Raw genomic sequence first — 115,429 nt, forward strand, 5'->3', positions numbered from 1 at the left:
TTTCTCGTTCAAGTGGCTAAAGACTGACAAAAGAGGGAGAGAAACTCGAGTTCGTGATCGTTCACCGGAGATTAGTGAGCCAGTAGTGAGCCAGTCTGCGGTCGGGTACAAATGCGGAATTTCGCTAAAGAAACTTTTATATGAAAGGTATAAAGCGGAAATGGCTTCCATGGAAAAAGAGCGTCAGCGTTCTGATGCGACTATTCCTCCTCAGGTGAACAAGCCTAAGGAGACTAATTAGGTTTCAGGAAGGTGAGTTGCTCCGACTTCAGTTTAATTGGATATTAATCCATATGCTTTTATCTTTAATTAATCTAATTTCAGGAGGCAATGAATTATACAGAAAAAAAAAAAAAATGAAATTTTGAAATTTCAGACCTGTTTGGTGAGCTTGTTAAGTTTTTGCGTTAGTTTTCATGTCATTTTTGTTAGAGCAGTTCCAGCGTGGGAACCCCCCAGGTAATACACTATGCTATCCACCCAGTGAACAGTAACTACCCTTAATGAACAGTAATCGCCTTTTGCATCTCCACCGTTGCACTTCAATAGCTCTAACAATAGGCAATAAAATATTAGTATTTTTTTTATTTATAAAATAATTTTATTTGTAATTTAGGATTTTTAATCGTTCTCGTTGCGCCACGTGTCATTATCCAAAAAGTTATAAAATAATACAAAATAATTTTATTTGTAATTTCGGATAAGATTTTTAAAAAAATTTCATATTTTTTTTTTTCTGATTTTTATTCATTTTTTAAAATTTTTAAAATTTTTTTATTCAAACTAAATAATCTCTGCCGTTGGATATAAAAAAAATTGAATTCCAACACTCCAGATTGTGCCATGTGGCACAACGGTAACATTTCTGAATTTTAAAACTATTTTTTTTATTTATAAAGGAGAATAATATCAACCGTTGATCTCAGATCCAACAATTGATATTAAATAAGATTTTTTTATTTTTTCTACCGTTGCAAATCTGACAGTCCACATTTTCTTGCCGTTGAGATCCAACGGATCATGGGAAGCCATGTGGCTTCCCAACAGTAACAATTTGAAATTGCGTCGTGGGCCCCATTCGTTGAAAACATGTTGGGTGATGTGCCTCCACGCGCGGGTGCAGTGCACGCGCCTGACAGAAAAAAATAAAAAAAAGGGCTGACGTTACCCTTGTGTCAGATAGCCTTTGGGCTCGCGGGCTGGCAATTCGTAACAGGCCTGGTGCTCAGGCCTGCCCTGTCCCTCGGGCTCCCACACACTGGAGTCAATAGGCTGAGCTCTCGGGCCCTGTTTGCTGGCCTATCCCCCAAGCTCCAGCCAATGCTGGAAGTGCTCTTAAAGGAGAGGAGGGAGAAGCGAATGCGAATGTATGGGGAAAGAGTAATACTAGAAAGACTAAATTTATAGACTATATTTGCAAATTAAATGATGTGTCGCCGATATGAAATGAGCACGTTTGTTAACATTTAAGTAATAATCTACTCATCAACTTTCATGTTATTTAGTTTATAAATTTAGTCTCCCTAACATTACTCATGGGAAAAACTTCGAAAACAAATCGAGTTGCAACTGCTTTTACATAGGACTATTCCTAGTTGTGCTAGGAGTGCCCTATAATTGTGATTGTATTGGACTTGGTTGTGCTTGTTCTCTGTTAGTTAATATTAATTTTTTCCTATGAGAAACTGTTTTTACTTTTTGTTCCCATTTTATCCTCATGTCTTTCATTTATCTTCACTTTATATATGTCTACTGTTACAAAATGAAAGCTAAAAATAAAAAACGAAAAGATTATTAACGGGACCGAAATTCGTACCTTCTTTTTAGATTAAGAATGGAACATCTGCTGAAAGACTAGCTGTGTAAACAAACCCTACATTGTTATTATAACAGTGTATCAAGGCTAATTATCATACCTTAGCTTTAATTTTGCTCACTTATTATAAGACTATAAGTCTGTTTGATAATATTCAACATGATTAGCAGTACTTAACTTGTTTTTCATCTTTTTTTCAATAATTCTATGTTTAGTTTGTGATATTTCCAGTTGGTTTTACAATCTGAGTTTCCTTATGTATAGCTTGTGCGTGGGCAAGGAAGAGATGATGGAGTGAGTGGCCAAAAATATACCAACTATGAGTGATTCTTGAAGTTGTATATTAAATCAAAGACCCCATAATTTGCTAAAACTGTAGTATTAAGCAGTCTCTTTTATCTTTTAACTGCGTTGGCCAAGTGCAATGTTCATATCCTGTGTATATATAGAACATGTAGGCATGGTTTCCTATATATGTATGGATTAATGAGAATAGAAGGGGAATGTGTTCATACATTCATCATCATCACAGTAGATAATACCTACACGTCGTATTTATTAATTTGTAATACACACAATCGATGAAAATAAGTAGACAACAAAAGGTAATACTATATATTATTTAGGGTTATCATATTATTTAATTTGATAATTGGCCATACGAGCAATTCACTTTCCCCACTAGCTACTAAATTGTAAGAGGCTCACACCCTAATAGATTTTCTGTTGACTAGATTGTGATTTTGGAGGTGGAACACCAAAGTGATACTTCGAGAAGTGCTAAATAATGTTTTACACTTGGGTTATGTATTTAGCTTCAAGATGTACCAACTATTCTAATTAATTGTAGGAAAAATTGCACTTTGCACTTTAAAGGTTTGATGTTTGAAATACATTAATTCATGTAGTTTTAAGAATAGAAAAATAAGACTATTAAGTTACGAATCGTTACACCATTAACTCTTCCGTTAGGTTAACCTTTTGGTAAAGAATTATTTTCTGATGTCCAGGTTTCCACATGTTTAGAACAAATCAGATCTAAACAGACAGGGTATTTTTGATGTTCCAATTTTCCAACAAAAGTGTGCTCCAATTCGTACAGTCCTACTCTCAGTCGAGGAACGGCTGCAGCCTTGAAAGAAGATGTACAAGTGAGCATATTGTTCATTTATTCATAATAAATAAGCTTTTGGGATCCCTCGAAACAGAAACCAAATTTTTGTGATGAGTTCCTCCAACTGTACCGATTTCACCTTTGATTTCCCTCGCTTCTTCGAAACAACTTTCTCTTGTCTCTTAACCGTAACAAAACACAATTTCTTTGTAAACAGCTCCAAAACTGCCACTTTCGAACTCATCCTTTTAGTGTTGCATCTTCAAGCTGAGTGTATGAAAATGACTGTAACTCTTCAGCCAATCCCACTTTGCTATACCCAAACAGCTTATTGTACCTTTTTTTCGGAAGGGAGCTTACTGTAGCTAAAATTAAAATTAAAATTTTTAATTTTGAAATGATTTCTGACCGCACAATGAACGGTTACGATCACGGGATCCCTAAGATCCCCAGGAAAAGGATCACTGGATCCTTTTCCCTTTTTTTCGATGCACATATGCACTAGTGGCCAACAGGATCCTCTCCGGATCGTTTTGGTGAGGATCCTCTCCTGGGGATCTGTGAATCGTGTCTGTTCGTCATACATTGTGCGGTCAATTTTTGTTAAGTACTATTTATGTTTATTTTTAAATAATAATATTGAAAATGATTTCTGACCGTACAATGTAAGATGAACGGACATGATTTACCAATCTCGGAATCCTCACAAAGAGGATCCGGCGAGAATTCGGACTCAAATAATGGGGTCTCCTAAATTTCCTTGGCAATATTGGAGCACATTATTCTTGAAACAAACAATATCCTTGATGAGTCGATTTCATGTTATATATTTTACCTTATTCTTAGTATATTTTGGTAATTATATTGGTAGAATTTTGATACTTTGTTATGTATTTTCAATGTAGGACATTCGACTTTCTCTGAAGCAAAAAGTGATCAAACAGATGAATTTTGGAGTGATTCCAATTGGAGGATGTTCGTGTGCCTTTCAAGATGATTGTTCAAAATTCCAGATTTTCTACTAGGCCGTTTGACCGTGGCAATGAAATTAAGGCCCAGCGCGCGGCTTTCTCAGATTGACGTTTCTGGACGTTTTGAGTAGTTTGTAGGTCAAGATAGTATATTTTGATGAAGATTCCTTTTGAGAACTTGTAGGGGACATCTTTGGCTTTAAAAAGAGACCTTTTGGGACCAAATCGGAGTTGATTTGGTCAGTCAAAAGTGTGATTTTCTGAGAACTCCGAATTCTAGTTCAAATAGGAAACCTTTTATTTTCTGTTTTATCATTTATGTTTCCTAGTTTTATTCTAAGACCTTTTGCTAGGAGGATTTTAATTAGAGTAGTATAAATAAGGCTTGTTAGCCATTAGGGTTCTCAACACAACAAAAGGGGGGAGAGCGCAATACTTTGGCTTTAGAGAGCCTTGACGATTCAAGTTTATTTTTAAGGTGTTTTCTATCCATATTCTTAATAATATCTTGTTTTATGGTTGTTAGTAACTAGTTTCGTTTGCTAGGGTGATGCCTTGAGTATTAGCATGAATATGTAGTTTTTATTTAATTGCTTATGAATTTATGCATGCAAGTTTTGAATTATTAATCATTGTGCTTTAAACTATCTATTTGTCTTAGTGATTCGTGACCATTAGGATATTTAGAAAAGTAATTTGATGAAATTTTGGCACAGGGCTGTCCCTAAAATTGGCGCTTGCCTCTTCCTCCTCAATTCTTTCTACTACTTCCTTGTTCGTCAGTAATCTTTTGTATGCATGTATGAATTTGTCTGTTTGGCTTCTTGTGGTTAATATGTGTAACTACTTAGGATGGACGACACATCTTAGGAGTTATATGGTTTTTCAAAAGGTTTTCACAAAACTTAATGAGTCTTGCATGTTCACATTCGATTTGGACGCCACGGACGGGTTGCATGTTAGATATATATTCTATGTTGGAGGTTCTAAGTAGGGCATACTTTAGGAAAACCTAACCTTCAAAATATGCATGTGTAATTCATAAGGAATTAGAAGAACTACGTAGGATTGTTAGGGTGATGGCTGAAACCTAGGTTTTACAAATTGGCTTTCTTTAAATTGTTCTCTAGTTAATTTCTTTAATCATTTTATTTTAAAATTCGTTTTTATTATATTAAATTCTAGAATCAACATTTTCCAAACTTTGTTTTCAATAATTAATTAAGAGTTGGTTTTAAACATAAATTATTCATTCAATCCCTGTAGAGAACGATCTTGCTTGAACCGTTATACTACGACAATCTTATACTCTTGCAAGTATTTTTAAGTGTTTTTATCCCTACTTTTGCAGGTGGTAAAATCCCTATCAATCCTCACTAGTTCTGATTTGCCTTCACTAATATCCCTCAATTTTTTTCACGTCAGCATATAAACCAAACTGCCCAACATAATTAAGGGTCGATGCTGCAACAATTTGTAATTTTTTGGGGGTTTCATTTTGCTATTTTTAAACTGCGGAAACCAGTATGTGCTAATTAAACATTGAGGGAACAAAGTGTAAATAGCTAGGCCTTGCTAAAAATAAACTTTGAGATGTAATCAAATTTCATCATATGATATGAAAATATAATACAAAATTGTGGTCGTTCTAGCATATTCTGTAGATGTACATATTGCAGATGCAATGTACAGTACGAAAAATTTAAAAGCATACTACAGTATTAGGGTCTAATATTATACACTTGTATTCATTAAAGAAAAGGCAAGAAGCTCCCTTCTAATTGAGTTTAATTCTAGCTAAGATTGCTTTGGCTTTGTTAAATGAGTCTAGCTATATATTGCTCTTCATCCTCTATCTGGTATATATTATTAGATGCTAGCAGTTTTGCTCAATCAGTCTAGCTATGATGTTCTTCATCCTTTAAGCTTCTAATGAACGGGGTACTTTTAGGCCTCATTTGATAGGGAGGACTAACTTGGATGGGACTATTCATTACATTGAAGTCATTTTAAATGAAGAAATGGATGAGAACTTCCGTATTGTCTAGGTTGAAGGTTGCTCATAGAGAAAAGATATCCCTCCTAGTTCCCATAAAAATGGTAGGTTAATTAAAAGGACGACTTTTCTTCATAAGTATTCTTCAACTTGGACAAAATAAGAAACCTGTCATCCATTTCTCGCTTCAAAATGCCTTCAATATAGTGAATAGTGTTATCCAAGTTAATCATTTCTATCCAACGAGGCCTTAGAGCTCAACACAAAGAAGGGCAATTTTGTTGATTGCATTGCATCACTTGGTTTGCTTATGTATTTGGGCTGCCATGTCCTTCACCTCCAAGTCATGAAATAAGTAGACTTTGATTAGTTCCTAGTTAGTTGTTCATGTTGGCCCTCTCTTTTTTTTATCGAAAAAAAGAAGAGGTAGGGTCACGTTCGACAAATCTTTTTGACGTTGGGGGCGATACTAGTGCACAGTACTATAGTTTGGAGGACAATTGATACGTTTTCAGGTCAGGAAATACGTTAAATCTGGGGTGTAGCTGCATTTCTGCTAGTAGGTTATAAAAATATGGTCAAGTTTGTTAAGTGGGAGTTATTTTGTTAATTAATCACAGATTCACAAATTATGTGTTAGAGAGAATATATTGTTTAGAGTGAGCATCATCACACCCCTCTCCTATTCTTCACCCGCATTATTTTATCTTCTACTAGAAATTTTAAAGGATATTGATTCATATACAGATTCATCTGCATTATTTTCCCTTTGTTCCTTGTTCCCAGTTTAAACCCTAACCCTAGGTTACTACCCTAGCCCCGTAGAAGGATTTCTTTGCCGCCGAGCCCAATACTGGCGAAATGACCAATTGCACTGCAGCCTGTGCGGGTAGTACGGGCACTATCATGTGTATTTCTCGGCAGATTATTATGTTATAATTGTATAAATCTTCTTGGATAATGAGAAGGTTATAATTGGGTATTTATCATTCATAGCCAAAATTTAGCACACAAATTCTTTAATGTCAGTTTTTACAAAACAATTCAAATATAGCCAAAAATTCACTTGAATAGACCTAACTACCCTCAAAATTAAAACTTAATTACACCTAAAACCGAAACCTAATTAAGCATCGTTGTTCCCCTGTAACAATGCTGCCATATTGGGATCCAGAAGCAACAACATCAATTTTCTTAGACATTGGATTTGAATCGTCATATATATGATTCTCCTCACAGAAGAAGCCAATCACCATAAAATCGATCTAAAATATTCTCATCTTCCAATGCACTTGTCTGGAGTGATTTGCTGCAAAGACCTTCCTCCGCCTCCCTCTTTTTGTTTTTGCCTTTTACAGATCCATATTAAAATGGGAGTTCTAACGAAAAACCCGTGGTACTGTTCACTTTAACGAAAAACCACATTTTACACTAAAAAGTCAATCCTGGTACTATTCATTTTACCATTTATTTTGTCCTTATCGTTAAAACTCGAAATTTTCAAGCCCTTTTCATTAGTTTTCCTTATTAAAATTGATTCACCGGTTGTGTATATTATGCTCAATTTCCCTTAATTAAATGCCTAATTTGGGTAACCCTCTACTTAAGAGATCATGTGCAGAATAAGAACATGCAATCGCAGTTTCATAAAAAATAATTACCTGCCGAATACTATTTAAAAAATATCCAGAAGTTAATAGTTCTAACAAAAATTTCTAAGAAATATCAATTAATTATCACACAAGAATATTAAAAAATTGTAGTTATGTGAAATTTTTATCATGATCTTCGTTGTAGGCTTGTAAATTAAGAAATGAAATTTGATAAATTGATTGACTTAATTTCCATTAGAATAAATATCTTTTTATAAATGTTTAATTTCATCAGGCTCCTTTCTCTATCTTTTCGGATTCAAATTGAGATATGAAAATAGTTAAACCCTAAAATGAAAAAGAACACAAAGAGAATCTCTTTGGCATTTGTTTTCCATTTTGAGGGTAATTTGGTATATTGATGTGAGGTTTTGGTTATAAATGATAGTTTTTATAAAAACTGACAATTTTGACTTTAAGGCATAAATTTTGACTATAAACGATAATTTCTCATTATAATTTGGTATGTGAAATTAAATAATGTCACTCATAGATTATTATGTTTAAATTATTTAAAATAATGCTAGGGAGACCAAATTTTTAAACCAAATTGGCAAACCAAATGATGTGTCACCAATAAGAAACAAGTACGTTAATCGACATTTAATTAATAATTTAATCATCTACAACCACATCATTTGGTCTGCAAATTTGATTTAAAAAATTTGGTCTCCCAAACATTACCCAATTATTTAGGTTTGAGACAAGGGATACCAGTTTTTGAATGGCTAAATTAAGGCTATTAAAATTCAACCATGCAAATCTAATTGTCCAAATATACGGTGCATCTCATACACCGATAATGATATAGTTTCGATAATTTTAATCACTTATTTGCAGTCTAACCTAATAGATTAATTTCTAATTTGTTATGTCATAATTATTATCTTATAAGTATCTTATAAGTAATTCTTTAGATTTTATTTTATTTATTTTTTTCACTTACATATTAAGTAATTCTTTAGGCGTGGTATACTCTTTGGAACCGGATCCCTTATGGACCCAAATAAACTGAGTCTCCTAAGCAAAGAATCTGGACCGTTGAAATTTGATCCAACGGCTACAAAAAGGGCGGCTCTCTAAAAGTTATAATAATTGTAGTCGTTAAATCAAATTTCAACGGTCCGGATTCTTTGATCCATAAGTTCAGTTTATTTGAGTCCGGAGGGGATCTGGTTTCATACTCCTTCACTTTTTCTTATGTTATGGTAACCCAATTTCACTGTCCTCAAAAGGGATGCCATGTGTACTAAAATAGACCTAGTTAACAGAATTGCCTTTAAGGTTTCGCTTATACTTAACTCTCGTGTGGCGGAGTGAGCATTAAATGTACCCTCCACGCTTCACATGATGGCCTCATGTAAACCAAGGCATTGTGCCACTTTCTATCAATAGAGTTGGTGGGCTTAGCAAGCCAAATAAAGCCCAAATAGAGGATTCCGCGAGCCCACAAGGGCTCCCAACTAACAAGATCTTCAAGAGATAATGATCCATATAATCATGGCCCAAACATGGGTCATCCTGCTATTAAAAGTTAGGCTTTTTAGCCAAAATGATCTCTGAGATTGCATAACACATCACTTTGGTCCCTGAGATTAAAAATCAATAGAAATGGTCTCTGAGAATGTCCACCATCCATTATTTTGGTCATTCCGTTAAAACTCGGTTAAATGTCCCGGAGCTCTTACCCGAAGTTCGGGCTATTTTCAAAGCTTCGTAACTCAATCGTTTCTTAATCAAATTCGACCCATAATATATCAAAAGGAATATAGGAAAGTGTAAAACAATATTATACCTATCTGGAAGCCCAATGGTTGCCAGAGATAGCCGAAAAATAGCTTGAAAGGTGATTGGTCAGCGGGAAAATTGGAAAACTTGCCGAAAACTGGGTAAACTTTAAACGTTCATAACTTCTTCAATACTCAACGAAATTGAGTGATTAAAAAATAAAAATCATACTTCACGACGAGACTAAGAGAATGGTACCTTTCTTGATGGCTAATTCGTCGTGGTTTGGCCAGAAATTGGCTCGAAATTGGCTAACTCGAGACCAAGATAGCCACTTCGAGCCGTTTTACGACCAAACCACGACGATTTAGCCATCAAGAAGGTACCATTCTCTTTGTCTCATCGAGAAGTATGATTTTTGTTTTTGAATCACTCGTTTTTGTTGAGTATTGGAGAAGTTATGAACGTTTAACGTTTACCCAGTTTCCGACGAGTTTTCTAGTTTTCCAGGGAACCAATTACCTTTCAAGCTATTTTCTGGCCAGCTCCAGTAACCATTGGTCTTCCAAATAGGTATAATCTTGTTCTACACTTTCCTATCTTCATTTGGATATATTATGGGTTGAATTTGGTTAAGAAACAATTGAGTTACGAAGCTTTGAAAATTGCCCAAACTTTCGGCCAAGAGCTTCAGGACACTTAACGGAGTTTCTAACGGAATGACCAAAATAATGGATGGTGGACAATCTCAGGGATCATTTCTATGGATTTTCAATCTCAATGACCAAAGTGATGTGTTATGTAAATCTCAGCGACCATTTTGGCTAAAAAGCCTAAAAGCTATCCCTAAACGAGACTCTTGATTGGTGTCCCTCATCACGTCTCCCATAGTCATACTTTGTGGACCAAATGAGTGGGATAACATAGGGTTCAAACTAACTACTTAGAGAGCGACGTGCGTGCCCTAATGAATCATCCTATGTTCATTTTCATGTGAAGGTAATTATATCTTAACTAAGAGCATCTCCAATGGGAGTCCCTATTTAGGGACTCCCACCACCACTTTTGAGTACTCATTTAAGGACTTAAAGATAATCTTTATGTCCCTAAAGCAATATTGCCTACAATGGGAGTTCTTATAGTGGAATCTCGAAATTTGAGGTTTTTATGATTTTATGTGATAATTTGATTAGGAGCACATTTTTTTGTTTATGTTAACCATTTTTGAATTAATTTAACATTACGTTCTCATAAATTATTTGTGTGAACTTTTTAACGAAAAAAAAATTCAAATTCTGACACCAAATTTTTTCTCCCAAAAAAAAAAAAAAAAAAGAACCTAGAATTACTTCATTATTAAATTATATCCTTGCAAATTGATTAGGTACGTAGTTGGGCACATAATGAAAGAAAAAACTAGGGATCATATATTAATTAAAAGGAAAGATGGCATAGCTTACTATTAATTAAACGCAATACATTGATTCAATACCTAATGAACAAAACATTAACTTAATACTTAGTTTAAAATACATTGACTCTCAACGTTAACATACATCAACTCCAAGTTCAAATTCTGGCCACTGAACTCCAATTGCACAGCAGCAATAAAGGTGGTGGGTTCCGATGTATTTGGTGAGTCTTTATATTGTAGGGACTCACTTTTCAGTCTATTTGAGATTCATTTTGTCCCTACATTTGTTTTAGAGAATTGTTATTAGCGTTTCAAAAATATTATTCTACACTCCAAACTTTCTATATTGGGAAATAAAAATACACTTGTGAGGAGTTTAGATTGAGATTTTTGGAGTGCTAATAACATTTCCCTTGTTTTATACCCATTTTATACGAAGGTTGTTCCAAATTTAAGAACTCCAATAGAGATGCTCTAAGAAACCCATAGCCGGTAATTCATTTTCCTATAGTCAACTCAAGTTTAACCTAGACATCAAAGTGCCTTTGACTCACACCACAATAGTGTGACAAGGTCTCTCACTTGTCTTTTCTTTCTAGGTTGCAAGAATACCATAGTGAATTGCATGCTTGTGTAAAATTCGTTCCCCACATGTAAAGAAGAAATAATTTTTATAGAGACTTGTTTTTTTCTTTGAAAACTTTTTAGAGACATGGATTGAAGAGTAAAAAAAAATATGTCCGTACATTGCAACTAATGTATTTCCACCATATAAATTTCTTAATCAGAATCATTTCTTTTTTTAGTTCTCAGTTAATGATAATATCTATAAAATATAATCAAATCGGAGATAGTTTAGGCATCCATATTTATCATATTTAATCAAGTCTACAATAGTCACTCACCTTTGGGTCTGATATTAAGGGTTGAGATTGAAACACTAAAACCACATTCATTTATTATTCATCGTTGATATCAAATCTAATGATATTCTTCTTCACTTGTAAGTGAGAGATTTTAGGTTTGATTTTGCTAAAGGCGAATTTGAACCACATTATTACTAGCTCATTGTGAGGCTTAGCCCACTCCCCCACCCCCTTAGTGTAGATAATATCGTTTGTTTAACAAAAATATATCAAATCTAATTGTGAGTGACATTTCTTGGTCATCTAGCAACAAAACATCTTTCTTATGATTAATTGATAATTTAATAACTTTGCATTAGGCCTCATTCTGTAATGGACTGGCCCATATGGAAGCAGCTCCTTATTGTTTTCAATTACGGCCATGTCTTCATCCTTGAAGGTCAAGGACTATGCCATTGCCATCTCCATATCTGGTATCCATGAACTTAATTACACTCTTCATTTCCGCGTTGTTGATAAAATCCATGATGGTTTTCCCCATCCGAAATCTGCTGCATAAAAGGGCACTCTGAACGTAGTGCTGCAACCATAACTCTCCATATCATCCCTATTGATGAGGTTCCCAAACTCTGAACATTTCAAATGCCTCGTCCGCACTAACTCCAGTACCATATTTTTCTTTAAATTCCTTAATGCTTTTCCCCAATTCAGCAACCAAGCTTTGAAGATCATTATCATCGGTGGCTACTTGAGGATGACGGTCACTAATATCTAATTTTTTTTCTTTGCCATACACAACCCCACTAGACTTCCCATTAAAATTTTCTCAGCCAAGGGTCGTCGCAGTATTTCCCGCATATTCAGTGATTGTCACCACATGGATTGCTTTATAAGACCCGAGTTTGATCTCAATGCTTCTATTGTGCATTTCCAAATGAGGGCGGGCATAACTTCAACAGACGTAGGTTTTGGCACGCTGGAGCTAGCAGCTTTGGACTTGAGAGCAGCAGTCTTTGAGGCACCAAACACAAATCTCTCTGTGTTACACTTTTCTTTGACGTATTTTGTTTTGGGGGGGGGGGGGGGGGGCGCTGTTGAGAATGAATCCCTGTATTGCCAATTGGTTTTATGGTGGAACCTCAACTTTCTTCAGTTAGGAAATCTAGTGGTGGAAAGAGAGAAGATGGAGCAGAAAATATTTCTGCAGCAGGAAACTTCACCACCGGGTGATGATCAGCAATATCACTACTGACGACTGATTGACTCGTTTAGCATTGGCGAATTGCAACCCAAGTTTTATGGTCCATTTGAGTCCGGTTTGACGAATGTACTCACTGTAAAGCATCGGCCTATACGGCTATACCCACCAGAGTACATTGAGGAATATCCTCTCGGTATAACAACTAGACAATATCATCCTAACATTCTACATTATCTTGGATTGTTGTTTAACACTAGTATTAGAGGGCTTGTGCCTTCAGCTTGTGGTGACGCCATATGATCAGCGTGAAGGAGTTGTTTAATGGGTCCAAGATGATCTGGTTTGTCCAAAATCTTTGATTTCCAAAGCAGTCAGGATAATGTTGGTTTGGATGTGATTGTTTTTGTACAAGACTTCTTTCAGCGTAACATGAGTGATTTTTGTTCTTCCCGTACATAGAGTCATAACTGAACAAAAGTTAGCTACAGTTTAACTGTATCAATACTAGCCTAACATTAGACAAAACTCAATGCCTATCCTGTCAGATCCTAACCTGACTACTTTAAAGTACCAAATCTGATCCAAGCCGGACCACCAAACCCTGAGACCATTAGACCTAGCATTCGTGTCGTGTTTCCCGTGTTTGTGTCGTTTTCGTGTCATACCCAATATCTTAACGGATCGTGTCGTGTAACACCCATTAAAATAAAAGGGTAAAGTGACCCGACCCGAAATCGACCGGATAATATTAACAGGTAATTTGACCTAATCCGTTACCAGTTAAGAAAAAATATTTTAAACCAATAAATAATCAAATGAAAAACATAATACTAAATAAGTATATACATACTATATTATCACATTCAAAACATAAAAACACATTTGTCTTTGAAGTATTACATATTTACATACCCAAAAAAAGAGCATAATAAATAAAAAAACATTAGAACATTACAAAAGATTTGCAAAATTAAGGGAGTTATGTTTCAAGGTTTGGAACCTTGCATATTTTCTTACAATCAAACTCTTCAATTTTCATCAATCACTATGGGAAATGGTATTGGAACTTTGGCTTGATATATTGTCTTCAAGAGTTATATTGATGATATTTTCAGTGAGGCTTTTTACATTAGCACTCTCTTCTCATTTATCCTATGGCTATTGTTTAAGTAAAGTCTTTAATATAGTTTTTTAATTAATGTAGAAGTGTGAAAAATATAGACTAAAAAATATATAAACGCTCGGAATGACAAGCTTTACAACTTTCGTGAAGGGTTTAACTTTGAAATGTGCCACTATAATCATATAAATCATAGATCAAAATTTAACCGTCGATTGTTGTTTACATTTATGCTTCATTTTTCTCACCAAATTTTATTTTTTCAGATTTTATTTTTTGAAAACATGATCTATTAGAGGATACAAGAAGATGAACAGTTCAAGTTGATATTATGTTCAAAGTTTTACCGTTAGTGAAAATATTGTTTGGTGTTTATAAAGTCTCTACAAACCATATAACATCGACTCATATTAAAGATTTGAACCGTTCATCTTCCAACATCTCCCAAAAGATCATGTTTTCAAAAAAGAAAATTTTAAAAAATGAAATTCAATATAAAGAATAAAGCCTAAACGACAATCGACGGTTAAATACAAATTTAAGGTTTATGGATTATAGTGTCGGATTTTGAAGTTGACCCCTTCACGAAAGTTGTAAAGCTTGTCACTATGAGTGATTGTGTGTGTGTGTATATATATTTTACATTTCTTACACTTCTACAATAATTATTATTAATTTTATTACTTTTACACTCAAATAAAAAACACTATTCATGACGGTTTGGAGGGTTTTAAAAATCTAAACGATAATGTAAGTGTAACCATTTTCTATTCGTGGAGGAATGATGAATCACAAGTGTTTATATATTTTTTTCACATTTTTCATACTTGTAGGGATGTCTTATTGCCTATACTAATACTATACTAGTTGATTTTAATTTTGGACAACATGTTAAATAAAATTTATCCTATCAATGATAATAAGAAACTCTCATAATAAAAATAAATAAATGAATAAAACTTAATTTTTTTTAACTTATATAGAATAATAATACAAAAATATATATTTAATATAGAATATATCAATATATACAATATGACTATTGTATTTTATAATAAATTTTTTAGTAATTAAACTTTAAAATTATAATTTATTTTTCTTAACGGGTCGAGACAGGTTACCAATGTGTTACCCGTGTGTATGCCCGTTAAGAATCCATTATTAACGGGTCACCTGATAATAACCCGATTAGTTATCGTGTTGACCCGAAACCCGTTATTTTCGTGTCGTGTAAGAAACTGTCGGGTTTAACCATAACATTGAAAGTCGATTAGCCGGGTTTATTGTGGTTAAATTCCAACAGGGTTTATTGTGGTTAAATCCTAATTGGTCCATGTCACTCAATATTACGGTCTAGTGGTATTCCTCTTCATTTGGAAGTGAGAGGTCGTAGGTTCGAATCTCATGGATGGCGAATTCGATACCAAATTAGGTTGCCCATTGTGTGGCTTAGTCAAACTCCCCCTCCCCTTAGTGTAAAAATATTGATGTACTCAAAATAAAAAAAGGAACTTTAACGAAAAGTTCTTGGTACTGTTCACTTTAACGAAAAACCACATTTTTACCCTAAAAAGTCAATCATGTTACTATTCAATTAACCTTTTATTTTGTCCTTATCGTTAAAACTCAAAGTTTTCAAACCCTTTTTATTAGTTTTTCTAAATAAAAAATCCTAATTGGTCCACAACCAAATTAAATAGCCATTTATTATTGGATTCTCAACAAATATTTCTTTCCTAGACGAAGTATCTAAAAAAAATCCTACATAAAAGAGGTATCCAAAAAATCTATTGTGAGGCTAATCTTACCTCTTTTTCTAATGTAGATAATATCGTTTGTTTAAAAATAAATAAATAAATAAATAAAAATAAATAAAGAGGTATCCAAAAGAAAAGATGGTAGCTACCAACTTAAATCTCCTTATTTCTTAAAGAAGGGATTGCATCTCTTTTTCTCACACAATCATGCATTATATACAACATGCACATGCATATTTTAGCAAAATTAAGAAATCCTAGCTGCCTTTCCACCTTTTGTTTTCCATTTTATAATGTTGCATAATGATCGAAGCAATTCATTGTTTAGGTCTATCACTAAATCACATTACACAGAGATCATGAGAATAAACCTCTCAAATTTATTGGGAAATCAGTACGATTTTGATTCATTAAAATTAATAATTTCAAATGGTTAGTTAACATTTTAATGTGAATGACTTCTTCCTATACCAATTCCTTCGTTCCTATACTGATTTCAGATGGTTTGTTTCCAATTGTTGCACAAATCAAACATGGGTCGTATCAAAGAAAACAGACCAAACATATGGGAAAGGAAATACAATGATATTTCTTGATTTACTTTTCCAACTTACCAAATATAAGAAATGAATTCATTTCTCATCCCCTTGAAACATATGGAAATTGATCTCCCACCAATTCATTTCCACAAACCAAAAGGGAATTAATCCACTAGGAGGCGCACATAATAACTCAAATTTCTGTCATGATCTAAGCTAACAAGTAAGATATATTCTGAAATCACAACAACATGACATTAAGATCACAGATTCAGTAAACCGAATTATTATAAACTAATTACAATTAACTTATATATCTGAAAAAAATAATGGGCGGAGCATTCCTTACTAAAAACCAACTTAGAATTTTCACTAGGACTAATCTTTGAGGAATTAAAGATTATTAAACAAAAAGTTGCTCGAGTCCTATTTGAACAATTGAACCCCAGCAGTTATCTTCCCAACCAACAATATTTTTTTATCCCATTTTACCCCAGCTGATTAATTACAGCAAACTTATCGGGTACTCAAACATACTAATCTAGACACAACTCATAATTGGAGGGGATAATCATCAGAGATTTCAGCCAAACCCCTAAAAGTCACAAATTAATCTCCATATCATATCTTAATTAATTTCCACTAATTAATCGGGGCGATTATTTTACTTCCAAAAAACAAACCAATAAACAAAAGCAGCCAGAATTCAGAGAAAATCAATTAGGGTTTTGAAACTTTTTGATAGGGTCTCAATCATAGAGTTTGTTATACAACCAGCTTCTCTAGTGAGAACCCTAATCCAATACAAAAGGGAAACTCAACCCTTCTATCAGTTTAGCTGAAAAAAAAAAAATTGGATTGATTTTCTAATTCTTCATGAAAGACTTCCAAGAGAAAAACAAGCACCTAAAAGAAGATCATGAAGAAGAAGAAGAAGAAGAAAATCAAGAAATCGTGGATCATGATGATGTGCATTCACAAGAGATTGAAGAACAAGTTCCGGCAAGTGACGATGTTGATCATAAGGGTAAACAAGTAGTGCTAGACAGTGACGTTGTTCATCATCGAAGCGGAGATCGGGTTTGTGAGCAATGTGGGAAGATATTTCAAAATGGAAAAGCTTTAGGAGGTCACAGAAAAGTTCACTTTAATCAATCTCTTCTTCCCAAGAAGAACAAAGCATTGTTTAAGCCGAAGAAGAAACATGTTGCTTCCAATGAAGGCGGCAGCAGCAGTGAAGTCTCGTGCTATGTTTGTAAAAAGGATTTTCCATCAATCAAATCCTTGCACGGACACATGAGACTCCACCGCGAAAGAGATTGGAAAGGTGTGAGACCTCCGGGGGCTGTTCAGCCTCCTTCGGAAGAGAGCAAATCTTCTTCGTACGAAAATGACTCCAGTGATGATGATGGTGATGGTGATAGTAGTTTTTCCGATCACACCATAGAGACAGACAACGATGCAGCAAAATTTTTAGTAAACTGGAAGAAGATCGAACAAAGACGCAGGATTGCTAACCAAAGAGATCCTAATTGTGAAGACAAAGTTGGTGAATTCGGAGGGAAAAAGCTAATAGAAGAGTCAACAGTTGGATACAAAGGTAACCCTTCATCCAAGAACATCAAATTTGATGGTAGAAGTAGTAAGAAAATTACCATGGAGAGAAGTAAAAGTTTTGGAGGTACAAAACCCAAAAAATATATTGGCTTGCTTGATCAAACCCTCAACCAGATTTCAAGCAAGCCTCAAGAGTTTAGATTCAGAAGATCAGATGCAGCGATGAGTGACGTGAATGAAACGGGGTTCAGTAGTAAGTATGCAGCTGACCAAGTTAGTGAATCTGCATCAGAGAAGGCAATAGAAGAGTCACCTCGTGGATACAAAGGCAATACTCCATTGAAGATCAAGTTGAAACTTGATGGTAGAAGTAAAAAAACTTTGGAGAAAAGTAGAAATTCTGGGAGTGTGTCTTTTGTGTCGAATAAGTTAAGAGTTGGAGGTAAAGAAAAGGTTTCTGTGGAAGAAGATGACGATGATGAGAATGCTGATGAGATTAGCTGGAGGGTGAAGTCGAAGAAGGTGATGATGAAGGCAGTTTCGAAAACAGGTAAAAAGCCCATCAAAGACACGGCTTTACTCGACCAAGCCCGCTACCAGATTCCACGAAGAACTCAAGAATTTGGTGCTACTTATGCTGAAAGGGGAAACTACAATGGCTCTAGTGCTACCAGTAACCAAGTACTTGAAAGAGCAGAAGAAGCTGAAGCAGTGGAGCAGGAGACCAAACAGTTTGTATGCAACATCTGCCCCTGCAAGTTCTCAACAGGTCAGGCTCTGGGAGGCCACAAGAGAGGTCACAACTATAGAATGCCAGTGGAAAATGCCCCGGGGACAGCAGAAGTAGCACCGGTGGATGAAAAAGACGGTGAGATCAATATAGTTCCTGAAAAACTAGACTTGGATCTCAATCAACTTCCTTACGAATCGAACGACGAGTGAAGGGGGAACTGGTTAACTTGCTTGTTGATACTCGCATTTTATGAATTTCAGGAGAGTTTTAACTCCTCCAAGTAATTTGACTGTGATAGTTTGATTTGTTTCTCATAGAAAAGAAAGAATCAATAATTAGTGTTTGTCATTTGTTTCTCAAAGAGAAGTGATTTTCAGTCCCATTTTCTCGTTCTAGACTCCTTCCCCTTGTTTCTTTTTCTCGTTCTATGCTCCATCCCCTTGTTTCTATCCTTATAATTGATGAAATCAAAGGAGAATTAACGTACATAAACAAGGGAGAAGCACAGAAGGAGAAACTGAGAGTACGAAAATCCCTACCGTTCCCCAAATGAAATTGATGAAAATTGCACAAGTTTGTTGCAGCATTTCTCAGTATATAAACTTATCATTTGTAAATGTGGCGTGTATTTTGGAATGCAACCAAATTATGAATGTGGTGCTTCCACCATTCTTGATGCACAATTCTTTCGAAAGGTAACAGAAAATTTCCATGCTGGGTATTCCTTTCTTTGATAATTTATCCGGGCATGCTACATGTAAGTGTGCTATACTTTCTGTCATGTTTATGCCGAAAAATCAGCAGGAAAACTATTCCAACCCGGGCATGTCACATACAATTTCTGCAGCACAACCGGCAGTGTAATACGAAACAGGTAAGGCCTACTGTTATGCGATTGATGCACGTGATTATTGTCGAACACAGCACACCTATAAAGAATTTGCTCCATGTCAACGGAACTCCATGGATTTAAGTTGAAAGTTGAGCTCTCTGCCCGCTATAAATTTCTTCACTTTCAGGTAATAATCTCTGGTCAAAATCTTCTAGACTCTTCACCAAAGGTGGCCTCCCAAGTTCCTTGGTCTGCAGCATGGAATAGTAGTCATTAAGAACTGATGATGTATCATTGGTTTGGAAGTAAGTCAACATTGACTTGTACTGCAAGGTTCAATTTCAAAATATAACAGAAGTTTGCAATTTGGCCAAGCACAGAAGACTGGGAATGCGCGGAAACTAACCAGACTGTCACAGTGTCACAGAAGAACCACACTCGAAAGAAAGCTGATACATTTCACTAAATACAAACTGAATGACTCATTTTCTGGTAAATTAATTTGAATGACTGGAAACAATGAGTAAGAAGAACTAAAATGAAAAGATTAGACGTTGCGCCAGTGTATTACTTATGATCTTCAATTTGTGTGACCGACACCAATACGAAATTACAAGGTTGACATTACTCCAATTTGCTTAGATGCCCCAGAATCCCAAATTGAAACTATTAGTAAATTACAGGGAATAAAAGTTAATTTGGCTTATGAAAATGTGATTTTCTATCACCAAAACATGGATAAGTTGATCATAATCCATATGCAGGCTTCATTTTTTTAATTTTTCTTTGGATAGGTAATGAAATATAGAAAGAAATGCATTATAAGCAATAACTTCATTGAACATTGGAAACATCTATTGAATGAGTTGTTGTCTAGAACCTTCGTACCTCTGAGTTTCTATGTCGTTCACTTTCACGTATCTGTTCAACTGTCATTCCAAACCATTCATCGATCCAAGAAAAACAATTCCGATGGCTTTCTATGAAAAGAGCCCTTTCACCCTATAAAAAGTATCTCGGTTATAGTAACAGTTAAAAGTATAATAGAATAAAATGAACTAAAACTTCATATAAACGTGAAACTGAAAACCAATATAAACTTAAAATTTCACTCCGCTTAGAATCTTTCTTAGAAAATGAGAAAGCGAATATTTGTTAATAGAGAAAAGAAGTGCAGACGAGGACAAGGTGACCTCAAACACAGTTTACTAGCTTTTTAGAGGATATGAATCTTCTGATACTTCCACTGGAGTTTTAATGCTTTACTCACATCATATGTATGTTGTTCTAAAGCCAATCAGATAGAGATGAAATTTCATCAAGAAGGTTGATTTGGTATAGTTCCAACCCAAAGAAAAAGACATGATGTAAGTTTCTAGAAATGTCTGTGACTAGGGACATAGAAAATTGACAAGTGGAAGTTTGGATTACATAACCAATGGTTACGACCGGTCAAGGTTAATATTCTGGTCTCGTTGTTTCCACCGTATCATTATTTTTTATTTCCAACAAAAGTAAACATTGCTCATTCTGCTGCAAAAACAAACCTGAACTATAAAAAGAAATTTACTTCTAACTTATTGGTTGTCTTTTTCATACAAAAACAAACTGATGCTGCCATTTGCGTAGCTATTGTGTTATAGAAGACGTTCGTCATAACCAAAAGACGTATAACAAAAATAATAAATGATAACGGTCAAAATCTAAGAGAGCCTACCAATAGCAAAGCTTGTTCAAGTTTATTGCCAAAACCCCAATATGGTGCATCAATGGTGACCAGTTTGTAGGCTGTCATAACTGGATCCGACTTATCCTGAAATTTAAAAGTAATAATTAACAGGTTGAAAGCTAGATAGAGAAGTTTCTAAGATAACTATAATCAGAACGCAACATCTTATCCATCTCATAAATAAATATTCAAGCACAAAGTAATACACAATAAGATTAAGCTACTGTTAGGGCATATTCCAACCTGCCATTCCTCTAAAAGTGGACCACGTCCAGTTTTTGCTGATGTAAATTGGGATAAGTCCGTGTTGTTAGTGCCAACTATGTAACTCCAGTAATCTCTTGCTGATGAAGCAATATCAACAATTTCCACATCCCTAGTTGTTAATTGTGCTTTGCTTAGACCGTGAACCTAGGTTGTAGTTAACGAAGTATCAAAGAGGATGATGAGGCCATTAAATTACAAATTTTGGGCTACAAAAAGAGTCGCAAAATAAAAGAACAGAAAACTTTTCTAGAAACCTACATTATCCGAATGGCCCTTGTCAGCTCTGTGAACAGTTTCGACGGTCAGCTGAAACTTGGTGAAGTATGGGCACTGCAAAATCCCAAAACAAGATCATGCTTCTGATTTTAAAAAAAGTCCAAGAAGAGATGAAGTATCAATTGTTTTCAGAGATGGACAAGAGAATTTACCTTAATTACTGTGCCATTGGCCATACATTTGCAGTCAACCAAAATCCCCATTAGAATAAGTTCGAAGTGTGTTAAAAAACAAGGTATACAACAATTGACTAAAGGAACGCTTGGAAAACCTGTTTTGCATCTTGGGTATGCGTTCCAGGCTTCCTCTTGCAAGATGAGAGCTTCTGCTGGTGCAAAAGTGGTAAGCCAACCAGGAGCTTTGCTGGAATAAGAAAATGAATGAATAAGTAAACTTGGAATGCATAACATACACGTCTAATTGAAACGGTATTAACAGGTGATCCACTTCACCGAAAAAAGAGAGTAAACAAACAGTGAGGCCACCGTATATGTAGGAACATAGGTGTTACAATGCTGTGGTAAAATCAGGACCAAAATACATTATTTTTCAACTGAAGAAGCAAACTTCAAGTTTTCAACATCATCAAATAAACAATTTAGCGACGGAAACTTAAACTGACAAATTTGAACCGGTTTTACCTTTGTAGACGATAAATTTTAGAACTGTAGTGACCCTTTCCAAATACATCATCTTCAAAGGGTCTACTCTCTACTATTTCCACCCCTTCGGTACTGGTTGTGTTCTGTTTCTGCATCTTCATGACCATGTACGTCTGGGCTACTTGATACTGCAGTTCAAGTTCAATATGTGGTTAACAATCACTCCAGAGTTCTTTTACAAATGAAAATTAAACAAAACTAATCGCTTCGTTAAAATTTTAGTAGAACACAGAATCATGAACTCTTGAACTACATTTACCTCTTCCAATGACACGGGCATGACAATACGACTTCACGCAAGTCCCCAGTTGAAAGGACAAGAGTTAAGGAAACCTCAAAACTCAAAAGAAAGGGGGCATAGTTTTTGTATTGCAAAAGTCGTACAAATTTACCAGAAAAATTAAAGATAAAATCTTTAAGTAGCATTCAGTTCTAATTAGCTAAATACGCAAAGAACAATAAGAATAAGGGCGGCCCCAAGCTAACAAAGCTCCCGCTTTGCGAGGGACGTAAACCCCCATGAATAACAGAAAAGATTGGAACTTTGCCTTCCTATTCTATGTTCTTCATTCACAAAATAACCCTTAATTTGTAACAGATTAACACATTTAAACACCCTTAATTTGCTCAGTTTTGTCTTAATCCAATATCTGCCATCACCCCAAGTAAAAATCTACGCTAGAACAACATAAATGAAATTCAAATGGCATTTTCTCAGCAAACAGATAAAATGGTAAATAATTCAAACCCATAATTCAGATAACATAATTAAGCAAAAATATAAAAGGAAGGATACAACTCCTTCATCAGAACCATTTTCCACCGACTTAAATCTTCAAATATTCCACCAAATTTGTGATCCTCAGCTTCAAACGTGGCACAAAACAGACAGAACCCAGAACGCAGAAGCAGAATTTGAACCCAGAAAGCAGAAGCAGAAGCAGAATTTTGAGAGAAGTCAGAGGAGGATTGTTTGAGCAAAGCAGGATTGAGGAAGATAGCTTTCTGGTTTTGCCAAGTGCAGGGAAATTAGATTTTTCTTATTTCTTTCCACCGTTGGCTTTGTAATAAAAAGGCACGTCACCAACTCAGCCCCCAGCGCATTTTAGCATGAGTCGACCAAGGAAGCGGAGTCAATGAACGTCGGAAGACTTTCTCGAGGTTCTAGACACGCGTTTTGCCGTCAAACGGTGTCGATTCCGTTCATAAGAAAATAGAAAGGGTATATTTTTGGCATTTGATTTTTAGGAAAATTAATAAAAAAGATTTGAAAATTTTAAATATTAATTAAAATGACAAAAATGTGTTGTTAGTGAATAGATCAGAAGTAACTTTTTAGAGTAAAAATATCATTTTCGTTAAAAGTAAACAACACCGAAAATGTTTCATTAAAATTCCTTTAATTTTTTTTTGGATTTGAATATTTTATTTTATATTGTTTGCTTGACAATGACACCACATTGCATCGTTCAAGTCGGCAGTATTTCCTCTTTTATATTTTTTGGATTTTCTTTTCTTTAAGTAATGTGATTAGAGGGGGAACGGCAACCACAACAAGGAAGCATTTGCTTTAATTTTGTTGTTTATATTATCCCTAATTATCCGGCAGTGTTGTCACATGGTTATTTGTCTCCGGCTATAATATATAGATGGGGGTTTTATTTGTGCATCATCTCAAAATACGGTTTAATATGTCGATGAATCGAATTTTTGTGTGAATACGTTTGCGATTGCTTTTTAATTTGTCTAGACTGCACTATGGGAATCCATTAGCTCTAATTTTGATTGTTTGTCCTCAACAAATGATCATCCTCCAAGGGAGGGGAAATATTTCTACGGATTTAAGGAGATTATTCATTTGATTATCAGTTTTGTTGGGTAACTCATAAGAGGAGGCGTAAAGGTGGGCATGGTCTAATTTGGACCGGTTTGAAATTCAAACTGCATGCAAGTAAATTACTAATAACATACTGGTTTTGTTCAAATTTCAATAAATTAAGGTGAGAAATCAGTACAAACTCGATTATTGTGGTGCAGTTTTGTTTGTTCGATTTGGACCTTAGTCTGATATTTTTTTTCTTTAAGCGTTTTTTAGTTAGTTAGTCTCACAATTTATAGATATAACTTAGGATACAAGTTCAGAGGAAAAGTTGGATTTTCATCATCGTGCATGAGCATACAAACAAATTTTTTGTTAACATTTAAGAGACAAATATTTAAAGGTGCTACTTTGGTCACATCAACTAAATTCGTCCTTACTCAACTTGATTTAAACCCACTTAGACAAGTTAGAATTGAGTAATAAGTTTGGTTGGGATGATGCATTGCTCATATATGTCCAACACGATTTCTGACACAAATTCTCCCTTGAACAAATTATGCATCCCGCTTCAAAATATATAAACATATATAAGTGATGCATATCTTTTGAGATGATACTTTAAGATTGTGGCTATTTTTCATTTGGAAAATTAATGATTTTATCGTTTTAATTTTTCTTTGGATGAAGCTTTGTAGTTTAATTTATTTTTGCAATGGTCTAACTTGAACTGGTTTGGAAGCTGTTTGGTTCCACTTTTTAGTGTATATTGATTTGTGGAATTGAACTTTAAGTCTTACATGATTTTACGAAATTGAATTTTAACTAATTTTAACGTTATTTGGTTTACCATTTTTTTTTTTTAAAAGAAGTAAATTTTCATTTTACCGTTTGAATATAACTTAAGTTGAACCCCTTTAACAAATGTCATAGTTCAAGAAGTAAAACGCTAGTTTACTCTTTGACAAATCTTGAAAATAAAAAGTTAAAAGATTTATTGTGGAGCCAAAAATAATCAAGAGGCGACACGTAGATTTTTAGATAAAGAGGACAAAATTACCCTCGAGATACACTGGGTTTCTTACATGTGAGCAGTGGAGAATTATCCATCAACTGAGTCAAGAGTGCCCAAAATAGGTAACAAGTTCAAATTTATCTCATCCATCTTTACTCCATATCCTCTACAAGGAAATCATTCCATAACCTTCAAAACCTTCCATATAAATTAAATTAATTAGGCTAATTATTGGATTAATTCCTAATTAATCCATTAATTACCAAATTAATCATCATTACACCCCAAAAAACATCCAAGGGCCGGCCATGCTCTATAAATAGGACTCCATCTTCTTTGAAAGACTAGTTCCACACTCCTCCAAAACTCTCAAAAACTCTCCAAACACTTTTCTCTCTAAATTCTAACTTTGGCATCGGAGATTCTTCGGCCAAAGGTCCCCCATTCATCGTGGACGTGTGAGGCTCTTGGCCTTGACCTAAGGTGTTAATTGTTTTGTAGGTGCAATTTTGTCCAAGAAGAAGAATGCGGAAATTTGCATCCACATTTATCTTGATAAAAAAACTGAGAAACACCCGAACTCGAGTGAATTGAACTCAATTTAAACTCCAGCCCGAGAAAACCTAAACTCATTGTAAAGGCTGGTTTAGAGACTGGGTTGGCTTTCCAACCTAAGTTGCACCCCTAAAAATAGTAAAATACCATGTTGTCCATGGCAAAACTGAAGCCCCAAAACTAAAGCACGAAAGTCAAACAAACAACAAAAACTTCTGGGGTCAAATTTGTAATGATCAGTTGCATTATTTTGGGGTGGAAACGAGAACCCGTCAGACCCCTAACGCACGCACAGCTCAAGGCCATTTGTTCCTTGCACTCTTGAGGCAGCCGCCGCCACCACCTCCACTGTGACGGTTGCCAAAGGTGAACTCTTACTCTTCTGGCACATTCTAAATCTTCATGAATCCTATCGGCAATCTCTTTTTCCATTTTATATATATACTTGTGTGTGTGTGTGTGTGTGTGTGTGTATTAGCTTCAAAAGTTTGATTTTATGGTTGTTATGATATGAATGATTTCCTTCCTATTTGGTAGCATGGTGATCGTTGACTATCATCGATTTATTCTTTCCCTTTGTAAAAATATTTACTTAGCTAATTTGTAGGAATTACGGGATGTGATTGTATCTTTATAGTTTGTAGAAGAACTCTAGCCTAGTTTGTATATTTCAATGATCAATACAGAAGATTATTCATACTGCCATTCTATTCTTAAGATGGTACCAGAGAGTCCAAGATCCTAGGACTTTTTTTTGTTTCCTTGGTTTCTCTTCGTTTTTTTTATTCGGTTTTTCTTGTGAGCAAAGTCGCCATTTTCGCCATGGGAGACTCCAAGTCGGTTGAGGTGTCGAACGATCCCTCAAGCCCTTTCTATATTCATCACTCTGATAATCCAAGGATGCATCTTGTTTCCACTCTACTTACTGGAAACAATTATAGCACATGGTCTCGTTCAATGCATATTGCCCTTAGCGCAAAGAACAAATTTGGTTTTGTTGATGGTTTTGTAAGTGAATAGTATAAAAATGATTTTTTAGAGTAAAAATATCATTTTCGTTAAAAATAAACAGTATCGGAAGTGTTTTGTTAAAATCCTCTTGATTTTTTTTTGGATTTGAATATTTTATTTTATATTGTTCGCTTGACAATTACACCACATTGCATCGTTCAAGTCGGCAGTATTTCCTCTTTTATATTTTTTCTTTAAGTAATGTGATTAGAGGGGGAACAGCAACCACAACTAGGAAGCATTTGCTTTAATTTTGTTGTTTATATTATCACTAATTATCCGGCAGTGTTGTCACATGCTTATTTGTCTCCGGCTATAATATATAAATCGGGGTTCTATTTGTGCATCATCTCAAAATACGGTTTAATATGTCGATGAATCGAATTTTTGTGTGAATACGTTTGCGATTGCTTTTTAATTTGTCTAGACTGCACTATGGGAATCAATTAGCTCTAATTTTGATTGTTTGTCCTCAACAAATGATCATCCTCCAAGGGAGGGGAAATATTTCCATGGATTTAAGGAGATTATTCATTTGATTATCAGTTTTGTTGGGTAACTCATAAGAGGAGGTTAGGTCATTTTCAACCGAAGGGTCAAAGAGCTCTCTTTGACCCCATAGCCCTTCAAGAAATTATATTTTAATGAACAGTGTCAGATCATATTTCATACCATCTCCAACCGAATAGGCCAAAGGATCATAGGCCAAACATAGTCTTGTGACAAAAAAAACATCTTCAACCGAGGGGTCATAGGGCCATAGACCAAACATAATTTATTATTTTAATTGAATTACTATAGTTAATTAAATTAAACTATCATATTAAAATAAGATTTTTGGACATAGGAAGATTATTAGAAATGAGGTAAGATAATATGGAATGGTGAAAAATTTGTAAGAAATGGTGTAAGAGAAAAATAAGAACTTTTTTTTTTTTAATAGTCCAAAAAAAAAAAAAAAGGGCTGGGCAAAACAAATTATCCAAAAAAATAAGTGGGCTGGCTGGAGATGGCCATCCCGCTGGTCTGATTCGGTGCTTTTGGCCCAGTAAGGCCCACAAACCCTTTGACCTAACTCTCAGTTGGAGAAGGTTTTCGTGTCATTTCAGGTTATTTTCGACCTTATGACCCTCTAGTTGGATCGGTTGGAGATGGCTTTAGAGGTGGGCACGGTCTAATTTGAACTGGTTTGAAATTCAAACAACAGGCAAGTAAATTACTAATAACATACCGGTTTTGTTCAAATTTTAATAAATTAAGGTGAGAAATCAGTACAAACCCGATTATATATTGTAGTGCGGTTTTATTTGTTAGATCTGGACCTTAGTCTGATTTTATTTTTCTTTAGGCATTTTTTTAAAGTTAGTTAGCAACCCATCTATTGCGACTCGGATCATTCTAAGATAAAATAAATAGATCTCACAATTTATAGATATAATAGGATACAAGTTTAGATAAAAAAAAAAAGGGCTGTGATATTTACACCTTTTTTTACTTCTCACACACCCTTCTAATTTTCAGTCGTCGGATCGAATGAATTGAAGAAGATCAACGAACAAGAATTAACAAAATGTGTGTGAGAAGTAAAAAGGAGTGTGTGGATAGCACACCCAAAAAAAAAAAAGGATTTTTGTCACCCTGCATGAGCATACAAACAAATTTTTTGTTAACATTTAAGAGACGAATATTTAAAAGTGCAACTTTGATCACATCAACTCAAATCCGTCCTTACTCAACTTGTTTGGAAACCCAATTAATGATTTCGTCGTTTTAAGTTTTCTTTGATTGAAGCTTTGTAGTTTAATTGTATTTCTGCAATGGTTTAACAATTGGTTTCGACACTTTTTGGTTTCACTTCTTAGTGGACATTGATTTGTGGAATTGAACTTGAAGTGTTACATGATTTTACGAAATTGAATTTTAACTAGTATTAACGTTATTTGGTTTTACCTTTTAAAAAAGAGTAAATTGTCATTTTACCACTTGAATATAACTTAAGTGAACTCCTACAGATATTATAGGTCAAGAGGTAAGACACTAGTTTACTCTTTCAAAAATCTTAAAAATAAGAAGTTACAAGATTTAGCTTGATAATAAAGCTGAGAAACACTCGAACTCGGACAAATTGAACCCAATTTAAACTCTAAACCCATTGTGAAAGTTAATTAGTTTAAAAGCCATGTTGACATTCTAACCTAAGTTGCACCCCTACAAATAGTAAAATACCATGTTGTCCATGGCAGAAATGAAACCCCAAAACCAAAACTAAGTACGAAAGTCAAACAAACACCAAAAACTTCTCGGGTCAAATTTGTAATGATTAGTTGCATTATTTTGGGGGTGGAAACAAGAACCCGTCAGACCCCAAACGCCCGCACAGCACAAGGCCATTTGTTCCTTGCACTCTTTGTCCATTATAATATACATATGTGTGTGTGTGTGTGTGTGTTTGGGGGGGGGGGGGGGGGGGGGGGGGGGGGGGTGGTGGCAATGTCTCTTGGCATTTTTTGAATGATACTTCCACAACTATCGTTATAGCTTCAAAAGTTTGATTTTATGGTGGGTCGTATTGCCTCATAAATTGTAGCCATTTGGGTCTCTGGAACTTGTATGGAGTTTATAGTCTGCAAGATACTAAACCCTAATCAAGTGACAAACATTTATGCTTGAACAGGTGGAGATTATTGTATTTATGATGGAACGTTGCTATGCATTTCGACTTTCGGATATGTAATTTTGCTAGATTGTTTTTTTTTAAAACAATTTAGCTTTAGAATTTGACAGTTTAGATTCTTGAACACAATGTTTACACATACAATCATAATTTTTGATATCTTTCTCAGCAACCAATTTAGCTTTGTGGGAATTTGGATTTTGTTTTGCTGTTGTAGTCGTTTCGTCGACCAAGATGCAGAACGAAGAGGGCGTTATCACTGAGCTTTACATTCCTAGGAAATGGTATTCAATCCGGTGTAATGAATACTCTGATTGATATCATTGTTTGTTTTTGGGATTTTCATATGAAGTATTCTCCTAAAATTATGTGATCTGTGGATACAGCTCGGCGACCAACAGGTTGATTACATCAAAGGACCACGCCTCCGTTCAGATTAACGTTGGTCATCTGGACGAACATGGCATCTACACTGGCCAGTTCTCCACTTTCGCTCTATGTGGTTACGTCCGCGCTCAGGTTCTCCTTCTTTCCCTCGTTTCAACTCTTTTCATGACATGCCTGTTTTACGCAGTTGTCTAATTCTACTCTGCATTTACACTCTGGTTTGGTTATATGCCAGTTAATTCAGACAGTTGCAATTACGAAGATTGTTAGTTCCGCTTCTGAGTTTTTGTCTCGCTTTTTATTCTTCAGGGAGATGCTGACGGCGGTTTAGACCGACTGTGGCAGAAGAAGAAAATTGAAGCCAAACAAAACTAGAAAGAGATTAACCGTGTTTCTTCTATGGATTTGTGTTCTTGAGAATGGAAGTGTTGAATTTAGTGAACCGATCCATTTTGTTGGGTATTCTTTGCCTTTAGTTGGCAACTGTTTTGAACTATTCCCATTGCTAATATTAATGCATGATGATTTAAAAATTTGTGTTTTAAATGATGCATGAACGTCGGACCAAAAAAGGTCTGTGGATGTAGAGGGACTCCCGTGTAACATGTTGTGCATATCCCTCTCAATTTCTCTCGTCGCATGATCATTGTGTGACTGTTCATGCAATTAAAAAGATATAAAGAGAGACGAGTTTATTGTCTAGGACATTAGATAGGTTAAGTTTTTGTCCTGTGAATGACCACAACTCTTCAGTGTAGTATTTCAACGTATGGCAAAGATTTAATACATGGTTTACATACTAGGGATTTATGATTAATAAATTTACTGTATCTCTTGAATTGCGTTGTAGTTTAGGGTTTACTGTTTGAAATTTGAATGATGAAATGGTTTATATTATGCCATCTCTCTGTCACACGACATGTCACTATAAAAGAGAGAATCTAAATATGTCTTGTAACGATTGTATCTCTTGTTTTGTCTCCTAATCTTAACACATTTATCACGTGATTATGATGTACTTTACTTTTTGTGACTAATTCTCATCACGTGATTTCGATGTACTTGTCTTTCCTTATGAATAATAGTTGTTATGTAAAGACTTTACTTTCTGTTTTGAGTTTGAGCTTGGATACCAAATTCCAAACTGTCCATACACAACTCTTGTACATATAGGGTGCGTTTGTTCTATCGGACTATCTCGGACTGGACTAACTAAGCTAGACTGGTTTAGACTAGACTAAGCTGGATTGACTTAGTATTGCGTTTGGTGCAGTGTCGGATTAAAAAACAAGATAATTAATAACTATATTATTACATTATATAATACACATCTAATAATATTTTATTATTAATTCAATAATATTTTATTACTAAATCAAGCTTTTTCTTTTTTATTTCTAAAGCAGAATTTCACCTCTCGCTGTAGAGAGTTCTTCCCTTTTCTTCCTCTTTAGTTTCGTCCCCCATCACTTCTTTTCTCCATCTTTTTTCCTGCAACACAACATCCTTCAAATCATTTTTCTTGCAAATCGTCCCCGTGCTACTCTCCCCTCCCTCTTTGCCTCTCCATTTCTCTTTGTCCCAAAGCTACTCTCTCCCCTTCTCTATCCATTCTTTTTGAAATTTTATGGGGAAAAGGAAAAAATTTTGGAAATTTTTTGGGAATTTTCAGGAATAAGGAAGAATTTTGCTATTGGGATTGTTGTTGTTATTGTTTTGCATATATGTTTTTGAATTTTGGTGTTGAGATTTAGGCAGTGGGTGGTGCTGGGTTTCAGATCTGGACATGGGTTGGCAAACGGAATCGCCCAAAAGCATTCTTGCAGATTTGCAATTCACAAGACTTGCTGCATGCGATCGTCCTACGCAAGTTTGGAGACGGGATTAGGAATCCCATGGTTTTTGGGGGGCTTAGCTAAAGACTAGTTAGGCCCTATTTTAGTCGGGGCAAGTGAGAGCTAGTCTCATTAAGTCTTAAGACCTATGGGGAACAAACACGGGACTGGACTAACCCTTAGTCCAGTCTAGTCCAGTGAACTTTAATGAAGGAAAACAAACACCCCCATACAGTTTTTAGAATATTTAATTATTAAAATTATTGTTTAAGTATATGATGACACGTCAACTCTCTCATTCATATCTACATTGTAACACGTGAATTACTTAAACGACTTGATCACCCTTTCTCAAATGGGTAATTGTTGGGTGTCTAGCGTCTGATTATGGGCCCATTCTTGGACAAAGCCCAAATCCAATTAAAGCTTAAAAGCAAAACAAAAGCATTTGATATCATTTTGACAAAACAAAAACCCTAAAATCTCAGGCGTCGCCACACTGTCCTGTTGCATTGTCCTTCCTCACCAGCAAACGAACAAATACTCCAAAACTCCAGTCACTGTGTCACACTTCCAATAGCACAACAAAACTGGATATCCCAAAACCCTAATTCCCCAATCTCCCTCTCTCTCCCCTCTCTCTCCCCTCTCTCTCTCTCTAACCTCTGAGCCTCCACCGTGACAGCTTCTATTTCCGGCAACAGAAGAAATGGACCGTTGCCTCAGCCATAGCGAGGCTCTCTCCCCGAAGCTTTCAATCTTTGGCAACTCCAAGCCTTATTCGTCGAAACCAAACAGCTTCCGCTTCGTCCTCTACTCCAAGAAGCTCGAAGCGCGAAACGCGGCCGTTCCTTCTCTGCGCCTCCGATCATTTCCGTCGCAGCTCGCCACTTTCAGTAACCGTACGAGTTGTCGCCGAGTCAACTCGGTCCGGTGCGATTCGGTTAACGATGGGGCTGCTGCCGCGAAAGATGGGGCGCCGCCGAAGCTCGGGAAGAGGACGGACATTAAGAAGATTCTGATTCTCGGAGCCGGGCCGATTGTGATAGGGCAAGCTTGCGAGTTCGATTACTCTGGGACTCAGGCGTGCAAGGCGCTGAAGGAGGATGGATACGAGGTCGTTTTGATCAATTCCAACCCGGCCACGATCATGACTGACCCGGACTTAGCCGACAGGACTTACATTACGCCGATGACGCCCGAGCTGGTCGAGCAGGTTCTCGAGAAGGAGCGGCCCGACGCTCTATTGCCAACTATGGGCGGCCAGACTGCGCTGAATTTGGCTGTGGCGCTGGCCGAGAGTGGGGCTCTGGCTAAATACGGAGTGGAATTGATTGGGGCAAAGCTGGAGGCCATCAAAAAAGCAGAGGACCGGGACTTGTTCAAGCAGGCCATGAAGAACATTGGTGTGAAAACCCCGCCATCAGGGATTGCCACGACACTGGAGGAATGTATCGAAATTGCAAATAAAATTGGAGAGTTTCCGTTGATTATTAGGCCAGCGTTTACTTTGGGAGGGACTGGAGGTGGCATTGCTTATAACAGAGAAGAATTTGAGGACATTTGTAAGGCAGGGATTGCTGCGAGTGTGACGTCTCAGGTTTTGGTGGAGAAGTCGTTGTTGGGATGGAAGGAGTATGAGCTTGAGGTGATGAGGGACTTGGCTGACAATGTGGTGATTATATGCTCCATTGAGAACATCGACCCAATGGGGGTTCATACTGGGGACTCTATCACTGTGGCGCCAGCTCAAACTTTGACGGATAAGGAGTATCAGCGGCTGAGGGACTATTCCATTGCTATCATAAGGGAGATTGGAGTGGAATGTGGCGGTTCCAATGTGCAGTTTGCCGTTAATCCCGTTGATGGTGAGGTTATGGTGATTGAAATGAACCCAAGGGTATCTCGTTCCTCGGCTTTGGCATCCAAAGCTACCGGCTTTCCCATTGCGAAAATGGCTGCGAAGTTGTCGGTAGGCTATTCATTGGATCAGATACCTAATGACATTACAAAGAAGACCCCGGCTAGCTTTGAGCCTTCCATAGATTATGTAGTAACCAAGGCAAGTGCTTCTTCATTACCCTTTACACAGTACTCTAATTAGACACTGATTAAACACGTTGTGCTTTATACTTGTTTAGTCACATGTTAGCGATGATGCAATGGTTAGACCTTAGACGGGATCATGGGGCTTAAGCTTTTTTTATTCAAATGTTAGATAATCATTGTTCATCAGCTTCCTGGATTATATGCTAAATCACCATTACTTATGCATGGAGGAATGTCATCAATCATTGTCGTTGTTCATTACATTGATAGAAATACATTTCTGTTTATCCATGCATTTTTAGACCTGGTTTGTATGCCATTTCTTACTTGTTCACGTTGTCTTGAATTGTACAGATTCCCAGGTTTGCATTTGAAAAATTTCCAGGTTCACAACCAATTTTGACTACACAAATGAAATCTGTTGGTGAGTCAATGGCGCTGGGTCGCACGTTTCAAGAGTCTTTTCAGAAAGCAGTTCGATCTTTGGAATGTGGTTTCTCTGGATGGGGCTGTGCTAAAATTAAGGAGCTTGACTGGGATTGGGAACAATTGAAGTATAGCCTCCGAGTCCCTAACCCAGAGCGTATCCATGCCATATATGCTGCAATGAAGAGGGGTATGAAGGTCGATGATATTCATGAGTTGAGTTTCATTGACAAATGGTTCCTCACACAGCTTAAGGAGCTGGTAGATGTGGAGCAATACCTTCTGGCAAGAAACTTGTCTGATTTAACAAAGGATGAGTTCTACGAAGTGAAAAAGAGAGGTTTCAGTGACAAACAGATAGCTTTTGCCACTAAATCCTCTGAAAAAGACGTCAGGATGAAGAGACTATCACTAGGTGTTGCTCCATCATATAAGCGGGTGGATACTTGTGCTGCAGAATTTGAGGCCAATACTCCTTACATGTACTCTTCCTATGACTATGAGTGTGAATCAGCTCCCACCCAAAGTAAGAAGGTTTTGATTTTAGGTGGAGGACCAAATCGAATCGGTCAAGGGATCGAGTTTGACTACTGTTGTTGCCATACGTCCTTTGCACTTCAGGTTTGTCTCTGATATGTTTATTGCCCACTTGCCTATGTTCCTAAGCAACACATAGATATTTTAACTTTTAATTACTAGGCTGCATTAGCTGAATGCAATTGGTTTTAGATGTATTAGTCATAATAGTGATAGATCCTACTCACGAATCATGCACTATTTTTCGGCAAGTAGGATCGCAGAATTAGGCAGTTACAAATTGAGCAGTCAGACCTTTTGGTCTTCAAAACTGCAATTGGATTGCTGTAGCAAGATGCCAATGGGATTTAGACTTGGGAGCGGTGGGTGTGATACACTTCATTTTCAGTGGCAGTTGATAAGAAATCTGGAGTTGCAATATCATGTATCTGTTATCTAATATAGTTCTATTAAATTTGGTGCGTATGTTTCATCAATGAACTTAATGGAAGAAGGAATTCCTCCTGTGTGATTAATGCACATACATGCAAACATAGTTATACATTGGCCGCTGTTACGTATATTTCTCCTGTGCAATCATAGGTTCCAATCTAAAAGTTTACCTGCTGTTTATATATTTGATGAATAGATGGTGCCTATGCATTTAAGACATGTAAATTGCTTAAATCCTCTATTGATATGCTGCTTCTCCCTTCTCTTCTACAGAAAGCAGGATATGAGACAATTATGATGAATTCAAATCCTGAAACGGTATCCACAGATTATGACACAAGTGACCGTCTATATTTTGAGCCACTGACTGTCGAAGACGTGCTGAATATAATTGATCTGGAAAGACCTGATGGTATCATTGTGCAGTTTGGAGGTCAAACACCGCTGAAGCTGTCTCTTCCTATTCAGCAGTATCTAGATGAGAACAAGCCTGAATGTGCTAGTGGGAATGGACATGTACGCATTTGGGGTACTTCACCGGCTTCCATAGACGATGCTGAGGACAGGGAAAAGTTCAATACAATCCTTAATGAGTTAAAGATTGAACAACCAAAAGGAGGTATTGCCAGGAGCGAAGCTGATGCTGTTGCCATCGCTAAGGACATCGGGTACCCAGTTGTTGTCCGGCCTTCGTATGTATTGGGTGGCCGAGCCATGGAGATTGTATATAGCGACAAAAAACTTGCGACCTACCTCGAAAATGCTGTTGAAGTGGACCCAGAGCGCCCTGTGTTGATTGACAAGTATCTATCTGATGCCATTGAGATTGATGTCGATGCACTTGCCGACTCTCAGGGGAACGTTGTCATTGGTGGGATAATGGAGCACATTGAACAGGCTGGAGTCCATTCTGGTGACTCTGCTTGCTCGATTCCAACAAAAACCATCCCTGCTTCTTGCTTGGACACAATTAGGACATGGACTACAAAATTGGCTAGGAGGCTGAATGTATGTGGGCTGATGAACTGTCAGTATGCAATTACCTTGTCTGGAGACGTTTTCTTACTCGAGGCAAACCCTCGTGCTTCCCGTACTGTCCCTTTTGTGTCCAAGGCGATTGGGCATCCATTGGCTAAATATGCTTCTCTTGTCATGTCTGGGAAGTCTCTTCATGATCTAAATTTCACAAAAGAGGTCATTCCTGCACATGTATCAGTAAAGGAAGCTGTTCTTCCATTTGAGAAGTTCCCAGGATGTGATGTGTTGCTGGGGCCTGAGATGCGTAGTACTGGGGAGGTGATGGGTATTGATTACGAGTTTCCCATTGCATTCGCCAAGGCTCAGATTTCTGCAGGGCAGAAGCTGCCACTTACTGGCACTGTGTTCCTCAGCTTAAATGATTTGACCAAACCTCATCTTGAAAAGATTGCCAAAGCCTTTTTGGGACTTGGATTTAAGATTGTTTCAACTTCTGGGACAGCTCATATTCTTGAATTAGCAAAACTTCCAGTGGAACGAGTGCTCAAACTTCATGAAGGACGGCCTCATGCCGCTGATATGGTTGCTAATGGCCAGATCCAGTTAATGGTTATCACAAGTTCGGGTGATGCACTTGATCAGATTGATGGACGGCAACTGAGGAGGTCGGGCCTTGCTTACAAGATTCCAGTAATAACAACTATTGCCGGAGCTTTGTCAACTGCAGAAGCAATAAAGAGCTTAAAGTCTAGCACTATTAAGATGATTGCACTGCAGGACTTCTTTGAGGATGAGAACAAAGCTGGGAGTGATAAAACATTGCAGTCAGTCACTTCCTCCCTCTGAGCTGACCCAGATTGTCCGGTAAGCAGTTGGGCTTCCTCTTCGTCTCTTTTTATTTTCTCTCTAGTATATGTATCCTCTAACGTTGTTATGAACAGGTTGTTGTTGAGTTAATATTTTTACCAAAATTTTCCCAAATCCAATTTTTTTCCCCTCCCCTTATGTGGAAGCTTTAATTACAAATTTTGGATAGCTATAATGTGGGATTTTAAGGCATTGGTGTGTGTATCATAGATTAGTTCGATGGTGGTACAATAATGGTCTGTTTGTAGGATAGCTATTCTGTGCTGTATGTTATCTCGCTCGGACATATACTTTTTCAAACTGCTCTATAGCGTAGCAAAATCATCAGAAAGCTTCTGCATTAATGAGAAAGTGAATATTCTGATTTACCAAATCTACATCATGCTTCAGATATATTCAAACTTCTACTTGTTTCTGTAGCTTCATTATATCTCGAAATGGTAGTTAACAGCCACAGTTTTCAGGAATCCAGTTTTGGACATATCATATTGGTGTTTCTGCCTGGGCTCACACCCGAGACAGGCTCTTAGGAGAGGATAGATTTACCATTACCCTGCCCCCCTATCGGCCACCACATCGCTTCTGATCTAATATTTTACGCTCTTGGCGTGGCACATTAAAGTTTCTTTGGTCCCGGGTGTGTTAACTGACCTTGGTCATTTTTGGAATTCTCTTGAGCTAGTAAAACTTGGTATATGTGTAGCAGCTGAATTTGTATTTCTTTTATATCTGATTGAGCATTTCAGTCATGAACCTAGTTGATAAACAAGACATGGGTGTTTAAAAGTCATGAACCTAGTTGATAAACAAGACATGGGTGTTTAAAAGACATCTAGACAGAACCTTTACCTAAAACTTTTCCAAATGTAATGATTGTGGTTGTTTTTTTCTTCGTTTTCGCCAAAAAAATCTCTCTGTATCTGTTATTGGTCCGCTTATGTTATAACACATTTATCGCTGCCATGTCCTCAGTCATGTGTTTTCATCATAACCATTAGTCTTTCCCAACCCAAAGTGACCAGAACTAGATGACCTAATCGGCCATTTTCTCGGCACTGTCAATCGATATTGAATTTAGCTGATCCGGGAAAGGAGTCTAGTGCCATAGGCTGTTGGTTATGTTTGTACTTAGAAATGCTTGGAATTCTTCACTCCTTTTTCCATTTCCGGTGTGTGAGCTCATGGCCTTAATTTTCTTGGTTGTATAATTGCTGAAGTGATTGTTTGATATAATATTTAACGGTTCAGAGACTTTAGCTGCATTGGAATACTTTGTATTTGTATCCTTGTGTACACTGCGGTCAAGCCCAACCGAACCTACTTCAACCGAGTTATTGTCAATTAGGACATTCTCCAAAGACTTTGAGGACACCAGACATGGTTTTTGAAAAGGCATTTCACTTACTACTACGTAATTTTCAATCATTTCTTAACTCCATTTCTTAGTGATGGGCACTGTCTTGATTGGACCGGTTTTGCCCCGAAAAAGCGCGGCAAATCAAATTATAATATATAACGGTTTTGGTTATGTTCGGTTTTTCAAAACTAAAACCCAATTTTTCTTTCACGCTAAGAATAATGAGCGCGGGTTTTTTTTATTTTTATTTTTTTAACAAACGGTATTATCTATACTAAAAAATAGGAGGTGAAGTTAAGCTTCATAATGAGTTAGCAATAATGTGGTTCAAATTTGCATTTGACAAACATCGAATCTAAGATCTTTATCTTACAAGTAAAGAGAAATACTATTAGGCCGTAACTACTGAATTAAAAATGGAATATAGCTTTGCTTATGCCATATTCGCCAAAGGGCTGAAATGACAGGCCCACCACGGCTTCAAATCTTCTGTAATGCTAGCCTCTAATATTTTGGCACGTAGAAATATATTTTCACGCCTACTTGACTTGGAATATTTCAAAATATATCGAAAGTTCTCGTAAATTATCGAGCCATAGAAATATAGAATGCCAATACTAAAAACTGAAAGTAACAAAGAAAATATATATCTATAGGTTTGTGAGGTATAGTACTGCCTGTATATTCTATATATGGCCATATCACAAGTTTTTAATGGCTTATTTAGAGATGCTTACATACCGAAGGTCGCGATTGCTTGCTTTCAAAGGTAAGATACGAACTAGTGTTGGTAAGTGAACGAATTTGTGAATTTTTTGCAGCAGGCGTTCTCGAGGTCTTTAGTCCAATTCAAGCAAAGGAAGGATAGGTTGGACTGTTCCCTCGTGTTTCTCCCTTTGGGGGTGAAAACCTTCTTGAGTGAAGTTCACTCTACTTCTCCTGGCGGGAAGTACTTGTTCCCTTCACCAACCAATCTTCGGATTCAAAAATCGTATGTATATAAGCATAGAAAGCACACCATTTTGATATGGTAGTTGAAAGGAAGGAGAAAATTTTCAGTGTGCCGAAACACGGGACGGTATATCATATATTATTATACAATTGGAGAAAAGTTTTTTATTTTTCAAGATAATAATGTGTGGCGTACCACTTTGTGTTTCATGCACACTAAAAAAAAAAAACTCTCCTGAGTGTATAATGGGTGCCACGTTATCCATATATTCTTCTATATGAAATGGTAGGCAATGCAATATAAATAAATTTATTTTGAGTAAATTGTAACAAGGGTCCCTTAATTTTAATCAAATTAGAGCAATAGTCCCTAAACTAAAAATCCATTACCATTGGTCCCTCAACTTATCAAAATGTGTAGTTATGGTCCTCTTCGTCAACTTCATTAGAATTTTGTCAAAATAAGTTATGTTGGAATGACCATTGCTCCAATTGGGGCCCCTCAACTTATCGAAACGTGTAGCTATGGTCAATTTTGTCAACTTCGTCAGAATTTTGTTAAAATGAGTTATGTTAGAATGATCATTGCTACAATCGAGTTAAAGTTAAGGGACTATTGATTCAATTGGATTAAAGTTGATGGACCATTTCTTTAGTTTGATTAAAGTTGAGGGACTAATGGTAATAAATTTTTAGTTGAGAGATCATTGTTCCAATTGAGTTCAAGTTACGAGACTATTACTATAATTTATTCTTTTATTTTGTAAGAGTGTGACTGATTTTAGTTTGGAATTTAAAATCAGTGGGTCTCCCAGTGACAGCCTGTGCATATTAATGAGGTTTACAAGCTTCGATTGTCTCTCAACTGAAAATTTAAGACTGTTTTTGGTCAAGTCTCAAGAGAATTTTTGGTCATGGTCTAAATTTGTATTGTTCACATGGCGTAAATGCAATGAGCAATTTTTGGGTGCCCTACCTTCAAGAGCACGGCAACCTAGCCATGCAAACCCTACCCATGGAATGTCCATGGATGAAACTAATCTGGGTCGTCGAATGTTGTCAAAGAACCCCCAACATGATTAAAGTGTTCATGTTGAAATTGCATTTAAGAAGTATTCAACCTAATTAAAATAATTCAATGTACGAAGAGCAATGAAAATGAGGTTTAATTGAATGCCCAAATTACCAATGCCGTATAGCACAAGTGCACTACGGAGATTCTTCTTACGACCACCATGACTAATCTAATGGAGTACATTTTCCCCTTGGCAATAATACACTGTTTCTAACTCAAATTAAGGGTGTGGATTTAAGGCCAGGTAGCAGTACTGAGTACTACAGGTGTTTTAGTTGACGTAGTAGTACTAATTGTTATAAGTGTTTTAGCTGTTTGATTTTGTTTTCATATTCATTAAATCTTCTATTTTTAATCTCACTCATTTATTTTCTGTCTAATTCATCACTTACGTGCTATTGAAGAAAAACTATTAATTAAGTAGGACATTTTGTTTTTGAAAGAGAACATAGTTTTATTAAAATAGAATTATGTGAAATCTTTGTCCCACATGCTTAATCTATAACTCGTTTTTAAAGATTTTATCGAAAATTAGCATCAATACCATAACACATTAATTTGTAAGAAAAAAAACACAGATGGCTTTCTATAAATAACTCTCCTTTGATAACATGAATGCATCTTTCTAACAAAGATGAAACTCACATGTATTTCCCATCACCAAATTAGGGTAGAGGTGACGGTGGGCTCCGATCGGGTCGGCCACCAGCGGATAGGTTGAAGAGGATTGTCTTTAATTCCTCATCCACTTTACTGGAATTCGATCGATTAGATTTGAATTTGGAGAGGAAAATTGAAGGAAAATGGAAACAAAATCATGGGAACAGGCTGGTCGTCGGTGATTTCAATGGGTTTTACTGTGGTCAGTGGCGGTGGTGGAAGTCTGATGGCGAAGCTGGTGGTGCTCTGTTACGTCTGTGACCCATCTGCAAAAGAGGGATCGAGAGAAGCAAAGAGAGAGAGATGAGAGAGAGAAGAGGAAAGAGAAGTAGAGATGAGAGAGAAGGTGCCCCCAATTTTACTTGCAATTGAGTTAGCCGGTTTCCCCTATTCCCAAGTTCTTAACTTTTGCCAACCGTACGATTGGACAAGAATCAATCCAAGCCGTTGGATTGTCGTAGCATGCATTGATCCATATCACTCAATGTTAAAAAAAAAAAAAAAAATAGTATTGTGACCAGCCTAGGCGTTTTCTTCGATGGGCCTATCGAGAAAAGGAATTGGATCCTCTTTGAGGTAAATCTTTGGGATCCTTTCGACTCAATAACACGTATCGTTAGATTTTGATCTAACGGTTACAATTATTATAATTTTAAAAGGATTCCTTTGTTTGTAGCCGTTGTATCAAAATTCAACGACCTGTGTTAATGTATCAGGAGGATCCCGAAGATTTGCCGAAATGATCCAATTCCTCAAAAAAATTGCTAATTTATGTTTCTTAGTTTCTATTTGTTTATTATGACTATACGATGTGAATTAGAGGAATACTAGCCAAATATTTGATTGCTTGGCATGCTTACTTGATTGTTTTACAAAGTATTATATATATATATATAAGCATTATAATAATTTTAAGTTCCATGAAGCTATCGCCTCACGTTTCAAGATTATCCATGAAATGCTTTGCTTTGCCTTTGCTTTTTGATACATTGTCGCTAAAGATTTTCGTGGTGAGGTATATTTTTGTACCATGTCACTTATGGCAGGGAGGATTGCTTTGCGCTCTGTCATTGAGCCACCGGAACAAAAAGCACTGAGTTTTCATATTGCTTCTTACATATAACATTTTGGCTGGATCTTTTTGTTTGATTTTGTGCATAACCAAATCTACTACCAATATTTTACATAATTACCATTTTGAGGGATAAATACTTACTCTTGTTGTTCAGTTATGTATCTTATATATTGCGTAGCATGCATGCTGATGTGGTGTATCAAATTTACACAAATTATATTTCTTGTGAAATATGATATAATACATCGCGCATTGTACCAGATACATACGCAATACTTTTTACATTCTTAAGATTATGGCAATCAAAATGATATCCTTAAACTCCTCTCATACATATGACAAAATTATGTAGTAGCTAGCTAGCATGCGTCCATTATCTTAGCAGAAGAAAACGATTTGCCAATGATCAACGCTGAATATTCAATGTTTCATAAATTTATGGGAGGAAAAATCCGCTTACGTTTACAGTCTGCATGGTCTTAATGCCAGCTTAATATGAACTCAATTGTTTCCATCCGGACTTTGTCTGAACTCATTGTTTCCATCCGGACTTTGTGTGGCAGTTCAAATGGCTAGCAAACTATATAAAAGTACATGTTGGAATATGTTAAGGTCCACACGCATAAGACTCTTGAAGAGAAAAAAATAAATATAGTTGTTAGTGGGGTGAGGTGGAGGAGATGGAGATGGATGAAAGCAAACACAAGTCCAACTGCTTCCACTGCAAAGTAGAAGATTAAGAACTGGCAGACTGATGAGTCACTTAAATATTAATTATTTAAGAACCGTAAAAAGAATCTAATTATTTGGTTAAGAAACGAATTATGCTAACTTAAAATGACTATTTTTATCTCGTAGATGAAGAGATCACAATCGTCAATGGCAGCTTAAGACTTTAGATTACCAGAGTTTTTCTCACTTCATGCGTGCAACGAGCTGACCGGCTCCCTACCAACCATACCCAACCCTATCTCTATTCCTTTCTTCAAACTTAAATAATGCCCTTTCCTAAAGAGACATTTTATCAACCAACTTACTCCTTTTTATTGGAATTATACGCGCGCATATTCGTTCAAAATAAAAATTAAAAAAAAAAAAGAAAAAAAGAAGAGTTATTGAGATAGGGTGTTGAGTTTCCACTCATGCGTAGTTCGAAATTTCACTCTGTTCTAAATTATTGTAATAGTTTTGAATCATTCCTTCCCTGTAATAATAATAAAAAGAGTTATTGAGATAAGTTGATTACAATGTGGGTTCACTGCTTTAGATACTGATTATATTAGTGATTGCTTCTCTTACACTTACGAAATTTAAGCAAGACTCAAACGTTACTCGTGTTTACGTGAAAAAATGAAGAAAAACACACATTACTTACAGATTTTTGAGGTTTATGAGCGCTTAATTAGCTACATCGTGATACTTGGGTCGTTCTCAACGAGATGAGTAGGTCATTAGGCGGTGGTTAGAGAAGTAGAAAGCTAGCACTGTCTCAGTGTATTCATAAGGCACAATCACTCACCAAATAAACTCTACTTTTTTAACTCGTTTATCTTCATCTCTACCACATGTCACCCTGGAAAAAGCTAAATGATAATTAGTTCAAGTGTGGACCATCTCGATATAGGTTTTGGTTAACCACAATTTGTAATTTTATATGCTAGACAAGAAAGGAAAAACTGTTGTTTTTGTAATAAGCTTGTTCCCTCTTTCTCATATATAGTTTATAGTGAAAGTCAAGAGCAACTTATATGTAACATGTTTACCATTATGTGGCATCCTAATTCAATAATACATTGTCATTGTCATGTTGAGAAAAACTTTTACATAGTAATGTATTATTGGATAGAGGATATTATTTGGTGAACTCATTTCATGTAAGTCCTCTTTGTGAAAGTCATATTGTATGATAGAATAATGTGAATCGTGAAAAAAAAGAAAAGAAAAAAAAAACTGTTAGTGATGGATGGTAGCCTAGCCAGTGTTTATCATGTCAAATCAAAACTATATATCACTACCATTCAAACCTATTTAGTATTACAGCAAATATGACTTATTTGTGTATTGTATAATTTTCTTTGAAATGACAGTACCATATAGTATATACGACTGACGTCCAAGAAAATGGGAGGAGCAGAAAGGGAGGGACCGAGTTTTCCCATTAGAAAAGTTGAACTTGAAAAGGTAGGCAATAATCAAAGAATTTGTTGAGATAGAACAAAAATTCAAAAATTCCTGTGAGACTATTTTGGCTAAGGAGAATCCTTCCATCGGAGAGAAGAGCTTGAGTTAGACCTTGATTTAGACGTTGAATATATATAGTTCCTCTACAAATTACGCGTCTTTAAGTAAATTCCAATATTTCTGCATCTGTGAGGATTTAATCTTTGACATCTAAGTTTAAAATTCATCTTACATCTCTTACTTGTTCCTTAATCGCCGGCCATCTACTTATGCAAGGAAAAAACATGAAAAAAAAATCAAAGCCATTGAAGATCAGACATCAATTTAAACCTTAAATATGTACATTCATCCACAAACTACACTTCTTAATAAATTTCCTAAAATTTTGTATCCGTGAGAATTTTATTTATGACGTTTGAGTTTAAAGCACGTTCCCCCGCCTCTTACGTGTTCTTTAAATTTGATTGCTCGACCAGGTAAAGAAAAGTAGATATTAAAGCCAAAATTCTAGAAACACTAGCTAGTTTGGAAGAAAAGTTGCATGTGAAAACAACGGCCGTCGGCAAGAAGAGAGGACAATCCTAGTCCAGGAGATGGCTTTAGAAATAAAAAACCTCTTTATTGTTAGTACAAAGAAATATTTACACATGGGAGGGGAGAAGTTACGTTAAGCCACACAATATGCAACCTAATTTGGTATCGAATTCACCATCTATGAGATTCGAACCTAGAACTTCTCACTTACAAATGAAGAGAAATACCACTAGACCTTGGTACTGAGTGACAGAAATAAAAAGCCTCTTTACTTCTTTTTTTTTTTTTTTCTTCCTATTTTTGTTGACTTGATTTTCATTCTGTATTAATTCTTAACTTAATTTGTTCTGTAACCATTTGACTAAACCCAACCGCCCAATATTTTAATTAACAAAAAAATAAAGTAAAATTTGATTCACTTTATTACTAAACAATTTTAACACTAAAGAAGGCTTTTGGTGCTTAGCACTGAAGATTTAGTGTGTAAATGCAAAAAATACAAGATCAATTTTAAGTTATTTATTTCTTAAAATACTAATATGTGTGAAGGACTTTGGAGGTTATTGAATTGTTTGTATGCGGCAAATTTTGATTTTTAAACTTTAAACTTGTACCACAGTAAACTGGGGTTTTTTCAGAGTAACTCCATCCTTAAAAAATGAGTTGGCCCAAAATTCATTTAATTTATCCAAATAAATAGTAATTGATTCAAATGAATAATAATTGACCAAGTGCATCTCCACCCTTAAAAAATGAGCTAGGCAAGAGTCTAGTCAATTCGTATTAAAATATTATTTTTTATTATAAAATACTAAAAAATAATTTTATTTTTAATTTCGGATATAATTTTTAACCAATCTTGTCATTCCACGTGTCATTTTTCGAAAGTACAATTTTTGTGAAAAATGATTAGGTATATATATATATATATACACATACACACACAGACATATATATAATCTTTTTTTTTTATGTATTTTTAAATAGTTTTTTTTTAAGTTGATTAATCTGGACTGTTGGATTGAAATCCAACAGCCCAAAAGTGGACACGTGGTCCACGGTAAGATTCTGAATTTTTTTTTTTTGTTAATGCTAGAACGCACGCGTGTATCCCACATGCTAGTGGCAAAAATAAGAAATTCACATAGCTGACGTCAGTCTGGCATCATGTGGGTCGATCTCTTGCTCAGTTCATTATGTGCTGGGCTCAAAGTTGACCTCAATTTTGGGCCAGCCTATTGGGTGGGGTGGAGTGGGGTTTTTTATTTTGGGGTGGGGGGGGGGGGGGGGGGGGAGGAAGTGCTCTTAGAGAGGATGAGATTTTCAAACTTGCACACGAGTACTTTCCTCCAAATAATCCAAAAGCAAACAAAAAGTAGGGTTTACTTTTTGCACTATTAGATTTATGTTCAATTACAATCTCATTCAACATATAAATATGTTGATTTCATATATTTACTTGTCACTTTATTTCAATATTCATTAAACAATCTAGTAAATCAATCGTTAAATAATAATGTGACAAATATAAAATTTACATTTTTAATGACGTCGCACACAAACCTAACTGCTTAATTAGAAATAAAAATTTGATTCTGTCATTATATTGGCAGCAGAAGCCGCAGCCTAATTAAATACAATAATATTCAACAGCTGACGTCATATGATACCTCACCCAGCTTTACTTTCCCTATTTATACCCTCACTTTGTGCTTCAAGCAAACCCCACCTCACCTCAGCTCACCACTCTCTCTCTCTCTCTCTCTCTCTCTCACTCAGCATATACCAAGTCCAAACCAAAGCTTCAAGCTTGAGCTGCAATGGAGTGCAGTACTGAAACAATGAACACAAATTACACAACCACTTCATCAACTATGTCTCAATCTCCTCCTTCTTCTTCACCATCGTCTCCTCCAACCCCAACTCCCACTCCATCTCCACCAGTTGTTATAAGTCCTTGTGCTGCATGCAAAATCTTGAGGAGAAGATGTGCAGACAAGTGCGTTTTGGCCCCTTACTTTCCTCCCTCTGATCCAGTCAAGTTTACTATAGCTCATCGTGTCTTTGGGGCAAGCAATATCATCAAGTTCTTGCAGGTACTTTTCTTCATCATGTCCAAAAACAAGAGTAGTGGTCAAAGTAGGTCTAAGACCTTGGAAATATTTTCAAAATACGGAAGGGTTCAAACTCTCGTTTTACTGTTAGACCGGAAATTTAGAGAGAAAATTATTCTTATTTAAATATGTAATTTATATTTACAATCTGACAACATAAACATATTATATGTAGTTCATTTTTCATGAAATACTATTATGTTAGTTTGCATCCATATTTGAAAAGTCTAGGGGTTGTTCACACACATACGTAGACAGACGTACCAAATGGAAATCAACTACTCTGACTAAATTATTCTGATAGCAACCTAACAAGGAAGAAAAAACTGCCAAAAGAAAGAATTTCACAATTAACAACAAATCAATATTCTATATCTCGCTATTCTTTTAACGTTTTGAGGTGTAGGAAATCTTTAGCATATGACAACTAAATCCAAGGGATTGTGTTTTTATGAGAGCAGTCGGATAGTATACGTGATCCAGCTGCTCTTATACAAATTTTTCTTTATGAGGTGGATCATGTATTGTCCCGCATTATCATGAATCTCACCTCATACAAGAGAGTTGAGAAAAAAGTTTTTTATTTATTAAATTTGTGGATACCCCATTTTTAATTGTAAACATATGTATAAACTAAAAGGAGCATGCAATTTTTTTAACAGGAACTTCCAGAATCTCAAAGAGCCGATGCAGTGAGCAGCATGGTTTATGAGGCAAGTGCAAGAATTAGAGACCCAGTTTACGGGTGTGCTGGAGCAATCTGCCACTTGCAAAAGCAAGTGAATGAGCTGCAGGCACAACTGGCCAAGGCACAGGCTGAGCTTGTCAACATGCAATGCCAGCAAACCAACCTTGTGGCTCTGATTTGCATGGAAATGTCGCACCCTAATTCCGAGCAAGGATCTCCTCCACAATCACTTGATCACAACTTCGTCGCCACCAATCCTCACGGCGGCAACCAGACCAACTTAGGCTTCCTTGATGATTCCACCACGCTAGGCTCATTGTGGGAACCACTTTGGACATGAATATCTAGAGAAAAAAAATTAATATTAATAATTATATATCCATAGCAACAAAAAAAAAAAAAAAAAAAAAAAAAAGTTTCTATGAATCTAATGAAATTCTCCCAAGGAGAAGTTGAAGGATAATAATAATTAATTAATTGGGTAGCTCTAGTAGGAATTAAGTAGTGGAGAGATCCACAGTGTTTGAACAAAAGGGAGGGAAATCCCAAGTTGGGATTCATCTAGTCACTTTTGTTTAAGCTTGTTGGAGGCAAAGTAGCTAGGTGGGTCTTTTGCTTTTAGTCCATATGTAATCTTTTCCGTATTGGAGAGAAAAAAAAAATTATGCTTTAAGTCCATTTGTATGCCGATCTTATTAGTGAATTCAAGTTTTAACCAACTTTTCGGTCACCTACTATAATCACTTAAAAATTGATGCTTTTGAGGTTTGACCATCTTTCTCTATAGCAACTTTTAAGCCCACGAACCCGGTTTTGCAACTATAAACGTGAATTTTCTGCGACATATGAAATAAGAACATGTGTACAAAGTGATAATTTGTATTAATAAAAGTTTGGCGTTATAATCTCTGATACAAAGTTTTGATTGTCTGATTCAATCTCCGAGGTTGTAGAATGTATGTGTAGAGTTGTTGATCCGAAGGTCGAAATGACTTGATCTCGAATTCGTCATGGCGTAAGGATTTGGCTTGTGGTGATGGAGGAACCGGCATGTGTTTTGGTGGTTGATGGTTCTTCGTGAGTATGGCAAAGAATGTAGATAGTTTTCTGAGTTTTCTAAGTGTGTAGAGTGTTTGGGAGTTTGAGTGTTTTGAGTGTGAGAATGTGTTTCTGAGATAGGGCCTTTATTTGTCTTGGAGCCTCATATTTATAGGATCTCCAAGTCTTGATTGAGGCTTGATTTGGTCTTGGTTAATTGATGAAAGAACCAAAATTGATTTGGACTTAATTTGGGCTTGATTCGTGATTTGATTTCATCAAATAATCTTTGATTTATATCAAATAAATCAATCACATTTCATCATTAATTTGGCCAATCTCCCCCGATTCGACATTTCATTTGTGTTAAATTTAAGGGTTGAACTTTGTTTACTACCCTCATGTTTCGTGGTTTTTAACATTTGGTACATCAAGTTTTTTTCGTCCCAGAGTCATACCTAGAGTTTAAATTTTAGAACAGTCTCATACATCCGTTAGTCAAATTGTTAATTCTCCCGTTAAGTGATGACGTGGCGCCCATGTGGACAATGACTGGGTGCCACATGTCATTAAGGGGTCCACGTGGAATTTTTTTTCTTTTTCTTCTTTCTTCTCTTCAGATGGGTTCACATGGATTTTTTCTGGGCATCCTGCCCCACCTTTCCCGACCCATTCCCACCTCCTCCCTCCCTTCTTTTCCCTACACCCACCTCCTTGCACATCCACCCATCTACCTCGCTCCCTCCCTTCTGCACCCATCTACCCTTCCTTTAAAAAAAAAAATTAAAAATTAAAAACAAATATGTGTTCTTCTGAAATAAATTAGCTAGAAAAAAATAGCTAGGGTTTTGTCTGCAAGTCGCTCCCCCGTTCCCTAGCTTCTGCAACCACGACTCCTACTTCGACCATAGTTGCTAAATCCCAAGCATAACCAGCTTCACCGACTTGTGGTGGCTTGGATTGCACACCTTCGCCATCACATACAGTCCGTACAAGTTGAGGATGTTGATGGTCAGAAACGTCATCAAGGCGCTGAAGATGATGGACATCAAACCCTTTGTCACCCAAAAAACAAACCTAGTTCCGTCGGCGGTCGGAGATCTCGGAAAAGTGTAGACTCGCGGGATGAACCACATCATCGCTTAATTTGGATTTGGATTTGGCGGGCAGAAAGTTGATGGGTTTTGTCACGCCCCAATCCCGACATACATCCAGGATCGACACTTGATGTCATCAAATACCCATCTCTAACATACCCCGCCTCTGAAAAAAGGCAAAACATAACTTAAGATCCAACTGCGCAATAATTCCTCGTAGACTTTATGGTTGCATCTAACATTCTCGTTAGACTGCCTACGTACCCTAAAAAGGGATCAAGCCATTCATAGTTCATTGCTTCACTACATTCGAACATTCATCACATAAGTCGTTATCTCCCAACAAAATACCACAATGCATTTCATGCAATATTTCAAAGAACAAACGACGAAGTACAATCATATTCTCTTGCCATATTTATCAACAAGTCTAATCATAACAATAATAATGATATCCAACATAATAATCTCACATGACGAATAACATTTCCACTTCATCCATCACATAAATCATCACGTTTCCCACATAAAATCACGGTTCATAGCGTGTAACATATTAAAGAATTAAGAATGCACAATATTATTCTCTAGAAACATTAATCAACTAAAATAATCATAATAACAACACTCATATCCAGCGTCATTCTACAATCCCGTCAATTAAGCAATTCGTGAATCAAAGATGCACAATCTTAGCATTTAATTACATTAATCAAACAATGCGATAGCAAAACATTTCACGAATATAACCAAGGAACTCTATATAATTCCCCACTTGGATTATGAGTAATAAACATAGTAATTCTAATTTATATTCACAATATCTATTGTGGGTAATTCCCATCCACTCGAATTTAGGATTCTAAGATAACCTTACAGAAATGAACAAGAGTAAGGATTCCGGACCACTCAATGGAATCCAACAACATCGGTTTCCAGACCACTCAACGGAACCAAAATATCAAGCGGTTTCTTGTAATCTACCAAGACATGTCACATGTAAAATCAATGCCTACATTATAGGAATGGTACACTGGCAAATCAGGCACTCGTATGAGTTGCGAGGCTCAGGTGAGTGACAATAATACAAGTATGTGATATGCAATAAAAACAAACCAACGATCACAATATATAAATATCAAGTATAGAATCATACTTTATGGAATCATAATCAAGTCGTTGAAAACTCCATAGAAGTCACTCAAACATCCAACTGTTTTTCCAATTCAAACCACAAGATTCCCAAAAACCATCATTCATATATACATTAAAAACTAGGGGTCAAGGAATGCAGTTCGGCCGAAGATTACATCTCTGGAAAAAGGGGATTTCGGACCACCCAACGAAACTAAGACACCAAAGGGGATTCCGAACCATCACTCAACGGAATCCAAACCAGGATATAATTCTGAACCATCACTCAACGAAATTGCGGAGTAGAAGGGCTTCCGGACCATCACTCAACAGAATCCAAACCAGGATATGATTCCGGACCATCACTCAACGGAATCGCAGAGTAGAAGGGATTCTGAACCACCACACAACAGAATCCATACCAGTCTACGATTCTGGATCATCACTCAACGGAATCGCAGAGTAAAATATATAACAACAATCAATGAAACATGACATGGATCAAGTTAGGTTGCTCAAGTTACAAAGACTCACCAAAATAAAAAAATTAAATAATGACTTGAGGGGTGAAACATGTTTTGAAGCAACAAACCTCATGCCAATAGGTTAATGGTCCATTACTAGCCCTCACATTTCATCACAACAATCCAATCATACAATACAAACCATATTTCCAATGCACAAGTCAAATCATACTTAATAAAAATAGATCGATGGCTAGAAATAAAAATAACACTTATCACAACTAGGCCGATGATAAATTCTAACCGGAAACCGTCCAAATTCACCGGAGGATACCGGATTTCTAGGGTTCTAAACACCCAACTCTAAAATGAATACGAAAGCACAAACTAAGCATAACAACTCGAAGATTATGAAGAGTAGATGAAATTTCATACCTCACTCCAAGGAAATGGTTGCCGGAATCACCGGAAAAATGATAAAACCGCTAGAAAAGTCGTGGGCTTTGTCTTTGTGGCTTCAAACTGCAAAGATGGAAAAGAAAATGGGAAATCTAACACTACAGAGATGTAGGGCTCATCAAGAGCTTTCCATGGACACCAAGATCACCCAAAACGGAGCTCGGATGAAGGAGATACAAGCGGGTTAAGTTTGTGGGTTAACGGGTCCAATTAGCCCCTAAAACGGGTGAGCAGCAGCCCTTTTCCCATTTTTCCAAAAACCTCCCCCTTTTCTGGAGGTTTCACTCCAATTATAGCATTTTGGTAAAATTAACAAAATACCACCAACTTCAAACGACTCTAACTTCTCTGTTCTGACTCGGAATTAAGATCCATTTACTCATACGTGCTCATGGAATCGAACTCTACCTAACCAACTCAAGAGTTGACCGAAAAGGTTGAGAAAATTAGAAATGACAAAGGTATCCCTCACTTTGATTTTCTCAAATTTGGAGAATTAATGAACTAGTTTCAATTAAATCTCCGACATACGTCAAGAATAAAATAAAATACTAATTTTGGGGACGGGATGTCACATGTTTTGGGTTGGTTTGGGGATATTTTTGTAGAGAGGGATTTAGATTTGGATTTGGATTTGCTGGGTTCTGTTTCAAGCCATGGTGTATGGAATTGTTGGAATTGCTGGGTTCTATTTCAAGCTAGGGAGGGAGGAATGTACGTAGAGAGGGAGGGAGCAGGTAGATGGGTGGGTGTAGAGGTTGGGTAGAGATTGGGTGGGTGCAGAGAAGAGAAGGGAGGGAGTGGGGTAGATGGGTGGGGGTGTGCAGAGAGGTGGGTGCAGGGAAAGGTAGGGAGGGAGAAGAAAGGAGGGGGTCGGGAAGGGTGGGGCAGCAACACGGGACTCCAAGGCAGAGTCGCAAGTAGCAGCGAGAAAGAGGAAGATAGAAGAAGCAGAGCTCCAATATTTTTTTTGTATTGATTTCTTGGTGTAAATTCTAAGCTGGTATGAGGGCTTTATGGGTTCTTGCAGAGAAGAGAAGGGAGGGAGAAGAACGGACAGAGCAAGGGAGAAGTGGGTGCGGGGATGAAGGAGGACAACTGTTTGTTTTATTTATTTATTTATTTTTTTTGGTTTTGTTTTGTTTTTTTTTTTAATTTTTTAATTATTTTTTTAATATTAAATTGGGCCTATATTGACACATGGCGCTCAGTAATTGACCATGTGGCGCCTATGTGGACAATGATTGGGCGCCACATCATCAGTTAACAAAAGTTCTAACGGAAAACTTAACGGATGTATGAGACTGTCCCAAAATTAGCGCTTTAGGTACGAGTCTAGGACGAAAAAAACTTGATGTACTAAATGTTGAAAGCCACGAAACATGAGGGTAGTAAACAGAGTTTAACCCTAAATTTAAATCAATTAATTTACTTGATTTAAATTAATATTAATTAAAGAATTAATAAAGATAATTCCTATATTACTTTCTGCCAAATATTGACGCATGTCACTCTTGATGATTCGTAAGGTTTTAAGTCACGTGTCATGTGTACAATTTGTGACACACATGGCACATGCCACGTAAGCCTGCCATGTCGAAATTTTAATGTATTGGTGAGTGTTTATCACGGAAATTTACATGTCTATAACAACTTGGGTCATTATATATTCAGCAACATGTCTTTTTTATTGCTCTTGAAGAATAAAAAAGGAGGGGAGATCAAACGCATGACACCAGGTGCATAGATAAATACTCATAATCACTTGAATTACAAGTTCTTTACTGCAATAACATATTTAATCAACTGATGGAATTAGAATTTTGGAATTACTTTTTAAGTTGGGAACTTTTGTTCTTTTGAACATAAATTAATTCAAAATTATACATTTATCTGCACTCATTAGCGGTAAATGTAATTACGTGGAGATGGGAAATTGTTATCTAAGTTGTGCATGGATAGGAATGATTTTGTAGCATCTGTACCCAGATTATTGTCATGTCTCTAAGGCAATTTGACTCTCTAGAAAAATCCTTGAGAATAGACAGCATTTCAGCATCAGGTCTGTTCCTACTTTCTAAATAGCCTCCATGGGGCAATGTGGTCCTATATATTATGGTTTTCCAATACAGATTCAACTGAAATGAAACTTGATGCATCAAACTAACAATATTGTGAAATGTATATATGTGTTAGGTTGCTGCAAATAACTGATCACATCTTCTCACTAATAAAGGCAATCTTTGAGTAATATGCAATTTGACCCCACTATTCTTGAGTTTTTCTTGATGCTAGGGCCTTCTCAGTTAGGCTTTCTTGTTTTACTTTCTCGGTTTTCTTTTTTGTTCTGCAATGTTGCATGACAATCAAGATAAAATTAGAAATTGTTTAGTCGTTTGATTAACATTGTTAAATTTAAGTGCTTAAGTGAATAACATGGTGTAACTGTTAGATGAGTAAACAATTTCATATTTGATTGATTTTTAAGAGCGATAAAAAACGAAATTGTTTGAATCATCACACAACATTATAGAATAAGAAGAGAATCGAAAAAATAGAAAGAAAATGTTGCTATGATGCTATCCTACCTCTAAATCATAACATGTTAAAAAAGGATAATGTTAGGGAGACAAACCATTTAGATTAAATTTTATAAACTATATGATGTGGTTGTCAATGATTAAATTATTATTTAAGTGTTGATTAACGTGTTTATTTTCTATTGAGATAATGATAACACATCATATGATTTAAACATTTGATCTAAAAAATTGATCGACCTACCGTTACTCTAAAAAAAATCCTTCAAACACATTTTGCATCCTCCATCACCATAATCAATGATTAGTATGCATCAATCACATATTTACATTTTACTGTCCCAAAGTGTGACACACAGCCAATAATTCACTAAGTGTTGTTCATATTAGTTATTACTGTCTCCCCATATGTTTGTTAAAATGTCACATCTTCTACACTTGACAATGATGCAAAAGAATTTCATCCACAGAAAGGGGACCCCCATTGTTGTGGATCATTGCCGCGTGTCAATGTGTTATTCCCTCATTGATAGTAATTAATAAAAATGGTAATCATGGCTTTGACCCCCCTAATTAAACGCGTTTTTGGACGCATAATTCAACTCATGTGCACCCCACGTGAGCTGATGATGAACCCTAACAAAAATTCTCAGCTAAGCAACAGAAGCAAACCAACCAAAGATTGTCACCTGTCGGCAACCAATTCGATGTTCTATTGGATGTCTTTTTTCCCTCGAGAGACAACATATCTATGTTTCACCCAACATGCCATTATTTTCTATGCTGGAGCGGGAACAAAGTCTGTTTTTTTGACCCAAATTTGTACCTTAATGTAGGGGAATCAAATTAATTAACAAAACCCCAGAGCTACTTAAAATAATGAGTTCCCTAAGTCAATGCTAATCCTTCAAATTGCATGTTTCACTATGATTACAATAATTCTTCTGTACAAGCAATTTGTACGTGGTAAACTTTGTCGCACCCAACAACCAGTGGAAAAAAAAAGAAAAAAAGAAAAAAAAAAAAGAAAGAAGAGAAGATAATAATGGATTTAGTGGTAGATAAGTTGCAATTATGTAGTTGACTAGTGGAAAAAGGTAAGGACGGTATACATTCGAGTACCCTTTGTTGAGAATTTTCCGTGTTTAGAACATTTTGAGTCTTTGTCTTCATAATCAGTTGTTTTTTAATTGAACTTGCTAATTCTTACACGGTGTAATAGAGAAATGGAAACGAAAATGTGGTTAATTAAAATTGTTATACCCAAAAAATCCTTGAGCATCATGAGAAAAGAGAAATGACCGTGCGAGTTATGAGTTGTGTTCATCTATCGTGGCTCATTTTTATGTGCACGATGAAACCCTAGCTATGACACACATAACCTATAGTTCTATTTATGACTCATCATCTCAATATTTTAATTATTTGCTCAAGAAATTATAGATTTCATGTGGCACCATCTATTAAATCTTGATCGTAAAAAGAAGAATCTTTATCACTATAGATTATGATGGGTTTAATCAGATCAATCTACATCATTTCCCATTGGCGCCCATATAGTGGTATTAGGTGTGTACGTATCCGATTTTAAGAGGTCAGATTGCACCAATATTTGAAGTTGGAGACTGATAGACAAGAATGATCGAACCCATTAACACACAAATCCGCATTTAGTTGCTATATTTAATTCAGTGATTAACGAAAGGAAAGATTGACAAACTCAAACTAAAAAGATACTGAAAGAGTCAAAATTTGCACAAGTCTTATCCATATCGTTTGAAAAATGCATTGCCTAAACAACTGCTACTGAAGAGAATGTTGCAATGTGGGAACTAGGACTTGAAATGTGCATATATATATATATATATATATATATATATATAATTAATGAATAACGACCCCAAAAGGAGAAAGCACCAATGCACCAATATTTGTCTTTATCTCTCTCGTTAAGTTAACGAATATAAAAGCTCTAAAGACAAAATATACTTCATTGTCACGAGTGCAAATGCATTCATGTTTCTATCTATACACACGTATATATATACAAGTCAATTGACTTAGAGTACAAGTAATCTCGAACCCACATATATTTACAAAACCTAACCTATGAGAATCCTAAGAGGATTCTCCTACGCTGACACTATCTCTTTTCCTCTTCTCCCATGTAAAGAGAGAAAAATGATAAAGACACGAGTAGAAGAAAAAGATAAAAAAAATGGCTACGTTGCTCCCGTAATCCGAAAATTGTACATCTAAAAGTCTCCTTTCTATTCTCATTCTCTAGCTTTTTGAGTCTTGTGGTTACACCTTATCTGCGGTGTGCATGCGCATAGGTAGCCACTATCTGAGTTTTGCAGTCATTTGAGGCTTTTGAGCCTTCTTTTCTCACCTCAGGAGTTAAAGGTGATAAGTGTTCAGACCGAAAAAAAGGGTTAAGGTGATAAAGTGTACAGATCCCCGACGTTACTGCAAATTATGTTGATTGCTAAACACCGTGTGGTTGGTGGGGCGTCGTTGGGATTTGGCCGTCATTCCATGAGACATAAAAAAGTCGGGGCTTCAGTTTCACCATTAAATTACTTAAAACATATGGAGTGTAACTTAATTTACTTATAAACTCATGAAATATCCTTTCACAAATTAATGTGAGATTCTTCTCAACATGTCCATTTTACGTGTAACGAATTTTTAAACCTAACACGTGGACAACACAACAGAGTGATGTAGAGCACGTATGACTGTTGAGCTTCACATGTGGAACAACTTGGTTAGTTATACTTCTCATAACTAAACTTTCATTTCATGGGATGGTGTTACGACTACTTAAGTTGTGCTATCAACTGTTTTTGAAACATCGTCCTTTTCAGGTCCACTATAGTGAGCAAAACTCTAAGGATTGCAGGGTATCAGCTTGAATAGAATCATAGGTTTGTCAAACAAAGATTTTTAACCAATTTTTGGTTACAATGTAGAAGCCAAAGAATTCAAACTAAACATTTTGCTTGAGACTAAAGGGATAAGATTGATACAAGGGAGTTGATTTCACACTCATTTTAGTTTTTCATAATAGTTTATTTATGACAATCAGATTGAATAAATCAAAAGGAAACAATGAACATGATTAAACATAAATGTGTGAGAAACTAAAAACGGTGTGTGTTTATCATTTTTTTTACAAAATCGATACAAATCAAGAATTCACACTAGATAATGGACATTCATCTTGCATAATAAGGTACGGCTTGCTACTTAGTATTACGGTCTAGTGATATTCTTCTTCACTTGTAAGTGAAAGGTCTTAGGCGAATTTAAACCACATTATTGCTAACCCATTGTGAGGCTTAGCCAACTCCCACACCCCCTTAGTTTAGATATCGTTTGTTAAAAAAAAAAAAAAAAAAAAAAAAAAAGGTATGGCTTACGTAACACTCCATATATACAATCACATTTAAAAATATCAATAAACCCTCATTAAAGTATTTTTATTTTTTCTTTAATTTTTCCATAAAAAAAAAAAGAAAAGAATTAAAAGTCCTCAAAATCTCAACAGAATACACCCTTTATTTTATGTTCTAGATTAATGAGGAAAATCAATTGATAAGATGTATAACAATCTCTATTAATGGTATGAGAAACTTCAAAATAGTGAACTAGTCCAAAGCAATATCTGATTTGTATATATCAGTATATCATATCCGTCTGTGAGGTAACTGAAGTTAGAAAACTAACACAAATGGACATAAAATTGAAGTTGACCCTTTGGAATTTTCCATGAACAGTTTTTTTCCCACGTTGAATGAAGTGGTGTCATTTGTACCTATGGTTAGGGGAGGACAAAACTTCCATTAAACCAGACCAATCAACCAATTTGCCCCGAATAGTTCGAGTTGATTGATCAATTTCGGACATGACCTGATGAGAAATCAATTTATTTTGATGAAGGACATGAGCATCTCCGGTGTAAATGTAGAGCTACCACCATTTTTAAAACTATTTGTTACTATTTATGCTCGAAAGTAATAAAAAAATAAATGTAAATACAACATCCGGCTGTGACTGCTAAAATATATATAGCCTTTTCAAAATTCATGAGTTAAAACCAGTTTTAGCTTTCCAAGTTTAACTTCTCCCTTCGTAGAGTCGTAATGAAATTGAAAGGTGGATTGCAAAGCCACTTATCATCTCTATTCTCAAAAGCCCGTTTCATTTTCCTACTTAAATGAAAGAGAGTTGGGTTATCAGATCCAAGGCTCAAAAGAGCACCCAAAAGCAGACCAAGTTTTATGCTCAGTGGGCTTTTCCAATATTGTTTGTATTGAGAGTCAATCGTGAAGCAAAGCTTCGACCCAAAAAAAATAAATAAAATAAATAAAATCATAGAGTAAAAACATTTCTCAAATCAAATAGGAGTAAATGAGTATATTGATGACCTTTTTTTAAAAATAAAAATAAAAATAAAAGAGGTTCAGTTGACGGCTTCGTCACGGTAGTGGGGCATTTCAGCCTCATTTGACCACCTTCGTGTGATTCACCAACGTCAGGGGACTAGCTGGTGGTTTTGCCACAACAATCCACAATTTCGAGGGACATGACGACTCACAGAGGCATTTCAACCTTCCATAGCCACCATCGTGTAATCCACCAACGCTAGAAATCGAATCTAAATTTGCGTACTACGTGAAATACGGGTTGGAATATAGATTAAATGCGAAGAACCTATATGCATATGTGAAAAGTGAGTAAATGACCTTAGAGTTGCAACATCGAATCTGGATGCAATTGCATACTCAACTAATTATGCAATCAACATATAATTTTCAGAGATATCATCCACATTACTCTTTCTTCCCCATCATTCGATAAGCCCATCATTATACTATATCCAAAATTAATTAATTATTTTATATGAAATAAATAGAAATATTTTTTAAATGGAATTAAACTCTAGCGAACTGGATTAGGTTTACTTTTCATTTTTTTTTTCAAGAAGAAAGACAATTGGTGGCAAGTCATGGTTATCCATACAACACTATATATAAGATATAAAAGAGCACCAGTGGCGGATTCAGAATTCGAATGCTGGGTAATCCAATGTAAAAGTTCCAAGATCGACCATCTTTCTAAACTTCATCAGTTTCTATTGAATTTAGTTCACATCTCTATTTTCTTCTAAATTTAATTCATATGAATAAATCAAGATTAAGCTCACATGTGCAAAAACCAACAAATGTCCCCAACATCATAACGCATTAATGACTTTCACAAGATAAAATTGGTTCACATCACAAGTATACACATAAATTTAAATGTTTTAACATCTAATTATAAATTAGGACTAGGAGTTAAGATTAAAAAACTTATATGAATTTAGAAGAAAATTGAATTAGGCGGTGGCACGGCAAGTGGTAGTGGAGAGAGAGGTGGTGGTGTGGTGACTGGCGGGATGGGGGATTGGGAAGGTTGCATATTGTGTTGGGGGATTTGGAAGGTTACATATTGTGTCTGGGATACTGGGTTTGTAAAATTAATTAGGGAGTTTATTTATTTATTTATTTATTTTTTATTTTTTTGTACAAGCGATATTATTTACACTAAAGGGGAGGTGGTAGGCTTAGTCTTCCTATGGGCTAGCAATAATTTGGTTCAAATTCGTCTTTGACTAGAATCGAACCTAATACCTCTCACTTATAAATGAAGAGGAATACCACTAGACTGTAGTACTAAGTGAACAAATAAATTTGGGAGTTAAACATTGGGAAAGTCAGAAATAGTTCTCGGGTTTGTAGCCTGTATGAAATGACCTGGCGCAAAACGTTAAAAAGAAATAGAATTAAAACCTCCTCTTCTTCCTCATTTATAACCTCATACCTGCACATCCATGGTAAATGACCTATCCACCAATACCGCTCAGCCCATTGGAAGGTCCCCAATAGTCGATAAGAGGTGTTTCTCCCGAAATTTGGAGGGTCATGGGAACACTCGGGTCTCTATGTTGATTCGCTCCTGCATAGCACCATAGAATTTGAAATTAAACCCTAAACACTATCACCAACAAAACATGCCTAAATCCTTCACCATGAGATACAAAAAAAATTACAACTCAAAAACCCTAAACCCCTTGGCTCCCCCATGAAATTCCTGTTTGGCTTGCTTTCCGGAAACAACATTTTAGGCCTCTTTTTAAAATGATTTTATTATGTTGCAGGGTATGTGAGCAATTCATATTAAATACTTGGTACTAGGTCTCTCTAGTATTACCATTTTTTTTTTATCATTCGAGAAAGAAGATTCAAATTTAACACATTTTTACATCAGAAACATAATTCAAAGACAACAAATATTCCCAAAGAGAAACATTTCCATTCTAGAATAGAAGTACAACCATGATTGTGGCTAGTGAGGAAGGAATGGAAATATAATGGTGCTACCAAAACATACGATAGTTTCAATAATTTTAAACAAATATCTAACTGTTACAAAGTATAAAACATCCACTATTTCAAATCGGAGCTTTTTAAAGTAGTCCGGAGTACTGGATACCAATTGGAGCTTTTTTAAATACTTCAAAATATAATGAAAATTGTGACTGTTAGATCTTTGTTTAACGATTAAAATAGGTACTCCAGAGCACCTGAAAACCCTTGAACACCAACCTATATATACGACGCGACGACTGTTGGATAGTGGCCAAATTAGGCTAGGAAACAAAACAATATTGATGAGGGAACATCATGATGAGGATTATGTTTCCTTGTTTTGTGGCTTACTTTGCTCCTTGTTTTGTGGCTTTTTCAAAGCCATAATTATTTGGCCAGGTATTAAAAGGAACGGATGGAGGAAGGGAAATCATCCAAGGAAGAGATGTAAAGCATCCAAAGAGATGGTGAGAGCATTTGGCTCTACCATGGGTAAGGGTGAGAGAAATCAAGAGAGCTAGAGTGAAAGATCTCTTGTGAAAGAACTCTTGGGGTAGAGTGAGGCTCTTGGAAAAATTCTGTGAGTGGGTGTACAAGGGATATGGGATTGGGTTATGTCGATTTAACTCATGTGTAACTTGTACTGGTTTTTCTCATAGTGAAGAGCAATATATCTCCGAGGACGTAGGCATGTTTTTGCCAAACCTCGTAAATTTCTCGGTGTCTTTATTTCTTGTATTTTATTTTGTTCAACTGTGTGTGATTTTGGTGAGGTTGTAATCTGAATCTCGGTTCCGCACTAACGAACGGGCCAAGGCACAACAACGACACACCCCTTTACTCTTCCCTGTCAGTCTACATGGCCACCAAAGTCTCACCCGAAGACAACGAGGTATTCGTCTCGGTCTCCGAGCAACGCCACGAGTTCATGGAAGCCAAAGCCGTAGAGTCCGACATGGATCTCGCCTTCCACTTCCAACTCTAAGAAGCCCTTGCCGCCTTCCTCACCCTCCAACCCTCCTCTTCCTCTGCCCAATCCCTGGAAAAAGACATCGTTCCGATCATCCCTGACACTCCAACCGTCATCTCCATCCAGTCCGACGAACTCACGAGGCTGGAGCTGATAACTGCCAAGTCACCAACCTGAATCCGGTAGCTCAACCTCGACAAATTGCAGTAATTGAGGATAAGCGAAAGGAGGAAGAAGAGGATAGAGAGTGTGCTTGATATTTTTTTAATAATTTTCTTTTTCAAATAACCGTTACAAAAGCAAAGAAGCCGTTACTCCATTTAAAGAGTCTGGGCCACAAGGTGCCAACTCAACATTCCACTAACAACTTTAACAAAATGACAAAACAAGCAAATAAAGGCTAACAACCAAATTACTTAGTGATTAAGCATTCACTAATTCGAAAACCCTAACATCACTCCAAACCCCCCCCTCCCCCCCCCCCCCCCCCCCCAATGACAACCTTATCCTCATGGTTCAAGCTTGAAAACTGGAAACTTAATCTTGAACTCATCGTAGTCTTCCCAAGTGGCGTTCTCAGCAACATCATCCAACCAGTGTATCAGTAATTGGACCCCAGCTGCTTGTCCCTTCTTATAAATCATTCGAGCCAATACTACATGAGGCACTGAGTATAACAACCCACCTTCATTTACATCAGGTAACACAGTTGATGGTTGAACCAAATTTCCCAAGTGTTTCTTAAGGCAATTGACATGGAAGACTGGGTGAATTTTTGTTCCTTTAGGCAGTTTCAATTTATAAGCTAATGTTCCAATTCTTTCCACAATCTCATAGGGGCCATAAAACCTGGGTTTATGGAATGAGTGAGCATTCAGGGCTTGCAATTGGTAAGGGACAAGCCTAAGTTACACAAAATCCTCAACAGAGAACTCCATTTCAAACCTGTGCTTATTTGTCTGCATCCTCATCTTGTGTTGAGCTACTTCCAGGTTGCTCTTAAGGCCAGACAAGATTTTATCCCTATCCTTCAAACATTGCTCCACTGAATCCAATCTGGTTGTACCAATCTCATGAGAAACCACCATAGGATGAGGGTATCCATACAACAGTTCAAATGGAGTGAACTTGGAGGATGAATGATATGAAATGTTATAATTCCATTCTACCCATGAGAGCCATTCCACCCATTTCTTAGGTTGAGTACTAGTAAAGCACCTGAGATAGGTTTCTAAGCATCAATTGAGCACCTCAGTTTGTCCATCACTCTGAGGGTGATAACCTGAACTCATGTTGAGTTAGTCCCTTGCAGCTTAAAGAACTTTTTCCAGACATTTCTTAAGAATATGGGATCCCTATCACTTACAATGGTAGAAGTCATACCATGGAGTTTAAAAATGTGGTCTGCAAAAACCTAAGCAATTGAGGCAGCAGTGAAGGGATGTGACAAGGCTACAAAGTGAGTATACTTAGTGAACTTGTCTACTACTACAAAGATCACAGACTTTCCCTTGCACAATGGTAACCCAACAATAAAATCCATGTTTATTTCATTTTAAATCTGTTGGGGAATAGGCAAGGGTTGAAGCAGTCCAAGTGGTGATATTGTCCCGTACTTATTCTGTTGACAGATTTGGCATTCTACCACAAAAGCTTTGATATCTTTCTTGAGACCTTGCCAATAGAAACCTTTTTTGATTATTTGATATGTCTTCAGTACCCCATTGTGCCCTGCAGCAGGATTGGTATGAAGTTCATTCATAATGTTTTCTTTCTATAGTGATGTAGGGCTAAGCACCATTCTTGACTTGTACTTAAGAAGGCCATTATCAACCTTGTATTTATGGTTATTGTTATTGTCATCAGTAGTACGATAAGAAGAATTTGCCTTGAGGAACTGTATTTTAGACTGAATCCAGTCATCTTTCTCATTACTCCTTGTTAGATCATCTAACCACCCAAAGTAGGGGTAAGAAATAGCTAGGCAGTTCATATTTGTACTTGGTTCTACTTCCACTCCATCATTTTGATCAGGTGGGTCTTGGAGCCTAGAAAGGGCATTAGTTACCAAATTCTTAGAACCCTTTCTATAATGGATCTCATAATCGAATCTAAGCAACTTTAAGACCCATTTTTGCTGGAATGGGGTATTTGCTCTCTGACTTAAGAAGTACTTAAGGCTACTGTGATCTATCCTTATAATAAAATGTCTTTCTTGCAGGTAATTTTGCCATTTGTTTTATCACATGCACAATAGCAATTAACTCTTTCTTATAGATGGACAAGGCCTGATTTTTAGGTCCCAATGACTGATTAGTGAGAGTGATTGGCTTCCCTTGTTGTTGGAGCACTGCACCAATACCAACATCAGATGCATCCAATGTTTAAAAAAACTAGCCTCGGGGCACGCCTAGGGTGCCTTTGAGGCTAGGCGGTGAGGCTAACGCCTCTGTTTTGCTGGAGTGGGCGAAAGGCTTCGCCAGAGACGCCTAGGTGGCAGATGCGCAACTTAAGGTGTCTCAAGCGCCTTGTTTGCCATTTTTTTTTTAAGAAAAAAGATTTGGATCCTGTCACCAAGCACTTCTATTTTGTTTTTTGTAATCACAAATGCATAGGTTCAATTTCTAGATTCAAACGTCACCTGGGTGGTGTAAGTTCGGGAGGAATGATAAGTTGTAGAAAAATCCCACCTATTGTGAAGGAAGAATGCTTTGCTAATGTTATGGGAACTAAAGAAAAGAGGAAAGCTAGCCATGAGTTGTGTCGCAGTGGTGGAGAAGAAAGTGAAAGTGTCGATATGGGCACAACATGGACACCATATGTAAGTAGTGGGAGTGGGAGTGTGAGTGCCACACATTCACAACAAACCGGTTCTTTCAAAGGGACTACTTGATAGGTATGTTACATCGGAAGCTTGTCAAACCACATTGAATACACCTTTCAAAAAAGAGGAAAGAAGATAAGCATCTCGAGCACTTGCGCGATGCTTTTACACTAGTGTCATTCCATTCAATGCGGCAAACAATGAATATTATGTTAATGCAATGAAATTGGTATCCAATTTTGGTCCTGACTTTGATGCTCCTATAAGCCATGAATATAAAACTTGGATGCTTAAAAAAAAAGTTGAGGATGTACAAAGTATGATGACAGTACATCAAAAGGTTTGGAAAAGATATGGATGCACTAGTATGTCGAATGGATGGTCGGATGGCAAAAGTAGGTGTTTAATCAACTTTCTTGTTGATATCCCGCAAGGTACTTGGTTCTTAAAATCGGTTGATGCATTGGCCTCTATTAAGAATGGAGATTTGTTGTATGGCAATTTGGATGATGTTATTCAACAAACTAGGGGGGAGGGAGGGGGAAAATGTGGTTCAAGTTATATCCGACAATGGAGAATGTGGTTCAAGTTATATTTGACAATGCTTTGAACTACAAGAATGTCCAGGCAAAACTTATGGAGAGGAAAGAGAAGGTGTGGTGGACTCCATGTGTGGCTCATGTCATTGATTTGATGCTAGAAGATATTTCTAAGATGGCATGGTTGATGACATGCTTAAACGTGCTAGGTGTATTTCAAAGTATCTATATAGGTATCAATGGGTACTAGCTTTGATGAGAAAGTACACCAACAATTCAGAAATTCTTCGTCCTGTGGTCACTAGGTTTGCCACTTCTTTCCTTACACTACAAAGCTTACAAAAGCAAAAGGAAAATCTTGTTGCTTTGTTTACCTCTCAAAAATGGTCGGAAAGTATCTATGCAAAATCCAGTGAAGCAAAGTTGGCCAAGCATCATGTGTTACATGATCGTGAGTTTTGGGGTCGAGTTTCCTTTTGCATTAAGGGTGTTCTTCCTCTTGTTTGTGTTTTGAGAGAGGTTGATTTGGAGGAGAGACCCTTCATAGGTTTTATATATGAGTTGATGGATGCCGCAAAAGATAAAATTGCAAGCAATCTTAACAAAGTGGAGAAAAAATATATGCCTATTTGGAGAAAGATAGATCGTAGATGGGACGATCAACTTCATCAACGACTACATGCAACGGGTTATTACTTAAACCCACAATTTCGGTATGAGGATAATTTCTCAGATACTGATGAAGTGCGAAATGGGTTGTTTGTTTGCATGGATAGAATGCTTGGGAAAGGGAAAGAATGTGAAGAGGCCGATGTTCAATTGGATTTATATAATGATAAGCATGGTCCATTTGCGGATTCTATGGCTATGCAAACTAGGAAAAAGCGAACACCAAGTAAGATTTAATTAGTCAACTATTAATATTTTTTTATCATTAACCCTTAAATTACTTACCTTACTAATATTGTTTTTTTTAGTGGCTTGGTGGAGCGCTTTGGGCATAAAACACCCGAGTTAACAAAGTTTGCTATCCGAGTTCTAAGTCTTACTTGTAGTGCGTCAGGATGTGAGAAGAATTGGAGCACATTTTCAATGGTAAGTAAATATATTATTAGTATCTTAAGTGTCATTTTTTCTTAAGATGATTAGACTTGAATAATAGAATTGATTTATTTGTAGATTCATACAAAAAGAAGGAATAGGCTTGAACACAAAAGACTTAATGCTTTAGCCCATGTCAAGTACAATTTGGCTTTACAACAGAGAAGTAAGAAAAGAAGGGAGAAGTATGATCCTATTTTTGTGGAAGAAATTGCCTCCGATGATGAATGGATAACGGAGATAGAAGATCTTGTTCTTCCCGAAGATCGTACATGGCTTGAGGATGAGTTATTGTATAATGTTGAGGCCGTAAGGAATGTGCCACCCCCGGTTTATGAAGGTGGCTCATGCATTCGAGAGCCTAGAGATTCTTCTCCTCCTCCTCCTCCTCGTGAGCCTACTCATCCTCGCGAGCCTATTACATACAAAAGAAAACAGGGTAATGAAGCATCCTCAAGTCGAAGAAATGTGGAGTATGATTCGGAAGATTCCTTTGATGAATTGTTGACATACCCAACAAGTTCATCTAGAGTTGGCAATGAAGAGGATGACGTTGCCTTTTATTTAGATGAGAGGATTTGGATGAATGATTGATATCTTTATTTGTATTTTGATTTATATGAAGAGGACTTGGATGAATGATTGTTTTCTTCGTTTTTATTACCTTTTGAATGATGAATTTGGATGATATTACCTTTGAATGATGAATTTAGATGATATTATCTTTTGAATGACTATGAATTTGAATGAAAAATTGAAAATGGATGTTTATTTTCTTAGTATTATTTTTTATACAATTATATGTATATATATAACATATATAAAAAATAAAAAAATTAATCTCCTCATGCCTAGGCCAGGCTTCGCCTCGGACGCCTCACCCACACCTCACACTTTTAATACATTGGATGCATCACACTCAATCTCAAATGTTAGAGAGAAATCAGGTAATCCCAATACCTGTGGAGGTGACATAGTTTCTTTAAGAGTCTAAAAGGCCTTGGTTGCTTCAGTTGTCCATATGAAATTGTCTTTCTTAGTGAGCTAGTGTAATGGATGGCAGATCTTGTCATACCCTGGAACAAATTTCCTATACTACCCTGTGAGTCCTAAAAAACCTCTAACTGCAGATAGTGGTGGGAATAGGCCAGTCCAAGATTGATTGAATTTTGGAGGGGTCAACTTCTATCTCATTCCTTAAGACAATATGTCCCAAGTACTCAATTTTGCTTTGTCCAAATGCACATTTATGCTTTTTTACATAGAGGTGATGCCGCTGTAATAAATTGAAAGTAACCTGCAAGTGATATATGTGATCCTCCCAAGACTTGCTATATATCAAAATGTCATCAAAGAACACTAAAATAAAGTGTCTCAGGTGAGGCTCAAAGATATCATTCATAAGGTTTTGAAAAGTAGCAAGTGCATTGGTTAAACCAAAAGGCATTACAAGGAACTCGTAGTGCCCCTCATGAGTCCTAAATGATGTTTTCTCTATGTCGGAGGGATGCATAAGTATTTGGTGGTCCCAAACCTGAGATCTAGCTTAGAAAAATACTAAGCACCACTGAGTTCATCTAAGAGATCATCAATAAGGGGTATGGGGTACTTGTCTTTGATGGTGATGGAATTAAGTTCCCTATAGTCCATGCAAAGCCTACAAGTTCTTTCTTTTTTCTTGACTAAAAGAACTGGACAAGAGAAAGAACTGTGACTGGCCCTAATAAAGCCAGCATCTAGTAATTCTTGCACTGCCTTTTCAATTTCAATTTTTTGGAGAGGGCCATAATGATAGGGCTTGATATTGGTTGGTTTAGCACCAGGGACAAGAAAAATTTGATGGTCATGGGGCCTGGAAGGTGGCAATTGAGATGGTAGGGAAAAAAATGGAAGAGAAGTGTCCCATTAAATCCTGCAAGTCCCTTAGCTAAGCTTGGTTGAGATCACAAGCTTATAATTTCTTGGACTCCAAGGAATATAAGAATAGCCCAAGATTATAGCTGTGCATTTCCTTGTCAATATGTTGCAGGGAAACCTCCTAAATCAAGGGTAAAGCTCCTTAATTGTGAACAAGTTTGTACTGCACATTAACCTTGTGGAATTCAAGTGTCATTAACTGAAAATCCCAGAAGACTGGAATAATGGAAGATAACAAGTGTACTCCCAAGACAATATCACAGTCCCCCAAGGGAATGACATATAGATCCACAGTCCAAGTATATGCTGCAAGAGACAATGGTGTGCTAGGACAATACCATGAACCTCTAATTTTTCCCCCAATCTGCAATCATGACTTCAAAGGCAAAAGTGGTATGAGGTTTCCAACCCAGTTTTTGAAGTAATCGAGAATCAACAAAGTTGTGGGGTGCTGCCAGAATCAAGCAGAATTGTAACACTGTGTCCCTTGAGTAGCCTCCCCACTTTCATAGTGTGCATAGGTTGCTTAGCAGAGGTGCCATAAAAAGCACTCACTGAGCTCCATTAGGTTAAGGGTTGGTTGAAGGTCGTCTAGGCTGGTATCTACCTTCTCTTAGGGTTGTACAACGTCAAGCATAAATAAATGTTTGGTATGGCATTTGTGCCCCCGATTCCACTTATCATCACAAAACCAACAATCCCCTATTTCACGTTTTTTCTTCTGAATTTGCTCAGGGGAAAGCCTCTTAATAGGGAAATTTGGTGCTTGATGCGGTGGTGGTGGAAGAGTAGGGGTAGTAGGGGATCGAAAAGTGGGAGTAGGTTTGGTATAACCAGATTTTAGAGCAACAAATTTAGCATCCAATTGAACATATAAGGCAATAGCATCATGCACAATGTTACGGCGCAATAACTTGACATCATACTTAAGTTCATGCTTAAGGCCACCAATAAAACAACTCTTAAGCAGAACTGGACCAAGATCAAAGGTGCGATTTGCCAATTGGTGAAATTCGAGTATATACTCCTGCAGTGTACCTGACTGTCGAAGTGAGCCTCAGCACTATCTTCGAAGTCACTAGGGCCAAATTCGTGGCAAAAGGCGCAAGTGAAGTCCTCTCGGCGAGGTGTAGATTGCAAACAGTCCTGGAGTATACCTAAATCCGGTAGCTCAACCTCAACAAGTTGCAGTAATGGAGGATAAGCGAAATGAAAGAGCACAGAAAATGTGCTTGATATTTTTTTAATAATTTTCCTTTTCAAATAACCGTTACAAAAGCAAAGAAGCCATTGCTCCATTTAAAGCGTCTGGGCCACAAAGTGCCAGCTCAACATTCCACTGACAACTTTAACAACCAATGACAAAACAAGCAAATAAAGGCTAACAACCAAATTACTTAGTGATCAAGCATTCGCTAATTCGAAGACCCTAACATCACTCACCCCTTATGACAACCTTGTACTCAAGGTTCGAGCTTGAAATCTGGAAACTTAATCTTCAACTCAAATTAGTCTTCCCAAGTGGCGTTCTCAGCAACATCATCCAACCGGTGTATCAGCATTTGGACCCCAGCTGCTTATAGATCCTTCCGGCCAATACTGCATGAGGCACTGAGTGATTAAGCATTTACGAATTCCAAGACCCTAACAGGAGCAGGAATTGAAAGACCGCAAGCAAAGCCTGAGAGGATCTCGAGCGTCGGATTCACCACGATCAGGTCGCCAGGGAGATCATGAGGATTCCGGAAGAGGAGTGGGAGGAGTCCGGCGAATTCTTCTCCAGGCCGTTCGGCGAAGGATCATCCTCGTCGTCAGCGTCGGCCAAGAGCGTCGAGGGCGAGAGCGTATTCAGGCTATACTTCAAGGGTTTGGTGAGCGAGGAAAGGGTTGGGAAGGAGAGGGCGGCAATGGCAGGAATTGGGGTGGCGCTGTGCGATCCGAGGGACAATTTGTTGTTCGAGGTCAGGAAGCCGCTGATTGGGACCGGGACGAGCAGCAGTGGGGCCCAGTTGAAGGCCTTGATCGAAGGGTTGAATGCTGCTCTTGCTTTGGATTTGAAGCGCCTCATCTTCTTCTGTGAGAATCGGCACATTTTCCAGTTTGTGAGTTGCTCTCTTCTCTTTATCTGCGTCTCTGTTGTGGGTTTTTGATGATATGTAGTTTTTGTGGTATATTTTAGGAATTGAATTGTGGGTTGCGTTTCAGTACTGTTCTATCTTAGAAGTTTAGAACACTAATAAACTTTCGAAATTCGATAGCGGAATGTGTAGTATCCATGGTGGACAGGATAATGCACTCACTCTGAGAAAATTTAGTTGTGTTTTGTCAGTATTTGCTTAATTAAGCTTCTATGCTATATTTGGTTAAGGAATTTGACACTGACCTTTAATAAAACATTCGCGAAAGACGAATAAAAGAATGCAACTTGTTATTTTTCTTAGTTGCAATGTTCTCGGAATTGTATGTGGGTTGTGTGAATTTCTATTTCCCATCTTGGACAATAGTTTGAACTTTCATTTTTCAGATGCACTCAATGAAATTTGACTGAACAAATTCACTGTGAGAAATTTTCTTCGTGTTCTCAGCATTTGCTTAATTCGTCGTCTGTCTTATAATTGATTATGAACTTTATGATTTGAACTTATTAGAGAGAATGGAATATGTTGTGAATTATGATATGACATAAGCAATGTTGTTTTATTTATGTCGAAACCAAGAATGTTGGATCAGCTAGTTACTATGCTTGAGTCTCTTAACACCCATAAATGGAGCTTTGTTGGCATTTTAAGTATGTATTTTACATATGTAGATAACTGGTAAATGGACAGCAAAGCAGCGCAAGGTAGCAATGCTTGTCAGTCAGGTTAAGAGCCTTCAAGCAAAGTTTACAGTTTGCAATCCAATTCTCGTGCCCCGATTTGATATTAAATTTGCATTTAAACTAGCAAGAGATGCAATAGATTCTCAGTCTCAGACTAACCAGCCTGCACAATCTATCACTTCCAAGAATGTGAATGAGACTTGCGTGATATGTTTGGAAGCTACTGATGTTAACCAAATGTTTTCGGTTGATGGCTGCCTGCATCGGTATTGCTTTTCTTGTATGAAACAACATGTAGAGGTGAAGTTGCTTCATGGGATGATTCCTAGATGCCCTCATGAAGACTGTAAGTCTGATCTTACTGTTGATAGTTGTGCAAAATTCTTGACACCTAAACATGTGGAGACTATGCGCCAACGCATAAAGGAAGCTTCAATTCCTGCCACAGAGAAAGTTTATTGCCCGTACCCGAGGTGCTCCGCTTTAATGTCAAAACGTGAACTTTTACAAGACGTGAAATCGCGGGATGTGGAACTATCAGGAGTTCGAAAATGCTTGAAATGTCAGTGCCTTTTTTGTCTCAATTGTAAAGTCCCTTGGCACAGAAACAGAACATGCGCCGACTACAAAAGGTTGAATCCTCATCCCTCAGAAGATACAAAGCTAAAGTCTCTTGCCTCAACGAATCTGTGGCGCCAGTGTGTGAAGTGCAACCATATGATTGAACTTGCTGAAGGTTGCTACCACATGACTTGCAGGTATTTACTATTTAATATTATTTTCAGTAAATTAAAAACCTGAGAGAATAAGATTTGTTGTAACGTTACAATCTGCTGCTGTCTTTGAGGTGTTACACACACTATTGATGTCATAACTCGAAAATTAAAAGGTCATACCTTTGGCTGTTATATGAAAACTGTATGAGAGAAGTGGCAAGTGATTAATAAACCAATCTATATGTATCACAATTAGGCTTATATAAGGAACAATGTCTCAACATTATTAATCAATCTAAAAGTGACAAGTGATTAGATAAACCAATGGCTACAAAATTTATTTTAGTGTATGAGAGAAGACACATGTGTTAAAGATTAGGTCAAAAATTAAAAAGAAACCTAATAAGAGAATCCAAACTCAAAATTTATGTTTTAATTCTAAAACAAAGTCGATTAAAGTAAACACATAGATATCTCAACAACATCAATTTTTCAACAATAATTTTAATCCAATTTAGAACTCACAGAAATTTAGGGCAAAAGATTGGCAAATTTACCTACTCATTCTCGATTCTGCAAGATTCATCATGGAAGTAGTCGAGTTGTGGAGGATCTAACCAACTCCAAATTGCATGATTGTTACACCTTTGGGCAGAAACTAATCATGCAAAGAAAATATTTGCATAGCTAGCCAAAACGTAAAATACACAAAATACATATAGCTTCAACAACTTTGGCCAGATGAAAATATGTTAGAAGTACTTTATGATTTGCTATAATACTAATTTATAATTGGTGATTGATTTCCTGAAATTCCCATTGGGACAAAAGTATTCACCATATAAATTAGAATGCTGATTTTTCAAAATAATCCTTTAGAACAGTATTAAATAACCGTTTTGTTGGATATTCAATGATTCCCAAAAGATTAATCAAACACAAAAGAATGTCGTTATTGACATTGAACAATAAAGTTCTCGAAAGAGGAAACATGGTTATTTAGTTATTCGATAGAGACCAAAATGATCAATTAGTAAACTAATGCCACCTTCCAATTTTCTTTGTCACATCCCGGCCCGGGCCTCCATCACATCCCGGGCTCGACTCCACCGTAGCACGATATTGTTCGCTTTAGGCCCTGACCACGCCCTCACGGTTCGTGAAGGCCAGCACGCCTTGATTTCGATCGGGGTGTATCATTCTCTCAAAATACAATTATCATCATAATCATAATTGATGACCAAACAAGACATTGGGTTAAGCAAATCAAACCAATACATCTTTAAATCAAAATTTAATCGGTGTTGTCTATAAAATTCATTAGTATTGAGAATTTGCATAAAATAAGGACATATTAGAACCATAAAATTGTATAATAATCGGTACCAATAGACGTGCACAAATCAGTGAAACAATATCACATATCAAAACTAGTTTTGAAGTACCAAAATTCAGTAGTACTACTTTAGTTTGCAAATTCACTAAAAACTAAATTCTCTTTCGATTGTCATGAAAATTTTTAGGTATGCACTAGACATAAGGCTACTATTTCAAAAAATTTAATGATTTTTAAAATTTTAAGCGAGCCAAAAATGAATTTGAAAAGAGAGGTGCTGCAGAAACTGCAGAAAATGTTCAGTACAGACCTGATTACAAATTCACCAAATATTCATTGTTCATCCGATATGCATGAAAATTTTCAAACATAAAGTAAACATACAAATCTGTTAATTCCCAGAATTTCATAATTTTTGAGACTTTACATGTGTACTAAAAGAAAATATGAAATGGGATGTGCTGTAGAAACGACAAAAATTCTGCAGTACATACCGGAGACTAAATAATTCACCAAAAATTCAAAATTTTCTTCTCCAATATGCATAAAAATTTCCAGAAATAAAGTAGACATGTAAATCTATTGTCACCCAAAATTCCATGATTTTTTTTTTTCGATTTTAAAAGTGGGCTAAAAATAAAATCGAAATGGAATTTGCTGCAAAAACAGCATAAATTCTGCAGGACAGTCCCGAGATTAAAAATTCACCAATAATCCATTTTCAAACCAATGCTCATGAAAATTTCCAGATTTGAAATAAATATCTCACTGTATATCATACCAAAATTTCATGAATTTATCAATTACATAAATATATCAAAATAATATTACAAACACACTATAATGCAGAAGTCTGCAGAATTCCAGCAACAGGGTATCTCGCTTAAAAATTTACCATAAATCCATTTCTTGTCCAAAAAACGTGAAAAAATACTAGCATCTAAAGTCCATTTAATATTACGATATGACCGAATTTCATAAAATTTGAAGTTAGGGAAATCTATCAAAAACTAGAATGTCTATCAGCCATACGAAATATGCACTTATACCAAACAAGAGTCTGCAAAAGATTTACGATGCCATTGAAAAAACTCCCCAAAATCTCAATTAAGAATCGATAGCCCAGAACTACTCATATAAATAAGGTCCATGAATTTCAAATTTATCAAAATAACCAAAGTCCATCAGAATTGCAAGATTTATGGTTCGAAAATAATCTAATTCGTTGAAGGCCCCAATAAAAGTTTCCTTCCAACAGATTTAATTAATCATGAAATCAATACAGCAATATAATTAATAAATACAATAAACATAAATCCGTGTTGTAATCCTTCTCTGCAGCACAACGATAATTATTGTGGAAAAAGAAGACAACCCTATATACTCAAGAAAACTCCATAATCTACCGAAAGGAAGAAGAAGAAAAAAAACAATTAGCCGGTGACTAATTATGAACTCCAAATTCACCGTGTAGTTAAATTATTTTCCTTTTATTTTCCATGCCCAATTTCAATTTGTTTGGACCTAAATCCCTAAACAAAATTGCAAACTCAAGTGATACAAAATTGCGGAAGCATCTTTATGAAGTCTCACAGGATCAAATAGTCAAAGTAGCCAACCAAACGATAAACACAAATTATGCCTCACTTGTGTCAATCATCTACAGTTAATCAAATTACCAGTGAATCGAACCCTAAGCTTGTTGTGTGGCTCTGATACAACAAGTAAGACAGATTCTGAAATCACAACAACAAGATATTAGAATCACAAATAAATCAAATCAATATGAAATAGAGATCAACTAATTATATTGAACTTAGATGTAGAATTCGGAAGACATGATTATGAAGATGAAGCTATTGATGAACTCTAGGTTGTCTTCTCCTTCCAATACTCCAAAATATCGCTCTACTATATGAATAGATTTTAGAATTATGAGGAATTCAATGTATGGAAGCAGGGACTTAACTTAGTATTTATATATCATTAGGGTTCCTTATTAGCCAGCCTATTAATAGCTAAGAAGGTCAACCCGATCACCTTGATTGAGTCCTATCATGATGCAATATCTTTGTATTTAAACCTCTAGATGATTCTCCTAGATTAGCTGCAATGATTTAAGACTCCACAATTCTTACCTAACTAGGACTCTTAATTTACTTGAATTGCACATCACTGAATAATCAAGTGATTTCTTCCTCAAGTAAACCAATTGTCACACATTGCCATACACAGAACTTTACAGTTGTATTATGTCGTAATAGAAAATTTGAAAGCTGTTGTATCAAGTTTGCAAGCGACTCTATCTACGTCATCTTTTTACTCATCCTAATGCACTGATCTCTTTTGCAGGTGTGGGCATGAGTTTTGTTATAATTGTGGAGGCGAGTGGAAAGACAAAAAGGCAACATGCTCATGCCCACTATGGGATGAGGGTAATATTTTGTATGATGAAGATGATGAAGATTTTTATTTTGATGAAGAGGATGTGTTAGAGTCAGATTCCGAGAGGTATTATGATTCTGACTTGGTCATAATGTTCTAACATCCCCCTCTCTAAAGAGGCCTTCCCCAAATTTTCTCTGTTCGGAATATATTGTGGAAAGTATAAATCGAATTTCTTTATTTTGATTCTCAACTGCTTGTTCACAAGGCTTTTCCATCTCTTAATTATTGTAAAGAAAGGAGAACATACAGTGCAAAAGAGCCTGCACTGCCACAATTGAGCTCATAAATAACGTACAGTTGATGATTACAGTGGACACACTAGGATAGCGAATAAGTTTAATAATGTTTTGTGTGTTGTGTGTGTTTCAGACTGTACCATCGTTTGAGATCTGCGTTTTTCTCGGTATTATGCTTATCGTAATTGAAATCTATCGAAGATCTTTTCACTTGGTTTGCAAGTAACTATGCTTATGTCATTTCGGTAATCATGTTCTTGCTGTTATTGCTTTTGCAGACATGCTCCTTGGTTTTGCTATGACTGTGGACAGTCTACGGACTACATGGGAGCATGTTTATGCCCAGTTTTGTTTGAAGATGATATCTTGTTTGGTGGAGATAGTGATACTCAGGAGTTGAAAAAAGATGAATATGAAGGTGAAGTTGAGGATGAAAGCCTAGAAGAAGACGGATATGAAGATGAAAGTGGGCAGGAGGTTCAGGAAGAGAAGCATATCTTGCCTGCTGAAGATGGTAGAGATCTTGATGAAGAATATGAGGAAGATGAGGAGTTCTGTGACTCTGACTGCGAATGCTATGAAGATGAGGTTCATGAGAAAGAGGTTCGAGCGGACGTTCAGGATGAATGGTTGGAGCAAGGTCAGGAAGATGAGAACTTCTATGCGGAAAATGATACAGATTTTGGTGATGAATATGAGGAAGATGAAGAGGAGTACTGGGACTCTGACAACGAATATGAAAAGGAAGGATTTGAAAATGAAAGCGGGGAGGAGGAGGTTCAGGAAGAGAATAATATCTTGCCTGCTGAAGATGGTGGAGTTCTTGATGAAGAATATGTGGAAGATGAGGAGTTCTGTGACTCTGACTGCGAATGCTATGAAGATGAAGTTCATGAGAAAGAGGTTCGAGAGGACGTTCAGGATGAATGGTTGGAGCAAGGTCAGGAAGATGGGAACTTTTATGCGGAAAATGATACAGATTTTGGTGACGAATATGAGGAAGATGAAGAGTACTTTGACTTTGGCTGCGATCGCGACAGTGACTGTTACGACTCTAACTCAGATTATTACTGATAAACAAAAATATGGCTCGTATTCTTTGTACGAAGTAACCTACAGAAGGGGGAAAAAATGGTGTTTGAAGTCTCAACAAATTGTTTCTTTTTGTTCTCAATTGCTTGTCCATGAGGGTTTCTGTTTGATCAGTCCGGTTTGATTTGTTTTAGTACATAAGAGAGGGAGGAAATGGTCGAATGAGGATCCTCTCCCGGTCCTCTTTGTGAGAATCCTAGGAATCCTCAAATCGTGTTCGTTTATCGTACATTGTGTGGCCAGTTTTCGTTTGGTACTATTCATATTTAATTATAAATAAAAGTATTTAAAATGATTTATGGCCGCACGATGTACGATAAACATGCACAATTTGAGGATCCCTACGATTCTCACAAAGAGGATCCGGAGAGGATCCTCATTCAACAGAGATGAAAAAATAGAAAAGAATTGGGAGATAAAAGGAAGCATAATACATACAAGAGCTTTTATATTGGAAAAAAAAGCTTTTATTTTGGGAGTAAAATTTTCTCTCCTTATATTACCATCCTTATCCGTCTCCCCTTTTCACACTATTCTTTTTGTCTTTTTCTTTATATAAAAAATTCAAACAAATTATTGACGTGGTTTAATCGTAACTGTTTAAATAGAAGTGAAGGGGAAAGAGAATCTTACTCTTTTATTTTGAAAGGCTTTTTCAGCAAGTTTTCTTTAGTAATACGTGTAATAGAAAACGTGAATAGTTACAATTGAGAATAGAAGATTTACTTGTTGTGAAAGTCAAATTCAACTGCTAAAACACGTGTCGTGCATGGGAGCCACGCCTCCTTTTTATGGTCTCGTTCTTCATCACTTTGATCTCTGTCTTTCATTTCCATTTAGGGATGGACACGATTCGGTTAGGTCTGGTTTCACCATCAAAATGGAACCGGAACAGGAAAATTTCAACGATTCGGTTCAGTGCGGTTCTGCTTAAATTTATTACTAAAATTATACGGTTCAGTTCATGACGGTTCCGATTCCGTTCATGCCAGTTTATGGTTCTAACCAAAATTATATATATGTTTTTTCTAATTTTCTACTTCTAATATCAAACACATATTTCAACCACAATTCAAGTAAATTTGAGTTTCCACGACTAAATCTACAAGATTTGTGACGGGAAGATAAAAAGTGTGCACATAAATATAAATCAAAATATAAAAAAGCTCATATCAAGACCAAAGTGTAGATCTTAAATTAAAACTAAAATGTACATAATGCATAATATACTAAAAAAGAATGGAAAAAAAATAATGTATGGGAGAAAAGTGATAAAACAACAAAGGAGGGGGAGAGAAGTGAAGAAAAATATTGTGCTTATGCACATGGTATTCTTGGAAAAATGTCTTATTTTTATAGAAATAATAATAAAACAATAATTTATATTAAAAGCAGTTCGGTCCGGTTCCTCCGGTTCTTAATATTTCCAAACTGGAACCGGAACCATTTGAAACGGTTCGGTTCTATTTTTGTTTTAGTTTTGACTTTTTTGGTCAAAGCTATTTTTATTGTTTTTTTTCTCACGGTTCGATTCGATTTTCCAGTTTGGCGATTTTTATGCCCACCCCTATTTCCAGTCATCATTAACGTTTTTAGCATTTTATGTATTTATTTTAGTTTAGTTGTTCCCTCAATCACTTGTACAATGTGTTTGTTTTGTTATTATAAAAAAATTGTCACTTATTAGTATGATCTAGTGATATTCCTCTTTACTTGTAAGTAAGAGGTTTTACTTCGATTCTCGTCAAAGGTGAATTTAAACCACATTATTGCTAACCTATTGTGAGGCTAAGCCCCCCTCTCCCTTAGTGAAGATAATATCATTTGTTAAAAAAAAATGTACTAATATCATTTTACATAAGGAAAAAGCCAAGGAGACATGCTTGTATGTAGACCGAGTAATGCTAGAGAGAGATCATCTATTTAAATTACATTTTGTAAATCATATGATGTGTGTGGAGCCAAAAATAATGCGAAAATTTATGAAGTTGACACGTGAGCTTTTACCCGAATAAGACAAGAATGCCTCCTTAAATTGGTGGGGCCCACATTTTAATCTATGCGTAGTTCAACATTCCTAAAGACTCAAGCATGGCTACAATCTCATCGAGCACCTGACCATGACGAGGAGAAAAGTTAAATATATTAAAGATATAATTAATTACTAAATCTTATCTTTAATACTTTCCTAATTGAAGAATAACTACATTCGACTAAGGATATTATAAGATAATTCCAAGATATTATTTATTAAATAATATCTTTGGGATAATTTTTCCTCATCCATCTTACAGATGATTTACTTTGGCCAATTGGATGCTGATACGTGCCTGGGCAAACTCTATATGTGGTCGGCCTAGCAAGTACCTATCTTCACCAATTATAATAAGCTTTGATAAATTTTATTTGAACCCATAAAACTTCTTTCTACACCCAACTTAAATTTTAATTTTAAATTGTCTTTTTTACCCTATTGCATAATTGTCATCAAGTACAAAATGAAATTACAATAAAATTAAAATTTATCAATAAACTCACACCCAATAATTAGCAATCTTTATCTTCTGTTCATCATGGCCAAAACCAAGAGCTCTCATAAAGAAAAACAAGCTCTTTTTGATCCATGGATAATGATTTTGAAGTTTTAAATCTTCTAACTAAAGCATGAATCGATTTATGCAAGTTTTTTTCATTTGTTTTCAAAAAATTTTAGAGTTTAGAAACAAGAATCAATGATTGCGGAGTTTCTTATATTTTGTGCCCTCTTCGTATGTCCCTTTGAATTGCATCTTTTAGAGCATCTCCTTTGGAGATGCCAAATCAGCAATAACAGCAACAATGATTTTCCAACCGAGAAGCCAAATCTGATGTGGCATGACATGGATTGACATATCTCCCCCTTGTTGCCAAATTTGACAACAACATCAAATGCTTTTTAATTAATTATTAAATATTTTTTTATTGTTTTCTTCTTCAACTCCTTCTTCTTCGAGCTCAACTCCTCCGGCAAGGTCTCCAACACCTGGGCATCTCCAACGCCTCCCCCTTCTTCTTCGCCTTATCCGAAATCTTCTAAATCGAAAAACTGCAGTAACTCTTCAAAATCCCATCCAATTCCTTCGCCAATCCTTCCTGCCCTTTCGACGCAATCATCAATCTGTAGTTCAAAAAATTGTCTAAATAGTTCGTCTTCGCTTTCAGGTCCGATCCGGGCCTGAAGTTATAATCTGGTAGGGCGTAGAGGGAGAAGAAGTAATGCAAGTGGTCGAGCTTGACAGCGCCTTCATCCTTAGCCAGAGGCCACTGGATCTCGTCGCCGACTTGGTTAGAGCCGATGCCGCAGGCGAAGTAGAGGGGTGGTATTGGTACGTAGGGTTAAGGTTTTCGAGGAATAGATTTTTGTAAAGGTCTTTCATGTCGAGGGAAGGGTAGAGATTTGGGGATGAGGAGTTTCTGGGTTCGAGTGAATGATCTCCAAGGTAGAGGTCATATAAATTTCTGGGACTAGTACTGTAACACCTCACATCGCACAGGGGAGTGATCCTTAAATGTATATTCTCATCCCTACCTAGCACGAGGCCTTCTGGGAGCTCACTGGCTTCAGGTTCTATCGGAACTCCGAAGTTAAGCGAGAAGGGGGCTTAAGCAATCCCATGATGGGTGACCCATTGGGAAGTTGCTCGTGAGTTCTCAAAAACAAAACCGTGAGGGAATGGTAAGCCCAAAGCGGACAATATCGTGCTACGGTGGTGGAGCGGGCCCGGGAAGTGATCCGCCCCGGGCTGGGATGTGACAAGTACTGTCATATGAATTTCTATTATCAAATTATTTATATATGTAAAAATATAAAATATATAATAGCAATTATGAAAAAAAAAAAATTTGTGTAATAAAATAATAACTTAATTTGAGTAAAATTAAAATAAAAAAAATGTCAAAATGCCATATAGGCTGTCAAATTCAAATTTTATGTTTAAAATTTGACATTTCCTTTTTTGGAGATGGTCTTACTTCTCAATAATAGTTACAAATTCGCAAGAAAGCATCATTCTACGTTGTCTGGACTAAAATAGCAATAATGTCTCCTAGAAATATTGGAATCACGAACCATAAAATTCTCCATAAACTAGATGTCCAAATCTTTCCCAACATATAAGGCTCAATATTTGGTTCGTCTCGAGGAATTACAGTTTAATATTCAAACTTCACAGATCTGCACAACAAATCTTTGATTTTGGTATGTTTGAACTAAAATAGCAATAATGTCTTTTAGAAAAATCAAAATCACGAACTGTAATTTTAGGGCAATGCTAAGGGATCATCTATTTAAATCATGTTTTGTAAATTATATGATGTGGGTGGAGCCAAAACAATTCGAAAAATTATGAAGATGACACCTGGACTTTTACTCGAAAAAGACAAAAATGTTCTTATTAAATTAACGAGGCTCATATTTAATCTACACGCAGTTCAACATTCTTAAAGACGTGAGCACCTAACTACAACTCATCAAACTCTCATGCCCCTGCCTATGGCAAGGAGAGAGAAGATTCGAATTTAACACCATTCTACATCAAAAACATAAATTCAAAGACAACAAATATTCCCAAAGTGAAACATTTCCATTCTAGAATAGAAGTACAACCATGATTGTGGCTAGTGAGGAAGGAATAGAAATTGAATGGTGCTACCAAAACATACGATACTTTCAATAATTTTAAACAAATATCTAACCGTTACAAAGTATAAAACATCTACTATTTCAAATCAGAACTTTTTTAAGTACTCCCGAGTATTGGATGCAAATTAGAGCTTTTTTAAATATTTCGAAATATAAGGTATGTTGAAATTTTGACCCAAGGAGAACATACTTTATCAACAACAAACTTTACAACACAAATGATCAAATTTTACAACAAAAAGGGACTTGGATCCTCTCTTGAGCCCAAGGAGAGGATCCTCCGGACCACAGGACTTGGGGCCGTTGAATGAAAATTCAACGGTTACAGAGAATCCTTTTAAAGTTATAATAATTATAATCCTTAGATGAAATAAGAGGATGCTCTTCCTGAGATCAGGTGAGTATCCAAGTCCAACAAAAAGCCCCAAAAAAACATTAAAATCGATACTCCGGAGCACCCGAAATTTTGCACCCGAAAACCCCCGAACATCAACCTATTATCCGACGCAACGACACTCATCCCTCTGTCAGTCTACATGGCAACCAGAGTCTCACCCGAAGACGACGACGTATTCGTCTCGGTCTCCGAGCAACGCCGCGAGTTTATGGAAGCCAAAGCCTTAGAGTCCGACATGGATCTCGCCTTCCACCTCCAACTCCAAGAGGCCTTTGCCGCCTCCCTCACCCTCCAACCCTCCTCCTCCTCCGCCCAATCCCTGGAAAAAGACGCCGTTCCGATCATCCCCGACACTCCAACCGTCGTCTCCATCCAGTCCGGCGAACTCGCGAGGCTGGAGCAGGAATTGAAAGACCGCGAGCAGAGCGAGATCGAAATGCGGAGAGCCAGAGAGGATATCGAGCGTCGGATTCACGACGATCAGGTCGCGAGGGAGATCATGAGGATTCCGGAGGAGGAGTGGGAGGAGTCCGGCGAATTCTTCTCCATGCCGTTCGGCGAAGGATCATCCTCGTCGTCAGCGTTGGCGAAGAGCGTCGAGAGCGAGAGCGTATTCAGGCTATACTTCAAGGGTTTGGTGAGCGAGGAAAGGGTTGGGAAGGAGAGGGCGGCACTGGCAGGAATTGGGGTGGCGCTGTGCGATCCGAGGGACAATTTGTTGCTCGAGGTCAGGAAGCCGCTGATTGGGACCGGGACGAGCAGCAGTGCGGCCCAGTTGAAGGCCTTGATCGAAGGGCTGAATGCTGCTCTTGCTTTGGATTTGAAGCGCCTCACCTTCTTCTGTGAGAATCGGCACATTTTCCAGTTTGTGAGTTGCTCTCTTCTCTTTATCTGCGTCTCTGTTGTGGGTTTTTGATGAAATGTAGTTTTTGTGGTAAATTTTAGGAATTGAATTGTGGGTTTTGCGTTTCAGTACTGTTCTATCTTAGAAGTTTAGAACACTAATAAACTTTCGAAATTCGATAACGGAATGTGTAGTATCCATGGTGGACAGGATAATGCACTCACTCTGAGAAAGTTTAGTTGTGTTTTGTTAGTATTTGCTTAATTAAGCTTCTATGCTATATTTGGTTATGGAATTTGACACTGACCTTTAATAAAACTTTCGCGAAAGACGAATAAAAGATGCAACTTGTTATTTTTTATAGTTGCAATGTTCTTGGAATTGTATGTGGGTTGTGTGAATTTTTATCTCCCATCCTGGACAATAGTTTGAACCTTCATTTTTCAGATGCACTTAATGAAATTTGATTGAACAAATTCACTGTGAGAAATTTTCTTCGTGTTCTCAGCATTTGCTTAGTTATTCGTCTGTCTTATAATTGATTATGGACTTTATGGTTTGAACTTATTAGAGAGAATGGAATATGTTATGAATTATGATATATGACATAAGCAATGTTGTTTTATTTATGTCGAAACCAAGAATGTTGGATCTGCTAGTTACTATGCTTGAGTCTCTTTACACCCATAAATGGAGCTTTGTTGGCATTTGAAATATGTATTTTACATATGTAGATAACTGGTAAATGGACAGCGAAGCAGCGCAAGGTAGCAATGCTTGTTAGTCAGGTTAAGAGCCTTCAAGCAAAGTTTACAGTTTGCAATCCAATTCTTGTGCCCCGATTTGATATTAAATTTGCATTTAAACTAGCAAGAGATGCAATAGATTCTCAGTCTCAGACTAACCAGCCTGCACAATCTATCACTTCCAAGAATGTGAATGAGATTTGCGTGATATGTTTGGAAGCTACTGATGTTAACCAAATGTTTTCGGTTGATGGCTGCCTGCATCGGTATTGCTTTTCTTGTATGAAACAACATGTAGAGGTGAAGTTGCTTCATGGGATGATTCCTAGATGCCCTCATGAAGACTGTAAGTCTGATCTTACTGTTGATAATTGTGCAAAATTCTTGACACCTAAACATGTGGAGACTATGCGCCAACGCATAAAGGAAGCTTCAATTCCTGCCACAGAGAAAGTTTATTGCCCGTACCCCAGGTGCTCCGCTTTAATGTCAAAACGTGAACTTTTACAAGACGTGAAATCGCGGGATGTGGAACTATTAGGAGTTCGAAAATGCTTGAAATGTCAGTGCCTTTTTTGTATCAATTGTAAAGTCCCTTGGCACAGAAACAGAACATGCGCCGACTACAAAAGGTTGAATCCTTATCCCTCAGAAGATACAAAGCTAAAGTCTCTTGCCTCAACGAATCTGTGGCGCCAGTGTGTGAAGTGCAACCATATGATTGAACTAGCTGAAGGTTGCTACCACATGACTTGCAGGTATTTACTATTTAATATTATTTTCAGTAAACTAAAAACCTGAGAGAATAAGATTTATTGTAGCATTACAATCTGTTTCTGTCTTTGAGGTGTTGCACACACTATCGATGTCATAACTCGAAAATTAAAAGGTCATACCTTTGGCTGTTATATGAAAACTGTTGTATTATATCGTAATAGAAAATTTGAAAGCTGTTGTATCAAGTTTGCAAGCGGCTCTATCTACGTCATTTTATTACTCATCCTAATGCATTGATGTCTTTTGCAGGTGTGGGCATGAGTTTTGTTATAATTGTGGAGGCGAGTGGAAAGACAAAAAGCCAACGTGCTCATGCCCACTATGGGATGAGGGTAATATTTTGCATGATGAAGATGATGAAGATTTTGATTTTGATGAAGAGGATGTGTCAGAGTCAGATTCCGATGGGTATTATGATTCTGACTCGGTCATAGTGTTCTAATAACATCGCCCTCTAAAGAGGCCTTACCTCAAATTTTCTCTGTTCGGAACATATTTTATAATATTTATGTCAATATATATTGTGGAAAGTATGAATCGAATTTCTTTATTTTGATTCTCAACTGCTTGTTCACGAGGCTTTTCCATCTCTTAATTATTGTATAGAAAGGAGAACATACAGTGAAAACGAGCCTGCACTGCCACAATTGAGCTCATAAATAACGTCACAGGACAGAACGTACAGTTGATGATTACGGTGGACACACTAGTATAGTGAATATGTTTTATAATGTTTTGTGTGTTGTGTGTGTTTCAGACTGTACCATCGTTTGAGATTTGCGTTATTCTCGGTATTATGCTTATCGTAATTGAAATCTATCGAAGATGTATTCACTTAGTTTGCAAGTAACTATGCTTATGGCATTTCGGTAATCATGTTCGTGCTGTTATTGCTTTTGCAGACGTGCTCCTGGGTTTTGCAATGACTGTGGACAGTCTACAGACTACACAGGAGCATGTTTCTGCCCGGTTTTGTTTGAAGATGATATCTTGTTTGACAGAGATAATGATACTCAGGAGTTGAAAAAAGATGAATACGAAGGTGAAGTTAAGGATCAAGACCTAGACGAAGACGGATATGAAGATGAAATCGGGCAGGAGGTTCAGGAAGAGAAGCATATCTTGCCTGCTGAAGATGGTAGAGATATTGATGAAGAATATGAGGAAGATGAGGAGTTCTGTGACTCTGACTGCGAATGCTATGAAGATGAGGTTCATGAGAAAGAGGTTCGAGAGGACGTTCAGGATGAATGGTTGGAGCAAGGTCAGGAAGACGAGAACTTCTATGCGGAAAATGATACAGATTTTGGTGACGAATATGAGGAAGATGAAGAGGAGTACTGTGACTCTGACTGCGACCGCGACTGTGACTGCTACGACTCTAACTCAGATTACTACTGATAAACAAAAATATGGCTGGTAATCTTCGTACGAAGTAACCCGCAGAAAGGGGGAAAAAATGGTGTTTGAAGTGTCAACAAATTGTTTTATTTTTTTGTTCCCAATTGCTTGTCCACGAGGGTTTCTCTCCGCTTATATTACCATCTATTTCCATTCCTTTTTTCACTCTTTTCTTTTCGTCCTTTTTCTATATAAAATATTCAAATAAAATATTAACATAGTTTAATCGTAACTGTTTAAATACAAGGGAAGAGAAAGGGAGAGAGAACCTAATCCTTTATTTTGAAAGGCTTTTTCAGCCAGTTTTCTTTAGTAATACGTGCAATAGAAAACGTGAATAGCTGCAACTGAAAATAGAAGATTTACTTCTTGTGAAAGTTAAATTCAACTGCTAAAACATGTGTGCAGCATGGGAGCCAAACCTCCTTTTTATGGTCTCGTTCTTCATCACTTGGATCCCTCTCTTTCATATCAGCTCATTGTTAACGTTTCTAGCATTTTATCTTTTTATTCTAGTTCAGTTGTTCCCTCAATCACAAGAATTGTCACTTAGTTGTATGGTTTAGTGGTATTTTTCTTTACTTGTAAATGGGAGATCTTATGTTCGATTCTCACCAAAAGTGAATTTGAATCACATTATTGCTAACCCATTGTGAGGCTAAACCCCTTTCTCCTTAATGAAGATAATATTGCTTGTTAAAAAAAGAAATGTACTAATATCATTTTATGTAAGGAAAAAGCTAGGGAGACATGCTTGTATGTAGACCGAGTAATGCTAGGGAGAGATCATCTATTTAAATTATATCTTGTAAATTATAACGTGTATGAAGCTAAAAATAATGCGAAAATTTATGGAATTGACACATGAGCTTTTCTCCGAAGAAGACAAGAATGCCTCATTAAATTGGTGAGGCCCATATTTTAATATATGCGTAGTTCAACATTCTTAAAGACCCGAGCAGCTGACTACAATCTCATCGAGCACCTGACCAAGACGAGGAGAAAAGTCAAATATATTAAAGATGTGATTAATTACTAAATCTTATATTTAATACTCGCCTATTTGAAGAACAACTATATTTGACTAAGGATATTACAAGATAATTTCAAGATATTATTTATTAAATAATATCTTTGGGATAATTTTTTTCCTCATCCATCTTACGGATGATTTACTTTGGCCAATTGGATGTTGACACGTGTCAGGGCAAACTCTACATGTGGTTGGCCTGGCAAGTACCCATCTTCACCAATTCTGATAAGCATTGAGAAATTTTAGTTGAACCTATAAAACTTCTTTCTACACCCCAAATTAAATTTTAATTTTAAATTGTCTTTTTTACCCTATTGCATAATTGTCATCAAGTACAAAATGAAATTACAATAAAATTAAAATTTATCAATAAACTCACACTCAATAATTAAACCTCATCATTAGCAATCTTTATCCTACGTTCATCCTGACTAAAACCAAGAGCTCTCATAAAGAAAAACAAGCTTTTTTTGATCCATGGATTATGATTTTGAAGTTTTGAATCTCCTAACTAAACCATGAATCGATTTATGCAAGTTTTTTTCTTGTTTGTTTTCAATTTTTTTTAGAGTTTAGAAACAAGAATTGGTGATTGTGGAGTTTCTTATATTTTGTGTCCTCTTCGTATGTCCCTTTGAATTGCATCTTTTACTTCAACAGTAGTTACAAATTCGCAAGAAAGTATCATTCTACGTTGTCTGCACTAAAATAGCAATAAAGTCTCTAGAAATATTGGAATCATGAACTGTAAAATTCTCCATAAACTAGACGTCTATATCTTTCCAAGCATATAAGGTTCAATATTTGGTTTGTCTCGAGGAATTACAATTTAATATTCAAACTTCACAGATCTGCACAACAAATCTTTGATTTTGGGATGTCTGAACTAAAATGGCAATAATGTCTTTTAGAAAAATCAAAATCATGAACAGTAATTTTAGGGTAATGCTAAGGGATTATCTATTTAAATCATGTTTTTGTAAATCATATGATGCAGGTGGAGCCAAAATAATTCAAAAGATTCTGAAGCTGACACGTGAACTTTTACTCGAAAAAGATAAGAATGTTCTTATTAAATTGACGAGATTCACATTTCATCTACTTTCACTCCAAAAAAATAAAAATAAAGCACATTTCGTCTCCACCGCCCGATCATGGACGTTCGTACGAATGGAGACGACCTCGACACCATTCTCTCCGAGCAGAGAGCTCATGACGGCCAAAACCCTAGACTCCGACCTCGAAATGGCCTGCAAACTCCAAATGCAGGAAGCCATGACCACCTCTCTAGCCGTCAAACCCTCGTCGGCTTCGGCTTCGAGTCCGCACAACCTTCTGCCTCCGTCGCCGCCCCACGACGGCTCGAATGACGCCGTATTAGAATTGGCCGCCACTCTTATGCTCGAGGACGTCGAGCGGTTCGCTCAGGAGCACGAGGACCACGACCGCACCGTTAATGAGACGGCGGAGCTGGAGGCCATCGTTGAAGGGCTTGACAACGCTCTCGCTCTGGACTTGAAAGCTGTGACCTTTTTCTGTGATGACTACATGATTTACCAATATGTGATGACTACATGTTTTACCAATATGTGAGTTTTAGCAGTTAAACAATCGCTTTTTACTTATCAATTTTTTTGGGGAATTAATTTAATTTTTTGGTGCTTTTTGTTTGGAATTATTGGGTGAAAGTTAAAGATAATAGTGTTGACTTGTTGCAATCTTTGGTTGTATGAACTGGTGTGTATTTTGGCATGTGGGGCATTGCCACTACACATCGTGTGGGTTTAGTGGGAAGTGTGACAAAGATAGTTGAATTGACAATTTCTAGCCTTAGACCATAGTTGTTGAACATGGATATCAATCGTCGTGATCTGCTTAGTCGGCTTTTAGTTAAGCGGTTCGGTTGGCTTAATTTGTTTAAGTGCAAGGTAACAAATGCTGCTCTTTAATTTTTGAAAGTGTTTGGAACTGTTAAATTTAGCTGCAGAAGCTGCAAGGTCTGATCCCGAGCAACTTGATATTTGAGATTTGGGAGAACAAATAGTTGTTTTGATAATCCTGTCCTGAAGTTTGTGACAAAGCCGACTATTAGTATCAGTGTGTTGGAATTTCGTATTACACTATCAGCAATGCCGTTCGTGCAGGTGGATGATTTTGTTACTGTAATAAATTTGTTGTTTTTGCTTCGCGATGTATTCCGTCAAGATTTGCTGCTTCTGTTAATTATGTATTTTGTTCATCCAAAAGGTAACAAATCTATCTAGAAAACCGGATTTCTGATGTTTTCTTTATTTATTTTTCTTGTTATCCATAGTATAAACCATGTCTTTGCTATGACAATCATTAGTCGTGTTTATTGAATAAAGCATGCTTAGCATAACAGAACATTCTGTTTGGTGCTACTTACGTAGATGATTGACATCTTAAAAATACAGGTCACAAACAGATTGCATCCTGGAAACAGCAAGGTTGCCACGTTAGTTAATCAAGTGGCTCTTCTACGGAGAAAATTTGTATATTGCATTCCTTCTCTTGTGGCACGGAGTGACATTAAGTTTGCACTTATACTTGCAAGAGAGGCTAAGTTTCTCAGATTACGTGGCATGCGGAAACTGGCAAAGGAAAGAGTTTGAAGGAGACGTGTGTAATTTGCTTTGAAGAAACTGATGTTGCTAAAATGTTTTCAATCGATGGTTGTTTACACAAGCATTGCTTTTCCTGTATGAGACAACATGTGGAAGTAAAGTTTTTGAATGGGATGGTGGCAGTGTGCCCTCACGAAGGCTGTAAAACTGAGGTGAATATTGGCAGCTGCGCAAAATTCTTGACTCCTAAACTAGTCGAGGCTATAAGCCAAAGAATCAAGGAATCTGCTATTCCAGTTACGGACAAGGTTTTTTGCCCAAATCCCAGGTGTTCTGCATTAATGTCTAAAAAAAAGGTCTTAGACTATTCTGGAGCAAGGAGATGCATGAAATGTCGGTAGTATTTTTGTATCAATTGCAAGGTTCCTTGGCACTTCAATATGAACTGCTACGATTACAAAAGATCACATCCCTATCCCCGTCCAGAAGACCAGTTGATGAACTCTCTAGCTACAAAGAAACGCTGGCACCAGTGCGTCAAGTGCAACCATATGGTCGAACTTGCTGAAGGTTGTTACCACATAACTTGCAGGTATTACATTCCTCTTCTCCCTGCTATCTGACTAATCTTTTAGTTGTTGTGTTGTTTTTGTTGTATCTTACATAAAATTAACAACTTTGTGAGAGAGGACGGAAATGAGAAAAAGATAAAACAAAATATACAGACAGTGAACTCGAGATGATCTAAGTGCTGGCAAGTTGTGATTACAAGAGCCAATCTATGCGTGTTGGTCTAATTTACATTCTCAGATATTTCCTTTGCTAGCTTCAAACTGTCTTTTCTCTTCTTTTAGACTTTCACACACGAAAAGAAAAGTTATTGTTTTCTGGGTGCTGCTATTTTTGCTTTACAACAATCCTTGCGGTTTGTCGATGCTTGCATTGTCTTTGTAGATGTGGATATGAGTTTTGCTATACCTGTGGTGTTCAATGGAAGAACAAGAAAGCAACATGTAACTGCCCAATCTGGGACGAGCGTAATATCATACGTGAACAGCCAAGGCACGCACAGCCATTTATACGTGAACAGCCACGGCAAGCACAGCCAATTATTTGTGAACAGCCAAGGCAGGCACATCCAATTATACGCGAACAGCCATGGCAGGCACGGCCAATTATACATGAACAGCCACGACAAGTACGGCCACGACGATGATCATGACTTATATGGCTTGTCAGATTACAACTGAAAATATTTAGGCTAATAGTCTCTCTTTTTTTTTTTTTGCGTTTTCTTTTCATTTTGTTAATGTTTGGCACATTAATACATGGCTTTTCTATCCTGCACGCATTACTGTGCGCATCAAGTGAGCATGCCCCAAATGAAATCAAATCCCAGCCTTTGATTTTTGTAGCTTAAACATGAGCGGCTGTAATGAGTTGAGGCCGGCCGATGCTTGGCCCGGACCGAGGACAATTAGCCCTATAAGTTGGAAGATCCGAGCTTAGTTAGCCGGACCAATAGACTTGGTTCAGTCTTACCAGTGGCCCAGAATTTCTGTAAAACAGGCCTATTCAATCTATCATGTATGAAGAAATGAATGTCAACGGCTGAATTTTTCCACGTCGTTGAAAAGTAAACGACGGATTAGTTGTAAAGGAAACTTATAATTTCAAAGCCTTCCATTCAACTTTTGCCTTCAATGACAAAATTTAGAAGTTATGTCCATTTCTTACTTCCACATTTATTTAATTTAATGAATTATCCAATTCAATTTTGTTTTAGACACCCAACGAGATCTACTATCATAGAGGTAAACAACATTCTCCTTGCGAATAAAAGTTGCATTCAAACTTCATACATTGAAAACCATAATAAGTCAATACTCTGAGTCTTTTTTATTTTATTTTCATACAATAATATATTTGTTGTATGCCTAATTTACTGAACTATTCTAGAGGGAATAGGTAGAGGGGGCTAGTGGCAAGAGAGACAGAGTAGAGAGATTTAATTGTGAGGTGTATTGTTTTCCACCCTATTGTGCTTTATTTATAGTAATAAGGAAGGTTAATTCTTTACCCCTAATAGAATTACAACTCTAATAGGATAATATCTAACCCTAGATAATCTTCTAAAGATATCTGAAATACTTTAGGATTTACACAATTACATTCTTAAATTAAATATGACTGCAACACTCCCTCTTGAGTGTGTAAATACTCAAACAAAACATCGCATTAGGTCTTCAGCATATGAAGTAGATCAGTTCATGAAGTCGTCGGCACAACGGGCAAATGGGGGTTTCGAATTAAAGAAAGTATGCACTGATAGTAAAACTCACAAAACCTTGTTATGGTAAAACCTAAGGAGTTACAAAACCCATAAACTAAGGAGAAAAGTGAGAAATATGCATAATGTCTAAAACAAACATCATACGGGACGAAAGTAATGAACCTCAAAGAGTATGATCATCCCATGATGGGTGCCCTATCAAAACCTCGTTAGGTAGCAAAAATCCAGTGGGAAAAATGCTCCTAATTGTAGGGAAAAAAGTACATTAAGATCAAGTGAGTATATTTCGGGATACTCCCTCTGAGTTAAACATAACTTTTAAATAAGAGAACTATAAGCAATTCAAACATAACTTTTAAATAAGAGAACGATAAGCAATTCAACTCAGATAATTTACGCATATCGATTCTTTGGTTGTGTTTCTGAAAATTAGACTTGGGCAATGCCTTGGTGAAGAGATCAGCCAGGTTGTCCTGGGAACGAAATTGCTTGACTTCAATGTTCTGATGTGTTGTTGCTGGTGAGAATAAAAGAACTTTGGCTCAATGTGTTTGGTGTTGTCTCCCTTGATGTATCCCTTCTTCAACTGCTCGATACATGCTGCATTGTCTTCAAAGATCGTCGTAGGAAGGTCAATGACAGTAGAAAGACCATTATTGCTTTGAATATTTTCCACGACTGCTCTCAACCTAAAGCATTCACGCGAGGCTTCATGTAAGGCGAGAATCTCAACATGGTTCGAAGAAGTCGCAACTAGAGTTTGCTTGGTAGACCTCCAAGATATTGGGGTGTCTTCAATGGTAAAGACATATTCCATTTGAGAATGTGCCATATGTGGATCAGAAAGATTGCGCACCACTTATGCTATGCAAGAGACTGAAGCAGAATGATCAATGATGAGCCCACAGAAGTTCATGTATGACATCGATATGCATCAGCCTAAAGAATTTGAAATCAGGAGGAGATACTCATCAGGAGAAGCATAAAAAACTGATCAATATTTTAACGAGTCAATCAAAGACTTGTGGTCATCCAAGGAAGAGTGTTGTAAATGAGTGGATGCCCACTCAACAAAGAGGATGAATGTGGTGGCAAATAAAAAAAAAAGAAAACTAATGAAAATGACTTGAAAATTGTGAGTTTTAACCAAAATGACAAAAATGTGTTGTAAGTGAATAGTCTTAAAAGTGACTTTTTAGAGTAAAAATGTTATTTTCGTTAAAAATGAACAATACCGAGAATATTTCGTTAAAATTTCCGATAAAAAAGGGGGACCAAATATGGTGGCTGCACAAAAGCAGCACTATGGTTTTTTAAATATCATTCCTTTGCCTATAAACAAGAAAGAGGAACACGCAGGCTATGTACAAAGAAGCCATACGGCAGAAACAGAAGGAAGAAAGAAAGAGGGAAAAAAAAAAAATAATGAGAATTATTTTTGTATTTCTATTGTTTCAGATTATAAATGAAAATACTATTGCTATTCTAAAGACATATTCCAGTCACACTAAATATAGAAGAACCTCATAAATTTCATGTCTTGTTTTATATATTTTACTACACATACATTGCTGATTTTACAACAAATTACAATATGGTACGGTATAAAAGAATAAAAATCTGTTTAAAAGGTTAATCAACATTAGTCAAAGTAATTTTACAAGACACGTGGCTGAAAAATCTCTCCTGTTTCCTCTCGACCTTCCCTAACAAGGTTCCGCTTTTTCCCCCCCTTGATTTTTTCTGTCGCTTTCACTCCCCAAATACAAACCCAGTCTCAGCAGCAAAAGAAAAACAACCACTCTGCCACCCTTCTCTCCGAGCAGCGCAGAGAGCTCATGGCGGGCCAAACTCTAGACTCCGATCACGAAAAGAGGCCGATCATGGATTATCGTACGGACGGAGACGGCCTCGACGATATTCTCTCCGAGCAACGCAGAGAGCTCATGGCGGCCCAAACTCTAGACTCCGACCTCGAAATGGCCTTCAAGCTCCAAATGCAGGAAGCCATGACCGCCTCTCTCGCCCTCGTACCCTCTTCGAGCTCGCACAACTCTCCACCTCCGTCGCCGCCTCACGAATTCTCATACGACGCCGTCTTGGACATAGCCGCCGCTCTGATGCTGGAGGACGTCGAGCGATTCGCTCAGGAGCGCGAGGACCACGAACGCACGGTATTGGAAATGATGAAGGCGAAAGGCGATCTCAGCCGTCGGATTCACGATCAGAAGTTCGCCGTCGAACTCCGCGACGTGCCCGAGGACTACTGGGCCCAGCACGGCGAGTATTACGAGCGTCCGTACTGTACGGACGGCGCGTCATCGTCAAAACCTGCGGTGGTGGTGGAGACTGAGAATTTGAGGCTGTATTGCAAGGGTTTGGTGAGCGAGGAGATGGTTAGGGATGTCAAGTCCGTGGTGGCCGGGGTGGGTGTCGCGATCTGCGACCCGATGGACAATCTGATATTCGAGGCGAGGAAGAATCTGGAGGCGGTGTTTGACGGCGTCGTGCTGAGCAATGAGGCGGCGGAGCTCGAGGCCATCATTGAAGGGCTTAACAAAGCTCTCACTCTTGACTTGGAAGCTGTGACCTTTTTCTGTGATGACTACATGATTTACCAATATGTGAGTTTTAGCAATTAAACAATCGCTTTTTAATTATCAATCTCTTTGTTTTGTGAATTTAATTTAATATTTTTTGGGCTTTTTGTTTGGAATTATTGGGTGAAAGTTTGTGTTTTTTGTTGGAGACAACAGTGTTAGACTTTATTGGCTTGTTGCAATCTTTGGTTGTATGAACTAACTATCGGGTATTTTGGTATATGGAGCATTGCCACATTGTGTGGGTTTAGTGAGAAGTGTGACGAAGGTAATTGAATTGACAATTTCTAGTCTTACTCCGTAGTTGTTGAACCGGGATTTCAATCGTAGTGATTTGCTTTGTCGGTCTTTAGCTTAGTGGTTCGGTTGGGTTAATTTGTTCAAGTGCAAGGTGACAAATGTTGCTCTTTACTTTGTGGAATTGTTTGGGACTGTTAAATTTAGCTACAGAAGCTGCAAGGTCTAATATATTTGGGATTTGGGAGAATTAACAGTTGTTTTGATAAACCTATCCCGAAGTTTCAAATTGGCATGTTGAACATTGTGCTCTGTTTGCTGCTCTTGTGTGTTAAAGCCAGTTATTAGTTTCAAATCAATTTGTTAGAATTTTATACGTAACTCTCATCAAGGAAGCATATCCAGAAAACCCATGTGTTTGATATGATGGTTGTTTTTTTGTGTTTATGAATAACGCATGGTTTAACAGAAAATTCCAATGTGGTGGCACTTATGTGGATGATTGACATCTTACAAATACAGGTCACAAACAGAGTGCAACCTGGAAATAGCAAGGTTGCAACGTTGGTTAATCAAGTGGCTCTTCTACAGAAAAAATTTGAATATTGCAGCCCTTCTCTTGTGGCTCGTAGTGACATTAAGTTTGCACTTAAGATTGCAAGGGAGGCTATTGTTTCTCAGATCACCTGGCAGGCAGAAACGAGTGAAGGAAAGAGTTTGAAGGAGACTTGTGTAATTTGCTTTGAAGAAATTGATGTTGCTGAAATGTTTTCAATCGATGGTTGTCTGCATAGGTATTGCTTCTCTTGTATGAAACAACATGTGGAAGTAAAGTTTCTGAATGGGATGGTGGCAGGGTGCCCTCATGAAGGCTGTAAAACTGAGGTGAATATTGATAGCTGCGCAAAATTCTTGGCACCTAAACTAGTCGAGGCTATTAGCCAACGAATCAAGGAATCTGCTATTCCTGTTACAGACAAGGTTTATTGCCCAAATCCGAAGTGTTCTGCATTAATGTCTAACAACGAGGTCTTAGAATATACCAAAACTTCTTTTGTCGGTGCTGAGCAATCTGGAGCCAGGAGATGCAAGAAATGTCTTTACTATTTTTGTATCAATTGCAAGGTTCCTTGGCACTTCAATATGAACTGCTATGACTATAAGCGATTAAATCCCAATCCCCGCCCAGAAGATCAATTGCTGAACTCACTGGCTAAGAAGAAACACTGGCGTCAGTGCCTCAAGTGCAGCAATATGGTTGAACTCGCAGAAGGTTGTTACCACATAACTTGCAGGTATTACTTCCCTCCTCTCGCCTCCTATCTGACTCATTTTTTAATTGTGTTGTTTTTGTGATCTTACATTATATTAGCAATTTTTTGAGAGGGGAATGAAACGAGAAAAGGATAAACAAAATATATAGTTAGTGAACTCAAGATGATCTAGCTGCTAGCACGTTGACTACAAGAGCCTATTTATGCGTGCTGATCTAATTTACGTTCTTACATATTTCCCTTACTAGTTGCAAACTGTCTTTTCTCTTCTTTTACCTGCAATAGAAAAGTTTTCTCTTCTTGTTTTCTGCGTGCTGATAATTTTTTCGCTTTACACCAATCCTTGCGGTTTGTCCATGCTTGCGTTGTCTTTGTAGATGTGGATACGAGTTTTGCTATACTTGTGGTGCTGCATGGAAGAACAAGAAAGCAACATGTACATGTAAAATCTGGGATGAGCGTAACATCATACGTGAACAGCCACAGCGATGATCAGGATTACCATGACTCTCTCTTGTGAGATTACAACTGAATATTTAAGCTAATAGTCATAGTTGTTGTGCTTTCCACTTTTCCGTTGTTTTGGTTATTTGGTATGGAAAAAAGATTGGTGTAAGATGAGTGAGAACGGTTTTAGAGGACCAAAATTCGCGATGCTAATCTAATACATCGCCCAATTTTTGTAAATGTTTGGCATATTATGTTTTCCTCTTGCATTTAGCGTGCATCCTCTTTATGTTTTGAGATCAATTCTGTCTTCTGGTCAATCTATATGCTGAATCAAGATGGATGCCAAGTTGAAGGTAAAAGGGATTAGTTGTGGAGGAAACTTTATGACCTTCAGCGTTACAAAATTTAGGAAGTTGCATCATTTTCTTGCTTCAATAAAGTTAGTGAATTATCTAATTCAATTCAATCATAGACATCAAACGAGGTCTCCTTGTTAAGATCCTATCTTATTGGGCTTGACCCGTTTAAGTACAATAAGCCCATTTAGATATCCAGGGTTGTAGTTTCCTCCACTTGTATGTATTTAGGTCTCTTGCTACTCATTTCAGAACCATGAAAATATTGAATGTTTTAGTTTTATCGTTTCTATCTAGTTCTCCCCCTTCTTTCCCTATGGATCCCATCAATCCTACCCTGGAAGCTCTTTCTCCTACCATTCAACTTCAACAATTTTGGCATGGTTGAACCCTAACCGTGATGTAACCACCACGGGGTGATTCATTGGTTAGAGATGAATTTCAAGTTTGTATTCCACACAGCACATTCTGGGTTCTATTCTTGGTGCCGGTGAATCATATGATGGTGGCCAAGAGGAGGCTAAAATGCCTCTCTGTGAGTCTACATGATCTCTAAAATGATGAAATGTCATGGTAAAGCTACAAGCTGGTTCTTTAATAAAAAAAATTAAAAAAATTAAAAAAATTAAAAAAATTAAAAATAAAATAAAAAAAAACCACCCCCAATTGATAGGTTGGTGCCCTAGTTTTCTGTATCCATGTGTGAATGTATGTAAAACTAATTTTAGTAGATAAAAACAACGAATCAACCAATATATATGCATCCCAAAAATATAAAGAGAGAGATTCTCACATGTAGATGTAGCATGTAGGTGTGATTCTAGATTCTTCCAATCTATATGATGTGGTGTCCGTCAATCATTATTATTATTATTATTATTATTATTTATTTGATAAGATTAGTAATATTATAGGAGTGAGGACCACCAAACCACCAAAATGATTGATTCCACCACCAAGCTTCCATGGGGCCTTGTTTGCCCAAAAGTTTTTGAAGTGTCATCGCTGTCGTGTGCTAGTGCTACTACCACACTTTTGCTGACTTTTTCAGTGCTCTTCAAGTCTTTATGATTCCATTTATGTGTTGAGCAGGATTTAACAAGATTGAAATTTGAGTGTTCTATGATGGACTCTCACTTTTTAGTGACAACTTCAAAGCCACAATATGCTTACATTATTGCTGAATTTAAAAATATTCAATATTTATATGTTCATCAAACAACGCCCATAAATTTAGTTTGATTTAATTGAAAAAAATTTCTTTGAAAGTTGGAAAGAATTTCATACATTATTTTTAATTTCTCACACAACCCTCTTTATTTATTGTCATCAAATTGAATAATTCAAATAAAATCAATAGCCATGATTAAATAGGGACGTGCAAGAGACTAAAAATGGTGTGATAATCACTTCCCTTTCGATTAAGCATAAAATTACTTGAGTATCCATGCGACCAAGAAGAAAATTGATATTTTGGATGGTCGGAAAGACTAACGGAGACATTTCTGTCTCATCCTGGCTACCATTGTGTGATTCACTAGCGTCGGGAATCGAATCCAGGACGTGTAATGTGAAATACGTGAATATAATTTGTCTCCAACCACTGGATCACCCCATGATGGTTAGAAAAGTGTGTTAATTAGATGAGACTAATGTTGACATCAGCATTGCCTGAAACATGCCATAAAGAATTTTAGGGCGGAAAATACTTGTCATTTCTCCTTGCAAGCAAATTAGAGTTTAATGTGTATGCAGAAATTTATTTATTTGTAATTTTAATAAGTTACTTTTACATGTGAGTCGCATATACGCAAAGAGACACTATATGTCCAGATTACTGTATGCGTCTATTATATTACTAGTGATGTCATTCTTTGTCTATTTTTGTTGGAAGAGAATGATAATTTACATTCTCTATCTTAAGCTTTGATTATTAGATTAAAATGATGATGCGTGACTGATTGCGTTAGTTTGTTTTCCTTTCGATTCAAAAGCTAGAAACGAGAATATTGTGCTAATGCCGTTTGTATGTTTATATTTGGCCTATTCTGAACATCATTTATACTCATAAGCTTAGATAAATTCGGGTAATAGCCACTCAACTTAGATAAATTCTGGTGATATTTCTCTTCGCTTAGAAGTGAGAGGTCTTATGTTCAAATCTCGTAGATGGCGAATTCGATATCAAATTAGGTTGTCCATTGTGTGGTTTAGCCGAACTCCCCCTCTCTCTTAGTAACTCGACTTCATATACTTTCGTTAGGGCCGGCCCTAGGGCCTAGAGCAAAAACTAAATTAGGTCCTTGTCACTGTAAAATTTCCATAATACCTAAATGTGTTGCGGCTGCCATTTTCGTTATCTCTGTCCTTTTTGTGTCCCCTCTCACCTTCACACCCAAATATGGTTATTTTTCTACCAGGACTAAAATTTTTATTTGTAGGTACTCTAAATAAGATAATTCTTTCTGGAGCCCATGCCGGTCGCTCTTCGTGGCCTACCTCCTGGACCGGCGTTGACCATGGTAGTATTGCATCTTCGGTGCAAATTCTCATTCAAAGAAACACTTTTAAATAGATTATGGTCGATTTGCCGCTTAGTACTACAGTTTAGCGGTATTCTTTTTTACTGGTAAGTGAGAGGTCTTAGGTTCAATTGTCGTAAAAAACGAATTTGAACTAGTTTATTGCTAGCCCATTATGGGGCTAAGCTCATCCTCTCTCTTTAGTGTATATAATATCCCTTGTTTTTTTAAATACAAAAAATAAAAAGATTACGGTCGATTTATATACCCTAGTAAAGAATGGTAGACTGGTTAACCTGGCAACTACAAATATGAACCCAAACACATCATTTTGCAAGTCCCATTTTACAACCTTAAAAGAAAAATTCTCATGTTACATAAATTCCTAATCAATTCACATAGGCTAACATAGGTGCAAACAAACATTTTACATGGTGTCTTACATACGGGTTTTTATATTGTGCACCAGGTTTTTTTTCTTATGCACCGAGATTTTAGACCGTTGAATTTTTTTAGACTCTTTTGACTAAATAAAAAAAAAAACAAATCCTTATCCTTTAATATCTGGTACATATCGTAAACTACAACACGGTAGCATTAAAAAAAAAATTGGATAAGCCACGGTTATTCAGTCCTTTCGGAGACCGGGAAGATTTACAGAGGCATTTCAGCTTCCATCTGCCCACAAGTCTGGCTTCTAGAGAAGAAGCGGGTTTCAAACCCAAGACCTCCAATTTTTAATTTGAAGTAAAATGTTGTTTAGGAATAGATAATAGAGTTATATGAACATTATCAGATGAATTTGTGGTGTCTTGGTGATCACCAAAATATCAAACTAAGCTATTGTCCGCGTTTTACTTTTTGGTACCACTCTATTGTAGTCATATTACAACGACTTCACAAGCCATGGACTAAACTCACCAATCAAAAAAAAAAAAAAAAATTACTATTACTATTATTATCTTAGAGGGAGGGAGATTAGTGAGAACCAAACCCGTGCACCCTTACATAGCATTATTGTTTTTCGTTATTGTAGTAAAGCATCATTTGCACTTCAATTGGAGTTTTGATTCCAAACTTGACTTACTAAATATTGACTTTTAAACCTGTTAGAATATTAATCATTTTACATAATTCCGTTAGAACTTCGACCACTTGTTTACAACTGATTTTTTATTTATTACAAATGTAAATTTTAACAAAGTCATCCAGACGAGAACGATTGATACAAATTGTGAAAATCTGAGCCGTTGAAGTTGGAGCACCAACGTTCTAATATTTTCGAATATTTCCAAAGACGTGGCCGGCGTTGGCGCTGGCTCTGAAAGAAACGAGATCATCAGGATCGCGAGGAGAGAGAGAGATTGTGTGCAGGCGACAAAAGGCAGATGATGGTCGTTACCGCCCCACCAACCGCCACTTCCGCTATGTATTATTCTACTGACGCACTGACAAAACGGATTTCCACCGTTAATCTCTACCTCAGACCCACTGCTGGCCCAACCAGAATTACCAATTCCTCACTGCCCACGACACCCGATCCCACGCGATCCAAAAAACAACCCATAAAAAATTACGGAAATAAATTCCATCAATAAAAAATGGGTAAAGAACGATTAAAAATTTAAACTAAATCATTTATTCTATAAAATTTAATTTATAAATTTAAAGAAAAACTAATGAAAAATGTTTGAAAACTTTGAATTTTGACCAAAATAACAAAAATGTGTTGTGAGTTAATAGTGTCAAGATTGATTTTAAAAGTAAAAATATGATTTTTCGATAAAATATGTTATTAGAATCGTTTGGTTAAAACTTCTTAAATTTAATCTAGTAATATTATTGCAGTATCACGAGAATGTAAAACGAAAAGTTTAGGTGAAAGATCGCGCAAAACAAAAATAAAAAGCAAATAAAAACAAGAGTAAAAATATGAAATTTCCAGAAAACAAAAACGAAAATTCCACTGCAAGTCTGCAACTGCAAGAAACCAAAAAGGCCACCCGCTTTCTTTTTCGCACTCCACTTTTTCTCACCCTTTCGTTTTCAACCTTTCCACCCTCAATTTCTACCCACATTTCCCTTTTTTTTCTTAAATTTTTTCTTCAAAAACTAATCTCTCAATTTTCAACTCTCCATTTTTTCTTCCATTTCTTCGTTGGCCGCAGTTGCTCTGTGATTCAATGTCGGAGCCGGACACTGAACCCGAATTCTACGCGGGCCGGCCCAGGCCGTGGCTACCCAATGATCTTGTAAACGGGGGTGGAAGTAGCACGGGAAGGGCAGTGTATGGCGCCGTTCCAGGTGGCGTGGCTATGAGCCACAATGCGAGCGAGCCGGTTCCGCCGGAGACGCTGGGGGGACTGGTGCGGGAGTTCCCGAAAGCGGCGGCGGAGATGGCGGTGGAGTTCGGGAAAGGGTGCAGGGATGTAGTGCGGCAGAGCCTAGGGAATCGGGACTCGGTGTTGCGGAGGAGCTTGGGGAAGGTGAGGGGGTCGTACTTGGGGAAGAGAGTGACGCAGCTTCGCAGGAAATTGCGGTTCGTGAACGAGTATCTGCCGGAGGATAAGGACCCGATTCATGCTTGGTCGGTGATCGTGTTGGTCTCGCTTCTTGCTTTTGCAGGTGTGTGAGTGTGTGTTGTGTGCGGTCGTTTATTTAATTTATATTTTTTTTCCGCTGTTTGGTTGCTGAGAAAATTCAGGACTAATAGATTTTTTTTGTTGGATAACTTGTGCTTGTTATGAGTTTTGAATTTTTATTTAATTTATATTTTTTTTCAAGATATGAACGGGAAAATCTTCTGACTCGAGTTTTTGTTGAAATGTTTAGCTTGTGTTTGGATGCTGAGAAAATGAAGGAAAATAGGACCTGAAATTTCATTTTGCAATGCTCTAATTTACTGCATGACCTATTTCCTTTCTCGAGAACCAAACAGAATATTCTGGAAATCCTGGAAAATTTCCGGGAAAATTTCATATAGCATATTTGGTGTCATTTTCCAATTTCTTAGTAATATTTTGGTCTTTGATATAAGTATGGATCTTACTGACATGAATTTACCAATTTCCAGTGTTGTATGTGAATACCGAAGCTACTCCTTCTAGTCCTGCTCCCGAGATTAAGAAGATGCACATTCATCCACCGAGGGCTGCCCGTGTAATGCTTCCAGATGGTAGATTCATGGCATACAAGGAGCAAGGTGTTCCAGCTGACAGAGCTAGATTTTCAATCATTGCTCCGCATTCTTTCCTATCATCTCGGCTTGCAGGTTGTACATTTTGGATGTTGAAAACAAAAACATACTGCATCTGCTTTATCGTCCATGTTCTTTGTCGCATGAATGCATCTGCTTATTTTTGTGACATTCTTCTGAAACTTAGGAATTCCTGGACTTAAGCCTTCCCTGTTAGAAGAGTTTGGCGTTCGCTTGTTGACGTATGATCTTCCTGGGTTCGGAGAGAGTGATCCGCATCCCGACAGAAACCTTGAATCTTCAGCAATGGATATGTTGCTCTTAGCCGATGCTGTTGGTGTCAATGACAAGTTTTGGGTTGTGGGATACTCGAGCGGAAGCATGCATGCTTGGGCAGCACTAAGATACATTCCTGATAGACTTGCAGGTATCAATGTCACTTCTATATGATGTTCCTTGCAAGCTTTCCAAGTATTGCAAAGGTTTGCAAAATTATGGGCACAAATTTTAAGCTATCGGTGTTTTGATAATCCGTAGTGACCTTTAACTTGCAGGTGCAGCCATGTTTGCTCCAATGGTGAATCCGTACGATTCAGTCATGAACAGGGAAGAGAGACGCAGGACCTGGGGGAAATGGACGCGAAGCAGAAAATTTTTGTACTTTTTGGCAAGGAGTTTTCCTAGATTTCTTTCTTTCTTCTATCACAGAAGCTTCTTGTCTGGAAAGCACGGAAAAATCGATAAATGGCTGTCATTGTCACTGGGAAAGAGGGTGAGGATCATTATCAACATTTTGTTTACAGATTGAAATATTTACAAATCTTACAACTAAATTTCGATTATTACAACAAATGCATATGTTCCTCGTATAAGTTGGAGACTGATCCGGTCTTGGAGGTCTTCTCTTCTAACAATGCAGAAAATGTTACATGGTTGATCCCTCACTTGTCACGGTTTCCATGTCATTCGGCTCCCATTTGTTTGTGTTAAATGATTACCACAATGACTATTGTTTTACCTGTATGAGTTTTCGTTTTGTTCTCCAGGATAAAGCTCTGATGGAGGACCCAATCTACGAAGAATTCTGGCAAAGGGATGCGGAAGAATCAATTAGGCAGAGAATCTCGAAACCCTTCGTGGAGGAAGCTGTTTTGCAAGTGTCAAATTGGGGTTTCAGCCTTGCAGACCTCAAATTGCAGAAGAAAGAACAAGGGAAAGGCGTGCTAAATTGGATTAAGTCCATGCTCAGCTCAGCTCAGGAAGAATACATTGGCTTCCTTGGCCCAATACACATATGGCAGGTCAGAAGCATCTCCGTCGTTTACATGTTTGTTTGAGCTATCGATACTTTTACTGCTGAGATACTTGATAACAATGAGATCAGTCATTTGACAGGATTGTTCTAATTGAGTTGCTCTTCCTCATGCTAACATAAGAAAGGTTTGAATTACTACTTGTCCTAAGTTAGTCGAGGGAAGATTCAGAAAGTAATGTATGGCGTAACATACTCGTAGACAGATTTCTGGTGATAGTTGTTTCCTTGTAACCACAACGAATCTCTTGCCATACAATGGCTTCATTCAAACTATACAGAGCGTTTTGTATTTTTCATCGGAGGTATTAATTTTCGGTTAAATTTTGTACTAATCCAGACCATTCTCCTCCAATGTTTGACAGGGGATGGACGATAAGGTGGTCCCACCATCGATGACTGATTTCGTTCACCGGATTTTACCAGGAGCTGCGGTACATAAGCTTCCATACGAGGGCCATTTCACCTACATCTACTTTTGTGATGAATGCCATAGACAGATATTCACTACACTCTTTGGAACACCACAAGGGCCGCTGAAGTTCACAGCAGAAGTGAATGAAACACGTCTTGAAGGTAATACTGAAGAGCAGGAAGAAGAGGTAGCGCTTGGTGATTCTGTTCCGGCACTAGCCGAGGCATGATTGCTCTAGTTTACTTCAGAGAGGTACAATGTATATATCATAGGGTTACTACGTTACTTGTACAGCTGAAAAAATAAAACAGAGAGGATAGAGAGAAAAGAAAGAAAAGTTAAAGGCATCGTGTTAATTCTCTTGCTCAGAGTTTTGGGATGTTATTAGGGGGTTTCCTCTTTGGGAGGAACTGTTGGTCAAGAACAAAAATATACAAAGAAATCATATCGTTCTGAATTTCAATCGGGTGCTCAAATTTTCATTCATTCAGCGCCTCCAAATGATTGATTGTGCTAACCCTAACCGCTCGCGTAATGCACGAATGCTATCGTTATTTTCTAATTATTATGTATGCTGCTTATGGCTCGTTGGCGCTTGCTCTCAATGTGTTCGATGAAATCCCGCAGGGGAATTCTGTCACTTGGAATGTCATGATACATGGTTTGGCAAATGGAGGGAGCTTAAAGTGGCTCGGTCTCTGTTTGATCAGATGCCGGAGCCTACTGTTGTGTCCTGTACTGCTATCATTGATGCGTACTCGCGCATGAATCAGCCCCAGGAGGCTGTTGCTTTGTTTCGGAAAATGGTTGTTGAAGATCTTATTGAACCTACTCGGATTACACTTCTAGCCATATTTCCGGCTGTTTCGGTTCTTGGGGCTCGTAAGATTTGCCAATCACTTGCTTATCACCAAAAAATAAATGAGAATTTAAACCAAGCCATAAATATGTCTACGAATTTCATATCAGTAGATATGCTCTTCTTCTCCAACAGATTTCATCATCTTAAAAGAGTAACATAAAAGTTGCTCTATCACTTGATATATTCAATTAATAACAAACATCATACGTCACTAGGCGATGCATGAATGAATGGCTACCTGAACTGGACTCAGCAATTTCATCACGGTCTTTCTATAAATGCCAACAAAGTGGGATTCACTTTATCCTTGGACAATAAATTAATGATCAACTTCGTAGTTGATGCATCTGCAGAAAAACCCCTCTCCACCATTTCTTCAATAAGCCTCACAGCCGTTGATGTCTCGTTGCTATTGATAAGCCCTCGGATAATTGTGTTGTATGTGCAACCATACGAAGAACAACCTTTCTCTTCCATTTCCCTTAGCAAGTTTTCCGCTTCCCTTGTTAGCCCCCCTTTACATAATCCACGAATCATTATAGTACATGTCTTGACATTAGGCTGATTTCCTTTTGACGATAAACAACGAAAGAGATCCCATGCATATTCAACTTTTTTAGCTCTGCACAAACCTTCAATAAGAATAGTGCAAGTTACAATATCAAAATCCAACTTCTTTCCCTCCATCTCTTCCAACAATTCAACTGTCTGGAAGTTGTTTCTTTTTACAAATGCCATGCAATAAAATAGAATAAGTTTGAATGCCTGGAAGTTGACCACAAGCTTGCATTTGAGAGAACAAGTTCTGTGCATCTTGTGTTCTCCCCATCTTGCAAAGCCCATCTATAAGAGTGTTATAAGTAATAGTATTTGGAACCACTCCCCTCTGAGACATTTCCAGAAAAAGCATCATCTACCCTTTAATGCTTACAGTACCCATTTATCAATATGTTACAAGTACAAGCATCAACCATGCAGCCTTTGCTAAGCATTACTTCAAAAACCTTTTTTGCCTTGCCAATTTCTCCTTGCAAACAATAACCATCTATAAGTGAATTGTATGTAATTGTATCGGGTGCAATATCCCTTTGCGTCATTATTTCAACCACGCTCCTTGCTTCCTAGACCATCCCCTTTTTGCAGAATGTATCAACAAGGACATTGAAGGTGTGCACATTTGGAAAGATATGTTTACTCACCATTTCATTCAACAATCTTGTAGCTTCTTTCCAATTTCCTAATTTGCAAACTCCATGAATCAAAGAGGTATAGGTAATGACATTTGTTGCAATACCCTTAATTGCCATTTCTAAAAAGAGCTTCAATGCATCAACAACTAGAGTATCCTTGCAAAGATTGTCGATGATCGTGCTATAGACAACTACGTTAGGCTTGCAACCACTTTCTTCCATCTTCTTAAGCAATTGGATTGCTGCACCATTGTTACCGTTCAAGCAAAGACGCTTAACTAATGTGCCAAAAGAAACCACATTCGGCTTGCAATTACCACTCTCCAACATTTTATCGAAAAGTGCTGCAGCCTCGGCCTCTTTATTCTTAAGAAGAAAGCCGTTGATTAGAGTGTTGTAGGTCATGACATCTGGCTCAAAACCTAATTTGAAGAAGTTACCCAAGACTGACAAACTAAACTCCACTTGGTTGAGATGACAAAAGCAATTAATGATAATGGCTAGAGTATAAACATCTGGACGAATTCTGGACACAACCATTTGGTTATTCAAGGAGATGACTGCCGAATAGTGTTTCAACTTGGCAAGTTGAGTCAAGATTTGGTTGAAAGGGACAACGGAAGGCAGAGGACGCCAATGAAGCATTTCGTCGAACACATTGAGAGTATCCTCAACATTAGCGATTTTCACAGGCCCGTGTTGTTGGGTGTTTCTAGATTCGGGCGATTTAGAAGCTCGAGAGTGAAACAAAGCCAAGTAATTGTTGAAGAAAACAACAACCGAAGAAGATTGAAGAAGACGAGGCAGCATACCTCTGAGTCTGAGTCTGCTGCTGCTGCCATAACCAACCTTCAAAGAAAGAGAATAAGAAGCAACAGCAGCTGTTGTTGCTCGCATCATCTCCAGTGAGTCAGCGAATCCGTGCGCAAATCTTCTTTCCGATAAACTTTTGCTGAGGATGATTTATGGAGGGAAGAATCTGCTTGAACCTGTTAGCATGATTTTCCTATATTTGGTGAAAACTGACTCATTCACTATTCTAAAAGGTTCCTCTCCAGATCCCCACGTCACGACCATTTTTCGTACATCGTACGGTCAGTTTTCGTTTGGTACTATTTATGTTTAATCTTAAATAAAAAAATTCAAAATAATTTATAAATATACGATGTATGATAAACAATTACGATGTAAGGACTCCTAAAATCTTCACAATTTGAATCCAAATAGGATCCCAATCCCTTCATAAAAACTAGCTTATGCCCACGTGTATAAAATGGAAGGGAGACGTGGGAGTGCGGAGAGTAGAGAGAAATGCTTTTTATTTTTTATTTTATTTTATTTTTATTTTATTTTAAATATTACATTATATTGAACAAAGGAAATAAACATGGAATTTGGATAAAAATCATATTTATAAATTGACATGTGTTGTAGTCATATTTAGAATAAGAATGCGATTGTGCAAATCCTGGTAGCTATAAGAATGTATCTTATATTCATATTAGGAGTTGATTACCTATTAAATGTTCTAATCCTAAAGGTAAAGGTTTTTGCCTATCTTACTACTATAAATAAAGGCACAATAGGGTGAGTCAAACACACCTCACAATGAAATCACTATCTCCTCTCTTTAATTGCCGTCGGCCCCCTCTTTTTCTAGACCTAAGATCATTCAATCAAATAGGCTTACAACACGTTATCAGCACGTTCTTGCCAGAAGCTGAGGAATTGACGGATCGTAGGAGGAGGCTATCTTCTACAAAATTCAAAGGCTTATATTTGTTTTCTGCTAATCAGGTACGCTTAAAATAAAAGAAGATATTTGAAACGTCTACAAAGCATGAAAACATTCCCCATGGTACATGAACCCCTCTATATTTATATTTTCCTTACGACATATATATCGTATATGTTCATATATTTGTCAATATATATACACACATAGATATATAGATATATATTTGTTTCATGCATTACGTAATTAAATTGCTATGTGGAATTTGTGAGTCAAAGTATATTCATAAATTAGAAGCAAATCTAGGGTTTGTAAAACCTTACGCATGTCAGGAAAAAAAAAAAAGAAGGGAAAATTGGATATGGTGCGACACACCCACCTCACCACCATCGACAAGGTAGGTGGCCTGAAGCCCAGCTGACCATCACAGCAATCAAGCATCGGCCTAGGTTCAATCTCGACAGGGCCTGAAGCCTGCACAACACTAAACTGTCTTGGCCCGACTATTAGCAAGCTTTTATGCTTGCTGGGCCTTGTGTTGCTCTGGCCCATAGCCATCCAACCAGCTCGGTTGGCTGGGTCTTTTCCCCAGCCCAAAGATAAAGGCTTCAGCTTTAGCTGGGCCTCCCGTGTGCTAGTCTACAAACTAGCGTCTGCTGGGCCTGAACCCGTGCCACCGCCTTTGCCCTAACACGCCAGCCCTTACGGCTGGGCTTACCCCATAGACCTGTGGCCTGCAGCCCACTTTCAAGCTCTTTTGCTCATGACACCCAGCCCAATTTTGGGCTTTGGTATTTTCGACCCAATAGAGGAGTCAACGGTTGAATTTTGCCCGCCAAGTTAGCAATGAATCTCCTTAAGAAGTTGATTTTCCCTAGTAGCCTTTGCAATTGTACTTTTTGGTAGGAGAAGGTGACTCCATTATAGCCCAAGCCTTATTCTTGTCTACTTTCACTCCTCTCTGATGAACAAGGAATCCCAAAAAGTTGCTCGATCTGACTCCAAAAACACATTTCTTTGGATTCATTTTCAACTTATGGACCCTCATTCTGGTTAAGGCTTGCTTGAGGTTTTCCAAGTGTTGCTCCTCAGTTTTAGACTTGACCACTATATCATCAATGTACACCTCCATGCTATGCCCAATTAAATTGTGAAAAATGGCATTCATTGCTTTTTGATAAGTTGCATCGGCATTTTTTAGCCCGAATGGCATGACAACGTATTCATATGCTCCTACATGTCCTGGGCACCTAAAAGCTGTCTTATGTATATCTTCTTTAGCCATTTTTATTTGATTATAACCCTCATTCCCATCCATGAAATATAAGACTTTGTGTTTTGCAACTGCATCTATGGATAGGTCGGCTATGGGCATGGGGTATTCATCTTTAGGTGTGGCTTCATTAATGTTTCTATAGTCAACACAACATCAAACTTCATTAGTTACAGCATTGTAAACACAAAAATTTTGTATCGAATGAAACGAGAACACGTGTACAAAGTAGATTTGTATTGATTTGAATTTGTAGGTTACAATCTTTGTTTACAACTTTTCCTTTGATTAAGTCTTCAAATTTGATGTAGATGGTTGAATCTCGGAATGATTGCTTCAAGTTTTGAGCTTGAAATGAATGTGGGGATGGTCTTCACCTCAAGGTGCGGCAAAAATGGTGTGGATGTTGGATTTCGTTGCTTCAAGGGTTTTGGCGACTTGATCTTGAAACGAACATTGCTACAAGTTTATAAGCTTGCAACAAAGTCTTGAAGGAATCGGCACGAGCACTTATTGATTCTTTAGGGAAGTGCTTCTGCTTTGGTCGAGAAAAAGCTTCGGCTTTGGTTGAATGTTCTTTGAAGAGAGCTTTTGCAGCGTATTAGTCTTCAAAGGTTTTGTAGAGGTTTTTCTGTGTAGGGATTTTTTGAACCTTATGCTTATGGGAGGACCTTGTATTTATAGGCTTCTCAAGGCTTGCCTTTAGGATGATTTTAGGCATGTTTTGTGTATTAATTTCAGCCATATTTACTCCTTGGCCGAATTTAAGGACCTTGTTACTTATTTTGTGAGCAATCTTCAATTCTTACTTGTTTTATGAAGATGTCTTTAGCTTTCTTTCCGGTTTTAGGGTCAATTTGATCCCCTAGCCAAATTTAGGAGTGTTTTTCTCCTTTTGGTCGAGTTTTAGGAAGCTTTTGTACTCCCTTTGCTTGCTTTGTGCCACGTGTCATTGATGACTTGTCTATTTGTGATAAGTCATATGCCACGTGGAGCTTTGCCATACATCTCTTGTATGCAACGAAATTTCCATCTCAAAATAATATTTTGGATTAGACGGAAGAGTAAATTGGACTTCGGCGAGGACATGAGCAGTATCGGGCCTATGGGGCATGTGAGGACATGTGGCATGAGTGTGTTGAGAGGTATAGCATGGATAACACCATGGAGAGCCTAAAAAGCCAAGAATAGCAGGTTTAGGTTGAAGAAGTTAGGATTCTATTATAAAATCAATTAACAATATAAGGAGTAGTCCAAAATTTTATAAGCTCTTATATAGTTTGGTCCTCACCAATGTGGGACTTCGTCCTCACATTCTCATATGGGTGCCCAAGCCATGTGAGCTACTGCTGTTGGGCCACAACTGCATGTTGATGGGCCATGCTGAATGTTGTGAAAGGGCCATGATTGCATGCTGTTTGGACTAAAAGTTGAGGGGATGCCATAAAAAAAGAAAGAAAAACAAAAACGGAACTTTGAAGCAACTAAAGGATAAAAGGGAAAGCTTCGGATAAGGGAAGGCTTCGTTTGGAGGAGACACATAAAACAAGAAGAAATGAAAAGGGTAATGGATGCTTGAGAGACGCGTGGATTGATGATGGAGCGACCGTATGATACTCTGGAAGTTTGATGGGGAAGAAAGAAATAGTAAAGCACCTAATGTAGACCTTAAGGCCTTGTTTGGCAACTCGGATTGTATTGACTATTTCTGTCGGATAAGATAAATAGCCATCAGATAATACTGACTAAATTAGTCTCGTGTTTGGTGCAGTATCAGACTAATTACTATATTATTTATACTATGTTTGGTACTGAATCAGATAAGAAAATGGAAGAAAAAAAATTTGACAAATCTTTATTTGTTTGTTGAACTTTTTTCATATTTATATCAATTGAAAATTTGAAAACCACACAAATGCATAACAATCTTTTTTTCAAAAAATTTGAAAACCACATTTATTAGTCAAGAAGTCTTCAGATATGATTAGAATAACATTAGTATAATATGGCAAAATAAACTTCAAAATCCAACACCATTTGTCCTTCCATTTTGTAAAATTGAAAACCAAGGATGTCAATACCTTATGTCTATGCTTTGTGGTGTTCGTATGCGTTGAGGGAAGCATACAGAGGCGTATAATCTTTGAGTTAAAGCTCCTGTAATCTCCATACTCCTTAAGGTTGATGGAATCATTGATGCGTTGCTCTGCAAGTGGAAAGAGGGTTGCAATTTTGGTGGTTCCTGCGTTTCTTAGAGGAAAAACAAAACCTTGTATGCTGGTTGGAATTGTCGTTGCCAACAATCGTTCAAATGTGCCTTGATAGAAGAAATTGCCATTGCTAGCAATAATGGTGAAGAAGAGAGCAATGGCGGAACGGAATCGATGGGTGTTACTGATGAGATTTGCAGTGGGCTACCGTCTCCGTCGGGTTGTCCAACTCTGTGAAGTGTGTTATGACCGGGATTGATTGATGCAGCGTCATTGAAAATCATCGGGGTAGTTGGATAGCTGGCGGAGGAATTGGGTTTTGGGATTTGTGGGAAGGAGGGGGAAGAACAAAGGGAGGGGAAACAAAGAAGAAGAACAGAGGGAGGGGAACCTGGGAAGAAGAAGAAAAATGAGAAGTTGAACTGGGATTCAAACGAAGAAGAAGAAGGTGTGAGAAGACTAACCTGGAGCAAAGAGAGCAGCTGCATTTGGAAAGGAAGGAGAGAGCGCCCGACTAAATTGTACCGTGATTTTGGAGAGGATAAGCAAGCCGATTTTCACCATATAAAGTAGGTGGGCCCATATTATTTAATTCGGTGACTATTTAATACAAACGGACACCAAACACCATACTATATTATTAGTATTATTTGGTGTCTTATACGATGTGCCAAACGAGGCCTAAACGGGGAACGAAAATAAACTATTTTGATGGGTTTTTATTTTTTTGTTTTGTTAATGTACTGAATTGAACCGGGAGAGAAGAAAGAAAACCAAGATCAAAGAGAATGAAAACCTAGAAAAATGATATCAGGTAGAATTATGACTTCTTGCAATATTGATGTTTCGAAAATATTTCAATATATATGGGTTATATTAATCCCTATTTAGTAGGAATCTTATACTAATAACAAGGAAAAATTATCGTATATTTCTATAATACATACTACATTACGAAGATAATTTCGAATTAATTAAATCTTGTCTAACAACTGAGCAGATTGTTTCCAAATAATGTTTTAAAAAATTGCTTACGCATGCTGGTTAAAGGGTTTAATTTGAAATTTTTTAGTTTTCACTAAAATATGCTATGGAAATTGGATTAAAATAAACTGTTCTATTGATAAAATTCAAACTGCAGGGAGTCTCAAGATTAGAATAAAACCCACGTTTTGTGGTTTAGGTTTATCCGCACTTTAAACTTGTTTTCTACTCATACGATAAACGTAGGCTGATTATATATACCACGCAGTTGATTATACATACCGAGTGGTGGTGTTTGTAGTAATTACGTGGGATCATGTAATTTTTCCAACTATAGCAGTTGTACAAGGGATCAAGTAATTACCTTGTAGACATGTAAATTTCGTTGCATATAAATGATGCGTCACAAAGCTCCATGTGACATATGATTCATCAATGACATGTGGCACAAATCAAGCAAAGGAAATATAAAATCTTCCTAAAAATCGGCACAAGGGAGAAAACTCCCTTAAATTCGGCAAAAAGGTCTAGATTGGTCCTAAAACTGGAAAGAAAGTTAAGGTGTAAGATCCCACATCGCCCTGGGCTCAGGGGAGTGATCCTTATATGTATATTCTCATCCCTATCTAGCACGAGGCCTTTTGGGAACTCACTGGCTTTGGGTTCCATTGAAACTCCGAAGTTAAGCGAGCTCATGCGAAAACATTCCCATGATGGGTGACCCACTGGGAAGTTTTTGTATAAGTTCCCAGAAACAAAACCGTGAGGGCATAGTGGGGGCCCAAAACGGACAATATCGTGCTACGGTGAGGGAGCAGGCCCGGGATGTGGTGGACCCCAGGCTGAGATGTGACAATTTGGTATCAGAACCTAACCCTGGCCATGATGTGTCGACAAGGACGTCGGGCCCCTAAAGGTGGTGGATTGTAAGATCCCACATCACCCAAGTGAGTGATTCTTATATGTATATTTCCATCCCTACCTAGCACGAGGCATTTTGGGAGCTCACTGGCTTTGGGTTCCATCGGAACTTCGAAGTTAAGCGAGTTTGCGCGAGAGCATTCCCATAATGGGTGACCCACTGGAAAGTTCTCGTGTGAGTTCCCAGAAACAAAACCGTGAGGACGTTGTCGGGGCCCAAAGCGGACAATATCGTGCTACGGTGGTGGAGCGGCTCCGGGATGTGGTGGACCCCAGGCCGAGATGTGACATAAGGCATCTTCATAAAATAAGCAAGAATTGAAGATTGCTCACAAAATAAGCAACAAGGCCTCATAATTTCTGCTAAGGGAGTAAAGTGGCTGAAACTAAGACACAAAACATGCCAAAATTCTCCCATGGACGAATTAGGACATAAATCAAAGCTAAATCCACCCAGAGGCAAGCCTTGAGAAGCCTATAAATACAAGGTTCTCCCATAAGCATAAAGGTCGAAAAAATCTCTACACAGAAGAACCTCTGCCAAATCTTTGAAGACTAATACGCTGTCAAAGCTCTATTCGAGAAACATTTAACCAAAGCCGAAACTTTCTCTCAACCAAAATTGAAGCACTTCCTTGAAGAATCAACAAGCACTTGTACCGATTCCTTCAAGACTTTGTTGCAAGCTTCTAAACTTGTAGCAACGTTCATTTCAAGATCAAGTCCCCAAGACCCTTGAAGCAGTGAAATCCCGCATCAAACACTACCCTTTGCCGTAGCTTTGAGGTGAAGACCATCCACACACCGTTTTAAGCTCAAACTTAAAGCAATCCTTCAACTGTTCGTCCTAGATCAAGTCATCACGATCCTTGGATCAACAATCACGCATCTACATCAAATTTGAAGACTAAATCAGAGGAAAACTTGTAAAAAGAGATTGTAACCTACAAATTCAAATCAATACAAATTTACTTTGTACACGTGTTCTCGTTTCATTCGATACAGAATTTTCGTGTTTACAAATTTGGCATGCTTGATGGGATCTCTCTGCCTCTCATCTCTGCCTTCAAATTTGCAAAAAAAAAAAAAAAAAAAAAAAAAACCACACACGCACAAATGGTATTAAGGAAGGATCAAGTTGTTCTTGTTACCAACGCAAAGAACAAGGGCATCATTGCCGCAAGTGGTGGCACTTTAGGTGTCACATCCTGAAGCAAGGCAAGAATTCTCTCTGCCATGCCTTCGACTCGTCCATCAACTCTGTCGAAGGAGCAAGAGCACCCGAGGCACGAACCTGTGATCACCCTGGCTTCGCTAAAGGCGCCAAGGGAAGAAAGTCTAATAAGGTACTCTGAGTCTTTGACTTCTGACATCGACTCAAGCAGCTCATGTCCCGTAGCCATGCAAGTCATGACTACTGGCGTAACTTCCATCAATGAGCAGTTGGCTCAAATAAGTGAAGCAATTGCAAGATGACAAGGATCGTGGAGGAGAATGACTTGCAAATTGCTACGCTTGTCAACCATCTGGAAGCGCAGTACGATGATAAAGCTAACCCGAAGGTTGACCCACCAAAGGAGGAAACCGATAAAAAGAAAGAGCTCTGGTGGAGAAAGTTGAAGAAAAGCAGGACTAAGCAACATCGCTCATGGGATCTCTTTTTATCCAATAACTGCAAGAGATGATCACTAGCACCATCAAGACATAGTACCAAGGAAGCTCTCATGACTCCGTGTTGTACTCAAAGCCCTACTCCAAAAAGATTAACGCCTTGAGGATGCCAAGGGATTATCAGCCGCCAAAGTTCATGCAATTCGATGGAAAGGGCAATCCTAAAGAACATATTGCCCATTTCATCGAAACTTGCAACAATGCTGGAACAGAGGGAGACTACCTCGTCAAGCAGTTCGTGTGCTTTTAAAATGACAGAAAGCGTTTTTGGTGAAAATATTTTTAGAACCAATCCTTAGTAAAAATGCAAGTAAATTCTGGAAAGACACTTAAAGTGCTTCTTAGAAGAAGCTCATAACTGGTGCTTCTTGCAGAAGGCACTTTAAGTGCTTTTGGAACCAAAAAACATTTTCGCTAAAAGTGCTTTAGTCATTTTAAAAGCACATCCAAACGAATACTTACAATTGTAGGGTTTTCCACAAAAAGAAAGAGGAGATGTTGACGTTTGGTGGGTTGCTCTTATTAATTTTTTTTGGGTAAATTACATTTTACCCTCTCATGTTTGTGGTTAATTGTAACCTCATACAACATTTAAAAACTTTTCAATCACATACATTTACTTATTATTTCATTTTAATTTCATACATTTGTTAGTCAATCTGCTAAATTTGACCGTTAAATGATATGTATCAACTGTGGATCCCACATTTTTCTAATCTATTTTTTAAACTTATATGGGTACATCTTTTTCATTGATTAGAAAACGTATCCATGCCAAATTATTCAAAGAAATTTATTAATATTATTAGGCTTAATATCTACTATTATTATTTTTTTTTTGTGGTTATGAAGAATGTACCCAT

At 37.1% G+C, this 115,429-nt stretch overlaps 10 protein-coding genes and 2 pseudogenes across 10 annotated transcripts; 10 read left to right on the plus strand and 2 right to left on the minus strand.

The window, feature by feature from the left end:
* The first annotated feature begins 17,021 nt into the window (after window positions 1-17,021).
* Window positions 17,022-18,712, plus strand: LOC137743079 (uncharacterized). Its single transcript, XM_068482994.2, has one exon. It carries the CDS (start codon window positions 17,051-17,053, stop codon window positions 18,671-18,673), a length of 1,623 nt encoding a protein of 540 aa, XP_068339095.2. The 5' UTR covers window positions 17,022-17,050; the 3' UTR covers window positions 18,674-18,712.
* Window positions 18,713-19,160: 448 nt separating this feature from the next.
* On the minus strand, window positions 19,161-23,445 carry LOC137742519 (uncharacterized). Its single transcript, XM_068482406.2, has 9 exons — window positions 23,027-23,445; window positions 22,490-22,520; window positions 22,210-22,358; window positions 21,721-21,931; window positions 21,551-21,622; window positions 21,269-21,436; window positions 21,014-21,109; window positions 20,185-20,298; window positions 19,161-19,547 (listed from the first exon to the last, which is right to left on the minus strand). Exons 1-9 carry the CDS (start codon window positions 23,044-23,046, stop codon window positions 19,434-19,436), a joined length of 975 nt encoding a protein of 324 aa, XP_068338507.2. The 5' UTR covers window positions 23,047-23,445; the 3' UTR covers window positions 19,161-19,433.
* A 6,093-nt stretch (window positions 23,446-29,538) lies between these two features.
* On the plus strand, window positions 29,539-30,150 carry LOC137741553 (small ribosomal subunit protein eS21y). The gene is made up of 3 exons (XM_068481249.2): window positions 29,539-29,588; window positions 29,691-29,823; window positions 30,001-30,150. Exons 1-3 carry the CDS (start codon window positions 29,539-29,541, stop codon window positions 30,064-30,066), a joined length of 249 nt encoding a protein of 82 aa, XP_068337350.2. The 3' UTR covers window positions 30,067-30,150.
* Window positions 30,151-31,983: 1,833 nt separating this feature from the next.
* On the plus strand, window positions 31,984-36,929 carry LOC137742062 (carbamoyl phosphate synthase arginine-specific large chain, chloroplastic-like). Its single transcript, XM_068481808.2, has 3 exons — window positions 31,984-33,588; window positions 33,930-34,622; window positions 35,244-36,929. The coding sequence occupies exons 1-3, from the start codon at window positions 32,236-32,238 to the stop codon at window positions 36,792-36,794; spliced, it is 3,597 nt and encodes a 1,198-aa protein (XP_068337909.2). The 5' UTR covers window positions 31,984-32,235; the 3' UTR covers window positions 36,795-36,929.
* A 9,451-nt stretch (window positions 36,930-46,380) lies between these two features.
* LOC137743512 (LOB domain-containing protein 1) lies at window positions 46,381-48,169 on the plus strand. Its single transcript, XM_068483418.2, has 2 exons — window positions 46,381-46,744; window positions 47,425-48,169. Exons 1-2 carry the CDS (start codon window positions 46,469-46,471, stop codon window positions 47,788-47,790), a joined length of 642 nt encoding a protein of 213 aa, XP_068339519.2. The 5' UTR covers window positions 46,381-46,468; the 3' UTR covers window positions 47,791-48,169.
* Window positions 48,170-65,073: 16,904 nt separating this feature from the next.
* LOC148692854 (uncharacterized) lies at window positions 65,074-66,629 on the plus strand (annotated as a pseudogene).
* Window positions 66,630-69,350: 2,721 nt separating this feature from the next.
* On the plus strand, window positions 69,351-76,683 carry LOC137743609 (uncharacterized). Its single transcript, XM_068483535.2, has 4 exons — window positions 69,351-70,054; window positions 70,762-71,531; window positions 75,178-75,336; window positions 75,788-76,683. The coding sequence occupies exons 1-4, from the start codon at window positions 69,686-69,688 to the stop codon at window positions 76,581-76,583; spliced, it is 2,094 nt and encodes a 697-aa protein (XP_068339636.2). The 5' UTR covers window positions 69,351-69,685; the 3' UTR covers window positions 76,584-76,683.
* A 4,946-nt stretch (window positions 76,684-81,629) lies between these two features.
* On the plus strand, window positions 81,630-85,612 carry LOC137742344 (uncharacterized). Its single transcript, XM_068482192.2, has 4 exons — window positions 81,630-82,547; window positions 83,258-84,027; window positions 84,296-84,454; window positions 84,949-85,612. The coding sequence occupies exons 1-4, from the start codon at window positions 81,819-81,821 to the stop codon at window positions 85,445-85,447; spliced, it is 2,157 nt and encodes a 718-aa protein (XP_068338293.2). The 5' UTR covers window positions 81,630-81,818; the 3' UTR covers window positions 85,448-85,612.
* Window positions 85,613-87,573: 1,961 nt separating this feature from the next.
* On the plus strand, window positions 87,574-89,107 carry LOC137741426 (uncharacterized). Its single transcript, XM_068481142.2, has 2 exons — window positions 87,574-88,069; window positions 88,916-89,107. Exons 1-2 carry the CDS (start codon window positions 87,651-87,653, stop codon window positions 88,959-88,961), a joined length of 465 nt encoding a protein of 154 aa, XP_068337243.1. The 5' UTR covers window positions 87,574-87,650; the 3' UTR covers window positions 88,962-89,107.
* A 3,995-nt stretch (window positions 89,108-93,102) lies between these two features.
* LOC137743605 (E3 ubiquitin-protein ligase RSL1) lies at window positions 93,103-96,185 on the plus strand. Its single transcript, XM_068483531.2, has 3 exons — window positions 93,103-93,982; window positions 94,718-95,490; window positions 95,847-96,185. The coding sequence occupies exons 1-3, from the start codon at window positions 93,197-93,199 to the stop codon at window positions 95,959-95,961; spliced, it is 1,674 nt and encodes a 557-aa protein (XP_068339632.2). The 5' UTR covers window positions 93,103-93,196; the 3' UTR covers window positions 95,962-96,185.
* Window positions 96,186-100,740: 4,555 nt separating this feature from the next.
* Window positions 100,741-104,206, plus strand: LOC137743818 (uncharacterized). The gene is made up of 6 exons (XM_068483755.2): window positions 100,741-101,422; window positions 101,871-102,068; window positions 102,181-102,420; window positions 102,548-102,765; window positions 103,040-103,294; window positions 103,671-104,206. The coding sequence occupies exons 1-6, from the start codon at window positions 100,981-100,983 to the stop codon at window positions 103,947-103,949; spliced, it is 1,632 nt and encodes a 543-aa protein (XP_068339856.2). The 5' UTR covers window positions 100,741-100,980; the 3' UTR covers window positions 103,950-104,206.
* A 462-nt stretch (window positions 104,207-104,668) lies between these two features.
* LOC148692855 (uncharacterized) lies at window positions 104,669-106,792 on the minus strand (annotated as a pseudogene).
* Window positions 106,793-115,429: the final 8,637 nt, after the last annotated feature.

This window comes from Pyrus communis, chromosome 11 (assembly GCF_041283825.1).
Source record: "Pyrus communis isolate YQ-2024b chromosome 11, ASM4128382v1, whole genome shotgun sequence".
Lineage (NCBI taxonomy): Eukaryota > Viridiplantae > Streptophyta > Magnoliopsida > Rosales > Rosaceae > Pyrus > Pyrus communis.

What these genes read in the sequence shown, in the direction of transcription:
- LOC137743512 (XM_068483418.2), top strand. Translation starts at nt 46,469, where the DNA reads ATGGAGTGCAGTACTGAAACAATGAACACAAATTACACAACCACTTCA. An exon ending in ATATCATCAAGTTCTTGCAG is followed by an intron (nt 46,745 to 47,424) that starts GTACTTTTCTTC and finishes TTTTTTTAACAG; the next exon opens with GAACTTCCAGAATCTCAAAG.
- LOC137742519 (XM_068482406.2), bottom strand. Translation starts at nt 23,046, where the DNA reads ATGGTTCTGATGAAGGAGTT. An exon ending in AAAATTTATCGTCTACAAAG is followed by an intron (nt 21,932 to 22,209) that starts GTAAAACCGGTT and finishes TTCTTATTCCAG; the next exon opens with CAAAGCTCCTGGTTGGCTTA. An exon ending in CCAATGGCACAGTAATTAAG is followed by an intron (nt 21,623 to 21,720) that starts GTAAATTCTCTT and finishes GGGATTTTGCAG; the next exon opens with TGCCCATACTTCACCAAGTT.
- LOC137742062 (XM_068481808.2), top strand. Translation starts at nt 32,236, where the DNA reads ATGGACCGTTGCCTCAGCCATAGCGAGGCTCTCTCCCCGAAGCTTTCA. An exon ending in TAGATTATGTAGTAACCAAG is followed by an intron (nt 33,589 to 33,929) that starts GCAAGTGCTTCT and finishes TGAATTGTACAG; the next exon opens with ATTCCCAGGTTTGCATTTGA. An exon ending in ATACGTCCTTTGCACTTCAG is followed by an intron (nt 34,623 to 35,243) that starts GTTTGTCTCTGA and finishes TCTCTTCTACAG; the next exon opens with AAAGCAGGATATGAGACAAT.
- LOC137743609 (XM_068483535.2), top strand. Translation starts at nt 69,686, where the DNA reads ATGAGGATTCCGGAAGAGGAGTGGGAGGAGTCCGGCGAATTCTTCTCC. An exon ending in ATCGGCACATTTTCCAGTTT is followed by an intron (nt 70,055 to 70,761) that starts GTGAGTTGCTCT and finishes TTACATATGTAG; the next exon opens with ATAACTGGTAAATGGACAGC. An exon ending in TTAGAGTCAGATTCCGAGAG is followed by an intron (nt 75,337 to 75,787) that starts GTATTATGATTC and finishes TTGCTTTTGCAG; the next exon opens with ACATGCTCCTTGGTTTTGCT.
- LOC137742344 (XM_068482192.2), top strand. Translation starts at nt 81,819, where the DNA reads ATGGCAACCAGAGTCTCACCCGAAGACGACGACGTATTCGTCTCGGTC. An exon ending in TGCTACCACATGACTTGCAG is followed by an intron (nt 84,028 to 84,295) that starts GTATTTACTATT and finishes TGTCTTTTGCAG; the next exon opens with GTGTGGGCATGAGTTTTGTT. An exon ending in TCAGAGTCAGATTCCGATGG is followed by an intron (nt 84,455 to 84,948) that starts GTATTATGATTC and finishes TTGCTTTTGCAG; the next exon opens with ACGTGCTCCTGGGTTTTGCA.
- LOC137743079 (XM_068482994.2), top strand. Translation starts at nt 17,051, where the DNA reads ATGAAAGACTTCCAAGAGAAAAACAAGCACCTAAAAGAAGATCATGAA.
- LOC137741553 (XM_068481249.2), top strand. Translation starts at nt 29,539, where the DNA reads ATGCAGAACGAAGAGGGCGTTATCACTGAGCTTTACATTCCTAGGAAA. An exon ending in CTTTACATTCCTAGGAAATG is followed by an intron (nt 29,589 to 29,690) that starts GTATTCAATCCG and finishes CTGTGGATACAG; the next exon opens with CTCGGCGACCAACAGGTTGA. An exon ending in GTGGTTACGTCCGCGCTCAG is followed by an intron (nt 29,824 to 30,000) that starts GTTCTCCTTCTT and finishes TTTATTCTTCAG; the next exon opens with GGAGATGCTGACGGCGGTTT.
- LOC137743605 (XM_068483531.2), top strand. Translation starts at nt 93,197, where the DNA reads ATGGCGGGCCAAACTCTAGACTCCGATCACGAAAAGAGGCCGATCATG. An exon ending in ACTACATGATTTACCAATAT is followed by an intron (nt 93,983 to 94,717) that starts GTGAGTTTTAGC and finishes TTACAAATACAG; the next exon opens with GTCACAAACAGAGTGCAACC. An exon ending in TGTTACCACATAACTTGCAG is followed by an intron (nt 95,491 to 95,846) that starts GTATTACTTCCC and finishes TTGTCTTTGTAG; the next exon opens with ATGTGGATACGAGTTTTGCT.
- LOC137741426 (XM_068481142.2), top strand. Translation starts at nt 87,651, where the DNA reads ATGGAGACGACCTCGACACCATTCTCTCCGAGCAGAGAGCTCATGACG. An exon ending in ACTACATGTTTTACCAATAT is followed by an intron (nt 88,070 to 88,915) that starts GTGAGTTTTAGC and finishes TTAAAAATACAG; the next exon opens with GTCACAAACAGATTGCATCC.
- LOC137743818 (XM_068483755.2), top strand. Translation starts at nt 100,981, where the DNA reads ATGTCGGAGCCGGACACTGAACCCGAATTCTACGCGGGCCGGCCCAGG. An exon ending in CCTATCATCTCGGCTTGCAG is followed by an intron (nt 102,069 to 102,180) that starts GTTGTACATTTT and finishes TCTGAAACTTAG; the next exon opens with GAATTCCTGGACTTAAGCCT. An exon ending in CATTGTCACTGGGAAAGAGG is followed by an intron (nt 102,766 to 103,039) that starts GTGAGGATCATT and finishes TTTGTTCTCCAG; the next exon opens with GATAAAGCTCTGATGGAGGA.